This window comes from Coenobita brevimanus, chromosome 94 (genome assembly GCF_032717465.1).
Source record: "Coenobita brevimanus isolate Jiangsu-jjx chromosome 94, ASM3271746v2, whole genome shotgun sequence".
Lineage (NCBI taxonomy): Eukaryota > Metazoa > Arthropoda > Malacostraca > Decapoda > Coenobitidae > Coenobita > Coenobita brevimanus.
In genome coordinates this window covers 15,253,538-15,397,716 of record NC_137047.1, presented here as the reverse complement: position 1 = coordinate 15,397,716, position 144,179 = coordinate 15,253,538, and the positions used below count along the sequence as shown (strand labels likewise).

Below are 144,179 nucleotides of genomic sequence, written 5' to 3'. Positions count from 1 at the left end.
AACAGGGGAGGGGTTTAAGCCATTATAGTTTTTGGAATATTATACTTGACTACTTGTGCATCAAAATGTTTTCATTATCTCAGTAAGGATCGTATTATTAAAACTGAGTAAGCAAAGGTGTAGGTAAACCCCTCATTTTTGGCGGTCACTTACGGAACACGTCAATTTTTCGGTATAATTAGCCTGCACCCCACATTACATGGTGAAATCAACAACGACTCGGAAAGATAAGACACGTTTTGTCATCATCATGTCGTTCAAAAATTAGCGTTACAAAAATCGGGGGCTTGACCACAACCTCCTACGTTTAGTTTAAATATGGCGTTAAGTTTACAGTGAAAGAGTTTAGTATTTCACCGCCTTCTCTCGTTACAAAGAGGCAAGGAAGAGCGTGAGCTGAGTGCGTGCTGAGTCGGAGTTGTGAGCATGAAGTTGCGGAGGTGGTGAGCATGAAGTTTAGGGGGCGCTAAGTGTTCACCCTGGAGGAACGCTCAACTCAGGGAACTTCTTGTTACGACTTACCTCCTAATGGCTGCCTCACTAAATGGCCCAGAGGACAGATTGATTTAGCAGATTTCTCAGTGCGCAATTACTTAAGTTTGCATGTTAGTATCTGCGTTATCATATCGGTGTACTTTTATTTTATTACTATCCATTCAAGCACGAAGATGTACTTTATATTTCTATACTTGCTCTCTCCAAACATTATTATCCATCCTGAGAAATGTATCTTGTAGCGAAGGGATTATGGGATGACGCTCGTGGGAAGAGCAAGTGGCTCTACTGATGCACTTAAGTTGTGTTCATTACTGGCGATACCTTAAATAATCGACCTGCCCTCTTGAATAAATGTTGAGTGTGGGTATAACTCCATGATTATTCAGCTGAGAGAGAGAGAGAGAGAGAGAGAGAGAGAGAGAGAGAGGGAGAGAGAGAGAGAGATGGCTGGACGTACTATTCAATCATGCAAATCCTGTCTTAATCTTAAACGAACTTTTTAATGTGGTCATAAAATCATAAAATCTGAGAGTGACAGAAACATTACTGAATGGGTGCGATGAGAGAGAGAGAGAGAGAGAGAGAGAGAGAGAGAGAGAGAGAGAGAGAGAGAGAGAGAGAGAGAGAGAGAGAGAGCTAATGTCACGAATCACTAAACCTGGTGAGAGGCTGCGTGACTGGGGAATCAAACATCCTCCCTTTGCTCGACAGTACTGTATCTCTCTCTGTCTCTGTCTCTCTCATGTGTACCACCAAGCAATGCCAGTCACACACACACACACACACACACACACACACTGGACCCGATATGATCCGCACAACGTTGAAAAATATACAAATAAATAAAACACACTTCTCTGACATTAAAAATCTAATCTTTCTGTAGCTACTAGGACGATTTCACTCAGCTCAGGAATCATTTTTCGAAGTCAGAGTTTTAATGAATGACCGTTTTGAAATTCGTCACCGCTTCACTACGATGAAGTTTTATTCATTATATCTAGGATACAACCAGACGATTATATTTTAACTTAGTAGGGATCTTTTGTAGTGAAGGGGTTAATGTAGGCTGCATCTAACCAAATCCAGTTCAGAAAGTCTCAGGTAAGAGGAATAAAATCGTCTGTAAATAGAACGAAATAAATAAATAAAGAAGAAGTCAACATGAATTATTAATAGAGTCAGTACTACCTCATAAGAAAAATTATCCTTTATTCCTTCGGCTGCGACTTACCCACATTGCATTTTATTTTGGCTGACGTCGGACGATTTTGCTATTCTTAAGAGATCCATAGGACACATCAGTTGTACAAAAAAATAACAGTTAATTTTTAAGGTTACTGTATTGAAATTCGTGTTCTATTCCAGCTTACGAGGAATGATTAAATTTTAAGTCATAGAAGCTTACCGAAACGAGAGACTTAAATTTCATCATCATCATCATCATCATCATCATCATCCCAGTCATATTTCCCACTAACGTAACTGGAGCAGCCATGATCCAGATAAAAGAACAATAAAATACCAAACGGGGGAGGAACCAACAATGAGCGCGAAAACAGCAGTATCTTTAGCGGATAGAGCCTCCTTAAAATTTACGGTGGGTGAGAATTGATCGTAAACAACCCACCATCAAACTTTCATGGTGTTGTGTTGCGAAAGTTTGGTCACTGCACCTCTCCCCTCGCCCCCTTTCCCCTCCCACTTCCCACCTCAGCCTGCATTCCCTACCCCACCACACCCTGCCATCCCACTACACCGCCGTTTCATTCTCCTCCTCCTCCTTCACCCTTCACTCTCACCTACCCTTGCATTTCTCCCCCTAAGCAGCTCTCTCCACTCCTTTTCACCTCTGCCCCTATTCCCTCTCCTTCTCCTCTCCCCTGCACTCATTTACACCTCTACCCATGCACCCTTTTTCACTCTTCCCTCTATTCACTCTCTTTCACGTCTCCTGTGCACTCCATTTCACCCTTCCTCTCACACTCCTTTTCACTCATCCCCCTGTACTTCCCCCTCACCCTTCTCTCGTCACCCCCCCTTCATCCTCTCCGCCCCTCCCGTGTCTCCTTCTCTCCTGTTATTCCATACCTGGCAGAGGGTGACTTTAGAGGAAACAAGCAACCTAATTTTCATCCAACTCTCGATTCCTGGAAAGAGTTCAGAAATGCTGACCTAGGTTAAAATATTTAATTTGCACAGCGCTCTCTCTCTCTCTCTCTCTCTCTCTCTCTCTCTCTCTCTCTCTCACACACACACACACACACACACACACACACACACACACACAGGCTAATATTTTTTCTCTAATGTATCTTGCTGGTTTTCATATTCTCATTTAAGAAAACAATAAATAACTTGCTAAGAAAAGTATATACACAAAACACGAGTCAAACAAACGAGTAACCTACAGTCAACATTATACCCAAATTGAAATAACCGAAACATAACAAAACCAAAACCAAAAAATCAAGGGATGACCACAGACGCATCCACACCACTGCACGTGCAGCCTTTTTATTTTATTATTATTATTACTATTTTTGCTATGAATAAAGCGGCGGCAAATATTTCCTGAAAAAAATGTGGTCGTCGTTGCAAGTGGGGATGTAAAAATATCTCCGTCTATTTTTAAACAACCACGTCAGAGCCATATTTCACCGATGTGTTCAGGTGAGAGAGTTCAGAGAAGTGAATGAGGTCAGCCTGGTGAGAGAGGTCACAAGGAACATACAGCTGAGGAGGAGAATGTTGCTCTACTTTTTAGGCGAACGATTATGAAGCTCTTACACAATATTCTGAAAACTTGGTTAGGCTCAGAAGATCATATTCTTGGTTTCGAAAGTCGTTGTTCAGTGTCTCATTACTTATCGACATGAAGCGTATTCATAATTATGTCTGCAAATGAATATATCTGTCATTGAGCTTGTGACGGTTCTAGTGTTGTGGAGATGGCTGGTGTTGAATGGATTTTCTTGCGAGTTTTGAGAAGTTCTGTACTGAGTTGGGAGGCGATTTTAAGAAGACTGAGCAGGATATTTTTGCTCGCAGTCTGCAGAAAGTTTAGTAAAGTAAGTTAATGAACTGCTTTGACACCAAGGAAGAGACTATAGTTGAGGAAATTTGGACGTGTGTTCATCATAGCACAACGAGGTCCACTGTAAAGGAACTAGTAGGGAATGCAGTTAGAAGTAAGAACTGACGAATGAATCCGTGGGCAGTAGCGAAATTTAGATTGGGAGATGTGTTCAAGAAAAGCTTCAAGGTGATATCGATCATTATTTGCATGTCAGACTCGCGGATGGAGAATTAGGCAGAGAGCCATGCATTCCTGTTAATCTTTTCATCCCGGGAATGTAACTTTTATTATATTCTTGCTGCCACAGGGCGATTATACTCGGCGTAAGAAGTGTCCCTAAGTAGCGAAGGGGTTATTTAAAACTATAATTATCTACTGATTTCTGTTCGAAAAATCTCTTCTAAGATGAATAGATTGGTGAGAGCAAGTAAAAAGCACAAAATATGTCCTCCGGCTGAAGGAGTTAAGAAGCCAGCGTGCTTCCCATGACAAGGGCTGGTAACACGATTAATGATGTAATGGAGCTGAGCTCATTAATTGCCTCTCTGCAGAGAAATATAATGATGGCAAGAAATACAGTAGGAATTGTGAGCACTGGAAGGGAGCGTCAGGGAAGGTAAGGGTGTAACATCCTACTGAGAATAGTAATGAAGGTGAATTGCCCTTCTTACTGAGTAGGTTCCACTGCTGATCAGGCAGATTTTGCAGGAATATTGCAGCAACATTTCCTGACATATAGATCTATTGATGAGGAGATGTATGTGTGGGATGATATAATTTTACTTTGGGAGCCAGTTACTTTTGGCCTTGGGTAGGTTAGTAGATAAGGAGATGGCCGAGTTCCTTAGTGCAGACAGTAAAAGGTATTTGCATTGAGCATTGTGGTTATATTACTAATGTACAAGATGAATCCACCCGGGGACATCAGCTAAAAGAATAACAGTGCTGACAAATGTCAAGAATTGTATATATGGAATTATAGATGAAAGTGATGGCATATTCTGTGATGGAATATGAAGGCATTTTGTAAGTAGGTAGAGTGATGCTGCAGATGAGAACAGCTGATATTGAACTATATTTGTCAACGATGAATTTGGTGAATAATAAAGCAATAGTTGGTTAAGGTAAAGGAATAGACCTAAAGCTATTAGAGAAATATACATCCTAGAAGAAAGAGTCAAACCAGGAACTAACTGTCATCAACCTAAACAAAGGAAAACATCTCTGTGTAGGGCAGAAGGATGACCAACTTTCACCCGAGAGTAAACAAAACCACGTGGCAAGATGCATGTGTTCATGGCTGGGGTGTGGAGGGGTTACTCGTGCTCCCTGCCACGTGCCTCGCTAAACACCATCCCATCATCTTGAATATTGTTTGTTTTCCCCTCATGCTCTTTTTTCTTGAATAGGAAAAGGTTGAAAAAAAATAGTGAAAGAAGAGGAAATCAGATAACACAGGAACAGAGCGAACGGGGAAGCATAGAAAATACTGTACAATAAATGAAGAGAGAGATGGGCCTCACGTGACACATGAGCTCGTGATGTCTGAGGTAAACAAAGAATGACGTCACTGCTCTTATTACCCCCACGATGCCTTCCCCATATAGATACTGGTTAAAGCTCATAAAGTGTGGCCGTAATTACGGTGGAATGATGGTAGTTGTGGTTCATAAACGGACAACATTGTGGGCGACATGGTGGTGTTGGTGGTAGTTTGTGGATGGTGGTGATTAAGGTAGTGAGAAATAATGTTTGTTGTAACTGTGGTCAGTGTGCTGGCGGCGGCGATGGAGTTATAGTTGTTATGCTAGTTGTTGTGGCGATGGTAGATGTGATCATGTGCTACTATTTGTAATGATGGTAGGGGTTCTTGTTGTAATGGTAATGGTAGTTTTGATGGTAGTTGCTGTGGTGACGACTGAGTGTAATGGTGGTGGGCGTGGTAGGGGTGGTTAGTGGCAGTGGGTTTTGTTATGGTGATTGTGGCTATGGTGCCATACTAATGGTTTCAATGATGTTAGTGGTGGTGGTGGTGGTGGTGGTGATGATGGTGGTGGTTGTGATGGTGGTGGTGGTTGTGATGGTGGTGGTGGTTGTGATGGTGGTGGTGGTGGTGGTTGTGATGGTGGTGGTCGTCATATGTTGTCGCTGGAGTAAATTTGGTGGAATATTTCAGGTTGTAGGCTAGTGGTAATCATGGTAGCAGCTGTGACGATGACTTAGCTATGGTAGTTGTGGTCGTTATGGTAATGGTAATAGTCATGGTAGTAGGCCTAGTAGTTACGATGATGGTGGTACTTCAGGTGGTATTGGTTTTGGTAACTTCTCTGATAATGGTAACTTATTTAGTAATGATGGAGACATTGGCGGTGGTGTGATAGTTACTGTTATTGCTTACGTTATTATCATTAGTGTTTGTCGTTATTATTACTGTTATTATTATTGTTGATATGATTAGCCGTTATTAGTAGCTGTTGATACTTTTCCCATAAATAGTAAAGAACGATGCAGTATCAGAAGAAACCATTGCTGTGTATTTGTTGAACTTCTGGCTGCTTGCACTGATTGTTGTGACTATTGCAGTGGTGGTGAGAGTGGTAGCAGTGCCTTTTGTGGGAAAATACAGGCGCTGGAATTTATGGCGTTGTTTTGGCAAGGCTTGGAGGCAGATATCGTAGCTGTAGTGGTAGTTGTGGTAGTGGCAGTGGTATGGTTGTGGTTGCAAGAATTATGGTAATGGTAGCTTCTTTTTTGCTTGCTAATCAGGAGACTCAACCCGGTCCGTTCCCCGAGTGCTCTTAAGTATCACCAGCCTTTTCACATATCACTGATTCGGCACCAATATCCACCTTACACGCATCCCAGAGCTGCCCCATTCCGGACTGGTGTGAATATATTAGCGGGGTATATATATGACATATCGCTGGGTCTTGGGAAACATCGGTAAAGACAGTGCTAATGAAACTGAAATCCACAAACTGTATAAGAGTGATGAGTGAAATAGGGAACTGGTTAGAGAAAGTGGTAGTTGTGCACGATGTAGTGCCTTGTGGTAGCAGTGTGGTTGCAAGAACAGTACAGTATTTACAGTTGTGAATGTCATACTGATTCTTAGACCAGTATTCTTGTCAGTCGAGGAAGCTCCCTAACACCTTTCTCTAACCGATTTATTTTGCTTCATACACCTTACTGTCCTCATCTGTGTTACATAAATCCTTCCAATATCGCAGCAGTCCGTATAAACCACGTACAAAAGGATATTGACCGCCCATAATCAAAAATAAGTCGCTAAGGAATAGGTGTTAGGGAGCTTCCTTAACCGAAGAGAATAGCCTTAGTCTGCAACATGAAAAACTATGGTTCTGTAAATGACTCTTGTTCATGTTGGTGTTGGAATTAACTGATGGAAATTTGAGTTCTAGGTGAGTGAAGCATGGTGACTGGTGGCATGAGTGACGGTAATTGTGGTTATCAGTACTGTGGAACCGATGATAATTATAACGTTAGAGAGAGAGAGAGAGAGAGAGAGAGAGAGAGAGAGAGAGAGAGAGAGAGAGAGAGAGAGAGAGAGAGAGAGAGAGAGAGAGAGAGAGAGAGATGACGTTGAGAGTGATGATAAAGGAAATCATACTGATGTGTAGTGAAAATATTCCATGTGTCATACGAAGGAAAGAGATACGTAAAATATTATGAAGGACTAAAGAGTGATGGAATGTACAACCATAACGATACTGGAAGATATAAAAACGTACATTATACTTCGAGATCATAAGACATACATTATAAACAATGACGTAAGATTAAAGATGTTTAGAGTGACGATATGCGAGATGAAAAAAGAAAGTATTTATAGACCCTGTGATGTTGAAAGTGGATATATATATATGTAGTAGTAGAAGCAGTAGTAGTAGTAGTAGTAGTAGTAGTGGCGGTAATAGTAGTAGTAGTAGTAGTAATAACAGTAGCAGTAGTAGGAATGTTATATTGGAAGTAATGCTGACTTTGATAAGATAAATATGATGTTGAAGGTGATAAGTAATGTTGTTCTGGAGTGATGATAGTAATAACTGTTTATGAATCTAAATGAAGGTGACTGTCTTAGTGATGATACAGAAAGTGGTTAGCTGGGTGACATTTATGAGTTAACGCAAATCATGCTGTACGCAGAGGCAGCGAAAGTGGGTGATGCTGTGTGTGATGGGTGATGACTGTGCGTTATAGATAGAATGATATAGGGATGATGGTGATGACGAGAAGTAGGATCGAAGCAGTGAGAGCGAGCGAGCGAGAGAGAGAGAGAGAGAGAGAGAGAGAGAGAGAGAAAGAGAGGGAGAGAGAGAGAGAGATTCCTTAGCCCACATTTTCCCTTTCATTGCACTTTCCTTTAATCAACTCAACCACTAAAGAGTAGAGAAAATTGCCAGAAAACCCAAGAAATTATTTGCTTATTTACTCACCTGCCATTGGCCATGTTGTCTTCAGCTGTCTTGAGAACTTTCCCCCACAACCTTCAGTAGCAAACTCGACTCGTATAAAGGGATGATTTCACTGCACTGTCGGTTCAGAGATATTAACAGTTCCTTGGCAGATCACTCTCGTAGTCACTGAACTCCTCCTAGAGCTGATTTTGTCTTTAGTTTTGTCTTTACAAGTCACTGCAAGAAGTAGGCTAGGTTTTCTTGGGCTGTGTCTGGCTTTGTTTTTGTTGACCTGTAAGGTTTCTAAATTTGTTTTCAAGCTCACTCACTGTTGTTGTTTTTTTCCTCTTGTTGGTTGTGGATCCTGGAGGTGGAAGGGTGGAGGGTCAGGTGGACTTGTGTGGAAACTGAGGAGAGAGAACAACAGACTTAGGATTAGGTGATGTGGATTTGTTAATTTATCTTAATGTGGTACGTTGGCTGGTGAGTCTTGGATGTGGAAGGATGGAGAGTCAGGGGAACAGGTGTGAAAGTTGAAAGAGAGAGAGAGAGAGAGAGACTCAAACTTTTTTTAAAGGCAGCAGTTTAATGGATAATAAAGGAACAGGATGATGGATGCTTGGATGACTTAAGTTACAGCAGAAGTTTTGAGAAGACTACAAAATATGTGAGAAAACTTTGGTCGTAAATCCAGAGTAATATTTAAGGACATATAGGACTATAAGTAGAACTACACCATAAACCGAAAGAGGTCTAGGTAGATACGTCGGGGCAGATGTATCTTGGTGGAAAACAAATTGACGTGCGCTTAAAATTTCGGTTGCGAAAGGGAAGATAGACTCCAGAATTTTTGGGGGACATTTGTGGAACACCTATGGTTAATGAATATGAATAGCCTGCATCCCACACTACACATCAGTGGAGTCTGCAGTTACAACAAACGGGAGCTGTTATAACAGAAAGGACAGACTTGCTTTATGTTCGTCAGTTGATTTTAAAAATATCGTCAGGAACTTGCCTTTCTCTTCACTATTAAGCATTTTACTCAGTCACTATATGAGGGCATCTTTTCTGTTTTCTTCTTGTTGCCTTTAGACAATTTTGACAAGTTCGGGAAAACCCGTTTGTAGTAAACGGGTTATGAAGGCTGTATCTAACCCCTCAGTTTCGAAATATCTCTCGTAAGTTATGGTATTTAACAGAAACTGCTAACAGCAACAAGAACATCACATAAAAGACGCCACCCAATGAACCACCCGGGCGTCAGAGCGTAAGGAGACAGACCCGTTAGTGGATCGTTAGGCGGAAAGCGGACGAGTGGAGCAGACAGGCAGGCAGCCAGGCAGGTGGATGGGTGGACGGAAGACTGAGTGGTAGGAGACCGGTGGGTGGATTTGCAACAGGTGGGCTGGTGTGGGTGGAAGCAGGTGCGTGTGTGTGCGAGGTGTTGCTAGCTCTGGCCCCTGTCGGAGTGTGTGCGGCTGTGCGGAGAGGCGGTAGGTAGTCGTAGTGTTTAACGTTTTCACTTTCTGATCTGCTGCTGCTGCTGCTGCTGATTCCACTTTCCCTGCCTCGCTTTCGGGGTGGGGGTAAGTAAGGGAGAGGGGAAAGATGAGGGGAGAGGGGAGTAGAGGAGGTAAGGGAATGGATGTGGTAAGGGGAGTGTTGGGGGGAGTGTGGATGGGGTGCGTAGAATGAGTGGTGTAGGTTTAGGGGAGAGGGCTAGAGGGTACGATTGTGGAGGGGGTGGACGGAGTGAGTTATACAATGAGGGTTGAAGGGAAAATTGAGGAAATAAAGGGAAGGGAAGGAAGTAGAAGAAGCAGGGGAAAGAAACACAGGAAGTAAATGAGGAGAGGATAATGGAGGTAGTAACAAAGGTAGAGGGGAGGTAGAAGAGGGTAAGGAGGATTAAAGGAAGTGAGGTGGTGGGAGGGAGGAGGGAGGAAGTGAGTGGGAAGATGGGTTGGGCGTGTAGAATGAGCAGAGTGTATCAAGTGAGCTGAACGTAAATAGAGTGAGCGTTTGAGTGGAAAAAGTTGCGTACAATACAGAGTCAGGGGTGATGATGATTTTGTGGACAAGATGAGTCAGTAAACGAGGGAAGTAATATAAGGGAACCGAACGGACAATGTACTAAGAAGAAAAACACGAGTGAACAGAAACGAGGCGAATGAGCTGAAACACTCGTATGTAGTAGGAAGAGACGTTGATGTGGGTGAAGGGATGAATGAGATGAATATAGTCTAGGAAGTGCGTGAAGGTTAGGCGAGTAGCAGTGGTGTGACAGACAAGGCTGAGTGAGGTGTATCGAGGAAAATGAATGTGAGTGAGTATGAATGAGGTGACCGGGTGGAAAGAGTGAAGTACTAGTATATCATTGAAAGTAAATGTGAGTGGCTGAGTGAGCAGAGATGATGTGAGTGTGCAAATGAGTGAAACATAATAAAGTGGGCGAATGGGAATGGGGTTAGTATGGAGTATAATTCCTTTTTCCCCCCGAACGACATCTAGGAACTCGCTTCCCCAGATGAATTTCCCCTCACACTTCAATCAACAGCAGGTCAAGTCCAACTGTTACAGATATTTTTATGAATGGAGGGCACCCGTATGTATGATTTTTTTTTCTACATTTAATTTGTTTTTCCTTCCTCTGTTCATCTTTGAAAAAAAAAAAAAAGTGTATTGGACAGAAAGAGTAATAATAAGAAAAGTAAATGGGCGGAGTGAATGAGTGGAGCATAGTATGGGCACTGAATGTGCACAGAGTAAGTAGGAGTGATGTTAATGAGTAGAATGAGTGAAGGGTTGGCGAAGAAAGTGAATGTAAACGGAGCGAGTGTGAAAACAGTGGGCGAGCTCACTGCCAGCAGAAATTGGAAACTTGCACACAAATTTGCTCACTCTGTTTTATCTGTTTTATCCCCTAGAGTACGCTAATGTCTGTTTCATATTATTCTTGATGTTGCCACATGGTTATGCTAAAATTAAGAGAGACTCCTCGTAGTGATGGGATTAGAAGCAGCGTCCACTGATCCACTTCATACAATGGCGCTTTTTTAAATTCCATTCCTTTTACCGTCAGATGGCTTTTATGCAGATTAAGAGACCTCTCGTAGTGAAAGAGTTAAAATACATCCATAAGTATCTAAAGTAATAGAGAGTAGTCCTTCCAGTTCAATACTGCAGCCATTAGTATCTCAAGTGAGAGAGATTAATCCTTCCAGTTCGATGCTACAGCCATTAGTATCCAAAGTGAGAGAGATTAGTCCTTCCAGTTCGATAGTACAACAGCCATAAGCATCTAAAGTGAGAGAGATCCTTCCAGTTCGATAATACAGCCGTAAGTATCATAAGTGAGAGAGATTAATCCTTCCAGTTCAGTAGCGCCTTCCGTATGATATTTTTGCCACTTTCAAGTGATTTTACTTAGCTTAGTGAGGAACGTCACTTGGTTAAGCCCCTGAACACGGTGATCTCTGTATATTGTTGTTGTTGCTTTCAGAGGCTTTTATTTTGTTCAGGAGAGACTGGTAGGATTATACTGGTATATGGCCCTAAATTAACCCTTAGCTTTTAGAGATCCCTCCCAAGTTCAGTAAAAATTGCATGATGGTAGTCAGAAATTAAAAAATATAAATATCCTGATTCACTGAGCTAAGATCAAGGCAGACCATCGTTATCCTTCCTGATGCCAGACGCCCTTACCAGTCAAAAAATATATATATATATATATATATATATATATATATATATATATATATATAAGACCCTGGAGTCTGATACATACAATAGAGAGAGAGAGAGAGAGAGAGGAGGGCTTGTTCTAGGGTGGAAAGAGAGTCTACTTACAGTATTTTGTTCTCCATTGAGGAGAGACAAAAGACTCTCTGGCTAACTACAGTGCAGTGGATGGAAAGCTGATGACAGGGAGTGCTGGAGCTCCCGTTTCATCAGCCCTCAGGACTAGTTCCTGACCATCCCCCTTTGCTGAACTTTTTCAGTGTCTCAGTTACACAGAGAGTAGGCCAGCATGCTCTCCAGTACAAATTTCTGTAACTATCTTCACCAAACTACATGCACAGTACACACTACACTTCCTATTCAAAATTCACCAAAAATGGCGTCAATTCACCCAGCCTCGGAGTCCCCGGGGGGGGGACCATAAATGCCCCCGCCATCTGCGCCTCTCCCGGTGACGACTCGAGGTGCCTGGAACCACTGTCTGACTCTCTTCTTCTTCATTTCTGCAACATTCGTGGCCTTTCATCTAACTTTCGCTCTGTTGAGCACCACCTCTCCTCCTCTAAACCTCACCTTCTTTTTCTAACGGAGACTCAGCTGTCTGAGGCAACTGACAGCAAACCCTTTTCTGTATCCTCCTACTTTCTCTATACTCATTTCAAAGCCAAAGGTGGCTTTTGTGTATACATACGCAACGACTTATCTTGCTCTCGTGTTCCTGAACTTGATTCTTCTGAATTCTCCACACTCTGGCTTCGGCTTTCCTGTCATTCTCTGACTAAATATATCTGTGCTGTTTACTTATCCCCTAATTCTACTGACTATCAAAAATTCTTCGACTATCTTACTTCTACGATGGAACACATTCTGTCCATTTCTTCTTTCTCTGAAATCTCCATTCTTGGAGATTTCAATGTTCACCACCACCTTTGGCTCTCCTCTCCTTTCACGGATCCACCTGGTGAACAAGCCTACATCTTTTCTATCCTTAATGACCTAGAGCAGCTTGTACAGCACCCTACCCGTATCCCTGACCGCCTTGGAGAGAGCTCCAACATACTTGACCTCTTCCTAACAACTAATCCTTCTGCTTACTCTGTTAATCTTTTCTCTCCGTTGGGCTCCTCTGATCACAACCTTATTACCTTAACCTGTCCTATCACTCCGGTACGGCCTGTGGACCCTCCAGGGAAACGTCGTCTGTGGCATTTTGGAGCCGCGGACTGGGAGGCCCTCAGGCAGTACTTCTATGATTTTCCCTGGAATGATTATTGCTTCCATGGCCGTGAGCCATCTGAGTGTGCCTTGCGCATTACGGAGGTTATTCTCTCGGGCATGGAAGCATACATTCCTTTCTCATATCCTTTGACTAACGCAAGAAAGCCTTGGTTTAATCACGCTTGTTCTAATGCTGTCCGCAACAAGGAGAAGGCCTGCAAAAGGTACCGGAGCCAACCCACCCCTGAATCACATAATCTTTACGTTTCTGCCCAGAATCGTGCTAAGTCTGTTCTTCGCTCTACTAAAAATAATTTCATCCATACTAAATGCTCTCAACTCTCCAACTCGAATTCTTCCCGCTCCTTCTGGCACCTTGCCAAAAATCTTTCTAACAACTTTACCTCATCATCCTTCCCTCATCTTTTCTACTCTGATGGTTCTGTAGCTATTTCTTCTACTGATAAAGCAGATCTCTTCGCACAGACTTTCTCCTCCAATTCCACCTTAGACGATTCCGGTGCTGTTCCTCCATCACTTCCCCCCTCTGACTTCCTCATGGCTGACATTAAAATTTCTTCAGTTGATGTATTTTCTGCCATCAATGGCCTCAGTACTAACAAGGCATATGGGCCTGATGGGGTCCCTCCTGTTGTTCTCAAGAACTGTGCTTCTGTGCTTACACCCTGCCTAGGCAAACTCTTTCGCCTTTGTCTGTCAACTTGTACCTTTCCTTCTTGCTGGAAGTTTGCTCTCATTCAGCCAGTCCCAAAGAAGGGTGACCATTCCCAACCCTCCAATTATCGTCCAATTGCTTTAACGTCCTGTATTTCAAAAGTTTTCGAGTCAATTCTTAATAGAAAAATTTTAAGGCATCTTTCCTATCACAACCTTCTTTCCGATCGTCAGTATGGGTTCCGTCAGGGACGCTCCACTGGCGATCTTCTCATCTACCTTTCAGACTCCTGGTCATCCTCCTTTCGGGACTTTGGCGAAAGCTTTGCCATTGCACTTGACATCTCAAAGGCTTTCGATCGAGTCTGGCATAAATCTTTAATTTCCAAACTGCCCTCCTACGGTTTCTATCCTTCTATCTGTGCCTTCATCGCTAGCTTCCTTTCTGGTCGTTCTATAGCCGCTGTTGTAGACGGCCATCGTTCTTCTCCTAAATCTATCAACAGTGGTGTTCCTCAGGGCTCTGTCCTATCACCAACTCTCTTCCTTTTATTCATCAATGATCTTCTAAGCTGTACATCTAACCCTATCCACTCATACGCTGATGACTCCACTCTTCACCTTTCCATTCGGTTCCCGCAACGCCCATCTCAACAGTTACTTCAAGAAACAAGGGATGAGGCTATGGCACACCTAATGTCTGACTTGGCTCATATCTCTGACTGGGGTAAAAATAATATGGTTGTCTTTAATGCATCTAAGACTCAGTTCTTACACCTATCAACCCGACAAAATCTTCCACAGGTATTCCCACTAATGTTTAATAATATTCAGCTTAATCCTGCATCATCCTTGAACATGCTTGGGGTTTCATTTACTCGGGACTTATCTTGGAAAGATCATATTACATCTCTTGTAAAATCTGCTTCCAAGAGATTGGGTATGCTAAGCCGACTCCGCTCTTTCTTTACCCCTGCACAATTGTTGACTCTATACAGGGGTTTTATCCGCCCCTGTGTGGAGTACAGCTCTCATGTGTGGGGAGGCTCCACACATACAGCTCTTCTCAATAGGGTGGAGTCAAAGGCTTTTCGTCTCATTAACTCTCCTCCTCTTACTGACTCCCTTCAACCTCTGTCTCTTCGCCGCACTGTTGCATCTTTATCTCTTTTCTATCGCTACTTTAATGGTCACTGCTCCTCTGAACTGTCTGCTTGCATTCCTCCACCTCTACGACGGACGCGTAGCACCCGTCTGGCAGCAAACTCTCATCCCTTTTCTGTCCAACTCTCTAATGCAAGAGTTAACCGTTACTCCCAGTCTTTCATTTATGCAACAGGTCAGCTCTGGAACTGTCTCCCTCTGTCTGTATTTCCTGCTGCCTATGATCTCCAGTCTTTCAAACGTAGTGTGTCCAGGCATCTCAAAATGATCGGATCTTGAATTTGGCTCTCTATTGTATTTTGTTTTTCTCTTGGAGGGAACTGTTACTGCAGGCTCGTGGCCTTTGGTTCCTTCTTTCTCGCATAAAAAAAAAAAGCCAGAATAAAATAGGAAGATAGCGTCGAGAAGGAGTTAAGTTGATGAAAAGGTAAGACCCTGGAGTCTGATACATACAATAGAGAGAGAGAGAGAGAGAGAGAGAGAGAGGAGGGCTTGTTCTAGGGTGGAAAGAGAGTCTACTTACAGTATTTTGTTCTCCATTGAGAAGAGACAAAAGACTCTCTGGCTAACTACAGTGCAGTCTGGACCTCCCATCCCTCTTACTCTTCTCTACTTTTTCTCTTCCTCACCTCTGCCTCCCACCTCATTACCTTATTTCTCCCCTCCATAACAGCAGGACGATAGTTTAGTGGGATGTGTGAGGTGAATGGGGTAGGGTAGTCAGTGTGGATGGAGTATGGTGATAGGAATGGCCGGAGGGACGTGCAAGGTGGATTGGGCGGGTGGGGATTGTAGGGTCAGGGTGGTAGGTGGGACAGGAGAGGTGGTTGGGCTGGGAGAAATTTCACTGTAAGAAGTCCCCCCCCCCCTTACCCACACCAATGACTGGTGATGATGGTTCAGTGACTCTTAGGGTGTGAGTGTCCGGACTGACTCATGTAAATTCCAAGTTCCCTCCAGCCTTTCACATCTCTATGCAAGGGATGGATAGATAAATATATAGATAGAATGGTAGATAGACAAACAGATAGATATATAGATAGACAGATATACTTCCCAGAATGAAAAGCTGAAATTATTTTCATTCCATTCTGAAACGGTATTTTCATTGCATTCTGAAACGGATTAAACAAAACAAAAAGTCCGTTGTAACCTTTCGTGGAAATGCACCGTACTATTTTATTTCTATAGAATCTAATAGATAAATAAAGAACATTGATTAATTCAAGGAGTCAGCTCTTCATGATATGATTTTGATGAACAGAGCACAAAGCAGGTCATGCTGAGAAGCCACGTTCTTCCATGCTTCAGTTTTGATCCTCATTGCACTTGCCCTTCCTTATTCAGAAATACGGACTGTCGAAAAAATTAGAATTTTTTGAGATTCCTGGGTCAGAAGGGACATATCATTGAGCCAGGTCCATTACTGCTGATACGGAAGGAGTTCAAGACGTTGCTTCTGTGCAGGATTTTCCATTAGATTTTTTTTTTTAAGTTAGTTTCTGTGGTCACAATTTCTAAAAAAAAAAAAAAAAAATCATTCCTGAGACTTCAGGAATATTCTGTATAACGTAGTAGCCTTCCTTCATCTTCAGAGTATGACATGATGCCTATATTTAAAAAGATAACCTGTAGAAGACTGGGTTTGGCCACACAAGTTACAATAGTTTGCCCTAGGTTTCTCCTTGGTTGTTCTTTTTGGTATACATGGCCCTCTTGCACCATCATTTTCCTTGACTGTGATTTTTACGTTATCTAAGACGGGAATCCATTCATTGCATCTCCATCATAAGCTACACTTTCTTGCCTCACTTCGCCATTACTACGCCCCACAGCTCGTGCACCAGGCGGAAACAATCGTCATACATCTTGTGCCGCTGACACTAAAGTTCCCAATACGATCGAGCAAGCACGTAATATACCTCTCTCTCTCTCTCTCTCTCTCTCTCTCTCGGAATAATTTAAATGATTTGATTTTTAAATTTTAGTCAACAGATGTTTTGGAGTTCTATGCATACTTTATTAGTTTGGAACTCTTCATCCATGATGTGACATTTAATACTAACACTTTAAATTCCCTTAAACATGCATCTAAATTCACCCCCCCCCTCCCAATGTCGCACCGCAAAATGAAAATAAATACATAAATAATTAACTAATTTGTTGGACTATCTCTCAGATGAACAAAATCCAGCTTGAATATAGTCATTAGGTGAGTTCAGAGCAGCGAAAAAGGCTTGACTGAGATAACAACAACAACTTCTCTCGGTAGCACAAAATCGTTTAGTGTTAACCTGTTACTTGAGCACGACGATCAGGGAAAGTGATATTGACAGAAGCAGTTGGCCGGCTCTGGTACTGCACATACTGGAACAACATGCCAAAATTAGTCAGGATCTTTTGTGTTTTTTGAAAGGAAAAACTCTCTGTTGCTATGAATCTTTTTTTTTTTTCTTTTTTCTTTTAAGACAATAACGCTCTCGGCAGCCCATGACTGGCTGTCAGTTGAATAAAATCGTCTGGCGTAAGCTTGGATAATAAAGAAGACGCAATCATGAGAGGATGAATGATGACATTTACTCCCTTTGGCTCCCATGACTCACTCTCAGCTGAATACAACATAACGGAGAAGCTCTTTTACATTTCAGGGGTTCCTAAATTCTGAAGTGAGATACCAACCCATATATAATTGCTGATTATTTTAATGAGATACCATTAAAAGGCATAAGGGAAATATTTATCTCTTCAGTACAATAATGTCTTTTTACATTATACCCCTGAAACCTCCAGAACATTTCTTTACTCACTAGAGACATCTGTTAGTTATGGGGATACTGCATTTCTGAAAGTAAGTAAATGAATGAATAAATAAGTAAATAATTCTTGAATTGGAATCGGCATGCTGAACATATCCACGACTGTCGTAAAAATTCTTAGTCCACATCATATAACTACAGCCACCACCATCACCATTACAATCATTACCACTATCACAGCCACCATTGCCATTACATCCCTTACTGCTACCTTCATTACCAACAGTCATCACAACCACAATTACCACGATCTACCAGCATCATTACCACCGCCATGACCACCACAATATACCAACTCAGTCATCATTACCAACAATACCAGCATCACTATCACCATTACTGTTACCATCCTTACTTCCATCACTACCACCACCACCATCACTACCAGCATTACCCCCACCATCATCACTACTATCACTACCACCACCTTTTCCACCACCCACACAGTCATCATTACCTCCATCACCATCTCCACCATCACCACCACAATCTCTTAATCCAACATGACGGAGCAACAAAAGTGACTGTGCAAGATGGTGGTGCGGAGAAAGGGTTGCTGATGTTGAGGAGGGAAAGCTCTCTCTCTCTCTCTCTCTCTCTCTCTCTCTCTCTCAGTTAAAGTTTTCCAAATAACGTTCACCCACTTTTCTGGATCATGTTTATTTTTATCTGTACCACAAGTTACTTTTTTTTTCTTTATGTGCACAGTATATATTTTCCTAGTTTAACCATCTTTCTGCTTACATATACCTTTTCGTCAGCCTGTGTATTGTTTCATAATTTAACCAGAAGCGTATGAGGTGGACAGGGAGGCTGGCTGCACTTCCTACACAATAGAGGAATATAAATCTAATGATACGTACGTCCTGCCAGAGTATTAGATATATTCGGTGAGTTTCGAGAGGATCCAAGTAGAATCGCAATGCTTTTTTTTTTTTCCCCTCTCTCTCTCCTTTAGTCTTTCTCAATATCATGGACAGGGGATAATGATTTACCTAATGGAACCCTCAATTTTAATTCCTGGATGCTCCAAAATATCTACATCTATATTTTACCCGGCATATTACAGTATACACCATCTAATTATGTCCATGCGATTTTTTATACCCATCTATCTATTATACTTCTTGTAGTTATCTTCTTCAGTTAGCCGATGTTCATTTATCAGGAAGTATATTTGTCTGTTTAAAAGCATGATCCGTCACACACACACACACACACACACACACACACACACACACACACACACACACACACACACACACACACACACACAGCCAGACAACAACAAAAAACAAAGGAAATCCGTGCAGCTGCGGCCACAGCTCTTTGTCAGTGATAAGAACAAAGATTTAGACACAAAAACATGGCCCTTCTTAGAACACATTTATCATAACCCTAGAACGATTTGAGACTTTAAATTTCCTTTCTAGTATTCAGTCGAGTACTACCAAGTCGATTTTGTAAGTAATTTTCAATAGTGGAATAGATCTTATGGCTGTGCTGGGGAAAGTAAGGATGGGGGTATCAGTTGCGTCGAAACTTTAAAATTAGGAGAGAAAGGAAGAGAGATTTAGTAGAAGAAAGGGAGTTATAGTAAAATAAGAGAGAGATGTAGTAGAAGAGAGATAGATATGTTGTAGAAGAAAGAGATGTAGTAAAGAAGAAAAAGACATGAGCAGATGAAAGAGACATAGGAGAAATAAAGATCTGTGGCGGAAGGGTGAGGTTTGTACTAGAGGGAGAAAGAGATATGTAATAGAGGAAGTAAGAGAGATGCTGTAGAGAAGAAAAAGACGAGTAGAAGAGAGAGATGTAGAAAAAGAAATGTAGTGGAAGAATTATATGTAGGAGAAAAAGGCAAGAGGTTGTAGAAGAGAGGACAGATGTAGTAGTAGAGGAACGAAGTGCAGTACAAGAAATTGGAGAAATGTATCATATAAAGGAACAGACATCTAGTAGGAGAGAGAGAGAGAGAGAGAGAGAGAGAGAGAGAACAGTGAGTAATAGAGAAATCAACCCAAAGGATGAAGGGTCATGGTGAAGGGAAGAACAAAAGGTCATCATTTTGTCTTCCTTCGACTTATTTCTCGTTAACGGAGGCTTTGTAGTATCTCTTATTTAGCGGTTTACCGTATATTGTATACGATGCCTTAAAATTCTCTTGTATGTTATTTATGTCTTATTAATATCGATATAGTGTGTACCAGTAGCACACAAAATGATGATAACCTGTGATACGCAAAATAAATCGCTGAGGTAGAAGTTTTGCGAAATATCCAGTTAACAAGGATATGGTTCTGTATATCTCCTTGTCTGCTGTTTTTACCTTATAATGATCTTAGCCTGTATTCTCATCGACTTAAGTTCACAACACCACTTCCTCAGCGATTTCTATATTCACATTAAAAACACTACATGCCACAGAGAAAGCGGTCCTTGTAATCTAGATACCTCTCTAATACCTCTCATTTGCATGGTTGACGAAAATAACTGATGTGTGGATAATATCGTAATACAAGTGGGTGAGCGGTATCCCCCCATACACAAGTATGCGTGCATGCTGCCCTCACCCATCACGAGTGCGTAGCATGTTGGAGTAGAAGCATAACCGAGGAGATGGCACATGAGAGAGGAAGATAGCACCCCTAATTTATGGAGAGATTTCGAATCCATTTCACGATGCTCTGCGATCTGACATTTAACTTTTGTATGAAAAGATCAAAGAAAATGCTGAATATGTTAGACGTCATTTTTCAGGGTAGTTTTTAATGCCTTCGCTGATCAGTCATGTTTACTAGTCTCTCTCCCCGCTGCATAATCTTCAACAACGTCTCGATTAAGTCTCTTACTCCTAAGGTCCTCACTGAGGTCCACGATTTAACTTGGTTTACCTACATGAGCTCTCCCACTTCTTCACATAAGAGCTCTCCCTTCCCTTCCGTTCAAACCACTTACGCTCACGAATTCGCCACACATGACCAAACTGTCTTAAGTGACCTGCACGCACCACCTTCACTTCATATTCAAACGTCTTCTTGATTCTTCACACGATGTTCTCTCAGTATGAAATAGCACATTCAACTCATTGTTCTCATTTCGATACACAGGCGTCTGAAAACATTGTCATTTTTAATTTACCTGCGTTTCATTATTACAGGACATTACACTTTTCACACATGACGTGCTTAACCTACTTTTGTACTAACATAGAGGCCCTTCACGTACAGTATGGGAAATATCTCTCTTAAATGCCTTTCAACCGCTTCTGTCACTCGGATCTGAACTAACTTCTACTCTCTTGATCTAGACATCTACAACCCCACTCACCTTCTCCCACCACTCCATTCCCCTCACTCATCATGTAACCCAAGTAGCAGAACCTTTCGACACTCCGGAGCCACGCTCAGTCCGGCTCTGGCAATAAAATGAATATAGCAATAAAAGGCATTTTCTTTAATCAGTTTACATAAAAGTTAAATGTTGGGTCGCAGCGTATCATGAGATGGGTTCAAAATGTCTCCATAAATTAGGGATGCTATCTCCTCTAATGTGCAGCGTTAGCTGCAGTAGAATACTAGACCTGTTCCTACCATGAGTGGATTAATAGTGACAGTTTCAAGACTCACGCTCTTATGACTTAGTACCCTATGGTTAAATTTTAATTTGCCAAGTGGAATGCAAACCCCTAATTTTTTTTTTTTTTTTCAATTCTTGGAGCACCTATGGCTGTTAGTCGTGGTCAGCCTGCATACCACAGTACTGAGTGCAGCCAGCAACCATATACAGGGGGTTAAACATGTTCCATCCTACCCACTTACTTCAACAATTTTCGTGAAAAACTAGGGAACTTGCATTCCACTTAGCGGTTTAGTGTGTGTGTGTGTGTGTGTGTGTGTGTGTGTGTGTGTGTGTGTGTGTGTGTGTGTGTGTGTGTGTGTGTGTGTGTGTGTGTGTGTGTGTGTGTGTGTGTGTGTGTGTGTGTGTGTGTGTGTGTGTGTGTGTGTTTAATGCAAGGAAGAAGGAACCAAAGGCCAGGAGCCGGCAGGATTGTTCCTTCCAAGAAAAAATAAAAACACCGGACTACCCATCATCTGTGAGCCAGGTAGACTGTAATAATACTGTTAGATGAAAACTTGACTATTATATATCCCTCCTGGATGACTCCCAGTGCTGGTTGAGTGACATGTGAACAGAAGTTGTGACTCTAAACAACTTTTATTAATAGCGTTTTCTTCTACGATCAGTACTCTCTGAGATTTGAGTTTTCGGCTCAGACAGACGCACAGATTCATTTCGTACAATTATAATGACCATCGACATCTTCCAACTGACTCAAAAATGGGAGAGCCTACGATCATTACTCTCAGCTGAATAAAGTCGTTACTAGAGAAGATGCAGCTGTGTGAGATTGAATCGGCCCAGAAGAAGCACAGACAAACTTTACGGCCATATTCAGGTTAGGAGTTCATGTTTTTGGTGGGGAACTTGTACTGTTGAGACCAGAAGAAAATTAAGTGGCTTAAATTTTGGGTGAAAATTATTGTGAGGAGTAGGGTACTTCTCTCTCTCTCTCTCTCTCTCTCTCTCTCTCTACTAATCTGTCTATCTGTCGTTATGTATCTGTCCAATTATCTATTTATCCATCTATCTATCTAGCCACTCACCTGTCTATTTCTATTTACCATCTACCATCTGTCTACTATCGGTCTCTCTCTGCCTCTGTCGAAATATCTATCTACTGTATTTAGTTACTCTCTATCTGTTTAACTATCTGTCTCTTTCTTTATCTGCCTATATATCTTTTTTCCTTCCTGTCAGTCAGTATGTACGCCTGTCTTTAGCTGTCCATCATTTTCTTTATCTGTCTATTTATCTGTTTTCCTAGATGTGTTTTTCTCCCTGTCAGTCAGCACGTATGCCTGTCCATCTTATGTCGGAAGCCTCATCCTGTGTGGGGCTACCCTGTCCTTTTTATCCCTTCTTAGCAACGACCCAACCTCCTCCTCCCACAACACACCATCCTCCCTCATGTACACCCAAGCACAAACGTTCCCATATACTCTTCCTCTGTGTTTACATCCCACTTAGAGCATGTCCGTCACTCTCCTCCCTGACGCATCATATCAAAGAGAATCATCTGTGTCTGTGGGAAGAGATACATACCTAGCCTGCCTCAGCTTAAGAATATTAGCCAGCACAGGAAAGTGAAAAAAAAAAAAGAAATATTAGGCTAAATTTTCTCTACAAATCTACTCCCCCACCTTGTCCCTCCATTTAAGTCCATTTGCCTCTCTCTCTCTCTCTCTCTCTCTCTCTCTCTCTCTCTCTCTCTCTCTCTCTCTCTCTCTCTCTTTCTGTATAGTATGTATATCTGTATGTATGTCTCGTTTAAAGCCCTTAAGATATAACAATCAAATAAACATTACCAAACATCATGCATCCTGTCCTCTATCTTTTCCTACATACTCCTCGACCTCAGTGCCACCATTTTTCTCCACCCCTTCAGTACGAGGACGTCTTTATATTATTTATTCTTCCTGCCGCCAGACGATCTTATTCAGCTTAGTGGAGAGACCTATTCGTGATGAAGAAATTAATAACTCTGATAATATTATTCCACACTTTTTTCCAATTCAGTTATCATTATCCATTTGCTCCTTATTTTTATCATCCTTCATTTAATTCTTGTCATTTATTCTCCGATGTTGTGTGATATTAACTTTTTTATTTTCTAACTTCTGTGTGTTCACTTGTAAGATGGAAAGGATCTATTTACTCTTTTTTTTTTTTTTTCATTTATTACTCCTTGCAGTTTTAAACTCTCTCTCTCTCTCTCTCTCTCTCTCTCTCTCTCTCTCTCTCTCTCTCTCTCTCTCTCGCATCCTGGAGTCCATTCTTTATCGGCTTGACAACACTGGGCAATTGACAAACAGGACGCAGGTGGCTGGGCGAGAGAGAGAGAGAGAGAGTATTCCTTTTCGTTAGCTTGATCCATATCTTCACATGACCTCACTCCCATTTCCTCTGGGCCCCTTTGGATCCTCTAACGCCTTTTCGGTTTCTTCTTGTTACTACCAGACGATTTTAGCTAACTTAGAGGAGATATTTTGGGCTGAAGGGAGTCTCCAAAGGCTGTATATAATTCTCCCAGTCCTAAAAATGTCTCCTAAGCTAAATAATATCGTCTGCAGATCGTTGGGTTATAACGCAAAACACGTCATATGCGCATTCGAGTCGTCCTTTTTTTCTTTTTTTTCCTCTTCGTAATTGCTGTTTTACCACCGCTTAGAATTTTGGTGTGATTTATTTGATGCAACAGTTATTGCATTATTTACACTGAGCATACTTTCTTCATAGTTTTTTTTTTTTTCCCAGTAATGCAAGCAATCAGTAACCATTATTAACTGCTTCGTGTGTTTATTAGAATTTTAGTGTACCGACATTTTTCTGGTAGCAAACTCTCTCTCGATATATTAATCTCTATAGTTCAATGATGTATTTTTATATTTTATTCTTCCTACCACCCAAAGATTTTAATAAACTTAGGAAGGACCTCTATTAGAGAAGGTGTTGATGCCATATCTGACCCATCCAGTCCCACAAATCTCTCCTGAGCCTAATAAAATCGTCTGAATGTAGCAAGAACGCATAAACAAGGACATCCCCCACCTCAGAGCTTATCGTGTGAGTCCTCTTGGTGCTGTGTCCTATGCTTGATTTTTTTTTTTTCTCCTTCTTGCCTGCATCTGATTTTATTCATCATTGAAAAAGATTACCTCTACACTAAGGCTATTTATTACTCCGTCGGATCAAAAAATGAAAATCACAGACTGAGTAAAGTCGAATGGTGGTAGCAAAAATAAGATAAAAACCTACCCCACTGGCTTATCATATGAACAGCTGAAACATCCTTTCCCTTTCCCTTTCGCCTTGTGTCTCGGTACGATATGTAGTTACGCAACCTGAAATCCCCACCTGTTATCTTAACGTGTTATTTTCCACTCCATGTAGGCGCACTTGTTTTGTTTTTTAAGCCGTCTGTCTGTTATGTTGCTTTCTGAAATCTGCTTCGTTCTTTTTCTGCTTTTTTTTTTTTTTACCTGCTTGTATATCCTATATTTTCTTAATTTATCTTATTCCATTCTCTAACATACTGTACACACACACACACACACACACACACACACACACACACACACACACACACACACACACACACACACACACACACACTCACACACACACACACACACACACACACACACACACACACACACACACACACACACACACACACATACATACATAAAAATATATATATATATATATATATATATATATATATATATATATATATATATATATATATATATATATATATATATATATATATATATATATATATATATATATATATATATATATATATATATATATATATATATATATATATATATATATATATATATATATATATATACTCGTATATATGTCTTCTAATTCGTTCTCTCTCTCTCTCTCTCTCTCTTGCTTTCAGACCCACTATATATAACTTTATATCTTAATCAGTCTTCTTTTTCTTTAGTTTGACCCACTTTATGTACCGCCTGTATCGTCTTTTCTCTCTTTTCTACTTTCTGACTTATATATATATTTTTTTTTATAATTTTCAGTATTTTTCATCTTTCTTACTCTGTTTGCTGACTCATTTTATGCATATCTCTATATTTATCTCCTCTTGAGCTCTGTTTCCTGAGTGGTCGTGGGTCAGCAGTGAGGAGTAAATCCAAGACAGGGATGCGAGGAAGGAAATGAGTGGAAATGGTGGAGAGGGGTGGGTAGGAATTGATGGAATGATGGTGTGTGATTAGGCAGGGCGGGAGGAGTATACCCTGTTAATATGAGCGCTGTACTTTATTAAAGGTGACATTGGCAGTGGGAAAGCTGAAATATTGAAGTTTTTTAGATGGGGTGTGGTGGGTGGAGAGGAGTGGGCGGGACAGGCTGGGACGATGAAGGTTGGTGCAACGGCGGGAGGGGGGGGGGGGAAGCACACCATTTCAGATGGGTGTTGTAGGCTTATAAATGCGATCTTGGTGATGTCTAAAATGGAAGCTCTCTCCAACAACAGCAGAAAAAGTAAGCACGCGACGCTCTCACGCATCGAACGGCTTACGACACAAGCAAATGTCCTCGTTGGCAAGTTGTTGAGGGAAGGAGACTTTATTAATTTGCACTTGCAGATTTCCTCATCATACAAGTTGTGGCTCCTTTCCGGAAGTAATTGTTGCAGGCAAGTTGTTTCACTAATTATCTCACACCCTGACAAGCTACTTGTGGAAACTATTACTGAGAGAGAGAGAGAGAGAGAGAGAGAGAGAGAGAGAGAGAGAGAGAGAGAGAGAGAGAGAGAGAGGTGACGTGGTGGTCATATTCATCTTTTGCTCTAACTTGGTCTAAAATTGCCCCCTCTCCACCCTGAATGCTGAGTTGTAAATATAGATGAACAATAAAATATGATGCTAGTTACGATGCAGTGTTGTGAAAGCGATGCAGAGCTGTAGCACTGTCTGTTTCTCCACTGACCTACGTGAACTAAGCTACAAAAAGACGAAAATCTGAACCAGGTTAAAATGTGAAGAGTATTGTATTGATACTGAGTTTTTTTTTTCCTCTGTTCTTTCTTTTTCTTTTCCTTTTTCTTTCTGTCTTTTTCTCTTATTTTCGTTTTTTTTTTTTTAATTTCCTCCCTCCCCATACACTTTTTCTTTTTCCTTTTCCTTTCTCTCTCTTTCTTTTTCTCTTATTTTCGTTTTATTCATCCCCTCCCTCCCCCATACACTCTTTTCTTTTCTTTTGTCCCTGTTCTTTTTCTCATTTCCTTTTTTTTTTTTTTTTTCATTCCCCCTCCCTCATACACAGCGCTCACCTGAACTCCTTCGCTATGAGAGGTGGTGGTCACGTGATTAGAGAAGTGGTCTGATATCCAGAGCGATGCGAGTTCGATCCCAGAGTAGGGGGCAGGGAACAGTTTGATTATATGAATTTCGATAAAACACCCTTAACAGATCTTCAACAAAGCCCACCGACATGTCATAGAAACACCTCCGCTAACACCATCACACCAGTTCTCAATAAGACAGCCGGTGGGTATTAGCGTCGAAATAGTGACACTGTCGGTATATGACACGTGGAGTGAATGATGGGTCTCAGGGAGTGGAAGGTTAAGCCTGTGACCAGAGTGAGACGTAATAAATAAATAAATGAATAAATAAATAAATACAAAGCCTAATTAAAATCGTCTGGCGCTAGCAAGACTAGAGGACAAAAAATAGTTAAATGATGTTAATAATACACCTGGTACATCACTGAGTAATTTATTGATTACTGCTACAGGTACAATGTAGGTAACAGTTGTTTAGTTGTTTTATACGCAGGCGATATTCAAAGACCTGTTCTCGTCATCTTAGGAGGCTAAGTAGCTCTTCTTCCTTACTATTTTATTTCTATGTACGCCACGTCGTCATTCTCATCTGTGTCATTTATGCCAGTTATGTCAACATGGAAAAGACCTAAATAACACACAAGAGAATATTAAAGTGCAAGATATAAACACAGTCAATAAGGAAGAGGACCTTGAACCCTTCCTAAGACAACGTTAAAAGCCTCTGTTATTATTATTATTATTATGTTGTTGTTGTTGTTAGTATTAGTATTGTTTCCTGCAGAGTAACAGAGTGGACCACAAAATGCTTAATCTCCAACTATATAAAGTACTATGGTTGAGTACACTATGGTTTAGGTTTCTCTCTCTCTCTCTCTCTCTCTCTCTCTCTCTCTCTCTCTCTCTCTCTTTTAGGTTTCTCTCTCTCTCTCCCTCTCTCTCTATCTATCTATCTATCTATCTATCAATCTATCTATCTCATCAAAGCCTGAGTGAAAGACAGTCAGATATTTCTATTTTTCCGCCTTTTCCATCCCGCGAAGAATACAGGGTTAGGATGATGATACCGAAAACAGTGCTAACATTTCTCTCACTGTTAATATCATCCATGTGTTTTGTCTCTCCTAATTTTGTACCCTTCCCCCTCCCCTCATATTTTAAAGAGGATTAGGGTAGGCATGATATTACTGACGAAGCTGATAAAAGAAAATTGGATGATGATAATCGTGATACTGAGCACTCTGTTGGCTTTCCTATTTTCCCATTTCCCTGTTTCCTGTCCCTTCCTACTCCGTCTTACAGGAAATGGGATAGGATGTTGATGTTGTTGATGATGATGATGGTATTTCGTATTCTGTTGGCAATTCTCTTACTTCTGTGGTTCTCATTCTTATATCAGGATCCTTCCCATTCCATATATCAGACGGGAGTAGGGGTAGGAAGCGGAAGAATATGATAGAATGCTGAAGAAGATGATGACAGAGCTTTTCATTCCTTCATAGATGGATAAGTAGATAGATAGTTGGATGTGTGTGTGTGTGTGTGTGTGTGTGTGTGTGTGTGTGTGTGTGTGTGTGTGTGTGTGTGTGTGTGTGTGTGTGTGTGTGTGTGTGTGTGTGTGTGTGTGTGTGTGTGTGTGTGTGTGTGTGTGTGTGTGTGTGTCTTTCCTACCCCATGTATTAGGATAAAGCGTTAGGATGCTGAAAGAAGCTGAAGTTGACAGAGTTTTTCCATTCTTACGTGCATCTCTGGATCTTACCTTCCCTATACAGTAAAAGGATGTAGGGTTAGGATGTTGAGACGCTGTTGATGATGACGCTACAGGTTTTCCATTCCTATGCATATATTTCTGGATTTTTTCATTTTTCATTTATCAGAAGGACGTAGAGTTAAATTGTTGCCGATGATGTTGATGTTGATTTTTTTTTTACTTTTGTTTTTTGGATCTTTCTCACCCCCAGTAAATAAGAGGGCCATGGAATTAGGATGTTGCTTCTGCTGCTGCTGATGATAAGCTTTTTCCATCCTTAATTCTCGATCTTTCTCATGCTTCTGCTGAGTACGCCTGCTTTTTCCATGCATACTTCTGAATCTTTCTCACGCTGCTGCTGCTGATGATGCTCCTTCCTCCTTCCTCCTGCCCCTGCTGTTAATGATGATGCTCCCTTCCTCCTTCTTCCTGCCCCTGCTGATGATGATGATGCTCCTTCCTCCTGCCCCTGCTGTTGCTGATGATGCTTCTTCCTCCTTCTTCCTGCCCCTGCTGTTGATGATGATGCTTCTTCCTCCTGCCTCCTGCCCCTGCTGTTGATGATGATGCTCCCTTCCTCCTTCCTCCTGCTCCCCCCACCTTTTCCCCTCCCTGCCAGAGCCGCCCCTACTCACACTGCCTCCACATCGGGCACTCCGCCATATCTCTTCTCGCAGATGTAGCGGAGCGACTGACTACATGACTTGTTCCAGTACCTAAAATAATAATAATAATAATAATAATAATAATAATAATAATAACGATGATGATGATGATGATAATGGTGGTGGTGGTGGTGGTGATGGTGGTGGTGAAGGCTTACATTAATGCCTATCACGCCTTGTCCTTGTGCCCTAAAAGAAGAAGAAGAAGAAGAAGAAGAAGAAAAGAACATGAAGAACAAGAAAAAGAACAAGAACAGTAAGAACAAGAACTAGAAGAAAAGGAGGAGGAGGAGGAAGAAGAAGAGAAAGGCTTGGATTAATGCCTATGGATTGCAAGTCATGCCGCAATAACCCAATCTGAACTTCTGGGTGAACAAGGACAAGAGGGAAACAAGCTTTATCTAAGAGTCTGATCGGCATAAGAATCGATCTCGGGTTCCTCCAGTTGCCAGCTAGACGCGCTGACACGGATTCACCCACTCGGGGAGAACACAGCCATATAATTTTTTTCCCTCCCCCTTCCGTTTCCTTCTATTTAAGTGTTTCACGTTTAAAACAGTCTTCATTATCTTATTCTGCTTACGGGAACGTCTCCGACCTCAGATTCAACTAAATTATTTACTTTAAGCAATTATGAAAATGATGGTTACTTGAGGAGTGCTGGAGACAAAAAAAAAAAAAAAAAAAAAGTTAAAAAAGGAAAAACGAAAATAAGAAAAAACGGTGTCTATCGTACGTATTGTCTTACCTGTGGGTGTTGGAGCAGAAGTAAGCACACTGGTTGTTAGCGGTGGAGGGTGACCTCCCCCACCACTCACTGTTCACGACGGCATTCTCGCCATTCTTCGCAGCCCACCTCCACTGCCCGTTCATTGTATGCCCGGAGGTCCAGTACGTGCCGGGATCTGCAGAAGTGTTCAAAAAGGCGCTGGGAATTAGGCGAGTTACTCTGTTGGTTCATTTTAGCAACCTACATACGATTTTATTCATCTTAGCCTAGACAGCTTACTCTGTTGGAAGTTTGATACTGAAATAGCACCTCATTCTTCCAATCAAAATAAACAAAAAATTAAATAAATAAAATAAAAATATACCATTTTCTAGACAGACATGCAGAACATAAACCACTACATCAGCTGAGAGAGATAGGGCATAATAATCTTTCAGTCGACACAGAAATACCACGCCCTTCCCACAACATACATGGAAAGCGCACACCACTCTAAAGAGATTTGGAGAATGCATACCACTCTCTCAATAGGCACAGAGAGCACACACCACTCTCCTAGCTAGGAAGAGAACTCCACACTCCCACACCACAAACTCACTAAAGTATACACTGTCACGCCACACACTCACTCCAGATTAAAATGAATACATTGTCAGACCACACACTCACTCCAGATCAAGAAGTATACACCTCCACACCATACTCCCACTCCACATCAAACAATGTGCACTGCCACGCCACTCACTCCAAATCAAGAAGTATACACTGCTACACCACACACTCCAAATTAATGGTATACACTCACACGCAGACATACACATAGGCAGACAAACATAGACAGACAGACAGACACAGCGAAGAGATAGGAGGATAGAAAGACAGACAGGCAGACAGACGGACAGACAAAAATATAGGTAGATAAACAGATAGACAGATAGGTAGATAGACGGGCAGATAGATGGACGGATGGATCGACAGATATATAGACAGATAGGAAGACAGATGGATAAAGGCAGTGAAACAGCCATGCAAACGCTCACAATTGGCGTTGATGTGTGCAAGGAGACCGGAGTACTCAGCCTCGTTAGTGACAGAAGCCAGGTCGCCGTCTTCACGCTGACACACCTGCCGGGCGGCCGGCCAAGAGTGACGCGACTGATGGAATCTGAAGCACTTGCCCGCGATGCTGTGGTACATGTCCTCGCAGGTCGGGAACTCGGCTTCTGCGAGGGGGAGGAGAGTTGGAGCTAACCAGTTCATGACCAAATTCAGGAAGCTTCGGAGCACCTCTTCTTCAGCGACATTTTGTGCCTGCTACGTATTACTATTCTCTCGTATTCTGTTTATATCGTTTTAATGTAGACATTATTTATATAATGACATGTAGTGGCATATTAATGTACAATAGGCGAAATAACCCGCTAAGAAAGGGATGCTACGAAATCTCCAAGGCAAATTAGTGTAAAACCCTTAATCCGATAACGTAGTTAGACGTTTATTCATTCTATCCTCTGGAGATTTTTCCCCCCAGCTTGGAGAAGATCGATTGTAGTGAAGTGATTAATGGAGGCTACTAGCATATCTAACTCCACCAGGTAGAAAAGCCTTCGCCAGCTCTTAATACAATCGTCCGGAGAAAGCAAGAATGAGCCCCAAAACACGTCAGCGAGTGAAGAGGCTAATTGCTTTCACCATGATACGATTTTGTGGGTCAGTTTTATTATATGCTACCCTCAGGGGATTTTCTTCAGTTTGCGAGAGGCTTTTCGAGCTGGAAGTGTTAGATGTAACTTTCAGCGACCCTTTCACCGCGAGAGCTCTTCCCTAAGCTGAATAAGATCATTAGGAAATAGCAATAAAAAAAGTACGTAAGTTTCATTGCCATAGGGATATAACCAGACGATGCTGTCCAAAGGTTACGAGAATGACAGTGTACCGATAATGAGAGAGAAGGTGAGCATATGACTGTTAATGCTGGTACATTTAACCCTCCCACGGTCAAGACAACTACTGTATCATATTCTGTTCCAAACGCCGTTATGTAGTCGATGTGAGCCATATTAACCAATGAGTGTTATTATCGGTACCATTAACCCTTTTTCAGGGTCGAGACATCAGTACTTTATTTCATCTAACACCTTACGATTTTATTCAGCTAAGAATAAGTTACAGGCATTTGGGAGAGTTTTCAGGTTCAATTACAAAGGTCAGTCTCGATCTCTGGGTCGCATTAATTTGATTCTGTTCGGAGATTTCGTAACGCCTCTTCTTCAGCAATTTATTCTGCCTGTTGCACCAAACCAAAACAAATACAAAGGGGGAGGCGGTAGACGTGGTCAACTATCCTAATGAACGCAGGTTCAAATCCCGGCTGAGGCAAAGAAAAGTTTAAGGCTCTGAATTTCGCTAAAACAGACGTTACTAATCTACATAAGACCAGCCTACATGTCGGAAAAACACCCACCAAATACCAGTACACCAGCCCTGTATGAGATAGCCCTAGCTTGTATTAAATATACAGTAGACGGTGAGTGTTCGCGCCGAAGTGGTGATGTGTGGAGGTGGATGGTACGTAGAATGACTGCTGGACCCCAGAGGACGGGCTCTGAAGCTTACGAGTATGTCCAGAGTCGGAAACATAAAAAAGAAATAATTGTACTAGGGAGAAAATTAATAATACCAAACCTATCAAACAAAACATCAGATATTATTATTATTATTATTATTATTATTATCAAAGCCCGTACTGCTCACCTTGTTCTTGTTGGCCGAAGTCAAGGCGGGCATGAGACACAGCGGTCCACACCAGCAGCAACACCAGCACAGCCACGGCCTTCATCGTGCTGCACAGGGAGGGCTAAATTAGCATAAAGTTAGACATAATGTGAAATTTGGATAACCGTGAATTGCAATAAAATAATCCCTAAACTCCCATGGCAATGAAATGCGAGAGAACAGTTCCCAAAATCTTGCATAAACGTAAATTTAGACGACAGTAGATTCGAGTATAAACATTCGAATGACAATGAACTTCAAAAGAATAATTCTAGACTCATATAACGAAAGGAAGACTCGTATAACAATAAGATGCAAGAGAAAAATCCCTGAACTCTGAAAAAAATAAGAATGATTTTTGATGACGATGAAATGCAGATAACAAATCCTACACTCGTATAAGTAAGATTAAGTCCTCCCAGCTGACATGGACAAAGCACATACGGATACTCGAAGGCCACGTCAATCCTCCAGCTGATTTTTAAAGGGAACACCAATCTCCCAGCTGATAACTAAAGGGAACACCAATCTCCCAGCTGACAACTAAAAGGTACACATGTCTCCCAGTTTACAATTAAAAGGGCACACCAGTCTCCCAGTTTACATTAAATGGAACATCAGTCTCCCAGTTTACATTTAAAGGGCAAGTCAACCCCTTAACTGATACTGCAAGTTAATCTCTCGCGTGTTATGTAAAGGGCACAATTTAAGTGGAAAAATATACCTCTAATACTGTGTGTGTTTGTGTGTGTGTGTGTGTGCGTGTATGTGTGACAGTGAGTTAGTAGAGACAGAAGGTGGTACAAAATAAAATGTGCTAGAAAAGGACAGATGAGACTTACAAAAACAAAGTACAGTGCATGAAAACCCTGAACTGCTTGAACAGTGTAATAGAGTGTTAGAAGTGTTAGAAAAGTGTTGAGAGACATACCAAAGAAAACCACTAGTGTGCCTGAGTTAGAAACAATAACACACTGTTAGAGATGTGTGTGCATTAGAAGAGTGATGAGACACATACCAAAGAAGGTGTGTGTGTGTGTGTGTGTGTGTGTGTGTGTGTGTGTGTGTGTGTGTGTGTGTGTGTGTGTGTGTGTGTGTGTGTGTGTGTGTGCTGAAACACATAGACACATACCAGAGATGTGTGTGTATCTGCTCCAGAGAATCTCGACTGTGTGGTATTTCGGGCCCTCCCGGGGGCTTTTTAAGCCTCAGGCACAGGAAACAAACGCCATGGTCTCCAGAAGTCGCCACACAGACACACAGGCACACACACTCACACACAGGCACACACACACACACACACACACACACACACACACACACACACACACACACACACACACACACACACATGAAATATGCACAATAATCATAATATTTTATAACAAGAAAGTATGATAATAACAGGTTGGGCTGTTTGCTATAATCCCTTGCTTTGCTTACACCAGAATCAATTTTCACACACGTATCCAAACATTCTTACATCTATCTATCTATCTATCTATCTATCTATATCGCTGGGTGAATATTTTTCAAACAACAGTTTTAACTGATAGAGTAATTATGCAAGAATAATTGTCACATACCAAGTTTAGCTTGATACCTAGATAGGCAGATAAAGGCAAGATAATACAAAGCTTTTGAAAACAGTAACCAAACTAGTCCTTACAAAGATAGGTATATAGAATTAGAAATGTTTCATTTGATTTTTAGCATTCTGACACCCGACAGGGAGAAGAAGGCCTTGATTAATGTCTGTCGACTGTACGGGGGTCACTAAGGCTGTGCATCAGTGTTTGCTGAGGTCCACCCTTCCTCTAGCACAAGACCTTCAATAATTGGTTGATGTCCAGGTCCTCAGTACTACTGCTGGTTCTAAAACCATTTCTGTGTGACCACATATGGAGAATACGAGGAATGCTGTGAAGAAAGAGTTGAGGGGGTGGTTAGTGAGGAAGAATGAGAGTGAAGATAGATTAAGAGAGAGGAAGTATGCTTGGCAATTAAAGAAAAAAAAAAAGATAAAAGAGAGCATAAATGGGGAAAACGGCCAGGTTGGTGGTAGTGATGGTGATGGTGGTGGTGGTGGTGGTGCAAAACTCCAGACATGAAGGGCACTGTATTCCACGTCAGTCAACTTGCCAGTTGAGCCACACCCTCTTAGCCACCAGTCAAAACTCATGAAAGGTCAGCGTAAAATACATATATGCATGAAAATTACCGTGCTTTGTAACAATGACCACCATTTTATCAAGAAGAAGATCCACACAGACGCGACTGTTAGGAAGTGTGACTCTACGGGCAAGGTGACTGGCGGGGAGTATAGGAGTGTATTGTGTATTTTTAAGAGGAGGGGATGAGGCGGTAGCTCAGTCGGTAGAGAGGTGACCTGCAGTCCCACCGGACCCAGGTTCAAATTCCCGCTGGGGCAGGGAACAGTTTAAAGATTTGAATTAAGTAAAAGCAGACTTTACTTATCTACAAGAAGACCCGCCGACATGACGTAAAAATATCCCCGCTAATACCAATACACCAGTCCTGTATGAGACAGCCCTAGCACGTATTCAGTACGGACGGTGGGTGTTAGCGCCGAAGTGGTGACATGTAGAGGTGTATGGTATGCAGGAGGATTACTGGGCCTTGGGAGCAGGCTGTGAAGCCTATGCCCAGAGTCGGACATATAAAAAAACAAAAAATAGTCCTGGAAGCTGTGGAAAGTAGCATGTTGAAAAAAAAAAAAAAGGGGTAATGGTGACAAAGGTGCACCGCTGTAGAGGGGAAAGAATGAGAGAAGAGAATAAAGGAACCATGGAATGTTTGCCTGTTGGTATAGGAGGATGGTGATAGGTGGGGGCGGTCACCATCCACTCACTCCATGTAGTGCTGCTTTCGGGTGGCTACCCTTTCCTCTATTCCTTCCTTCCTCTTCTGTACTTCTTTCCCTCTTTCTTTCCTCTTCCTTCTGTTTAAGGATGACTCTGCACTGAGTGACAACCCAAACAGTTTCCTGTCCACCAGGAAACCATTCACTACGCTGGGTGGTAACCATATAACCAAACTATGGCGCCTGGTAGTTTAATGGGTAATTAAGAAGCTCCAGTCGGAATGAGCCTGTGTCGGTGTATATCCAAGGGATTGTTGGAGTTTATTGCCCACGTAATACCACTCAGGGATGAGTGAGGCTGGTCACTCTCATCTTAAATGTCAGGACCAACTTGCCTAGCCCGGGGCTTCTGCGCTCCTCATGGGGCAACACAGGATTAGATGATGATGATGATGATGATGATGATGATGTGTAGCAGGAAAGGTTTAAGGTATTGTACTAGCTGCAAAAGTAAAAAGCTTTAGGATATGAAAAATAGCGTGGCTTTCAGAGAGGGCAAAGGAAGCTGACTCCGAGATATTTGTAAAACGGTCTTTGGAGGTGGATAGAAGGAATGTAGTATGAATGTTCTGGAGAGGGAACATAATAGTGTAGATCTGTATACAAAGTAGTACTTACTAAGAGCATAAAAAGCAGATGGTAGATTACTTAAGGTTATACAGAGAATATAAGAATAGAAAACATATGTGTGAGTGGACGGTGTGCTGAGTGAGAGATTCAACATAAATCCTAGTTTCAGAGTTGTGTCGTGGTACTATGATTAATCAGTGTTTATATAATTAACTACTGAGAGGTGACTGTGAAAACGCTTGAGAGGAAAGTGTTTCTAAGGAGAAAATACAGTGAGTGAGTCCTTAATGCAGAAAATGCTATGCTGAGAAGAGACGTGGAGTGGAAGCTGCAGGGTCGGACTGACTGATTTGGTAATGCCAATGAGAGAACGATATTTATGAGTACGCTTATGTAATGAACTTTGAAAGTGGCATGGGCACAGAGATGGATATGAGACACACAAATGATGGATATGAGAATGATTAAGTCTCTCGACAATTGGAAGATGAAGAAAAGGGTGCGGCCAGGAAGGAAAACGGCGAAAGTGTTGAAAGCTATCACTAGAAGTAAGGACGTGAGTAACGAGAGAGAGAGAGAGAGAGAGAGAGAGAGAGAGAGAGAGAGAGAGAGAGAGTAAAGGGAAATACTGAATAATATCACTGAGTAATAAAGCGTGAGAAGGGGCAACGAAATTATGTGTGGACGGGTGAGGTGACTAGCCTACTCTTTTTACTTTAACTTGGCCAAAAATTTACATCTCTCCATTCTGAATGCTCAGTTGGATCAACGAATTAGCAGTAGAATATGATGTAGTCGCGAAGAAGTGCTATGGAAAGAATGTCGGGCCGTAGTATTATCATTATCTTCCACTGAACTACGTGAAGTAAGATGCTGAGGAACTCAAATCTTAATGTCTTAGATACATGACATTTTTTTCTTTTTTCTTTGCCTTTTTTTTTTTTTCGTTTTTTTCTGCTCAGGAAAGGTCTGTCGTATTTTATGGGTTGAAGAGGGACGCCTTCTTGTGGTGGCACCAATATAACCATGCAGCTCCAGTGCCCGGTGGTGTAACGTCCCTCAACCCTCCCTCTCCCCAGACAGGAGGATGGAGGATTGCAATAGGACGACAGCTTCATCCTGCAGTTCACTGGGTTCACATTTACGGTGAACCTGGGGCTACAACAACGGCATCAACAAAAGTATAGCAACAACAACTACTACTACTTCTACTAACACCACTACCGCAGAAGGCTATATCTCATTCCTGCAGTTCAAAAAATCTCTAAGCCAAACAATCTAGTCCAGAGATAAACAACACTCCAGTTAAAAAAAAAAAAAACACGTAATAGCACTGAAGTGGATGATGAGAGCTTGCCAACCTCATCACCGCAGTATTCAAACATGGGATGGATTCTCATTTCTTTTTTTTTTCAACTCGAATTCCCAACTGCATAAAAAAAATAATAAGTACATCCACATCATGACGCTTTTTTTTTTTTTTTAGTTTGTTCTTGCTACCACAGGACGATTTTATTCAGCGTAGAAGCCCTCTGGTATATATGTGAAGAGGTTAATGAACGCTAGCTCTGACCTCTCGAATTTGCAGTTTCTCGAAAGTTCAGTCAAATCGTCTGGAATCAGCGAAAATGAAATCAAACCAACGTCCTCAGGCTGAAGGGGTTAACCGGGAACCTAAATAATAAAAGGGTAGCAATCTAGTTTTAGGGGAGACTTTGGAGCTCGTTTTCCTCGGCGATTTATTTTCCACATTCCGCCTTCCTATTCTCTGGCATGTTATTCTTGTCTTTTTTCACATCGACGCAGCTTGTATCAGTAACATACAAGAGGATAGTAAGGTGTAACTGGCAAAAATAAATAGCTCGCCAGACGGTGCTACGGAATCACCCGAGACTATGAGAATACGGCCCACAACCTCTTTAGTTCAGTATCATTTTTTGGTAGTAGTATTAGCAGTAGTTGTAGTAGCAGTAGTAGTAGTACTAGTAGTAGTAGTAGTAGTACTAGTAGTAGTAGTAGTAGTAGTAGTGGTAGTAGCAGTAGTAGTACTGTAGTGTAATAGTAAAAGAGATAGTAGTAGAAGTAGTAGTAGTAATAGTAGCAGTTGTAGCAGTAGAACTAGTAGTGGTAAAAGAAGTAGTAGTAATAGTAGTAGTAGTACTAGTAGCAGTAGTAGTAGCAGAAGTAACAGTCGTTGGAGTAATGGTAGTAAAGGAAGTAGTAGTAGTAGTACTTCCGCAATTGGAGCTGGAGGAGATTTTGTATTCACCTATTATGTATGCATCCCTGTTTGTTTATTTGTTTGTTTGTCCACAAGATATCCCAAAAAGTTATCGGTGGATTTTGGTGATATTTTGTGGATATGTGGGTCATGAGCCAAGGAAGCGTTGATTACATTTTGGTGGTGATCTGAGTTGCCTGGTATAGACGTTGGTGGAGGTATGCGCTCTCTGGTTGCTGTCTAGTTATTATTGCTTTCAGACGGCTTTATTTAGTTTTGGGGAAACTTTCTGAACTGTAATGGTTAGACGCAGCCTTCATTAACCCCTTTAGTACGGGAGGCCTTTCCTAAACTGGGCAAAATCATCTATAGGTAGAGAGAGAGAGAGAGAGAGAGAGAGAGAGAGAGGGGGGGGGGATGGAACACTTGAACAGAACATAGTAATCCGTGAGTGGGAAACAACGGACTCTTTCTCTTTTCAACCTCAGGAAATCCGTGAGCACAGAAAAGGATATCCGAGGACGTCTATTTTCATTTTGTTTTAGCTAATGTCAGACTATTGTGCGCAGTTTAGGAAGAAGCCCCCCCCTCTCTCCCCCACACACAAAGCGAGGGGGGATAGTAAAGGCAATAATTAACCATTCCATTTCGAAAACAAATAAATAAATAAATAAAAGAAATCCTAAACTGGATAAACTGGTCTGGGGGTAATAGAGAACCAAAGTGTGACGTCATGTAACCATGACAACCGACGTGCTGGTTCTAAACAAACGTCCAACAATGCGGCTTTTACAATAATCGTCTCTTGTTTTTTTCATCCGGGATGATGAAAATCAATATGTAAGTGCGCAAATCATTGTAAATATATTCATATACCAATCTTCACCTACTCCATTGGTGTATATTAGGTAAAGTTAAGCGAAACATCAAAGAAAGTCTACAAAACTAGGGTGTCTGGAATGTGTCAGGTTTGGCTGCAAACTTTTTCTTAATATACAGTATACCTTTTCGTTATTTTATGGAAATATTTAATTTATCATTACTTGCAGAAACGTTTCTTTATGCAGGGATTCTGTTTTATAATTTTTTCCCCTTAATTCGACATAATACCTGAAAAGGTCTTGAAAATTGTTCTTTCGTTCCACAGTAAACGATACTGTAGTTTGCTGCCAATGAAACACAAATGGCAAAATGAAGTCCAGGACGCAGAAAGCATGCAAAAAGGGCAAGTACAGTAAATACCAGTATGTCCCGGGTGTTATACAAAACTCTTGGTAAAATTGTATGAAATGGTTTTATACCTTTTAAAGCAGAATGCACTACTAATGTTATCATTGGTTACAGCAATCATTCATCATACAACTAGCCCACCACTAAACATACACTTACCAAATCAAACCAACCTATAGCTGACTAATCTAGATCACTGCCGGTGCTACCCTAACCAAATCAGATTTCGACCTAACTGACACAGACATCCAGCAGACCTAACTAACACAGACTGCCACTAGACCTAACTAACGCAGACTGCCACTAGACCTAACTAACACAGACTGCTACTAGACCTAACTAACACAGACTGCCACTAGACCTAACTAACACAGACTGCCACTAGACCTAACTAACACAGACTGCCACTAGACCTAAGTAACACAGATTGCCACTAGACCTAACTAACACAGACTGCCACTAGACCTAACTAACACAGACTGCCACTAGACCTAACTGTATTAAATTCTGACCTGACATTACGTACCGTAGCTTTGCCTGTGAACAAGACCTAGGGGAACCTACAGAAACTGACGTAACAGTAATAAATCTCAAATTGACTACTGGGCACACGATGTTTATACAGCAACGTGAACCAGGAAATATAGTGTACTGTGGCAAAAAATAAAATCAGGTTAAGTAGTTGATAATTGGTACTATAGTATCTGCTAGATTTATAAGTATTAATGCTTAACTCAGGGTATTCATTCACATTTATATTCTACTAAATTCCAGTGTGCTATGTGACACAGAACCAAAGTAAGTACAGTACTTATCAACTGATAATACAGTATATTCACCGACTGAAGCTTTGTAATCACACAAAAAAGACAGCTGCATAAAGAAACTATCTCTGGCGGCAATGATAGGTTAAATTTTACCATAAATAACGAAAAAGTATAGATTACGAAAAAGTTTGCAGCCAAGCCTGACACATTCCAGACACTTTAGCTTTGTAGACTTTGTTTGAGGCTGCCCTTAATTTTACTTAATACTGCACCACTAGAATTAGAGAAGGGTAATTTGTGAACACATTTATAATGGTTTTCGCACTTACGTACTGATTTCCTTGCTCCCAGAAGAATGAAACAAGGACATAAGATCATAAGAAGAAAGGATAACCGCAGTAGGCCGGTTGACCCACGCTAGGCAGCTCCTAGATGAGTAACTGAACTACTAGAATGAGGTAAGGAGAGCAAAGAAGAAGGCTCTCTCCCGCCCTCCAAACTCTCCAGCCGAAGCCGGCAGGAAAAAGTCAAAGAGAACACCACACATTTTAGAAAAACTGGCGTGGACATTTTATAGGAAAGTGTGAAGGAGAAAAAAAGACTATCATAGAGTAACCTGAAAAGGAAAAAGAATGAATAAGTACTGGTTATAAGATTTTTTTTTTTTTGTACCACCCCTTATTTGTCATATGCTTATCTAGCCTATGCTTAAAACTCTCAATGGAAGAGGCAGCACGTACATTACTAGGAAGCTTATTCCATTTGTTTACTGCTCTATTGCCAAACCAATTTCTACCTATTTCCTTACTAAAACGGAATCTATCTAGTTTGAAACCATTACTCCTAGTTCCAGCCTGTATGCTTATTTTAAGTACCTTGCTAATAGCTCCCTTATATATTCCCTTCATCCACTGAAACACCTCAGTTAAGTCTCCCCTTACTCTACGCCTCTGTAGTGAGTCCAGATTTATTTTAGTCTTTTTAGTCTGTCTTCATATGAAAAGTTCCGAGCATCATGTATCATTTTTGTCATTCTTCTCTGAACATTTTCTAAGGAATTCATATCCATTCTATAGTACGGACGCCAAAATTGCACGGCGTAGTCTAAATGTGGCTTTACTAATGCTAGAAAAAATTGCAATATTGCTTTAGGTTTCCTATTGCTCACGCTTCGCGAAATAAATCCTAGGACCCTATTTGCCTTGTTTTGAGGTCTTTGCTAACCATAACTCCCGGATCTCTCTCGCATTCCGATTTACTAATTTCTTTCTCATCTAAGTTGAATTTAGTATCTCCGTTAGTCTTTCGTACGTTAAGTACTTTACATTTTTCAACGTTCAATTCCATTTGCCAATTTTTAGACCATTTGGACAATATATCGAGGTCCTTTTGTATGTTAAAGTAACCCTCAGTCGAGTTAATGATACGCCTTATTTTTGTCATCGGCAAATATGCTAAATACTGCTGGCGATTCCTAAGTCTAGATCATTTATATACTGTATATAATAAATTATAAGAGACTGAGTACAGATCCATGTGGTACACCGATAGTTACTAATCCCCACTCAAACTTATTTCCGTATACTAATACTCTCTGCTTTCATCCCTTCAGCCAGGATTCTATCCATTTTAAGATGTCGCCGTCTATATCGTGTGCTCCAACCTTTCTAAATAGCCTTTCTCATGGGATCCTATCAAAAGCTTTACTAAAGTCCAGATAAATAATATCGTAAGCTTCATCGCTATCTGTTATGTCAAAGACCTCAGAGAAGAATGACAAGTTTGTTAGACAGGATCGTCCTTGCCTGAATCCGTGCTGACTTTCAATTGAGTTTAAATTTTTCTAAGTGTTCCCTAATTTTATTTGTCAAGATTGACTCTAGCATTTTTCCTGCTATTGATGTTAGGCTTTTTGGATGATAATTCGACGTAGATGCTTCATATTTTTTTTTGTTTTTAATGGGCACTGCGTTGTGTCTTCCTCGCCTCTGGAACTACTCCTGAATTTAAAGAATTATTAAATAACGTTAAAAGTGGATGACAAAGCTCTTCTTTGGTTTCTTTTATAATTTTTGCGTATGTATCGTCCGGACCTGGCGATTTTTGAGGTTTTAACTTATTCTTTCAGTACGTCCTCCTTACTAATGATTATTTTACTAAGACTGTTCGCATTATCATCGTAAATATTTGCTGTTTCAGGGACCAGGTCTAAATTTTCCTTGGCAAAAACCGATACGAAATAATGATTTAGGATAGAGCACATTTCTTTATCTTCAGTGGCAATGTTACCTGATACTGTTCTGAAAGGTACGGTAGGCGACTTTGGTAAAAACCCTTAGGGTTTTCTTTCAATTTACTAGCAACCTTCATTTCATAACCTCGCTTTGCTTTCCGTATTTCCCTCTTCACATCCCTATTCAAAATCGCGTACTGGTTACGTAAGCGTTCCTCTCCACATTTTATGTTTCTATATATTCCTTTTCCTTGGCCTATGAGAAATTTTAATCTGTTGTTTAACCCTCATGGTTCTGAATTATTCGTTCTAAACGGTTTTGAAGGGATACATCTATCTTGGCCTCTGTGTATTATATTTATTTACTCATTATATTTCTCACTGAACGAACCGCTACTTGGTACCGGACCTGAGTTAATCTCCGTCACCTGAACTACATTCCCATCTATATCCTGTCCCTTACCTACGACCTGAGCTTCCGCAGTGACCTGGTGCACATTCCCACCCATTTCCTGTCCCTCACCTATGACCTGGGGTTCTCCACTGACCTGGCTCTCCCTAAAGTAACTAGTCCCCCCATGGAAAATGGTTCTAAAATAAGCTCTTAATTAATCTATCGAAATCTAGACGAAAATCAGGAACCGTCGAGAGATTTTCAGTAAAACGGAGATCCCAATAATTTTGAACTTAATTTCTTCAAGATCGCTATTACCAAGTCGTCCACCAACTTCTATGTCTCAAATATCGTTTTCTTTATTACATAAAACCAAATGTAGTACATTATTACCTCTGGTGGGCTCCCTGATGAGTGATAAAGGAAATTACCCTGTACTACCTCTACAAATTCCTGACTCTGCATCCCCTGCCTGATTTTGCCACTCTGTCCTTGGCAAGTTAAGATCCTTTACAATTATTACTAAACTGGATTGTGCCGCTTTCCTAATTTCCTCCCAGAGCTATTTACTATCTGATCTACTTAATTTTGGAGATCTTTAAATAGCTCCTAAGACCAATTTCTCCCTGTTCTTACTAATTTCAACTCAGACAGTTTCCGCGTCCCTATGGAAGCAGATTTATATATAGTGAAGGAGAGAAGCATCAACGGGGTGTAGGACTGATGATGGCACCAAGGATGGCTGACTGTATATTGGGATATTGGGCGCAGTATCAGAGAGAATTCTATTGGTGCAATTAGCAGGAAGGCCCATTAATGTAAATATTATTCAAGTGTACGCCCCAACTGGTGATCATTCGGATGAAAAGGTGGAAAAGTTCTATGAGAAATCAAGACAGGTTAAGAGGCACTGTAAACCACATGAGATAACAATCGTTATGGGTGACTTGAATGCCATAATAGGATTAGGCAGACAAGAGGACGTAGTAGGACCGTTTAGTTTGGGAGAAAGGAATGAGAGGGGTGATAGATGGGTGGAATGGTGCTGTATGGGGAGCCAAGTTATTATGAACTCATTCTTCCAACACCACCCCAGGCGGTTATGGACAAGGAAAAGTCCAGGAAGGCAAGTGAAAAACCAGATCGACTACTGTACATAGCAATCAACAAGAGATTCAGAAATGCCGTGACCCAGTGCAGAACCTACCCTGGTGCAGACTGTGGACAAATAGGCGACCATGTTCCACTGGTAGCCGAATTAAGAGTCAGATTTAAAAAGGTGAAGAAGGAACAACAGCAGCCAAGAAGAGACTTTTAAAACTTTTTCTGTCTAATATCAGATGATTTTATTCAGCTAAAGGAAAACACTCTTAAGTTGAGGTACTACATTTACATTATAATTATACCTCACTTAACCCATTCATTGGTTGAGGTTCAGTTATGAATTCGGTTGTGGCTACTTGAAAACAACATAAATGTAGATACCCTGGAAATGGGAAAGGGCAGGGTCGAAATTATAAATATGAAATTAGAAACTGGAGAGAATAGCAAGAGACATATGGAAGTAGTGTATGTTCCCCCTAAGACAAGAGCATGGAGTGATGATGAGGAAGTTAAGGCAGCCTTCGAAGAAGTAAGAAATTGGTATGAAATGTTGGAAGGTGATATTGAGGGAGGTGAAGAAGTTGAGAGAGATTGGAATAATATACGGACTGTATTGCTGGGAACAGTGGAGAAAGTGGTGCCAGAGGATAGGAGGAGAGCAAAGCCGAGGTGGATGACGGAGGAAATTCTGACTGATGGAAGAGAGAAGGTGCTGTAAAGGGAATCGACGGAGATATGAAGAATTGGATAGAGAAGTGAAGAGGAAATGTCGTGAGAGAAAGGAGGAATGGTGGAATCAACAGTGCCAAGAAATGGAACAACTTGACCGGATGCACCTGCAACGTAGGATGTATGGGAAATTGAAAAAGATCACTGGTAAGAGAAACTCAACAAGAAGCTATACAATAAGAGATAACATGGAAATGTATTGATGGAAATATCAGAGGTTTTGGAAAGATGGGAAGAATATATAAAGGAATTGTATGACGATGGAAGATGTGAGAGACCTGAGATCGTGGGAGAACTGGAAGGACCATCCATCTTACAAGAGGAAATAGGAGAAGCAATCAAAGGTATGAGACAAGGAAAATTTGTTGGAGAAGATCAAGTTTCAGTTGAAATGGTGGAAGCAGGTGGGGATTACATCAAGAAAAAGATAACCGATATGGCCAGCCGCATCTATGATACGGGTTACATTCCAGAAACGATGAGGGGATCAGTGTTTATAGCTATACCTAAGAAAGAAGGAACAATAGAGTGTGAAGAGCATAGGACAATAAGTATAATGAGCCAGATAGGTAAGATAATTTTAAGAGTGATAAGAAATAGAATACATAGAAAGGTTGACAGTTATGTGTCTGAAGAACAATATGGGTTTAGAAAAGGAAAAGGAACAATAAATGCCATTTTCTCATTGAGAATGATATTAGAAAGAGCGACAGAAATGCAAATGATGTTTATATGTGTTTCATCGATTTTGAAAAAGCTTTTGATAGTGTGGCATGAGGAAATGATAAATATGTTACAAGAAATTGGTGTGGATGGAAAAGACATCAGATTAATTACTGATCTTGATTGGGATCAAAAAGCATCAATGAGAATAGAAGACCAGAAGACAGACTGGATTGACATACGGAGAGGAGTGAGGCAGGGATGTGTCCTGTCTCCAGATTTATTCCCTGTATGGACAAAAGTGTATGACAGATTTGAAAGAACTGGCTGGAATAAGTATTGGGGGAAGGAATATGAATAATATTAGATATGCAGATGATACAGTTCTGGTGGCTGATTCGGAAGAAAAGTTGCAGAGGTTGGTAAATGCATTGCATGAAGCATGTCTGAGGAGAGGCCTGAAGGTTAATCAAAAGAAGACGGAGACAATGGGAGTAACCAATCGAAGAGAGAGGTTGAGAGTGGGCATAAATGTGCAGGGAAGACAAGTAAAGCAGACAGACACCTTTAAATATCTAGGAACTCTGATCTCAGAGGATTCGAAATGCGAAAAAAGAGATAAGAAGGAGAACAACAAGTGCAAAAGCTGCCTTCAGGAAATTAAATAGGCTTTTAACTAGCATGAGAATGAGTTTGTAGATAAGAATGAGGATGTTAAAATGTTTCGTATGGTCAACATTGCTTTATGGATGCGAAATATGGACGATAATCCAAAAGATGAAACAGAGTCTAGAAGCTGTGGAAACGAGGTTTATAAGAAGAATGTTAAGAATTCCTTGGACAGATAGGGTCACAAACGAGGATGTATTAAGAAGAGCTGGTACTGAGAGAAGTTTACTGAAGCGTATCAGAAGAAGACAGCTGAAGTTCTTAGGCCATGTCATACGGGACAATGGCTTTGAGAGTGACTGTCTGCTGGGGGGAGTGAGGGTACGAGGGCAAGAGGCAGACAAAGACTTAAGTACATGGACAGTCTCCTGGATGATACTGACGGAAGATGAAGTGTGGCGGATATCGTGAGAGTGGAGCATGGAAAGAAAGAATGGCGCTCCATGGTAGCCAACGTCACCTGATTGGCACTACGGTGCAGGTGCATTTACTTTAATGTTGGCTTTATTGTAACAGTTTAATGAATCCTTTACAGAAATAACTACCCCACCTCCCTTTCTTACCAGACGGTTTGACACAAAAATATTATAGCCCTATATCTGATATTCTGCCAATAATTCTCAAGTGTTTGTATTCATCCAAGTTTCATTAATAACAGCAATGTCTATTTTCTCTGTACACATTAAAGCCCTCAGTTCATCCATTTCATTAGGTAAACTCCTGCTGTTTGTGTAGTACACATTCAGATTATTACTAGTAGTTATACCTCTACTTTGGAATTATTATTTTTTTGTTTTTGTTAATAACTGGGAAACTCTTTACTATTATAACAACTTTTTCTTATTATCACATATTACTCCTGTATCATCGTTTTTTCTGTCCTCTATCATCGTCTACTCATTTTGAGGTGCCAAGTGGATGTATCTGCATTAATGGTTAAACTGTTCTTATCTTTGCAAGTCCCGATGCGTCTATCCAAACTTGATGATAATAATTCCAGCGTGAAGTTGATACATCTCCCTGTACTTCTAACTTTCAACCTCCAAAAAAAAAAAAAAAAAAAAAATGATAATAAAAAATAAAAAAATCCCTGTCTATCATTCTAGCTAAAACAGAAACTCCCTGCCTGCCAAGGTGGGTCCCATCCCATCTATACATGGCACTCCGTCCATAAAACCAGCCCCAGCCTTCTACGAAAGGTATTGCATTAACTTTGCAATACCTTTCAAGGTAGCAGCTAAAATCTATCGTCATGCTCAACCATTCCCTCCAACCCCCTTCTGAGGCAAAACACCGAGTACTACAGGGGTCCCTCCCCTCTTCCTAACCTTCTCCAACATATCCTTGTACTGTTGCCACAGTACTTCTGTCCTGTGCCTACCAGTATCGTTGCCTCCTACCCTGAGGCAGACAGCAGGTTTGTCTCCATTATCCTTCACGATATTTGAAATTTTTCCTAACACATTACCCACCATGGCCCCCGGAAAACACACATGTTTAGTGAGTGGCGTATACTGTACACTGCTTAATTTGAATATCTTATCCTGGAGTCCCCAACAATGACAGCATTTTTCTTACCTTTCTTGGTCTCAGAATTCCCACGGGAAGTACTCTCACCGTCCTGCTCCTCTACTTCCCTCTCTGCCTTCCCTTCATATGCGTCACATAATGTGTTGAATGCATTTGTGTTTTTTGTCTCCGCTTGTTTCTTAAGGGTGAACTTTGTTGCATCCTTGTGAACAAGTGTCCAACCTTCAGCCTTTTCCTCTCTGTCCTCCAACATCTCCAACAATTTCCTTATTTGTGACTTCTACTGCGTGAGAACCTGTACCTTCCATTTTAATTTGAGAAGCTCTTCCTTTAACTCAAGGTAGTCCATCTCAAAACTTGTAGTGAGGACATAACTCTTCATAGAGGAAGCCATTGCGCACACAGGTACTAAAATACATTAGCACAACACTACCACAGGTCACTAGAACACATTAGCACAACATTATCACTGGTCAATAATACACACTAACACAACACTGTCACGGATCACTAAAACATACAAGCACAACACTATCACAGGTCACTAGCACAACACCATCACAGGTCACTGCAATACACTAGCACAACACTATCACAGGTCACTAAATTCACTGACAATTCTCACAACAGGCTAGTACAGCTAGGTGAATTAGGAACGCCAGCAGTCATATGAATAGACTGACCTTAGGTGAGAGACTGACTGACACTGAAAAAGCCCCACTGTTGGATGCTTGTGTAGAACCAGCACGGAGGTTGTCATGGTAACGTAACGTCATCACTTCATCTAAGTGGTAGGCTTGCTGAAACTTACTCGAGTCTAAGCTAGATTAGGTTAGGTTAAATTACTTGGTTAGGTTAGGTTGTTAGGTTTGGTTTGATTTGCTAAGGTTAAAATGAAAGATTAGAAAGAGGTAACTGTTATGCAGCGTATTCTGTGTCTCGACTTCTCGGGTCCAGACACGGTGCAGCCCTGGGTTCTTTGTTCCTGACCGGGTCAGTATCAACAAGGAGGGAAAAACACAAACACCACGGGTCAAAAGATACACTGCTATATTATAAGAAAACAATTACACACACAGTGCTATAGCCAAAGCTGGGAATACACAATAACTTGCACCGATGTTTATAACAATCACTGTTACAATATCAGAGAGTGATTACACACACAATGTTATAGCCAAAGCTGAGATTATACAACAACTTGCACTGATGTTTATGACAATCACTGTCCACCTAGTTCAGCACACATGTCTCGTAGATGGGTTTACACTTTCCTGGAGTCTAACTGGCTTACACACAGTGTTACAGGTAATATTTCACAAATATATCAAGCGTATCACCATCGGCATATTCACAGACAACACTATCCAGTATATCCACAGAGACAGCTCGTATAGTCAGTCCCTTAAGCCTAAGGGTTCGCGCAACATAGACGAGGTCCTAGTTAATATAATATATCAGCGTGACATAGACGGAAACCCTAGCTAGACTTAGACTATGCCGCACCACACAGGACGAGTGCATACAATATATCACACCTGAGGGGGGAGGGGGGGAGGTATTAGTGAGGATAGGGAGGAACTGTTTTCCGTGGAGACGGGGGCCAGGAGGAGAGAAGGGGGGGAGGGCAACAACACTGAACCAGGATGCATTGGGGTGTTGTTGTCTTCTGCGAGTGACACAAGGGGGTTTTGCACCTTCCAGGGGAAACCAGCCCGTGGATGGGGTGAGATACTCCGCTTGTAAGTCACAGGTTATCGGTTCACCGGGGGGGGGGGACACCAAGGGGAGGGTAGAGGGACGCGCGGGGGGGGGGGAAGAGGCACTGGGGAGACACTCCGGGGGAGGGGGGACAATGTCACACTGTGTCACACTGGTTGGTTCACTAGGGGTCGGAATCACCACATTGGGGGAGCGGAAAGTCACGAGACCTGTTACTCACAGTTCAGTCGAAGGGAAGAACACGGCCCACGAGTGAAGGGGCCTACGTCGGGAGCTCCAGGTGGTGGCCAGGCATGGGAGGCAGGCCGTCCAGGGAGCTGCACAGGAAAGGGTGGCCCTTGGAGTGGCCACTAGTCTGAGAGGAGCGGGATGGTGTGTGGGGCGGCTCTCTAGCTGCGTTGACCCTGCGGAAGGCAGGGCTCTCTGGGATGGGGCCAAAGAAGGCCAGTAGACGAGCAGCACGTCGTCAGCCCTTCATCGTTGTCGGGGTCCGGGGGAGGGACCAAGGGAGGCCCGGGCCTAAGGTCGGCTGGGAGGAGGGCGGTGTCCGGCCGGGGTTGGCTTCACGACCGTCAGGGGCAGCTGACAGGGAGGGACTGCGGCTACCTACTCCAGGAGAAGCCCTGCTGCCGCAGCGGACACCTGGGGTGGCCCAGTGACTCCAGGGGCTGAGATCTCGATGGCAGAGGGAGGCCGTCAGGGGTGGGCCCGTCAGCACTGGGGATGGGCGGGGCTGGAGGGACTGGACACCGTGCCTCAGGGACGTCCCGCCTGGTCCGGACTCAGGTGGGGAGCCTGTATGGGGAGAGACTCCCACCTCTCGGGGAGATAGATGAGGGGAGGGGCGCCTCACAGCGCAGGGGTGGTGGGTCGAGCCAGAGGTGGCCCCCTCCATCAGACAGCCCCGTCAGGCACTGCCTGCACTCCTTCGAGGGTCAGGGACGCGGGAGAGGTCAGGGGAGGCTCTCCCGGACACCGCCGGTACTGGCGACAGGGAGCAGGCACCCGTAGGACTGTCCATGTGGTCATCGCTGCTCTGGCAGAGTCTGCGCTCCTGCCATAGGGCTAGAGTCTCCTGCCCCTGAGACGTCGAGAGGAAGAGGTCGGGCGTACTCTTCCGGCTTTCGCCAAAGCTCCGGTGAAGCGTGACCTCCGTTTGTCGAGAAGGAGACACCTGTCCCTGGGACGTCGGGAGGACGAGGACGAACGTACTCTCGTGGCTTACGTCACAGCTCCGGTGAAGCGTGCCCTCCTTCCGTCGGGGAAAGTTCTGTACCTGCGACGTCGGGAGGAAGAGGCTGGGCGTACTCTCTCGGCTTACACCACAGCTCCTGTGGAGCGTGCCCTCCGTCCGTCGAGGTAGGGGCATAGCAACCCTAGAGGCTCCTCCCGGGTCCTCAGTCAACTAGGAGGCCGATCGAAAGGACTTGGCGTCTGAGGGTGTGCTTGGTAGCTTGTCTTTGTAAATCCCACCCCGGTTCTGGTGAGCGGTCCCTCTATTGGAGAGTAGTGTACTTTCCCTGTACACTACCGGGTTGTCTGGCTGCGAGGAAGAGGGGCGCTGAGTCAGGAGGGACATATGTCGTTGATGCTGGGACGTCGGGTCAGGTAAATTAGCCCCCCCTCCATCTCCTAGTGGGGTGGGTATCTTGTCGGGTTCACCCCGCCGCACGTGCATTTCGGTAACAAAAGTGCGTCCGGGACGTATGTTAAAAGAAATGTCCGCCAATACATTCAACAAACAGTTGATACAGGAGAAGGAACATGGCTAAAAAAACACTGAGTTCTATCATAAAAACAAAAGATGAAGAAAATTAACGTGAAACGTTCTTTTACCACTCCAAGATAATAACCAGAGAAATGTAAACGGCTCTTAGCAAGAAGAGAAATTGGTTTAGTAAGGTACTTCTGCTGTTTAAAGTAAAATGCACGTTTACCAACACTGATATGTGATCATTAAAAAAAAAAAAAAAAAAATGGTTGAGGTACGTATGAATTAGACTTCATTTTCTATGAAGCAACAGTGAAAAAGAAAATTGATATATGTATATCTTCATTATTTTTTATTACTCACTTTTTCAGTAGTTCTTATCACTCTATTCTACAGCAGCTCTAGTAACCGATAGGTCAGAAATAATTTTATGTAGACTACAAAGATATGCAATTTATATGAAATGAAAAAAACTTTCATGTCCTTGAAAAATTACGTGTGCGTTTCATTCAATCATTCCGTAATCGGACTATTACCCTTTACGAAGATTTCTTAATATGCATGGTAAATAATTAAATCCATATTAACAGATGAATGTTTTCCTGAATACTTTGGTTTGCTGTGGCCATATCTGAATTGATGTAATTACTCGACATCATAATTTGGAGATAATCTTAAAAAAAGGAGATATCTGGCATCATTTACTGTAAATAGAGCGTAAGTCAATCTCCGCTGAAGTTGACGGTCAGCTATTATTGTAAAGAAAATGGCGTTGTATAGGTGAATTAATAAACGTTGTGTAACTGACTACCCAGTAATTATCCAATTATTTAACTTATGATGAAGCAAAATTCCTAAGAAGTAGCAGACGCACATAGAGCAGACGCTGCGCCTGGGAGGCTTGGTAGCCATCTTGTTACGACGGTCGATAGCGTCGTAGGTCACAACAAGATCGTGCTGTGTCAATTCAGTAAATACGGAGTACTCGGACAGGCAAGGCTGGCGAGAAGTGCTGTAGGAGGTGACGCACTTGAAAATGAGTGGAGCTAATAGTACACCATTAGGGCGCATGAATCCCGCTATAGGCTCGGGCAAGAAGGCTGCTCCTGCGGGCTCTCTTCTGAAGCCGAGTTACATGAGTTCCACATCTTCCAATTCGTCTGTGGCGGCTGCGGCCGCCGCCGCTGCTGCCGCCGCTGCAGCTGCAGCTACTATTTCTGCACAAATTAGCCTTGCTCAAAATAATAACAAGAGGGAGAGTGATTCAGCCAAAGGTAAGAAGACTGTATGGTTGTAATGCAATGGATTATCTTTAGGCTGGCCACATGTCAGTTGATGTACTAATGGCATTTTGTTGCATTTAACTATGATGTAGTGGGCAGAAAGAGGCCTAGTTTTACAGGCAGCTATGGCAAGTAGCAAAACTGCAGCAATATGGTAGTGATATTTCACATTACTACAGGAGAGCTCCCATGTATAGATTTTTTTTTTTTTTCCAATTAATTGTAATGTAATTATTATTGTAATAGCTTTTAAAAGTTGCAGAAATGCATAATTTTGAAGGCACCTGCTATAAAACCTTTCAGTTTCATACACAAGCCATGGCAAATTGCCACTGATCATGTCAGATTTCAGGTTACTGTGGCTTCAAGTTGTGGTAATTTGTAACACAGTAGTCTTTACTGACATAACCTAATGCAACTTAACCTACCGGTAGCCCAATTTAGCTGGTAGGAAGGACAAAACTACAGTAGGAATCATGTGTTGGAAGTGCTGTATAGGAATGACCTTGCATGCATGGAGGGGTGCATATCTTTTAATCTCATTAAATGGTATACCAGTATTTAAAAAAAAAAAAAAAAAAAAAAAAAAAAGAGGTGCATTCTGACCCCCTCCCAACAGTCACAAACAAACTACTCAACCACTGAAAGGAGGGCAGCGAAATGGCAGGGGACAGGGCAACATGGAGACGATTTGTTTGTGGTTACCCCATACAGGATTAAGGTGTCTGGTGATAGCTAGATAGGTGGTAGATAGTACAGTAATGTACCTGAAATATTGAACTTTATGGAAGAATGGTCAGTTGAATCTTCCTCGATTATGGTTAATTGATCTGCCAAATTACTGCAATAATGAGAGCCAGGTGGCCCTTTTTTTCTCGTATTTCTTATGATGACCTTTTTTTTTCTCATAGAGCCAGGTGGCCCTTTTTTTCTCGTTTTTTTTTTTTATGATGACTTTTTTTTTTTTCTCATACAGTATTTCTTGTACAGGGTGACCCCCCCCCCAAAAAAAAAAATTCCCACATTTCGAAAGGCTGTAGCACTGGCAGTAGTGAGGCAGGAGGGGCGGGGCTAGGGTCTGTTGGTAGCCCAACTCCAAGCGTCCTCAGTCGCCAACATGCCGTGGTCAGGAGCACACTGTGCGTTCACTGTCGAAGCGATCTTCACAAACAACCGTTCCGTAATCGCCGTGCAGAGGGCCTTTTGAAGACGTTTCAGTATTCCATGGAACCAAAATGTTCCAGATCGGAAAACCATCTTGCATTGGGTTCAGAATTTCAGGGCAACAGGCTCAGCTTTAAAAAGAAAATCCCCTGGTTGACGTAGGAGCACTCGTACGCCTGAGAATATTGAAGCATTGAGGCGATCTGTTGTGCAGTCTCCGAGATGTTCTGCGCGGAAGCATGCTTTAGCTGTAGGGATATCCTGGGAAACTGCAAGGAGAATCTTACACAAAGATCTTCACTTCCATCCATACAAAATGACGATTGTGCAAGAATTCAATGCGAGAGACTGGATAAGTCTCAGGGGGTTATGCGAGAACTTTCTGCAACGTGTTCCAGAAGATGCTGTTCTCTTGTGCAGTGACGAAGCTCATTTTCATTTGAGTGATTCTGTAAACAAAAAAAATTTTCGCTATTGGTCTGAAGACAACCCTCGCGTGCTACACGAAAGACTGTTGCACTCCAATCGAGTGACTGTGTGGTGCGCTGTTGCCGATGTTGGCATCGTGGGTCCTTATTTCTTTGAAGAGGGTGGTGTAACTGTTACTGTAACTTCTGACCGTTACATTGATATGCCAGAAAACTTTCTAAGGCCACAACTCGAACACCTTGAGCTTGAAGAACTCGATGTTTGGTTTCAGCAAGATGGAGCTATGGCACACACAGCTCGAAGATCATTGCAAGTGCTGAGAGAAATGTTTCCGGATCGGGTGATCTCGTTGCATGGAGATGTTGGGTGGCCGGCCTGTTCCCCTGACCTCACCCCTTGTGATTTTTTTCTGTGGGGCTGCCTTTAGTCACGAGTGTATACTCATCGACCCCAAACTCTTGAAGCCCTTAAGGTTGCTATTCAGCAGGAGATAGCCGCTGTTCCCCCCGACATGACCCGTCGAGCCATGGCAGCCTTCAGAAATCGCCTCCAAGTGTTTAGAGACAGTGACGGCCATCATTTAGAGGATGTCATCTTTAAAACGTGATGAATAAAAATTGTATTGAATGAAGTTTCATGTGTGCAAATAATATTTTGAGTATCTACAACCATTTTTTTTCATTTACCTTTGAAATGTGGGAGTTTTTTCTGGGTCACCCTGTAAAATAATGAATAAACATTCTTAACCATTAGTATTTGTCCGTGTGTATGAAATTTTCATACAGTAATCCTTCGATTAACGTAGTAGAGCCAAAGGCATGTCTTGGTAGTGGCTCTGTCGGATAGTGGACTTCTCCCCTCGCCTCCATTCATATATAACCTAACTTTGAAAGCCAGTGTGAAAGGCCACTATAGTACATCGTTCAGCACTTGCTCCTGTTGTTTAATACTACTCTTTCTGGTCAAGCAGACCTGTAAACCACAGCCAAGCAATTATATACCATGGTCAAGCAGCCCATCAACCACAATCACCACTACTGCAGAGCTGTACCCTGCAGTGACATGAAAAAAACAGTTACACAAGATAAATGCATTGGGCACACAAAACATAATGGTAAAATGGAATAAAATCTGGACACAGTACAGTAAGCCAGCATAAAATCAGTGTCAGCACACGATTCGACCATCCCGTATGAGTCTTACTCAGGATCTTCCGCTTCTGAAGAGTCAGCGCTACCCTCTTCCTCCTCCTTGGTGAAGTGGCCATCATCACACACCCCAAGAAGAGGCATGCAAGGAATTGCAAGGCCTGAAGCAGGTAGGGAACCACCACGAAAGCTACCACGTGTGCTGCTGTAACAAGAGTCAGGGAAGTGCTGCTCACTGCACAAGCAACGTGCATGAACAGAGAGCGAGCAGTGGGGGTGTCTGGTGGACATAGGCTAAACAAATCAGCTTGACATGGCGGCGCCCTTGGGCTGTATTTGTCCGTCCGGGCGGAAATTTTTCAGGCGACCATAATTTCAAAATGGATGTAAGCATTTTGTCTAGGTAATTGGAAAAAATTTGCAAATGATGATTTGGAGCAGCCTGATCACAATGTCTGTGTAATGGCTGTCCAGATAGGCTAATCGAGAGATTACTGTAATTAAGTGGTAGGTGGTGGTGACCATCATCCACTCACGATGTAGTGCTGCCTACTTCATCCTTCACCTTTATCATTTTTTTTCTTTCTGTCCTTCTCTCCTCCTGTTTCTCCCATCTTTCCTGTCACTTTTTTATTAACGCCTTGGGGTTGAGCATTGTTTATAAAAATTGGCTGTCAGGAGCAGGCATTTTTTTGCAAAAAATTGGTGATTTTTCAAAAATTGCTCCTATGAAATTTATTAAACCTTTTATAAAAATCTTTATATCCAGCAAAGTGCAACTCTTTAGCTTTAAAATGAGTGGTGTTCCAATGTCCTATGATTATTTTTTTGTAGAGTAGTGGCTGAGAATGTAAGAATGTCTAAACGTTCTGGAATGGGGACCAACGTCCCCATAACACGTTCCAGAACAGGAACTGACTTTTAAGAGTTAATCTTTTTTCAGTTTCAGGTGACTTTAATTGATTGACAAGCCTAATAGTTTCCTGTAAGCCAGGAAACCTTTTACATCGTTGGGTAGTAACCGTGTAACCAGTCCATATGTGTTCCGTGTGAGTCAACAAGTTGATTGGCGTAGGGTTAGTGTCCGTCCCCGTAAAACAACCAACTCAAAGACAGACGGCCACCGCTTATGGAGTCATGGCTTCTGCCTGTAGATAGAACATTTCTAAAAGTCAGTTTTCATTCTTGCAGATACGACATTTCTCATAACATAAGCGACATACCGTACTGTATTATTTTAGCTGAATGTTTTCAGTCCAGATTTCTTCTTATTCTGAAACATTACCCAATTTAAGTTAAAAGCTTGTCTTTGTCACTGATATCTGTTAACTGGTTTCATGCTGTAGCCTTTGTCAGCTTTTTGGTCCCCAGAGCCAAGGGCTTGGGAGGCTGTGTGACCCCCAGTGCTGGCCATTTTTTACTTTTTTTTTTTTCTTTTTCACAGATAGACCTGAGAAGTGGTTAAAATAAGCCTAGTGACAGTAAAAGTGCTCACTTCAGCTGTTTTCTGCGCCCGAAAACAGGTGTTTTGGTCCAGCGTGCCCAGATTTGCGTCAGATGGCTGCTTTCAGATACCGTCATTGGCTGATGTGGATAGATAATCCATTTTGCTGTGGAGTGGATGGATGCATGAAGTACTTGTAGTATGGAAACGCAACCTGGTATATGTAATGCGGCCACAGTCGAAAATATGATTATGAGAAGTTGGGGTTCTGTGCGATTTTACGTATTTTCACATTCATTCATTCATTCATTGCCAGCTGCCATGTATCCCAGGCGGGGTGGTCAAGGGCTTAGAGTTAATTGTTTTATAGGGAGGGGCACTAATCCTCCACCAACTCCACTTGACACGTAGGGATGCCAACAGCATCTGATGTTCCCAGCGGTCACCCATCCAAGTACTAACCAGACCCAACGTTGCTTAACTTCGCTGATCGGACGGGAAGCGGTGTACTCAATGTGGTATGGCCGTTGGCTATTTTCACATTCACTTTTTATATATATATATATATATATATATATATATATATATATATATACAGTACTGCATTGGTCTAAGATGCTATAAACACTTGCATAAGTCACAATAGCCTAAACACTCAATGCTGCACACAGTCATGATAGTTATGGTAAATCACATACAGTATTTCTTATGTCATTTTCCTTAGATTACTGTACTTCATATCATGATTTACTGCAGTTTACTTACCATCCATCCATCCATCCATCATCCATTCCTGCATTGCCCCATGAGGAGCATAGGAGCCCTGGGCTAGGCAGTTGGTCCCGACATTTAAGATGAGAGTGACCAGCCTAAGATGCTATAAACACTTGCATAAGTCACAATAGCCTAAACACTCAATGCTGCACACAGTCATGATAGTTATGGTAAATCACATACAGTATTTCTTATGTCATTTTCCTTAGATTACTGTACTTCATATCATGATTTACTGCAGTTTACTTACCATCCATCCATCCATCCATCATCCATTCCTGCATTGCCCCATGAGGAGCATAGGAGCCCTGGGCTAGGCAGTTGGTCCCGACATTTAAGATGAGAGTGACCAGCCTTCCTCATCCCTGAGTGGCATTACTTGAGCAATCAGCCCCAACCATCCCTTGGATATAAACCTTCACCGGGTCAATCCGATTGGAGCGCAATAATTACCCACTAAACCACCAGGTGCCAAAATTTGGTTGTATGGTTACCACCCAGCATAGTAAATGGTTTCCTGGTGTACAGGAAACCATTTGGCTTGTCACTTAGTGTAGAGTCACCCACAGGCAGAAGGACAAGGAAAGAGTGAAGGAAAGAAAGACAGAAGAGGGAGTGTAAAGTTACACTATTTGTACACTGTATATGCATCACTGTCTGTTGGATCAGCACTGAAAGTTCTCCAACCTTGACTGGAAGTCGGGGGTAAGCACATTATCCTTGGCAAAATGGCGTGACCCAGATTTGCGTCAAATGGCTGCTTTCAGATACTGTACTGTCAGCGGCTGATGTGGATAGATGGTCCATTTTGGTGTAGAGTGGGTGGGTGCGTGGAGTACTTGTAGTATGGAAACACAACCTGGTGTACATAATGCAGCCACAGGCGAAATATGACGATGGGAAGTTCGGGTCCCGTTCTAATTTTACATTTTCGCATTCACTTTTTTTTTTTATTATTATTATTATTATTATATTGGTATAAGGCATGGGAGAGGGGGGTGTTTTAATCTCATTTTTTTTGTCAGTAAGGGTGGACTCAAATAATTTTGCGCAAATGTTTGCAATACTGTGTCTGTGTATATACGGACATGGCATGGAACAGGTTAAAACACTAAATAGTGGGCTTGGAGTGCTTAAAACAGAATGTTTGGGGGTTGTTGGCAGGAGCTGAGGCAGGTTGCTGTGTACACGGCATTTCCATTGAAAGCAAGACCTACCCATTGGCCTAATGCAGTGCCAGCCCCATTATTGTAATGCATGTTTTTACTTGGTCATCTGGTTAGAATGGTGTATTAAGAGCTGTTTGATGGGATTTTATGGTTCTGAAATAAAACAACAATAATGCAGATTGCAAGGCAGTCCTTGGAATCCAATGGGGTTATGTTAGCTACAGTACGGGTAAGTAAAGTTAGTTTTGATAGTGATTTTTCAGATACTGAAATTGTTATAACATAAGTTATATAATTACAGTATGATAAATGGACTTAGAGGTTTACTCTTGGGTGACCTAGTCATCTCGCACCAAGTATAGCCTATACAGTATTAAGTGAAAGTATATTCATTACAGTTGTAGGTGGAGGCGACCATCATCCACTCACTTGATGTAGTGCTGTCTACTTCTTCCTTAACCTTTATCATTCTTTTTCTGTGCCTGCACTCCTCTCTTCCTATTTCTGCCACCTTTCTTGTCGCTTCTTATCGCTTTTCTTTCCTTTACAGGTGACTTTACATTGAGTGACAAGCCAAATGGTTTCTTGTAAGCCAAGAAACCATTTACAACGCTGGATGGTAACCATATAACCAAACCATATGTGCTCCCTATGTGTCAACAAGTGGGTTGGTGGAGGGTTAGTGCCCCTCCCCATAAAACATATAACTTAAAGTGAAATGGGCACCCCTTATGGGATTATAGCATCTGGCAATAGATAGATAGATAGATAGATATTCATTACTCTTTTGCAGCAGCACAGTACCTGCATCAGAAGTTATATAATAAGCACATAAAGCTGCACAATACCCTGTACTGTACAGGTAACAGATGTGAAAGAATAATAATGCAACATTTACTTAACAGTAAGTCAGAACTATATTTGCTGGCCCAAATCTGCTATCTTAGGTAAGCTAGCTGTTGACAGAATAGTCCTCAGAGATACCACCTTCTCTGTGGCTTTATCCAGTTTGTCATAACATGTAGCCTAATGTAGTCAGTAAGCATAAAGAAGCACAATACCAGCAACAGATACCTGTGTACTGTATCACAGCAATCAGCTAAGTGTTGTAGGTAATTGCGACCACGACCATGCCGTTAAGACAGTAACATTGGCATAGTGTTATCAGTTTAGCATCGAGTGGCAAATGCTTCAGTTTGGGAGCAGTCTTGAGTGCCTGGTGGCAAGAAATATAGTGGATTTTTTTTTTTTTTTTTTTTTTTTTTTTTTTCCAGTCTTAGGATTATTCTACCAATTTTGTAATTTTTATTAGTGTTCAGATATTTGCGTACCCTGCTGAAAGGGACAGTTACTGCTGAAAGGATCAGTTTTATATGGAATTTCATACTGGGGATTCAGGTGAATGAGATTTCCATTTTGAATACTGTGTTGAGATACAGTCATGACTCACTATATGGTAGGGATGCGACAAGTGAAATGCCATCACATAACGATTTATCATACAGTAAAACCTCAACATAACGGACTTCATGACTGGAATTTGCTTTTATTGGACTCGAGGAGCTACCGGACTTAATTCCTCTATATTGCAAAAAGTCCGGTAAAGCCAGAAGCAGTCTGGACTGCCTGACCACTTCAGCTATGTTCACCACACTAAGATCTATAAAAGACATGTTTATCAATGTACAGTGCAGTATTATGTATATTATACCATTTGATTAAGCAACGTTGGGTCTGGTTAGTACTTGGATGGGTGACCGCCTGGGAACACCAGATGCTGTTGGCATCCCTACGTGTCAAGTGGGGTTGGTGGAGGATTAGTGCCCCTCCCTGTAAAACAGTTAACTCTAAGCCCTTGGCCACCCCATGTGGGATACATGGCGTCTGGCAATGAATGAATGAATGAAAATTAATATAGTAAAGTTATAACACAGTACAGTACCACAATGGTAGTCAAAACAATTTAAAAACTGTTCATGCAATCCGGACTGTCTGATAATTCGGAAAAAGTCCCGGAATAGCAGGGGGAAGTCTGGATGTCGCTTTTATCGGAATTTTGCATTTTTCGGAATGGTTTGGGCCCCAATTAGTCCGTTATAGTGAGGTCTTACAGTATAGTGAGGTCAATATAATATACGTTCAGTGGGGTTAGGGTGGGTGCCTTCGACTGTGAAATTCAAAATTTGTAAAAACATTCCCTTTTAGGCTTGTCCTTAGTGCCTCACAGTAGCACCATGCTTTCCACTAGGGGTAGAATGCTTGCCAAACATGATTTCCAAGTCACAGGTATTATTGTTTCAACAAAAAAGGTTAACATTGCACTTTAAATTGCACACAACACTGTATGTTACACACTTGCACTGTTATTGGCAATAGCAGTGGAGTTTCATTGGCTTTTCATGCCCAAATCAGAATGAAAGGCAGATGATCACAACAAATATAAACACTGGGTGGCCATCTTGGCCCAATCAGTTGACTGGGAGGCTGTGTACGTACGGTTGACACGATTTCCAAGTCACAAGTTTCAGTAATTCAGACAGGATAGGTTATCATTTCACTTAATGGAGCACATTGCACTACTTGTTAAGCACTTGCACTGTTATTAGAGATGTCAGTGGTGTTTCAGTGGCCTTTCAAACACAAAATGAAACGAAAGACAGACGATCACAGCAAATTTGAACACTGTGCAGCCCTGTTGGCTCAGATAGCAGACTGTCAGGTTGCATGCATCACCGTGTCCTCATGAAATTCACGGAAGTGGCCTTAATACAATCATATTCTAATAAAATCATGACCAATTTTTATCATAATTCTGAAAACGAGTTTAGTTTTTTGATTACCGGTATCATTGTTGCGATTTAAAACAGCAAACAGTCTTGACTGCACTGTATTGTGCAAAAAATTGCTGTTTGGATAAGCGAAAATTCAGATAGCTACAGTATCAGTCATTTGGATACCGAGGGTTGCCTGTATTAGAATTTTGTAGGTGCTGAATTGTCAGTCATTGCAGGTGTATGACAGACGTCATCAAATTTGGGCCAGGTTTCCCTGTCGTTAATTGTCGTACGTCTGAAGCAAAGTAATATTTAAAGTTTATCAAAACCATGGAATCACGTTGGGAGTATACATAGTACCTGTAGATATTTGTATTTATGAAGTTACCCATAGTATTTTAATCATTATTATGAGTGAGGGCGAAGCCCTCTCGAGTCTCTCGATAAGTACAGTACTGTAGTGGCATTTTCTCACATACGAGCGGCTCAAGCCGGCCTGTCCGTAACGCTTTTGAGAAGCTTATATCTCAGCAACCACAGGGCCGATCACTGCGTGGTTTGCACCATATGATAGCTCCATTCTATAAGATTTGTTTTTGACAGGTTTCATCACCCCCCTGGCAGTGCATTTAGCACTTGACACATGCCAAGTGCAGCATGTCAAAAACCATCAAAAGAGGGTCACAGGCCAGACAGTTGTTTTAAAGACAAAACTTGGTAGGTAGATAGCCATCAATATATTCTAGGCATCCTCGGGATGTAAGATGACATTTCAGTGCTTTTGGATTTAAATGCTCTCGCACGTATCTTGCTGACAAAGGTGTTTTACTGGTTATTAGTATTGGTGGTAGGTGGTGGCGACCATCATCCACTCACTTGATGTAATGCTGCTTACTTCTTCCTTCACCTTTATAATTCTTTTTCTGTGTCTGCCCTTCTCTCATCTTATTTCTCCCATCTTTCCTGACATTTTTCATTATTCTTCATTCCTTTTGAGGTGGCTATACATTGAATGACAAACCTAATGTTTTCCTGTAAGCTAGGAAACCATTTACAGTGCTGGGTGATAACCATATAACCAATCCATTCATGTTCCCTACATATCAACAAGTTGGTTGACAGAGGGTTAATGCTCCTCTCCTTGAAACAGCGAACTCCAAGACAAATGGCCACCTCATACGGGATTATGGCGTCTGGCTAGAAATAGATAGATTATTATAAAAAAAACTGTCAGGTAATAGAATAAACTAGTGGGAGGAGGCCTAGGCCTCTTACTTTTATTGACAGGTTTTAGAAAGAACAAAGTGGAAATGAAGTACTGGTAGATACTTGGGGATATTGCTTCAGATGCATGACAATTGATTTATAGTCACAGATTCATCATTCTCTCTCTCTCTCTCTCTCTCTCTCTCTCTCTCTCGTACACACACACACACACACACACACACACACACACACACACACACACAAACTTTCTTCTGCATGATAAAAGAACTAAGCCAGATTCCAATAATCTGAAACTGAATTTTCACTAGCAAAATGTTAATTTCTTATGGGAAAAAATTATATGGCTGATGAAACTGTTGTACCATTACTCATTAGCTTTTTTGCATTCCAGCCGAGGCTGAAGAGAGGAAGAGGCGTCGTAAGTCACGCTGGCAGGGTGATGAAAAGGATAAGACGTTTATTCCTGGTATGCCCACTGTCCTGCCCAGCAACATGTCCAAGGACCAGGAGGAGGCATATTTATGTAAGTCCAAGTAGTGATTTCCTCCTGGAATTACTGTTTGGTTTGCAGGTATTGTTGGGATTTTTGTGCAGGCAACACTACAGACACAGAGGAACAGCACATGCAATCCAGCTTGGAGGGAGATACTGGAGCTGCAGTGGCCTTCATGCAAGGAGCACCTGAGGTGTGCTGTGATTACTGTACTGTCCTACTTTGCAGTTCATGTTTGCTGTAATTGTTCTATTATATATTTATATGTACTGTATACTTTTTCTTTTCTATCCTTTTTTTTTTTTTTTTTCTTTTTTTTAAGCTAATGGTTCCATTTATTGCCCCCACCTTTTTTGGTGTATTTAATGTTTCACCTTGAACTTAAACATTTAGAGAGACGAAGGCAAACAAACGTGAGGGTATGGGAAGGGTATTTTAAGGTAACTAGACTTTCCCTTAGGGTAAGTTTAGTGATTTTTTGTATAATTGAAATTTATTTGCAGCCTAATTATAAACTAATTACTTAACAGTCCTCTCCCTCAAATATAATTTAATCCATTTACAGGTAATTGCAAGATTTCAATAAATTTTTTATTCAAAGGTAGACACAGCAAGACAACTAAGATTTTGTAGATGCTAGATTTCACTTAAGAATGACATCGTTGGGTGGCACTGTCAGTTGATTCGCTACTCATACTATTGGAGCAATCTTTAAATAGTGCACATCCTCTATTGAATTTTGTTTGTGTACACAGTATTGATTGAATTTTGGGCATTTTTGCCCGCTAACCCGCTCTATTACAGTGCAGCTGCAGATTGAAGAATTAAGTCGTCGCCTGCGCTCCAACGATCTGGGCATCTCTCCTAATCCTGAAGACAGGTTGGCATTGCTTCACCAGTTACCCTCGACCAGGTGACATGGGCCGCAAGGCCGCTGCGGCTCCCAGACTTCCCCTCCCTTGGCCCCAGACCTGGCCTGCACTGCTGGCTGGGTCTAGTGGGCTAACTTCAGGTTCTTTTGCCAGTACCTCATTACAGTATCCTTCAGGTTTCTCCTTTCTCCCTCTCTTTTGTCTAAAGTGTGTTTCTTGGACACAGACGACATCTTGCCATTGTATCTCACAAATCCTTAGTCACATGGTTATCTAGGTACAAAAGGTCAGAGCAGTGGTGTTATGGGGATATGTTGAGGTGTGTCGCTAGGTTAATTGTTTAGCGGCATGAATTCAAGCTTCAGCTAAGGTTGACAGTCAGAAGTAAAGAACTGAAGTTTGACAAACATAGCTACATGAAGAATGACATTTTACAGTCTCGCACAACTGGAAGAGGTGTTAACTTCATTCCAGAGTTACCTGAATATTGTGTGCACTACCCGGATTAAGTTTTGGTAGTCTCAACTAGCATGTGTAACTTGCTTGATGTGTAGAAGCGCTGTTGGTCATGAGGGCACTACAATCTACACAGTATAGAACATATTATCTTTCTTTGGTCTTGAATAGCAACCTTTGAACTTATTTTTTAACCTTCATGGCTCCATTAATCATGGAGCATATTGTATATCCTTTTTTTTTTTTTTATATCAGTTTAATTTTCTTCCAAATACTGTTACAGAACTTACAAATTTATTGCCAGCCCTTTTTACTAAATTATTTATTTTTATTTTTTGTTGGTTCATCAATTTTGTGAGGTAGAAATTTGACTTGAAACACAAGCAGATGGCAGCCAGTTTTATGCTCCAGTGACTTGGTGTCATGTTGATTAACATGGACTGCATATTTGTTTTTGTAAGTACTGGTAAAGCTACCCATTTGTGTTATATAGTTCCACATTTATTGCAGATGTCCAACCTACAAAACTGCCTGGACACTAACCCCTTTTTCTCAGTGTTGACCCCCTTCTGAACAGGTCTTGCTGTCAGATCACTTATTATCATTTACTGCATCATTATATTATTGGTGCAGGCTTTTATACTTCTAAAATTGTCATTAATGCATTCTCTCCATCTAATCCAGGAATGTGAATGAGAGATTTGCTAATTACATCTCTTCCCTAAGGGTCTTTGCAATAACTTTATATTTTTTTTGCTGGTTTTTATATGGGCAGTTGATAATGATATTTGACCATTCTGTGAATGCTGTAACCATTTGCTTTATAGGTGAGATGTTGGGAGAGATGTGAGCACAGTGATTACAGCCATACCCTTTCAGGTGCTTTGTCTTGTAACTTGTGTTCCCTATCAGGTCATGTCACCTCAGAAATGAAATGGTATTAAGCATTCCGTAGCCGTATGTAGTTATGTGAAAGCACCGACTGTCTTGAAGTGCCGTATGAAATGTACGGTTCTTATTTTCATGACAGTTTTGCATTTGTAGTTCAACAACCCCTGTGGCCCTCTTTATTAATCTGATATTTTCAGATTACTGGTAGTTACCCTCTTCCTTTCTCATTGTTTCTCTTACCAACTTTCATTTCCTTGTCCACCAGGTAACTACTGTCTGTATCCCTAAATTTGTCTTTGCTCTTGATGTAGGTAGCTAATGTTATTGCTTTAGTTTTTTATTTTTCAGAAAGTTTGTCATTTCATCTTTCTCTGGGTCCACAAGAATGGCATTTATATGAGGGGAACTAGGTGTCTGTTCTTTGACATTGATTGGCATCACTACTGAGCTTTGACCTCTCCCTATTCACTTGTATTTATTTTTAATCTTATATAATGTACACTTCCTTCCTGTTTCTTTCTGCATTTGTGTGTTGAGTTCTTAAATGTATATCAATATTAGTGCACTTCATAGTGTATTTGGATAATTTATGTAAAGTAGTCCTTTCTAATTTTTCCCATTTTGTTAATTCTCTGTAATGTGGGCTTACACATGAAAATACACAGCACTGTTGATTACTCTGCAACCAATGAAGAGAATTAATAATGACAGCAATGCATACTTTGCTTTCGTGGGTCAACCCAAAAAAGAAAATACTGTAGTACTGTAATATGCCTGAGGGTGCTTTTAAGAGGGGTCCTGAAAATTTGCACTAACCTTTTCATCATGGAAAAGTAGCCATTTATTTTTTATTCATAAATATATAAAGGTGTTTAAATTAAATTTTTATCATCAATCGCATAACAGGGAATACTTTTTTTTTCTTTACTGCACAGATTATTTAGATGTTGGAATTTTTTATATTAGAATGTTAATCATATCTTTGGCTGTGCTTAGCAGTTACTGGTGCATTTACCTAGTTTGGTGTTCCTTTGTGTCATTTACCATCAACCATGGTGGAGGAGAGGGATGCCTTCACATGGTGGCACTAATACGACTGGGCATTAGAGCTGCACACTTAAACTGACAACCTCCATTCCCCATCCTGTTCTTGAATAATCCCTCAAATGGAGGATGGTGGACTGTAGAAGAACGACAGCTTCCGCTTGCAGTCCACCATGTTTATGTTCAGATAAGCCTGAGGTTGCAGCTACTCATACTATTACTTAAGACCTACAACTATTATTGGCTTTAACAGCATTAATGCAAGTACCCTGGTACTGTAATTGAGTAACCAGTCATCATTGTAAAGAGAAATATATAATCATCGTCAAGACCTTGCTATGCTTAAGGAACTCCAATACATTGGCTATTGCACAGCTGAAAGTGGAGGCTTAATAAATTGCAAAAGCTAGCTAATTGGTCTTTATACATTGCTTGCAACTGTTGGGAAGAAGAAATGGGAAGTTTACTGTATAACTCTTTTGCAGCTGCTGTGTAATTGAGTAAAGTTTATGTGGAATACTGGCCAAGACTGATCAGATCCAAAGATACTGAAGCTTGATTTACAGAGTAGCATATGATGGGAACAGAATCTCTTTAACACAATGAATTAGGTTTTATTTATGCTTTATCGTGTTGCAGTTCTTTCAGAATTTATTGTGCGTCATTGTTTTTATGGCTAAAAATACGTTATAGCTTTCAAATTAGTAGCCTTGCTTTTCTGCCATATAGCAAGAAGAGACTTTACAAATAACTTTGGGACTTTAGATTATCATCATATCATGGTAGTTAAAGAATGGAGTACTACCCGTGTATTTCTTGCATGTTACAAAAAAATAATAAAAAGAAGCTCGGACACATCCACCCACCTTCCAAAACTTGTATTACAAGTAGTCAGCTTGCACCTTTGTGACAAGGGAAGGCAGCTGCACAATGCGGGGTGCTATTCAAAAAAATAAGTTAACATTTATGAAAAGGGGATTAACATTTATAATGGAATGGAGCTGACAGTACAGATTGTGGTAACAAATGTATGTTCATAACTTGAGTCAGAGTTCACTTTTCTTCTTTGCTTCAAAGTCAGTCTTGTTGCCATTTAAGTCATCTGTAAGGCAGAGAAAGATATTAAAAGATTTTCCATATGCTGTGTGTGTGTGTGTGTGTGTGTGTGTCTATGTATATATATATATATATATATATATATATATAGTATATACAGTACTGTACAGTCTGTCCTTGTCTAACACAATTACTTGCTTCTGCACCCCTACCATTTTAGAGAAATTTCATGTTACAGGGACTCTTGAAACCCCCTATATCCTTCCACACCCCTGTCCAGAATCCACTTTTTCCCCCCTTGTTGTGCAAAAATTTTTTATACCCCCAAATTTGAACCTTCTAGAAAGTATTAATATGGCCCCCAAAATTATAAAAGAGTATTATTTCAGTTAAAAGCCACATTTTATTTACCTTATGGGAGGATAAGAGGGGACACACTATGCTGGAGAGGAGGTTGAGGGTAGTTCAATAGTGAGAATGCTGAAGCGTGGTTGGCTCCAGATGACACCCGTTGGCAAGGCAACACTTCTGTGATTCATCTCATCACCGCCCACCCGGTTCAAATAACCGTGTTAGCTTCATCAATGGCCATGTTAGAAGCGGTAGTACTTCTGGAAAATTGTACCGTGTTAGACCATTTTCGTGTTAGCGAAAACCATGTTAGCTGTGGATAGACTGTATATACATACATACATACATATATATATATATATATATATATATATATCCAGTAAACCCTGTATTAATTGGTGGGGGGGAACTCTATGTCGAATTATCCAAAAATCAGAATTATTGGAGCCCATGCTTGCCTCTATCCCCAAATCACACCCATGCTCACTAAAACATGGATTTTTCACGAAAACATTGAACAGTACAGTATATTATTACTTTATGCTCAAAGAGTGCACAATATAATAAATAAAATAGTTTCAAACCTTGATAATGAAGTCTTGCAACACAGTAGTAGAGTACAGTACACTTAACTGTACTGAAGGTACTGTACAGTTCTTAAAAATTACATTTATTACTACACTTATCACTTCAAAAACTGTTCACGTCCACTTATCACTGGAACCCATTTCGGACTTGTCTCGCTTAATTCGAATTTCTATCCGAATGAAAATTATTTGTCTGATGGTCAAAAAAGATCCGAATTAACCTATTTCCCAATTGTTCAGGTTCGAATTAGAGAGGGTTTACTATGTGTATATATATATATATATATATATATATATATATATATATATATATATATATACACACACACACACACACACACACAGTACCCTCGTGTCCAACACGGTAATATTATCATGCATGGGTCCTGTGTTGGACCAAAAATGTGTTGGACAAACAACAGAGCTTATGGGGGAAAATGAATTATGTCAGCAACCCTAGGAAAAGTCACCCTATATACCTACCATATACCTATACATATATTAGTACTGCTGTAATTATAATAAATGGTGCTGTACTGTGAATGATACCTAACCTTTTAGGATAGTATTGGTGGGCTTGTTGGGAATGGAAGGTGGTATCTGAGGCTGTAGGTAGTCCTACTGGGTCCCCAGAGGATGGCTGCTGGCGTCACTAGCGGGTAATGGCTGCTGCTCCTCCTCAACCTCCCTCATAAATCCTTCGAAATTCCTCTCCCCTTTCTTCTGCCTCTCGATGAATTCTAGCTTGGTGGCCTGAGGGAGGTGCCGCCACTGCTTGGGGTTCTCAGAGGGCTTCCTAGGCATCATGAGCTGCGTAAAATGCAGTAGCAAGGGCAGAAAATGCAGCAAGAAAAAAGCACCATCCAATGCGAGTTATGTGACTGAGTGGCGCTGTGGCGGGAGAAATTTAAACAAAACATCACGTGAGAGCAGAAGCGTTTTTCATTGGGCGACATCACGATCACGTCATGATAGCGGGTGAGGGAGGATACTTGATCGGAAGTTTTGATTGGCTCTCAGCGTCACGGGAATGTCCAGTATGACCAAGTTGGACCAGAGGTGATCGAGCTAGAGGCGAACTTTGCGGATTTCGCCCACTTCTTGGAGCTCCGTCTGTGTTATGCTTACGCACCCATTTTACAGTACTTAAATTGTATTAAATTGTACTAATTTTTTGCCGTCCGTGTTGGACGCGAATCGTGCTGGACAAACGCGTGTTGGACGCGAGGGTACTGTATATATATATATATATATATATATATATATATTTATATATGTATATATAAAATTATACACACACACACAGTAGGTATGCATTGTAAGCAAGCTCCTAGTACGTGAATCTCATTTTACACGAAGACTTATTTTTTATTGAGTTTTAGTGTATTTTTTAATAGTACGCGTATTGAACTCATAGTAGGTGAGACGGTAGCAAAGAGTGGCCCAAATCCAGGGCTGAGAGCAGGAGGACTGAGAGCATGAGATTGCAGTAGAACAGCCAGCACCACCAGTGATGGAGCTTGGAGACTTGTCGATGATGGAGATCAGCCGGGTACTGTGTGCCCTAGACAAATTCAAGGAAGAATTCAGGGACATCAAACACTGTCAGTTGTGAGTGGAGGAAGTGATGACTTCACTGGACAGAACCTTCTGCTAATACACAGACAGGCACAACCAGGAGGTTAACAGAAGGAAGCAAATCCTCATCACCCGTTACCTGCGACCTCAAGAAAGTGAGGAATCACTCCCTTCAACATCAGAAGAGCCATTTCCTGGAGAGGATCAAGAGGATGATGCGATGTCTGAGTTGTCAGAAATAGACTTTGAAAGGTTTATGAACGAAGTTAGTGCATTATCTAGTGAAAGTGTTGAAAGTGCTGGTGACGAGAGTGGTGAGTAAGGTGGTGTGGCGGGTATTGCTGGAGGTGCACGCTAGGTGCTTCACCCTGCCTCGGATCCCCTTTTTACGTCCATCAGGCCTGTTGTCCTCTTGGGTTAAGGTGAGTAGCCATATTCTTGTTGGTTTAGTTAAGCCATATACTTGTTGATTTAGTAAAGCCATAATCTTGTTGGTTTACTTTATCTTAGGTAATATGTCTTAGTTTCCCTGTACAGTACAATACAACACTTAGGTCCGACAGGAGTCTCAAGGGTTACCGATGAAGGGGGGTGCCGCCCATGTGTAATTTTTCCCATAAGTTTATGTATTCACAGTATGTGAATTCCTAGTAAGCGACCTCCTCTGCTGTCCATAAACTTGTGTACTGTGCATACCTACTGTATGTATATATATATATATATATATATATATATATATATATAGATATACTGGGATAAATATATATATACATATCGCAGAAACTTAAAGAATTTTTCATGAAAACTTAAACACCTGATGGCATTGAAAAGCGACGAACAATGCGCACAGCAAAGTTAGAGGACCTCAGTCGTCCTGTGTATGAGTGGTTCCAGACAATGAGGTCTGAGGGCATGTGCATTTCAGGTCCTCTGTTGATTGAAAAAGCAAGAGAATTTCATGAAAAAATGAACATAGAAGAAAAGTGTGTCTTTTCAAGTGGTTAGTTAAGTCGGTTCAAAATTCATCATGGAATCAGGCAGCTAACGTTGGGTCTGGTTTGTACTTGCATGGGTGACCGCCTGGAAACACCAGATTCTGTTGGCATAACATTCTTCCTACGTGTTAAGTGGGGTTGGTGGTTGATTAGTGCCCCTCCCTGTAAAACAATTAACTCTAAGCCCTTGGCCACCCCGTTTGGGATACATGGCGTCTGGCAATGAATGAATGAATATACTTATATATATATATATATATATATATATATATATATATATATATACAGTGCTCGTCAGAAGTATAGAGCGCCCTGTGTCCCTCCTGAGAAACAAACCTTTCAACATTGAAAAAACATATAAATAATGCATTTTATTTACCTTTAGTGCTTCGTAGGGTAGCCTTTACGTTTCTTCACGGACCTGAGACGTCCTGGAAGTGAAAGGGCGAGGCTCCTGTGGTGCTGGAGGGGTATTTTGTCCCAGGAGTCACGAATGGCGGCTTCCAACTTAGGCAGAGAGCTCACGTCTTTCCCTTGGAGACTCTTCTTTACGAGGTACCAGAGGTTTTCAATGGGGTTGAGGTCTGGGCTATTTCCTGGCCAGTCTGTCATGAATGATACCTCGCAGTCACAAAGCCAATTGGTGACCGATTTGGCCTTGTGAGCAGGTGCACCGTCCTGCTGAAACACTCGTGCACCTGTTAGCTCGAAGGAGTCTGGTAAATGATCACACAGAAGCTCCAGGTAAACATCCTGATTCACTCTGATGTTCTTGGGAAGTACAACAAGCTTCCCCAAACCCTTCCCTGAGAAACAACCCCATACCATGAGTGAATCAGGATGTTTAACTGTGCTTTCTACATACCGTGGGTCAAGTGGGTCACTACCTTTGCGTCGATACACACGTGCTCCTCTGTTACAGGTAACACTAAACGTTGCCTCATCAGACCACAACACTGACAACCATTGCTCCTCACCCCAGGTTAGATATTTATTAGCAAAGGCAAGCCTATGAATTCTCTGGCTCTTGGTGAGAAGAGGCTTTTTCACAGGCCTGTGACTTGTGTAACCAAGCTCATGCACCCTACGAGACACTGTTATCACTGACACCTCACCAAACACTTCCGGGTTGCTCTCCTTAATTTTCCTTGCACTCACACGAGGATTAAACTCCACTGCACGTTTTAAAACATTAACAGACCTTGGGGAAGTTTTCCTAGGCCTACCAGACCGCGGTTTCTTTGTGGGAACTGCACCACTGTTTTCTTCCCGAAACCGTGCACACCAACGACGCACTGTCGATCGTGCCACACCAACCAATTCACTAATTTCCTTTGTCTGGTGGCCTGCCTCCTTTAGAGCAATGATCTGGGATATGATTTCACTCGATAGTTCACGGGTAGGTGCCATAACAAAGTTGTGAAGGCCAGAACACTGCGGGACACTCGGTAAAAAATGGCGCAATTTGAGAGGGACACTCGGCGGAGTTCCTCTCTCTCAGGCAGCCCGTGGGCGACTGAGGCGGGAACCAACCAGCGCGTCGGAAGGCCCCAGGCTACCGTGACGTCATGCTCGGAGCTCAAACTTGTGGCTCAATTCTTACCCCCCAGAATGGGTGATTCTTTTGGGGCCATAAGTATTGCGCGCCTGGCGGACAACGCTGAATACTTCTGACGAGTACTGTATATATATACTGTATATATATATATGTATGTATATATATCATCATCATCATGTGATAGGCAACGTTAGGAGAAACACTGAGGTGGTTTGGACATGCGGAGAGGATCGAGAGTGAGAGACTGACGAGGAGAGTGTATGTGAGTGAGAGGGAGGGGGGGGCCGAGGATGAGATGGAGGGATGGAGTGGAGGTATATGAGAGAGGGGGGTGTGAGCTGGGAACAGGGCAATGAAATGGCTGGAGACAGGGTGAGATGGAGGTGATTTGTTTGTGGCCACCCCTTATGGGATTAAGGCTTCTGGCAATAGATAGATAAATCATCATCATCATCAGCTGTTTTGAGTGTCCACTGCTGGACCGGCCTATCCCGACTGAAGTGGGTACAATACAGCCTACAGCGTATGTATCTCTACCAAGTGGCTTAAGCTGTCTGGTAGAGATTGTAAATAGGGTGAGAAGTGCTTGTAAGTGTGATTGTAGTGTTGGAGCAGCTTTGGATGTGTGTGTAGTCTGTGAACCAAGTGTAATCGGCCCATGCAAACCGACTGGGTGCAAGCATACTTTATAATATGCGACACTGGTTCAACCACAGCACCCCGTATGACCATCAAAGCAGTAGGTGGCCAGAAGAACTCTCTCAAAGTTTATTACCCTGGCGGGGCATGAACCCTCGTTCTCCCATGTACGAAAATGCACACTCTACCACTGTACCACAGGTGTACAGTGTACAGTACATATATATATATATATATATATATATATATATATATATATATACAGGTATACCTTGATATACAAAACTCTTAGATGTGAAACCCCGGCTTAATGATGGAGGTAGAAATACCACCATACCCTGCCTAACGATGGCCAAACCCCAGTTAACGATGGGTTTTGATTTTTTTTTTTTTTTTTTTTACTGATTTTGATATTTTAGACTAAAATTGTATGTTTAGGTTGATTTGTAAACTGTTTTTAGACTTAGTTTAGTGTGTTTTAGCCATAGGTGGGGTGAACATTGTCGTTATGGGGTTCAGTTTACTAAGCTTGATTTTTTTCCAGTCTCATATTTGACAATTTTCAGATTTCTTTGTTCGTTATAGTGAGTTAGTTACAGGTGTTAGGCTAAGATTAGCGTCCTTTACAACTGTTAGGCCATTTAGATTGGCTTTAAACCTGTTTTTGGACTCATATATCTATATATCTATATATATATATATATATATATATATATATATATATATATCTATATATAGATATATATAGATATATATATATCCCATTGGAGCCCAGTGTCCAGGGCATTGGACTGAACTGGGAGTTTTCAAATCATAATAAAGTAGGGAACCCCTGGGTAGGGACCTATGAGCTTCGCAACTATGAGCCGATAGGCGAAGGGCAGTACGCTTAGTACCCTCCCAGGGCAATGCCTCGCCTGGCAACTGTGGGATCCAATGGGTTAATGACTGGCAGATCTGTCGGTCTCTTTAATATATATATACACATTATATCCATCCATCCATCCATTATCCAATCCTACATTGCCCCATGAGGAGCGTAGGAGCCCGGGGCTAGGCAGTTGGTCCCAACATTTAAGATGAGAGTGACCAGCCTCACTTATCCCCGAGTGGCATTACATGAGCAATCAACCCCAATCATCCCTTGGATATAAACCTTCACCGGCTCAATCCATATACAGTAACCCCTCCAATATCCGGATCAATAGAGCCATAGGCAGGTCCGGATAGTGGTCCTGTCCGGATATTGGGCCCCAGCTTATGGACTAGTACTTACGGACCCTAACTCTGAAAAACACCTATACAACTCCCTCTGGACATGCATAGCACCTATTTAAGACCCAAATCACACCAATAAGGGACATAAAAGACTGAAATAAATGCAAAAGAACCATAAAATGAGGTTTTAGAGGTGAGTTTATACAATATTAAACATTCTGGGTACTTACAAGTCCCTTGGTCTTGGACTGGTTTGAACCGCCAGTTTGCAGTCCACAGTTAATCCTCTGCACTCTAAATTCTAATTTCTTAACACTGCACAACACTGTAAATTCCTGTGTGTTCTAGTGGCAAGGTATTGCAGTTTATTCACTGTTTATTCACAAAAAACAAGCACCTGTGGCTTGCACTGTTATGAGTATCTGCTCTCCATCGGAGTTAAGCTGTGACTGTTGATGTTGGTGGGGTAACAGAGTTGCCAGATCGCAACAGCCACATTACCAATCTCCTCAACTTTCATTGTCAAATATAACTTTTCATTACCAAATTCGTAAAGCTAGCATATATTCTTCACTAATTATATATACAAGTGGAAATACATGTAATCACTCTCCTTATAACTAACACCATGTTGATTATTTTCACACTATGTAGGGTAGCAGATTAATCAGAGAGAGCAAACAATCCACCATCTCCATCCTGTGTATCCTCATACATGTGAAAAATCCATTTGGTAATGCATTATTCTAATGCATTACCAAACGAATTCTAATGCATTACCAAATTGGCCCACACTTGGTAATGAAAAATACCAAATGGCAACCTGACAGGGGAGGGGGGAGGGGGAGGAAGGAAGGGGTGAAGGGACCATGGTGTAACAGCTGTTTGGCGCCAGGCGGGAATTTCAAATTATGGGAGGGAAAAAAGTCAGATTTTTTTCGAATTTTTTGCAGTTTTTGGCCCATTTTGGGAATATTGGATCCCAGGAGGATTATGTCCGGTTAGTGGGGATGTTCGGATATTGGGCGTTCGGATATTAGAGGGATTACTGTATATATATATATATCGTTTCGTTTCGTTTCGTTTTTAAAGGCTCCAACATGCTTGCATGTGTCGGCCTTGGTCACCTAATGGCGGCTCTCCACGCTGCACGATCCATTGCAGCCTCCCTGTTCAGTCCCTTAACCCTAAGGTCACACTTAATGACCTCGTCCCATGTCTTTCTCGGTCTACCCCTCATAACCCCACCCCCAATATTAACACTTCTCACCCTCCTCACCCAATTATCATCCCCCATCCTCTCCACATGTCCAAACCACCTCAATCTACCTCTCCTCATCACAACACCAATACACTCCAGTCCCATCCTACCTCTCAACTCTTCCATTGTAAACCCAGCCCCTCCAGGCCTTGGACGCAGGTCACGAAGGTCACTGGTGTGTGTACATGACCCTACTCTACCATCCCATCAGTCAGGCTTTCTCCTCACTCCAGATGTATTAGCCGATGTTTACATGCTTATGTTACATGCGCCCTAATTTTGAGTAAGTTTCTTTCAGCAAGAGAACATAATGTACCACCCTCAAAATAGTCAGAAGACAAAGTAGAGGAATGTGAACTGAATTGGTAAGGTCTTTAGGCTGTATGCTGACACGAAAGATTATGGGTTTTACAATTTTAAGAGACGATATGGAACAAAAATGTTTGCTAATCAGAAAAAAAATTACTCTTTCGTCCCACTTGTTCTCGTAGGTTAGCATTCAGTTCCACATTCTCCGTTTGATATCACTCTTTCCAATATATTTCAGACCCACTGAGCACAGTTATTTCTGCTCCTTAGAGTTAGTGTACATTTACTGCTCATTCTTTTGTTTGTTCTTATGTGTATGTGTCAAAGAGAGAGGACTGATACAAACAATAACGTATTCCATTATCGCTTTCATAGCTGCTGGCCCTGAACAGCGCCTTACTGTACTGGTGTCAGTGACGTTGAGTTAGGGTGAGCTATGAAAAACTGCGAGCAATTATGGGAAGGGCATGAGGGTCACTGGTGTGTTTAAAAGACCCTACTCTACCACCTCAAGCAGTCTGGAGTTTACAGTTCACTTCGTCCCAGATGTTTTCGGACAATGTATACATGCTGATGTAACATGCATCCTAATTTTATTAATTCTTACACAAATCATAGCAAATCACAGGATGGGTTTAGGGGGGGGAAAAAAAAATAATAAAAAAATAAAACAGGTGTGGCAGACGAGTCTTTTCACATATGTAAGAAAAAGAAATTGATTTTAGACTTTTGGAAATATGGTCCCAAGACCGACCACGGGAGCACGCAAATATCTGAACCCACATACGTTTTACTTTAAGCAGTAAAAGCACCTTACCAAATAAGTTCTTTCTGATAGTCTGTGATACTTTTCAGATTTTTTCTGGGTTGGTAAATACTGTACAGTAAACATGTCTTATTAAATTTGTTTCCCCGTCATTTTTAGCCGTTCTGGTGTGACAATTCTTGTTTATTTCGTTAACATAATGGCGGAAAGGACTCCTTCCCTAAGTGTTTAACTAAACCTGGGCTAACCGAGCTTATGTGTACCTAATAATTTCAACCTAACCTAACCTCCAGTTGGGAAATTGGGAAATGATATCCACCTTTGAGCACATTGAGTTTCTTCCACTGCGCTGGAAACGATTGTAGGGGAAAGTGATGATAATAACGTGGAGGAAATTTTTCAGCAAGAAAAAGTAATTTGCCAAACTGAAAGTTGTCAGAAAATTACAGAAACAAGCTGGAAGATTATGAATTGAATTGGTAAGGTCTTTCTGCTGCTTCAAGTGTACAATGAAAGACACAAGTATCTTCCCAAAGTCTGACAAATATAGTGTGGAAAAATCGAACCATTTGAAACGCACTAGTAGAAACAGGGTTTTCATTGTATTTCGCCTGGTGTAAAGTTTCTTCAGACTGAACTGGGAAGATAGTTGTGTCTTTCATTGTACATTTACCGGTAAATAAATCAATCTAACAGTACTTGTGTTTCGTTTCTGCCATATAAATCAATCAGGCTCTCTCTGCATTTCCTTTCGTATCGAGTATCGATTTTCATATCATCGAGACAGATATTTTCCTACTGTGGAATTTGTCCTATATTAATCGATTTCGTACCATTGAAAATTCGTACTTCAGGTTTTCATATTTCAAGGACTCACTCTACTATGATTTTTGTGTTTTTTTATACCTTTGAATTTGCGGTAGCTGTGTGTATATATATATATCCATCATCCAATCCTACATTGCACCATGAGGAGCGTAGGAGCCCGGGGCTAAGCAGTTGGTCCCTACATTTAAGATGAGAGTGAATCCTGTATGCATATTTATATATATACAGTAGACCCTCTTTAGTCCGGACTATGTGGGGGGGAAGGGTTGTCCGGATCTGCCGATTGTCTGAACTGTCAAGGTGATCTCCAGCCCATACCAAAAACAGTTTCTACATAAGGTATATTTTCATTAATTTCATGTATATGTATGGAAATATATATGTATATAATGTATACACGAAAATAACAAAGTTTGTAGTGTTGTGTTATGTAGAGATAAGGGCCAGGCAAGGAACTACTGTGTAAATTAGGGTCAGTAAGGGAATAAAGGTCATGTAGGATTTGAAAATGGCCTAAACATCATTATACACTACACTATTTTCAGGCCTATCTTTGCTTAAATGAGCTAATGTATCCATCCATCATCCAATTTATGTTGCCTCATGAGAAGCGTAGGAGTCCGGGGCTAGGCAAATTGGTTTTCACATTTAAGATGACAGCGACCAGACTGACTCATCCCTGAGCGGCATTACATGAGCAATAAACCCCAACCATCCCTTGGATATAAACCTGCACTGGCTCAATCCGATTGGAGTGCTTTAGTTACCCACTAACCCACCAAGCGCCATAATTTGGTTATATGGTTACCACCCAGCATAGTAAATGGTTTCCTGGTGTACAGGATGTCAGTATAGACCCTAGTGAACCTATAATGTTAATAAAAAGAAAGTGACAAATTGGATCAGGCATGTTGGTGTGAACCCCACTGTGCCCCTGAGTACCATTACAGTATTCAGAGAATTTCAGAAACTTGTGAAATCTTAAAGACAGCCTGTTTGCTGACTAGCATGTGTTATTTTTCTGCATATTATGCCCAGTTATTTTAACTGCTACAGTATTATTAACAATTCCATTTTAGTTAAGCCCAGTGATTGAGTCAGGTAGAGCTGTTACTTGTGTTAAGTTATATAATTGGCGTTGTTTATCATCATCATCACGATCATCCAGACCTCCTTTCCCACCCTGAGTTGGGGTTCAGAGAGCCATGTGGAAAAAAAAAAAATGATATACTAAGCAAAGTTTGCCCAATTTTTGAGCCCCCCCCCCCACACACACACACACACTTCCATTCACTCACCATTCAAGTCCCTAGAATCCTAGCTCCACCTGATAGGCTAAAAAACATTCTGTGCATATCTTTGCATTCACTGTGACTGCTAAGACAGGAAATAGATTTCACAGTGACAGATTTAACTCATGTTATGAGAAAAATGATTCTGAAATAGAAAGTGGAATACTGTAGTTTTTTTTTTTTTTTGCAGATTAAGGACTGGCTGTACTGTGTACAGAAAAATATTTATGCACAGTAAATCAGTAAACCCTCTATATAATCACCAGCTGGGGAAACAGTGGGTCATTAAATTTATTGTTTTCTCAGTTTTCATTTACGAATCCTGGTTCATGTGACACCTACCCTGGAGTGGTGGATGTGGAACTGTAAGTGTTTAGGTATTATGCTAATTTTTGGTTATGCACAGTTCAGTATTGTATATACATCCATAAATACAGTGTATCTTTGAAATTCAAGGTTTCATCTGTTTGTGGGTTTACAGTTACTACTTTTCATCCATGACTTGAATTCAGATGTGCAAGAATTTGTAATATGAGAGTTTTTGCTGCTTCTGTAATGTACTTTGTTTTCATACTTTTGGGAAATGATGAGATCATGGTTAATATCCACTTCAGTTTTCTGTACTGATACAAGTATTTCTTATTAACCCTTTCACACACCATAAGTTTTTTATAAGTTTGTGTGACATGATCAGAGAAAATTCTGCGAGGGCAAGCTGGTATGAATTGTATACCGTCATCTTCCCTAATGTTTACACTATTTGATAAGCAAATAAAAACACACAAAACTGATAAACAAAAGTACTGTGAAAGTACTGAAATGCGGTGAGATTACTGATGTTCAACAGTGAAAATAACTGCCCAACACCCTAGCACAAAATTTTGCCTGCACAGTGCAAGAGCTAAGCATATGTCTAGTTGCAGAATTTCATGAGCTTTCACATGGTGCTGTCGGAATTCCAATACAGCCAGTAGGTTTAGAGTAAATTGCCAAAAATCGTGCACACCCCGCACACCTCATGTTCACCGAAAGCCAAGAGAAAGCCGACTGTTTGAGAGTGTTGGCCTTGAATAGACACCCTCCCCTATGATGTACCAAAGATTGACTCACTCTATGCAAAAACTTAATTTTTTGTGAATATTTTGGTCCAGAATTGCCTAATTGGCGTCCCTTCAAACCACTGATCGTGACTCAAAGTATGTCATGGGTTACTCTTCTGCCTAACGCTGTTCTGACGCGTTTTGAGTCATTGCGTGTGAGAGGGTTAACCCCTAGGCACTGGGCATGGGTAGACCTATCCATGTCCCAGGACCGGGTTATTTTCAGGAAAATCAATTTTCCCCCCAATATATATATATACTTTTTTTCATTAAAAAAAACACATGAAAAGTGCATACCTATTCTCTGTTGGCGATTTGGAGGTGGTGGTGTGGTGTGAGGGAGCCAGTGTGTGGCGGCTGGGCTAAGCACGTTCAAGGTCGCGGTGGTGTGTTGGCGGTATTGGTGGAGGGAAGAGGGATGATTATCTCGTGCCAGAATGTGTTGAGTGTGTATTTGTTTCTCCCACTAATTCTCAATGCTGTATGAACACAATATTACAACTAAAATAGCAAAATAACACAAGAAAGTAACTATTAAAGGTTGGCTTATTTTATGTTTTCCAGATACTTATTTTCTGACAAATTTATGTCTATTTATTCACTATTATTTACATACTGTTTACACATTATTTCGCTTTTTAGTAATTCTTGACAATATGATACTCCCTGAAGTCTGGGTGTGGTGAGTACAAGTGTACTCAAGCACCCATACACTCTCCCCCACACCCCTCAGGGCCCCGTAATAGCCCTTCCCACCACCCCACCACACCCCACCCCTCCCGACCCCTACCCCTACCCTGAACCAGTATCAGCTGATTCCAAGGCCACACTCTCCCTATGCCATCCTCCCACCACCCTCCACCACAGCCCTCCTCACTGCTGGGCTGCCCTCCCACCCACCCCCCACCCACACTCCTGCCCCCTCCCCTGGCCAGCCAGCGTTACCCTGCACACCAGCCATGCCAGGACAATATTCTGAGTCCATATGGCACGCTACTAAGTTCAAACATGCCCCCCTAAAATTAAAACATCATATGACATGGACCGTATGCCTCTACCAACATGTCATATGACATGGACCGGCACCTAGGGGTTAAAGTGCACTTCACTTTGTACTATATATACTGCACATATGTTTTGTCATCTGTTTATGGCATTTTAGCAAAGGAAAAGAGTTTGTTTGTGTGTGGGGTGGGGATTGAGATAACTTCATGATTTCTGTATGATTATTACTAAATTTTTGTTCCTGAAGAGTATTGCAGGGTTTTGGGAAGTCCTCCCTCCCCCCCCAGCTTTGAGGGCATACTGACTCTAAAATCACTGATAATTACTGTGATAACATAATGATAAAATACAGTAGGACAGTAGCTAGGTTAGTCCTGTAGAGGTGGTAGAAGTGTTTACACAATGCTTGGAAGAGCTGCACTGTTTTCCATCAGTTGGTCAACCACCCACAAACCCCACTTGTACTGTGAGTATGAGATCATTTACTTGACTCAAAAAGTTCATTCAAGCAGAAGTTTGGTAAATTTAGGTTTGTTACCATGTAAAGAAGGTTTGCTGTGCAGATAAGTTTATGGTATGGAATTACTTTGTTCCTAGTACGGGTCTTCCCTGCTATATGGTCCATCACAATACGATACCCCGCCTCAGCGATATGAAAAAAATAACACCCTTCCCCGCCTATCGATGGTCAGTCCCCAGTGATACGATGGGTTTTGTTTTTTTAAGCCGATTTTGATGATATGCTTAAATTTTGTGGCTAGGTTGATTTATAAACTGCCTTTAGACCTAGGTTAATGTGTGTTAGTTATAGGTGAGGTGAACACTGTCATTTTTGGGTACAGTTTACTATGATTTTTTTCCCAGATTTATTTGTTAATGGTTTTCAGATTTTATTTTTGGGTTTAGGTAGGTTATAAAGTGCTTTTAGATTTAGTTTAGCTTGTTTTAAAGCTATTTGGGAGTTTAGGTGAACTAGCAACTTGTTTTTGGACTCTTTTGGGTGGGTGTTGGACATGGTTGGGGGGATATCAAGGCTCCCAAATGTATCCCGTCCCCGTTTACCAATACACTGGCACAATGATGGTTTTTCCTAAACGCATCTCATTGTTATAATGAGGAAGGCTTGCACTGTATTCATATTGTAGAGTTTATAAAGGCTCAGGTCCTTTTTTTTGGGGGGCGTACCTCTCGCATTCCTACCAAGAAATCACTGTACAATGTAGATGAAAAACTGAAAATAGAAGTATTGTCCATATATTGTTCAGTGGCAGACAAGGACTTTTAGATGTAATTATGGTGCATTTGGATGGACCTCATTTGGAGTACTTCAATGTCAGCCAGTGACTATTTACACGGTTGTTCTTGTAGGTACAATGGCACTTACTCCCGAGCAACTTCTCATTGTTATCAGTGAATGGATGATGGAGTGGACTGTACTGAAAGGAGATCTAGGTGCTTCACAAGCCTCTACAGTAGCTGTGCTGTATAATCTTTGTGATGAAGATCCAGATGGGTACCAGTAATTAAATTTTCAACTTTCATACATACTGTACTTTGCGTTCATGTACACTGAGTTGCTGTATCCATTTACCTTCGAACTTTTTCACGTATACAGTACTCTTTTTGCTATTCTGTTTATGTTCACTCATTCCATGTAACCATACCATCAGAGCAAAGTCTCATTGCTATCAGCGAATTTCCTTTTGCAAATTACTTTCTTTCTTATCCTGTTCACTCTACGGTATGTGCACTGCATACTGTACGTTTCCCAGAAACATTATTTCCAGTGCTGTTATTCTTGACTTTGCTTCCTCATGCCACATGGAAATTCAGCCATTTGGGGCTGATCTTTCTGACATAAGTATGCACCATTTTGTGGTTCCCTCATACCACAGTTAAAACATTACATCACTGTCCTTTATATGTGTATAGGCAACTACCCCTGTTCTAATTTTGACATGTCAGAATTTCAGAGGAGTATTGACACTTCATTTACTTTGTAGTGTAGGTGTGGTAGGTGATGGAGATTATAGCAGAGGTATTTTGGTAAACACTGAATCATATTAAATCCTGATGTTCATAGGGAGGATTTTCATGTAAGCCAGAATATTCTAAATAATTTTATAAAATTTTCAGGATGGTAGATATTCCATTTATCCAAAGCATGACTCAATGAATGGAGACTGATCATGAGTTCATGCCTAAAGACCACAGATCTCCCAGCCCCCCAATCCCCAGATCTGCTAATAGGGTTCGATTTTTTAATTTTCACAAAGGTAAAACTTTTTCTCACAGGTTTCAAGAGCTTGAATTTACACACCTGAAAATGTGTGTTTAACTTTCATGTGACTTACAGTTACCACAATATCGAACGTCAAAGAACGTCAAAAATAAAAATTATTACCCCTTGTGTAGAGAGGGAGAGAAATTGCACCAAAGTAAATTTTGGGCTTATTGATTTGAAGAACAAGATTTTACACACCAGAAAATTATATTTCACTCTCATATGTCTAATGGTTCTTGCACAGTCAACTGTCCAAAAAACACACACACACACACACACACACACACAAACACACACACACACACACACACACACACACACTTCTCACTATAAGCAAGAATGGGACGTCCTTGAGAAATAAAGGGGAAGAGGGAGGTGGAGGGGGTGTGGGGCATCAGGAGGGGGGGAAAGTAGGGAATATGTCTGTCACATGCACCCAAAATGGTGTAGTGGGGGTATGGGGGGTAGTTTGGATGGAAGGGGACACAGAAGGCAGGATCTAATGGGGCAGAGGGAGGGGGGGTCCCCATACCCGGGGAGGGGGCTGGATCATGCCTCGCACCATCTGATCCCTTAGTTCCCATTGGCCAGGTCTCATATACCTGTACTTCATAAAAGAGACGTTGCTACTTATCGCCAGTTTTTGGTAGCCTTGGTACCATCGACAGCCATAGGACTTTATGTGACATTTTCCGTAACTGTTGTTTGACAGCCATAGGTCTTTAGGGGTTAATGGTTGTCTGGAACTATCCAGAATAAATACAAATTTGCAAGCTGAAGGGTTTAATGATCAATAGCAATTCAAATATTTGTTTGCATGTATATTGTGTGGATGATAAAGGGTCAGGATGCAGTCCCGTTATATATATATATATATATATATATATATATATTTTTTCTGAATGCCAAAGTAAGACTAGGTTGTAATTGCCCTATATTTTCTCAGTGCCATTGCAACTCATGTGACCTAGCAGTGGACTGTGTGTGCGTGTATTTACCTGGTTATATATATCTATTTGTGAAATACAGGAATTGAGGTACTCTCATGGGGTCCCATCTCAGTGTCTCAACTAGTCAGACTTTGCTTTAAACTCATTTAAGTTTTTGAACTGGATGATCTCTTTGTCCAGGCTATTCCACAGGTCAGTGCATCTGTATGGAAAACTGTATTTCTTGATATCCTTCAAGCAACTTGTCTTTTCAGTTTCTTTCCATGTCCTCTTGTTGCTCCCCCATCCCATAGAAACAGAGATCCTCTGTCAGTTTTGTCTACTCCCATCATGGCCCTGAACACTGCAGTCATGTCACCCCTCTCTCTTCTTTCTTCTCAGCAAGGCAGACCTGGCTTTTCTAGTCTTTCCTTGTATGATATATCTGTCAGACTGGGGACCATCTTGGTTATTGCTCTTTGTATCCTCTCGATCTTGTTTATATCTTTCTTTTTATGTGGGTACCACACCACTGCCACCTAATTTAACCTGGGGCGGATCAGAACCACTGTCAGTTTTTCATCACCTCCTCTTCCGTGTATTGAAATCCCACTCTTATGTTTGTCAAGTGCTTATATCTCTTTCTGACAAGCTTATTGATATGTTTTTCAGGTGATAAATAATCCTGGACCAACACTCCCAGGTCCATCTCTTCTCTCGCTTTAGTGATTGGTTCCTTTCCCATATAGTAATTCAGTGATGGCCTCTTAGTACTTTTACCCATTTCCAATACAGGTATACCTCGATATATGATACCCCTATGTGTGTTACCCCGGCCTAACGACGGGAGTAGAAATACCACTATGCTCCGCCTAATGATGGCCAAACCCTGGTTTAATGATGGGTTTTGATTTTTTACCAATTTTGATGATATTTTAGACTAAAATTGTGTTTAGGTTGATTTATAAACTGTTTTTAAACTTAGATTAATGTGTTTTAGCCATAGGTGGGGTGAACATAGTCATTTTGGGGTACAGTTTACTAAGCTTGATTTTTTCCAAGCGTATATTTGACGATTTTCAGATTTTATTTGTTGGTTTTAGTGATTTATTTACAGGTGTTAGGCTTAGATTAGTTTCTTTTACAGCTGTTGGTCCATTTAAATTGACTTTAAACTTGTTTTTGGAGTCATTTGGGTGACTTTTAGTCTTGGTTGGGGGGGAAACCCAAGGCTGAAAAATGCATCCCATTACATGTTAAATCTACCCCAGTATATGATACACTGCCCAACAATGGGGTTTAACCAACCAGTTGCATCGTTAAACCGGGGTATACCTGTAATTCCATTTTTTGCACTGAATTTCATTTCCCACACCTGGCTCCAATTGTCAGTCCTGTCCAGATCTTCCTGCAGCATTTTACAACCCACTTCAACTTCTACTCTCCTCATGATCATTGCATCATCTGCAAACGGACTTGCATAACTGTTCATTTCATCCACGATGTTGTTTACTTAAATCAGGAACACATGGGGGCCAGCACCGGGCTCTTCGGAACTCAACTTGTTACTTCCCTCCTCCCTGACATCCTGTCCTTTATTCTGTTCTCATCTGTCAATCACACATGAAGTCCCTCGTCCGCTCCAAGAGGTTCCCCTTCCGTCCTCCTGTGTGCCCTTTTTCACACTAGTTGCTTATGGGGTACCTTGTTAAAGGCCTTCTTCAGATCTAGGTACACACGATCTGCCCAACTCTCTCTTTCCTGTAGGATGTCAGTCGCCCTTGAGTAGAAGCTCAACAAATTAGAGACAAACGATGTTCCATTTCTTAATCCAGACCGAGTTTCTGCCAAAATGAGTATCTTCTCCAGATATTTTATCAACCTATCTTTCAAGATTCTCTCACACAATTTTGCAACAATGCTGGTCAGTGACACTGGTCTATAATTCAAGGGTTCTTCCTTTTTCCCTCCTTTTGAGATTGGTACCACATTGGCCCTCTTCCATGCCCAAGGCACTTTTCCTTCTTCCAGAGAACACACATTTAAACTGTGAATCTTATCTGCCAGTTGTTCTCTGCATTCCTTTTAGTATCCAGTTAGAGATCCTGTGTGTGTGTGTGTGTGTGTGTGTGTGTGTGTGTGTGTGTGTGTTTCCAGAAATATAGGAGCAGGACAGTAAATGGTGGGAAACTCATCCCATTTTTCTTTCATTTGCTTCAATACCTATAATTGATGCCAGTCACTCTTAATAATGGTGCCTCTTTGAGATACACTTCTTTGACATATACTGTACTCTTCATGGATTGCAGCTACTAATATTATACCAATTGATAGAGCAGATAACTGCAGTAAAGCATGTGTACTACAATTATTTTATTAACTGTGAATACTTAAAAAAATGATTAGCCTCCTTAAAATCATAATTATTTTGTGAAATCTGAAAACTTAAAAAATAATTAACTTCTTTACAATCATGTCCATAGTCTTTCTCAGTTTCAGCTGCTAAATTTATAATGAAATCAGAGTTTCAGTATTTTCCAGTCATGTACTGTACATCATTTGGGCTGGTTAATCAGTCCCAGGGGGAGGAAATGGAAGTACAGTACTATATTTTAGACATGAATGTTGCTGCATTTCATTGTTTATTTATTTTTATTTTTGTAAATGGTGTTCCAGCTCAGGGCATAGGCTTGATGTCTGTTGGCCAAGACTCAGTAGCCTCATTCCTACATATCATACTGGTTCATTTTCTTATGTCGCTGCTTTGGTGCCTACCATCATATCAGATACTTGCAAGGACTTTCTCATTCAGATCAGGTATGATGGTATTAATGAGAGGTTTTTATGGAGCCAGTGCATTGCATGGAATATCAGAATAGTTTTTTAATGAAATCAGTGTGTCATATAGAATATCGGTAAAGTTAGTTGTAATGAGATTCAAGTGGTTAAAACAGTTTTCTGCTCCAACCTGGGATCAAATTCCCTTTCAGAGAGTGGATTACTTCTCTGACATCTTGACATGTAGCTATATACAGTGACACCCCATCATTCCAGCATTACTTTAGACCATTTGTGTTACACCCATCCAGAATATGAATGAATGATTTGGGCCATTTGCTGTTGAAATTTAGGTTTCCGTTAGTGTTCCAAAGTGTAATACAAGGTTAAGGGACTTCAAAGGCTTGGCAGTACGAGTTGTAAGTGTATTGTAGTATGTCTGTCCTGTCATGTTGTTCTAGTGTTCATTTCTGTATTATCATAGTGTAACAGTCTGAATAATAGCATCAGGGGTTTCATTGTTTTTTAAGTGACATTTTTTACTCTTCATACTCAGAACATGAGAAAAGTAGACAATTGTAGATTATTACCGAGTGACTTCCTACTCCTTATAATACAAGAACCACATTTTTATCAACAGTTTGCTTTTACTTACTTGGCTTTTGTGCACTCCTGGTTTTAGAAAGATTTTTATATTTTCCCATACATAAATACCTGCATTGACCTTGCCCAGTGATTATGACCATTTACTGATGGTATTCAAAATGTAACCACTTCATCTTACACAATCTAAAACAATTCCACCAAGTTCATTCTAAATTGGCAGATCTACAAGTGACCTTACCATGTGACTTTGAGCTTGGGTCCATCCCCAAAAGCAGTAGGTTAACCCCTTGACTGACCATCAACCCTTCCACCAAGTTGGGTCCCAGTTAGATCAAAGCACCTTTATAGTGTCCACATACAGATCCATGAATTGAACTTTGATGACCTACTGCCCCTCTTGAAAATTGAATTGCATGGTCTTCACCCTCAGCACTGCCACAAAGTTTGGTCTTAATTGGATAAAAACCCGAAGTCATCTTTGGTATGTGACCTTGACCTTTACCTGTTATGCCAAAAACAATGGGATAGCCCATTGGCTGATCTGTATCCCATCCACCAAGTTTGTTTCAGATCAAAGCAAAACTGTTTTGCTTTGTTCACAACACAGACACACAAGTTGAACTTTGATCTAGCCCTCTGGCCTTGACATTTGACTGATGGTTCTAAGAATTTAATCCCTCTGTTCAACTGTTGAACTCAGTTTGGTCTAACACAGATTAAACCTTTGAGGATGACCTTGCCAGGGAACCGTTATGTCTAACATTTTAAAATTGTGCATTTTTCCCTTGATTGACCTGCAGTGCATCCTTTGAGTTTCGTTATGATTGGATAAAAGAGTTATTTGTATATTGTTCTCTCACACACACACACACACACACACCAAAACTGGACACTTCAACAATCACTTCCGCAAACTGCAAATTCCGCAAAAATGGAAGCGTGATTTTGTTTGTGACAAATTTTACTCAGATTTGCAGTTTCGCATTTGCGGACAAATCTGCCAACAAACTAGCTTGACCTCTGAGAACTTTCAGCGATTTGTTTTTATGATGGGCAACATGTACCTGCTCAATATGTGGTTTTCTCAGTTGTTGGACGTCTATTAGTGAGAGTGGGGACCGAGGTTAGAGCCAAGGAATAGAGGTGGACTGGTGTGTGTGATTTGTGAAGTGTAATAATTTAATTTATTTAACTACAGTAGCAAATGATTCACCCTTGTTTTGTAGTAAAAACAGTCAAATATTAATCCATCCATCCATCCATCCATCATCCAATCCTACGTTATCCCATGAGAAGTGTAGGAGCCTGGGGCTAGGCAAGTTGGTCCTGGCATTTAAGATAAGAGTGACCAGCCTCACTCATCCCTGGGTGGCAATATGTAAGCAATAAACCCCAAGCATCCTATGGATATAAACTTCGGCTCAATCCGATTGGAGCATCGTAATTACCCACTAAACCACCAGGCACCAAAATTTGGTTATATCGTTACCACCCAGTGTAGTAAATGGTTTCCTGGTGTACAGGAAGCTGTTTGGCTTGGCACTCAGTGTAGAGTTATTCTAGTTTAATAATATTGAAAATAGTACAGAACCTCGTAATGGATTTCATTTCCCAATTTCCCAACTGTATATTAGGTTAGGTTTGGTTAAATTATTAGGTACATTGAAACTAGGTTAGGTTAGGTTTAGTTAAACATTTAGGACAGTCCCTTCGGCCAGTACGCAGATGAATCAAACATGAGTTGGCACAACTGAACAGCTAAAAACAACAGACAAACAGATTTACAAGAAATGTTTATTTACAAGTAATGCATTACAGTGTCAGTGGTTCATAGGCTACGCAATTACTGGTAAATTTCATTTCTAGGAAGGCATCAAGAATTTGTGATTTTCGAGAATTAGTGAGGGGGGTTTGGAATGTTACCCTGTGTAATTTGGGGGGGAAGGGTTACTATGTAAATTTTAGTTTTACTATAAATATAATTTATATATTGCATTTAGCTCTACAGTACAGACAATTTCCAAACTTCATAAAGTCATCTGTTGTTTGAAGCGAGTAAATAAGATATAAGTGTAGTGGATGAGTAGCTAGAGATGATTTTTAGCCTCTTGATTACGAAAAATATCATCCTAAACTTAATAAAATCATTTAATGATATCCAGAATAAAATGAAACTGATGCTGTGGTACTGAAAAAGATACAAATGGATTGAGTTTGCATTTGCAGAACTGCAAATTTCAAGAAATTTCTGGATTTGCGGTTGCAGAAGGTAATGGTTTGGTTTGAGTTTGTGGATTTGCATTTGTGGGAATGAATTTTTGTTTGCGGTGCCCAGCTCTGACACACACACACACACACACACACACACACACACACACACACACACACACACACACACACACAGAGCAAAACAATACCTCATTCGCACCGTGGTCCATATAAGTTAAAAAACAAAAAATGGGAGATTAGAGTTCTTGCACTCAAGGCAAAACCGTTCCTCCTGTTGTATACTATCCGTATTTTAGTAGACCCCCCATCCCACCCTAACTGACACTGTACTCCTTGTTTACAGTGTACTTTGCAGGTCTTACAGGAACAGTATACAATAATCCCTCACTTTGCACATGTTTCATTCACAGTTTTCACACAAATTCATTGTGTTAATTTGTGACATTTTTTACATGTAACTTTTTTTTTTTTTTCCCTCAGGTATTGTACTGAGTGGTCAGAAATTGTGGTGATCATTTGTTATGGTACAACATATTGACATTGGCATTTATTTGAAGCATTAGTATGTATTACCATGAAAAACTTACATGCACACATGCAGACTTATTATGTTATGAAGGGGCAGTGTATGCATGCATGGCTTAGCATTGTTCACTTAAGGGCTATATTCCAGGCTGCACATACAGTTGCACCTTACTGTGAAATTGAACATAATGATGCATTGATGGTTTTTAGTGTAATTTTGTAAGTTAGACACACACACACACACACACACACACACACACACACACACACACACACACACACATTGTCTATGGGGAAGCAACAGCAAGAGGGCACTGAAAAAAAAAAAAGTGATAAAAATGTAAGGAAGTTCAGTTTCTCGACTAGGGCAATTGATCAGTAGATTGCGCTGCTGAATGAAATAGCGTGTTCCAAAACTATTCATAAATTAAAGATATGTATGATTAAAATGGTTTGATACACAGGACATTATGTGCTTGACTCATTCCTGTAAAGAATACAAATAGGTAAGAACACACACACACACACACACACACACACACACACACACACACACACACACACACACACACACACACACAGTCGTAAGTGAGGAATTACTGTACAGCATTAAGGGCACTTGCAGTAATACTTGGCTCATGATTATTGTGCTTTTTAGAATACAGTACTATATTTTATTAGTTAATAATGTTGGTATGTTGTATAAGTATTTTGAAAGCAGGTCAGATTCTATACATGTGGTTGGAGTTCCTAAAACACTTGCATTGCTATAATGCCATAGCAGGCAGTGTTTATGTGGAGACTTCTGTGATAAAACATTCTTCTGAGGATGAGCTCTTAATACAATAGCCCTTTTTTAATCACATCATACTTACAAGACATTTTTCATTAGTTATGTTTTGTTGATCTTCTGGGAGATAGTTATTTATGTGGTATTTTTTCCACATGACAGAATTTTACTAGTAATGGTTACGTCTTTGGTCAGATCATATATTTGTTTAGAATTCCGAGGAATGCCTTTTCATAGATCAGTGTTGTAAACAGTAAAATTTAAAAGAAACTTTTCTCGTAACAGATTTGGAACTAAAAAGATTTGCAAAGTAATGAAGATTGGAATAACAAGCTTATATCAACCAAGGTGCCTCTTTTAATTATGGATTCTATTAAAATCTTTAGACATGTTTCCTGAGGCATGTTTGGAATGCCAAAATATTAGAATCAGACTTAGTTATGTGTATTACTGTCTTGTGGGAATTTAAGGTTAGTTTTGTTTTAATATATTTATCCAGAAATTTTTGAAGGTTGGATAGTTGAAATCACATTTTCTTCAGATAAGGAGTGCAAAGTAAATTTATTTCAGTAATTGTATTTAAAAGCAGTATACTGTACTATAGTCACTTTCTCTTTAAGCAAAACTTCTTAGTAGACAGTGCTTAAGTATATAATTATTTGACATTAATTCCCACTGGTATGATCAATGTGAAGGATGCACATTTGATAACAAAGCATACCCGTAATGTTTGCTTACTGTTATTTTTTTACCAGTATAATAAACTTGCCCTAGGTGCTGTTGGTACAGAACATAAGAGAATATGTGGTTTTCTCTTTAATCAATAGATTTTACATGTATAGTATTATGTTTATAAAGGATACATTATGCAGGATACATGTATGATAGCAGTGTAGCATCCAAAGGCTAAATAGACTGCAGGGATTATAGAAAATGCAGTACAGGTATCATCAGTTTTTAGGAACTCAGGGTTCGCAAGTCGTGAACAGCTGGGTAGTTACTTTAACTACACAGCTTGAATTCACTGTTCATTGGTTTTATAGACATTTTGTGTTGTAATGCAGTTTTGTTGTGAAAAGTAATAATGCAAATTTACACCATGCTTCCCCCCCCCCCCACCTCTTGGGGGAATTGGGTAGGGTTAATAATGTATGAAGAGATAGGTTCAACCACGTATATTGCCAGTAATCATGTAGGTGAATGGTCTTCTCATGCCCTGGTTTTTTGTTTAGAGCTTTGGCCTGGTTTGAGTGAGTGTGGCAATCAGAGTAAAGGTGTTTAGGCAGCATGGTTTTACATTCATTATTTACTGCTAACCAATTAGTCTACTATCTACTACTACTAGTAGTAGTAGTATATAGGTTTCTGTATTATAATATTGTGCATTCTGTCTGCCTATTGTACTTGAAAAGTAACGATACATTCTAAGGTGCTGTTACCCATACATGCCACTATGAATAATGAGTGATAAACATGCTGAAAGGAGGGAATGGATGAATGTGAAAATAATGACAAGCAGAGAACTGATATTGCTGTCACTGACCTGACCAATGGTGGTGGTGTTGGTGCATAGGCAGCTGCTGGTAGACCCTTGAGCCCACTACAAAGTGTTTTCCACTATGTTTGCTCTCATGGTTCCTCACTCTTGCATTATAGCTGCCTTAGAATGCTTCCCCTCCCTCCCTCCCCCTTCAGAGAGAGAGAGAGAGAGAGAGAAAAAAAAAAAATGCTCTGACTGTTATATTCAGTACGTAATTGACAATAGTAACCTTAGTTGATGGTTTGTGTCCTCACAAAATGCAATACAGTATCCATATAGATTTTATTATAAGGCTTTTCCTTTAGCATTTACTCATAAGTATTCTAGAGTAGATAGATATGTTTAAGAAAGGTTTCATGTACAAGATTAGTGGATTCTCATCATCAGAAACAGAAGCAGCCAATTTTCATTTAAGTTCAGCTGTCATAACCTATCAACATTTTATGTATTTTTAATAGTATACTGTAGTTAGTTAAGGTTTGCATAATGTTTTAGATAATTCCAAGGTCAGTTTTAATTTTTATATTGATCACCTGACTTCGATGGTTTGAGTGAAGTACTGTATACCTTAAGTAAGGGTAACATTGTACAGTACATACATGTGACGTAGCACCATGTAATAAAGATTAATTCAGCACTTATGAGAATCCTCCAATGTGATTGCATGAGACCCATGGATTAAATACTCTGCGAGGCTTCAATCATTTTTTTATTTCAAGCCACTGTTTATAGAATGATTTTAAAGTCAATTCCTCTTACAATATACACTCACTTGTCTTGCCTGAGGGATGATCAGTAAGCATGATTAAACTTTAAGCACTTATGAATGGTAGCCCTAGCTTGTTTAGTCACCAGAGTACCCATAACTGAAACTCACTACCTCATTGTATGTATTTATCAGGATGATTTACAATTCTTAACATAATAAAATGCCAGAAATTAAGTTTAAAATAAACTACCCTGGCAAAGGTTAAGCATTTTGCAAGGTAGTTTAGATAAATTAGTTGATCCTTATTGATAAGAGTGGCCTATTTGAAGCAGAAGCGATATCCAAATAAGTGAAAGCATATTATGTGAAGTTCAGTTGGTACAAATTGGCAAGTGAATTGTCATATTTTACTCAATACCTCCCTGTTACCATAAGTGCAGAAATAATGGTGAATTAGAGGTTTATATAAAATTGGCACCCACAAGGTCTTGTACAGATTAAGCTTGGTTTCCTTGCAGGTCACCATCCCCTGAGCCCATCTATAATAATGAGGGCAAGCGACTTAACACTCGAGAATACCGCACACGCAAGAAGTTGGAGGATGATCGCCACAATTGCATCACTCGCATGTTGGCCATCAACACTGACTATAAGCCTCCAGCAGACTACAAGTATGTATTTTCATATTGTTATGTATAGTATTTTCATTATTTTTTTATTATTTTTTTTCTTTTATTGCTACAAATTAGAGTAGTTATGCTTTAATGTGATTCCTTGTGTTTCATTACAACAGGCATGTGTGTATTTTCATAATTTGTAATGGAATTGCTTGCTCGGAAATTCCTGTCTGTTGCCACTTGCAGTAATCATCATATCCTACCTTCCTGATTGCTATTGACTGACAACTGCAGGAAAATCTGACAGCTATGGATTGAAAGTGCAGAAAAGTGGGGCCTTTCTGTTTGGTTATTATATGTAAACTACCATAATTTTATCTTAATGTAAGTACTTTGATGTTCATTTTGTATCTTTAGCCCTTACATGTCCACTGCCAAAGGGATGGTACAGTACATAATTTGTTAATTGATGAATGTGTCACAAAACGTATTAGGTAAATGAGGAAAAAGTACTGAAATCTTACAGTACACATCACTGACTTAATGAACTGATTAAGGTGCAACATTGTTTTTATAGTATCATTTTTAAAGGCTTCAACATGCGTTTATGCATCGGCCTTGGTCACCTGATGGCAGCTTTCCTTGCTGCTTGATCTCTGGCAGCCTCCCTATTCAGTCCCTGAATATCTGTTGAAGTTTCTAATGTCTAACTACATCACTAATTGGACAGTTATCATATGAACCCCCTCAGCACAAGGACCTAGCTACTGTACTTAGTGTTATATAACAACTACCTCCAGATAATCTCATTCAGTGTAGGAGAGAATCCTTAGGATGAAGGAGTTAAAATCATTATCATCATCATCCCAACCCAATTTCCCATGTCCACATGAAGTTAGATGGTTCAGAGCAAAGAGCTCTTGGAACAGAAGTTGGAGGAGCTATATTATCATTTTAACATTCATTTCATAAGGCTAGGTTGTTGATATTTTTGTCAGGAATTTTCATAGAATAAGAGTGTTACCAGACAATGATCCCGCACATTTGCTTTTTGCAGTGCCGTTGCAATGGGAGAAGTTGGGGGCAGATGTCTTCATGGGCACTGAATACAAGTTAACTCAGATTCTTGTTTTTCAGGCCTCCAGTGGTTAAGGTGTCTGACAAAGTGATGATTCCTCAAGAGGAACATCCTGATATAAATTTTGTGGGACTCTTGATTGGTCCTCGTGGTAATACACTGAAAGCCATGGAAAAAGACACAGGGGCCAAGATTATAATCAGAGGCAAAGGCTCTGTTAAGGAGGGCAAGGTCAGTAACGATTCTCTCTCTCTCTCTCTCTCTCTCTCTCTCTCTCTCTCTCTCTCCTGTATGTTCACACACACACACACACACACACACACACACACACACACACACACACACACACACACACACACACACACACACACACACACACACACACACACACACACACACACACACACACACACACACACACACACACACACACACACACACACACACACACACACACACACACACACACACACACACACACACACACACACACACACACACACACACACACACACACACACACACACACACACACACACACACACACACACACACACACACACACACACACACACACACACACACACACACACACACACACACACACACACACACACACACACACACACACACACACACACACACACACACACACACACACACACACACACACACACACACACACACACACACACACACACACACACACACACACACACACACACACACACACACACACACACACACACACACACACACACACACACACACACACACACACACACACACACACACACACACACACACACACACACACACACACACACACACACACACACACACACACACACACACACACACACACACACACACACACACACACACACACACACACACACACACACACACACACACACACACACACACCATCTAATCCTTTGTTGCCCCATGAGTTGTGTAAGATCCCGGGGCTAGGTAAGTTGGTCCTGACGTTTAAGAAGAGAGTGAATATGGTATCTCTCTCTCCCTCTCTCTCTCTATACACACACACACACACACTCTCACCTTAAATGTCAGGACCAACTTGCCTAGCCCTGAGCTTCTATGCTCCTCATGGGGCAACACAGGTTTAGATGATGCTGACATTTAAGGTAAGGATATGAGTTTTTTTTATAATGGTTGCAGCCACAAACTGAATGAATGGGTTAAGCAAAAAAGAAATTTAAAGAGGCTTTGAAATGAAAGAAAGTGGTTTACCAGTGATATGTGCACTGATGAACTGATAGAATACACTTGAGATGTATGATGTACAAAATATCTACCTATCTCTGTAATATACATAGTACAGTACCCTCGTGTCCAACACGTGTTAGTCCCTGATGAACTGATAGAATACACTTGAGATGTATGATGTACAAAATATCTACCTATCTCTGTAATATACATAGTACAGTACCCTCGTGTCCAACACTTGTTAGTCCAGCACGATTCGGGTCCAGCACGGAGAGCAATTAATTAGTATTATTTAATACGATTTAATTACTGCAACACGAGTGTGTTAGCATAACACGCACAGAGCTCCGAGAAGTGGGCGAAATCCGCAGATTTCACTCTAACACGATCACCCCCGGTCCAACACAGTCGTACTGGACATTCCCATGATGATGATAGCCAATGAAAACTTCTGATCAAGTAGCCTTCCCCGCCCGCTATCGTGACGTGATTGTGATGCTGCCCAATTAAAAACGCTTCTGGTGTCACGTGATGTTTTGTTTAAATTTCTCCTGCCACAGCGCCACTCAGTCGCATAATTGCATTGGAAGGTGCTTTTTTCTTGCTGCATTTTCTGCCCTTGTTACTGCAGTTTACTCTGCTCACGATGCCTAGGAAGCCTTCAGAGAACACCAAGAAGCGTCGGCACCTCCCTCAGGCCACCAAGCTAGAAAGCATCGAGAGGGAGAAGAAAGGGGAGAGGAAAGTTGACATTGCCAAGGCCTACGACATGAATGAAGCCAACGTGATCATAATAAAAAACTAAGACAAGATCCTGGCAGCCGAAGGCTATCACACGGCACTTCATACCATGTTTGCTGAGGATATGATGGTAAATCGGAACAGTAATGTGGTAAAATTGCCGACGATACCACGGGCATTTGGAATTCATCTGGATGGATTCCTGCCGAGGATACGATGGGCAAAACAGTGTGACCAAAACCCAGGCGACTCAACAGAGAATGTATCGTACTACAGCATTGAACATTTAGCCTGACAATGAATACATATTAATACATTTTAGAATAAATATCAATCGTTTTGAAACCCTTCTCTTTGGCGTGCGTACCAGTTTATAAACAAAGTTGCTTCTCCTTATTCTCTACCGAGTCAGCGACAGCGATCACTTTCCACAGTCACGAGACGGGGCTCTGGCAACAGTGTGGGAAGCATGCACTTTGCCGAGGATTACAGTGCTAGGACAGGCAGAAGCAGGACCTTCCATGGCTGTGGATGTAGATAGTGATTCTGAGTGTGATTTCGAAGGATTTATGAGGGAGGTTGAGGAGGAGCAACAGCCATTACCCGCTAGTGACGCCAGCAGCCATCTTCCGGGGACCCAATAGGACTACCTACAGCCTTGGATACCACCTTCCATTTCCAGCAAGCCCACCAATTCTATCCTAAAAGGTTAGTTATCATTCATAGCACAGTACCATTTATTATAATTACAATAGTACCAATATATGTATAGGTATATGGTAGGTACAGTAATCCCGCATTTTTTGCGGATTTTTTGTCTACGGTTTTGCCCTCTCGCGGATTTTCTTAGCATTAATAAGTTCAACTAAAATATCCTTGAATATAGAGAAAACAAAAAATTTGAAATTCCCGCAGCTTCCAATTGTAGCGCGGTAAACTCACGCCACCCTCTGTCCCTTTCCCACGGCCCCTCTGCCAGTGTTACCATATGTAGCATAATTTTATTCTTTTAGCATAATTTTGATCAAATTTTCGAGTCTGGAATATTTTTTAGAATATTAGAAGTTTTAGCATCATTCTAGCATAATTTAGAATGGAATGGAATATTTTTGGAATAATTTTATAAAAGCTACAAATGAGAGAGAGAGGGAGAGAGAGAGATAAGGTAAGATGTTTGAATAGTTGGTTACTTTCAGTTTGGGCTTGGTTGGGTTGGATTAGGTTAGGTTAGGTTAGGTTGGATTAGGTTAGGTTAGGTTAGGTTTTAGGTTAGGTTCGGTTAGGTTAGGTTTTAGGTTAGGTTAGGTTCGGTTTGGTTCGGTTAGGTTAGGTTAGGATAAGTTTGAGCTTTGTATTTTACCCATGAAACCTAGGTTTTTCCGATGGATTTTGGTATGATTCATTCGAGTTTCAGCTTCATTTCAGTCGGAAATGACCATTTTCTGTGTTTCCCCCCCTCTCTATAACCGCCGATTCCCCAAAGATCCCCCATTATTGCAGGGGGATGGGGGGGGTCATATCTCAAAATCTGGTTATTTCCGACGGAAATGATGCTCAAAATCGAATGAATCACATCAAAATCCATCAGAAAAACGTAAGTTTCGTGGGAAAAAGCAGTATGGGCAGAAAACCGATATTTATCCTCTTACTGTATGTAGGTTCATTTTAATATTTTCATAGTAAACAATACATAATTAATATGTAGCACGAATATGTATAGAATTTTATCATTTAGCTTCAAGTTAGCATAATTCATTTTATACTTGGAACAAATTTGCTCAATCTAGCATAATTTTTTCATTGCCCTAGCATAATTTCGTTGTTTGGGTATGGCAACACTGCTCTCCGCCCCGCATAATCCTCAGTCCACGCCTGACTGCCGTACGTGTTAGGTGTGCTTGTAACCGCACTATGATATGAGCCTCTTGCCTCCCACTTGCTTTCCACATGGCCCCAGGACGTAAGCCAGCCTCACCAAAGGCTAATAATACAATTAGAAAGAACTCCAAAGTGACAAAACGATCAAGAAAAGTTATGACCTTAGCAGAGAAAATTGTGTTATTGGACAAGCTAAGAAACGACCGTGCGAGTGTGTGCTATCACCAGTTGATGCATCTTTTTATTTTGTACTGTTTTGTTAATAAATGTGTAGATAACTGTGTATTACAGTACGGTGTTTACGTTTTTCCTTCATAATGGAGTATGTGCTTTCAATCTTGTAAGAAGGTATTTCGGGATGAGTATGGAGGTTTCGGGACAATTCGCAGTCACAACAAACACAAAACAATTCGCCTTCATTAATGAAGATAGCTATGGGTGATGCTAGAATATAATTCAAAGGCAACTACAGCAAGGAAGAAACAAGTTAATTATTGACTAAAGGAGCAACTAATAAATAATATCCAGAACCTATGCTACTGAATATAGACTTTGCTGGATCCCCTTGAAATATAGTTATTAAACTATTGATTAATTAATAAGTATATTGATAAAAGTATTGATTAGTATATTTATAGAATGGCGGGGAATCGTCCAGGGTGCGAATTGTTCTGAAGGGGAATCGTCCATGTTTTGACGGGGAATTGTCTGACGGCGAATTGTCTCGCAATCAGTATGGACATGGACTGTGTGATGGGCAGCATGGTGGACACAAGTGTAAGATTCAATTGTTAATAGAGTATTCGCGGAATTGACTTTTCGCGGGGGTTACAAGAACGTAACTACCGCGAAATATGCGGGATTACTGTATTTAGGGTGACTTTTCCGAGGGTTGCTGACATAATTCTTTTTCCCCATAAGCTTTGTTGTTAGTCCAATACGTTTTTGGTCCAACACGTGACCCATGCATGACAATATTACCGTGCTGGACGCGAGGGTACTGTATATACATAAAAAAACAGACACACACACACACACACATATATATATATATATATATATATATATATATATATATATGTGGTAGGTGGGGGCGCTCACCATCCACTCACTCGATGTAGTGCTGCTCTCGGGTGTCTGCTCTTTCATCTCCTCCATCTTTCTTTCCTTCCATCCTCTTCTGTCGTTCTTTCCTTTACTCTTTTCTCTTCCTTCTGCCTACGGGTGACTTTACACTCCCTCTTCTGTCTTTCTTTCCTTCATTCTTTCCTCTTCCTTCTGCCTGTGGGTGACTCTACAATGAGTGACAGGCTTAATGATTTTCTGTACACCAGGAAAACATTTACTACGCTGGGTGGTAACCATATAACCGAATTTTGGGGCCTGGTGGTTTAGTGGGTAATTACAGCACCCCAATTGGATTGAGCCATTGCAGGTTTATATCCAAGGGGTGGTTGGGGTTTATTGCTCACGTAATGCCACTCAGGGATGAGTGAAGCTGGTCACTCTCATCTTAAATGTCAGGACCAACTTGCCTAGCCCCGGTCTTCTGCACTTCTCATGGGGCAACATAGGATTGGATGATGAATGGATATATATATATATATATATATATATATATATATATATATATATATGTGTGTGTGTGTGTGTGTGTATGTATATACTGTATATATATTACAGAGATAGGTAGATATTTTGTACATCATATATCTCAAGTGTATTCTATCAGTTCATCAGTGCACATATCACTGGTAAACTGCTTTGTTTCATTTCAAAGCCCCTTTAAATTTCTTTCTTGCTTAACCCATTTGTTCAGTTTGTGCCTGCAACCATTATAAAAAAAACTCATATCCACAAGCAGAAGCTCTCCTCTTATTCACAGCCCCAGTTTGACTCAAATGTTAGAAGATCAAAAGCAGCTTACCTCCATCCAAATGTATTTTCACATCCAGACTAACCAGCCGTGCCTTCAGAATGCTGCCAGGTTCACAGTCTGCTTTTCTGCATTTGTGTGTGTGTGTGTGTGTGTGTGTGTGTGTCTACACAGACACAGGGTATCTTTTTCTATGTTGTTAATTGCTAGTGCTTAAGGGAAGATACTTTTGGTTGATGTATGCAGTGTGGATGTGTAAATGTGTACTGCACTGTTCAGTAATATGTATCATACTACAGTATCTGCTTTTGAAGTTATGTTGCCTCTTTTATTTACCATTTATAGTGTCTGAATTTGAAGCAAGTAAAACTGGTGGCAATTACTTATGACCATTGTCAGTTACTTTGGATTCATGAGACCAGTTTGTCAGAGTCCATGGTGAGAGGAGGAGGAGAGGTGGCAGGACATAATGTTGCAGACTGTTTCTCAAATGGGGTAGGATCTAGAAAGCAAGAAAAAACTTCACCTGTTTGCTTTGCCTGTAGCCAGCATTTGTATCTGCCAGTCATCAGCAAAATATTTTAAGTGGCTTGCCACTGCTAGTTACAGCTTATGGACACAATTTCTCAGTACCCAGTTGCCATTCAGTTTTTAAGCTAACAGTCAGTCTGGCAGTGGTAAAAAGTAAATGCCCCAGCCTATTGACATCAGGGTTCTGGATCATCCCACCTGTCCCCCGCACCCCAACTAGTTACGACCCACCTTTAGATCGAAAAGTGGAACTTTTATTTGAATAGCATGATGTAGGTGCTAGATATGTGTGCCCACATGGTTAAGAAAATACTGTATGTCGTTATGACTCGGATATGGTATGATATTCAGTAAATTGTCCACCAGGCGATACAATGGTATTTAGTTGTTGATGAGTAAATTGAGCCTAATTTTAGCTTGCACTTCTTCTTCAGAGTGCACAAATCAAATATCTGTGACAGCAGCATCTCATGGAAGAGGATGGATTAAGGGAGTGAAGGAATGTAAAAGTTTAGTATAGAGATACAGTACTGGGCTTCTGACAGATAGACTTAGGAAGACATGGGATGAAGTGGTGTGTACTGACCTTAGTAGGTGGACTGAGGGAGAAATGAAATGAAGTGGTGTGTACTGACCATAGATATAGAGGTATTACTAGAGTGCTGGCACCGAACTGAGCAAAGTGGAGGAGTGCTATTAGGTGAGCTTGTATAACCCATGCTAAAAGGAGGATAGGGATAATACCAAAAATGGTGATAATGTGCATGGTGTTAGATATCTGTTGCATGCCGTGAGAGGATGTAGGTAAGTGCAGATAAGGTGCAAGCTTGTGATAAATGTAATTATCCTAGTAGATTCATTTCCCAGAGTATTCTTTCCTTAACCCCTAAAACGCTTGGCGTCGCGTTTGCGACGCTCGCCGAAAAGGACATAACGGCGGATCGTTGCGTTTGTGATTCAAGTTAATTTTGAATAAATGCGGGCAAGGATGTTCCAGCTGGTATTGTCTATCAGTACCACCACCCTTTAGCTACAATTAGCATACTTTACCTTTGTACTACTGACCTCCGTTGTTGCCAAGTATCACGTTTTTCCCCCCTCCCCTCCCCACCATGGCCCGGCCAGCCTGGCTGTGATACATGGCAGCGCTCTGACTGCTCAGAACTGTAAATCTGTGCTCTCTTCTCACAAGCAGTTTATGCTAATAGGAAATGCTTGTTTCCCCAGTTGACACACTAGCTTTTTTTCGCACGGTTTGCCCCTGTTTAGCGTTAGTTTACCGCAGGCTTTCAAATTGACATTATGGCGAGTTCTAGCTCTTCCGAGTCAGTGCGAGCGGCCGACAGGAACGAGAATAAAGTGACGGGCGTAAGGCAGAATAAAAAGCTCGCTGTGGTGATCTTTTGGGAAGTAATATGATTGAAAATAATGTAGTATACGTGTTTTTAGCTGTGAAAATGGAAATGTTTGTTGAGTGACGGGAAGACCGCCGCCGCGCTGCATGTCAGCCGTATGCTTCGTTGATTTTAGCCTTATTTTCAGTGCTTATTGTACAAACTACCTGTACATTGTAGTATAAAGTTTACTGTGACAGAATGAGGCTGTGGTAGAGGGGAAACTGGGTTGCTGGAGGTGTGAAAGTGAAGATTTTGTTACCAAACTTTGCAAGTCTCCACAAGTCCTTGGGTAGTCCACAAAGGCTCAACACCTGTCTCTGTAGAAAGCTGAATGTAAGTACTATCTGCCATACCAAGTATAATGTTCTAGGGTTAATCTCTGATTTTTGGCTAATATTTTCCTACAGGTACTCAGACCGCAATCGAACCCCGCCACCCGGGGGGGGGGTCGGCTGTCCATTGGCCGCCCATTAGGGGTTAATCTTAGGATGTAGGTGATGTACATTATTTTCTTATTGTGGTATGTCTACTCCCATGATGATTTTTCTCCCACCTCTAGGTTGGTCGGAAGGATGGTGGACCCATGCCAGGAGAGGATGAACCTCTTCATGCCTATGTCACTGCTAGCAACCCAGAGAGTGTCAAGAAGGCTGTTGACAAGGTAAGATAAGATTGCTTTCATGGATTATTCCCCCACCCCTCCCAGACTTCCAATTTGGGCATGCAGTTATAAGTTTTTCCCCGTTAAGCTTCATAGTTTATAATCCCCTCGTTTTGCACAGTATAAAGGCTCATTATGAAACTTTGTGTTCTTTATCACCACCTGTGTATATGGTAGTCCACATCAGGTCAATTCCTTGGTTTTTCCACTTTGACTTGTTGGCTGTTACATCATTCCACCATGGTTTTTGTAGTTGTGATCCCAGGCTCATCTGAATGTGAACTTGGTGGACTCCACATTTAAGTTGCCTTTCTCCAGCAGTCCATCCTCATCCTTTTCAGAGTTAGGGAGGAAGTTGAGGGACATTTGTTTAACTAGGCATTGAAGCCACATGATTTTTTTGGTCACTGAGTGAAGGCATTCTCACTTAAGCACAGTGGTGGGCAACCATGCACCAAATGGGAGGTCTGCATCCACACTTCTGCACACATCTAAGTTTTCACACTTCCGCACAACTGCACCGGCACCTTTTACACACACACACACACACACATATATATGTATATACTGGTATATATATATATATATACACACAGTAAATCCTCTTTTTTTGCAGCTTGGATGTTCTGCCAAAACCTCGCGAACCGTGAATGTCGAATTGTGAAGTTAAGAATTAATGGGAAAAGTAGAGGAGCTTTCTGGTGGGACATGTACCAACCCTATCAGAAAGTGCTATAACACCAAACAGGCCCTACCCAAAATTAAATGAAGAGTGTTTGCTACTGCTAAAACAGCATAACACAATAAACGTGCCTGAAAAGACATTAAAACTGTTATGAAGAGCTGCAACACCAAAAATCCTTACCAGAAATAAAGTTAAGACTGGCTTGAGTGGCAAGCGAAGGTGTGTTGAGAGTGGATGGGCTGGTTCCTGATGTCACTAACCAAAGCAAAGCTGCCACTTTTCACCAGATTATTTAATTTTCGACATCAAAGTAGGTCAACTAAACCCCAGTCATTTTATGTGCCCTCTTTGTCACTAAAAGGGAGAAATTATAACAAACATTATTTTACTCACTGCCACAAGGAAGAGAGGCTGTAATATAGTCAAATGGAATCAAAAATTGGTGGGCTGAGTCTACCATCTCTGTATTGGGACGGTTATTATTCTTTCCTTCCATAAATATCGATAAGCTTTATTTTACATCCATTTCAGGTATTTGTCCATCAGAATAAAAATAAATAGTGTTATGAAAAACATGTATTGATTCTTTGTTAAGAAATAGTAGCACGACATGGCTGAAGATCGTACGTTACGATCACAAACGATAACAAACTCGCATGTGTTTACTGCCCAGCTGGACCTGCTGTGGATTCATGACGCAGCTGAAGATCGTACGTTACGATCATAAACAAATAACAAACTCGTGTATCTACTGCTCCGCTGGACCTGCTGTATAAAGATCATGGAAAACTGTTGCATAGAAAGATGGACAGAGCCTAGAGTAAGCATTGGTACGCATCGTCTACTGAGTGTCGGTTGGCAGTTGGGAGCATCGTATTGTGGGGAAATTTGCGAATTGTGAGAAAACTTGGAAACTTTTTTCTTGTGCGAAGAACGAGGCGTCGAAGTAAAATGCGTCCAAATACGAGGACTTGCTGTATATACAGTAATCTCTCGTTATACGATGGGGTTCCGTTCCTGAAAACCCCATCATATAGCGATCCATTGTATAGCAAGCCCATTATGACATGGAGTCAATGGGGATATGTTCCCAGACCTGCCTAAACTCTCACATACACACAGCTTAGCACTCACATACATGAAATATCCTTATGTTTAAACATTCAGGGTAACATTAATAGTGAATAAAGAGGAAAAAAACATGAAAACTACAGTATATAGTAGTTCTTACCTTTACTGAAGCAAGTACGGTTGTTGATGTGGTTCCTAAACAATTCTCCATCAAAATATGGACGATTCCTCGTCAGGGCAATTCCCCGTCTTTCTATAAATATACTTGTTATTGATTAATTGATACTTTAATAACTAATTTTTGGGGGGGATCTATCAAAGTCTATGTTCATTCAATAACGTAGGCTTTGGATGTCATTTATAAGTTGCACTTTTAGACAATAATTGTTTCTACTTTGCCGTAGTTGACTTTGAATTATGTTCTAGCATCACCCATAGCTGTCTTCATTAATTTCCATTGGTACTACAACATCCTGGGTATATTTTAAATCAACTTTGAAGAGGTACAAGTACAGTTTTCAAAAACTAGTTTACTTGCTAAATAAACTGATATGTAAATAAACGACGGGGAATCATAGTGATGGCGAAAAGTCCTAATGGCAAATTGTCTTGTTATTGTTATGATGGTGAATTGACATTACGGCGAATTGTTCCCAAACCTTTATATAGACGTAATATGAAGATTATTCGTATAATTCCAAAGTATGTTGATCGTTCACATAAGGTTATTAGGCATTTATATAAATGCCAGTGTCTTGTATGTAGTCTTATGTTAAATGATGAAAGAAAGATCATAAATCGACTGATTCGTGTTTCAATGTACAGTATTTATATTTTTTCAGTTAACCCGTACCATCCCAGGCATTTTTGAAATTTTATACCCACCCAATCCCGGACCAAAAATGGAAAAAAAATTTATTGCATAAAACAATCCAAAAGGACATATAAATCAAGGAAAAGCAAAAAAAAAAAAAAAAAAAAGTACTCCTTATAGGAGAAATAAGAGCAGGATGGCCGTTCATCATGTTTTTAGCCCAGTTTCCCAAGCCGTGAGCAATGTTTTCCCACCCAGCTGGGCGGGACGAGAGAGAACGGGGGAGGGTCTTTCTCTTCTGGAGAATCACTAAATGAAGGGACAGAAAGGTCCATGTGACAATTTCAACAGCTTCCTCTAGCCCAATGAGGTGGAAAAATGGTGTGATTTTTGCGACATCCTGACGCTCTGACGGACAGTAGCACACTGATCTTACCCACTCGTGCAGAACCAAACTCAGTACTACAACTGCTTGGACACATTGTTGCCAATACATTAAGCTACTCCATAGCAAAAAATCAGCTAGATAAAGCAGTTTGAGATGTGCTACAGCGCTCAAATTTTGCTGTCGGCACCATCACGTTGCTGGGATTATTCGAGACGTTTTGTACTGTCAGCACCATGCCGACGGTGGGATTGTGAGGGTTAATACCCATTATTTGATGCCATTTATTATAAAACCAATAAACCACCATCGCTTTTATCACTCATATAATTAAAAAACTAGTGTACTTGCTAAATAAACTGATATGTAAATAAATGACGGGGAATTGTCGTAACGGCAGATTGACTTGACGACAAATTGTCCCGACTTGAGGCCTCACAGCCCTCACTCATCACTGTCAGAACTGGCTGGCTGGGCAAGGCAGGCTGGCTGGGCAGGGCTGTCTGATGAGGCTGGACCGGTGGACGGGTGTGTGTTGTCCAGCGCTGACCGTGTGGGGACGTTTGTGTTGCGTTCGCTGTTCACTGAGCCGCAGATGATCCATCGTTGTAGCAGATCGTTCCCATTGTATAGCGAGTGTAGGGTACTAAAATGTCAACATCGTATAAGCGAAATATCATATAAAGAGGTATCGTACAACGAAGGGTTACTGTATGTATATACAGTATATATATATATATATATATATATATATATATATATATACAGTAATCACTCCAATATCCGGATCAATAGAGCCATCGGTAGGTTCGGATATTGGTTTTGTCCGGATATTGGGCCCCAGCTTATGGACTTGTACTTACGGACCCTAACACAGAGAAACACCTATACAACTCCCTCCGGACATGCATAGCACCTATTTAACACCCAAATCACACCAATAAGGCACATAAATGACTGAAATAAATGCAATAGACACATAAAATGTGGGTTTAGAAGTATGTTCATACATTAATAAACATTCTGGTACTTATGGACTCTAACCGAACCTAACCTAACCGAACCTAACCGAACTCTGAAAAACCCATTCCTACTGCACATGCATGAGGTAAGTTTAGTATGGAAAGAAGTACAGTATGACACTTTCTGGTAAGTATAGTATGGGAAAAAATACAATATATATATCTATATATATAGTATATATATATATATATATATGAAACATTCTGGCTACTTACAGCAAGTCCCTGGCCACCTCGATGAATAACCGCCTCCTCTCGGACTCTGACAGTAAGAACGATTTCCTGAAGCACTTGCACTACACTCTCCCTGAAGTCTTGCACTGAACTTAGTCACTAACACACAGAAGTCCGTTCTTTTCACAGTGTTCACTTTAGTCCAAATAATGTTCCATTAAATTTAAGTGTTGCACATTAACTTTTCCCAAGTTTTTTTAAGTTTCCAAAGCCAAAACAAAGAAGGTTAGTTACGTTAAATTTCTTTTTCTACTTAGTCTTTTCTCCCAACTTGAAAACCTTAACACAACACACCGTTTTTTTCACTGCACAACACTCAAAATTCCCGTGTGGTCTAGTGGAGAAGTTCTTGCTGTTTATTCACTGTCAGAGCCCGAGAGTATCACTGGCAGGCGTCCAAGGGGTGCATCGGTGGGTAGTGGTGATGGCGTACCGACTACAGAAGACTCTGAAGACAGCCGCAAACTCACGTCGAGCGGTGACTCCACTGTAGCTGATGTGCTGGGCTGTGGCTCGGAGCATGAGGGCCTGTCTTGGGGAGGCAACGGAGTGGAACCAGGGCTTGGCACAGCGGGGGTCACGGGCCTGAAAAAACTGTCAATCGTTGACTGACGCAAGGACCGACGATTCTGGCGATTGATGATGCGCTGCCGGAAAGCACGCACTTCCTCCACGAGTCCCAAGGGCCCCATCTCCCTGTCGCAGTCCGGGTGTTCCAGGTAGTCTAGGACGAACTCTAGATGTTCCGGAGTGCGCTCAGCTTGGGGATGGCTGGAGTAGTGTCCTGCTGGGCGGAGTCTGCATCATCATCGCCTTCGTCGTCGGAATCTTCAAGTTCGGGACTGACACCAGCAACCGAAGACGCGATCTCGATATCAGACAACGTCTGATACCCAGGATCGCCCTCGTCGTCGTCCAACCACTCACGAACATCGTCCACATCAACATCGTCGCCGTGCGTACGCAGCCGTGCATGGAAGTCATCCACGTCAAACCCTAGGAAATCGTACTCCACATCTGTTCCGAGAAGCAGACGAGACCAACCATTTTCAAGAGTTTTCACAGGGACTTCCTTCCATGCACTAGCCCAGTTGTACAGCGCAGACTTGATGTTGTAGCGGCGAAGGTTTTCCAAAGTCCGCTTGCCTCGAGTGTCACGTCCTTCCCTGCGCTCGTCCTCGTCCTCGAGAACCACCATCACCTCGTCCAGGAACTTCCGACGGTACAGGCGCTTTGTTGCCACGATCACTCCTTGGTCCATTGGTTGAATGAGAGCAGTCGTATTAGGTGGCAGAAACATGCACCTAATACGGCCATTCTCAGCAACCAAGTCCTTGTCGCACGGGTGGGCAGGTGCATTGTCGAGGAGAAGGAGAGCCTTTACCTGGTCGCGAGGAATTCCCAGTGTCTTCGTCTGGTAATGTATGACCTCCTTGACGAAGTGATGGTGAAACCAGTCTTTGAAAATCACAGCTGTGAACCATGCTTTCAAAGAATGGTACCATACGACAGGAAGGACATCCATCACCCCACGAAGGCACCGAGGCTGCTTTGCACGGCCAACAATAACGGGCTTAAGCCGGTGCATGCCGTTAGCATTGGCACAACACAAAGCAGATATCCGTTCCTTAGAGAAAGCTTGCGGCCAGGTACACGCTTCTCCGTCTCATCGGCGAGAGTGTTTCGTTGGCACCGAGCGATAGAATAGGCCAGTTTCGTCAGCGTTATAGACTTGACCGAGTGAGGCCCTCCCTGTCGATCAAGCCTTTCACCTTGTGCCGAAACTCGTCCACTCCATCCTCGTTAGCGTCCAATGCTTCGCCATGTGCTTTACGGTTAGTAAGGCCATGTCGCAACTTGAACGCGAAGAGCCAACCCTCGGATGCCTTGAAGTCTAGGGCGTCGTGAAGCCTTGCAAACTTCTCAGCAGCAGCCTTCAGCTCCGTTCCACGTACCATCACACCAGCTGCACGTTGCTGTCGATACCAAATCAACGTGGAGGCGGTCGATCTCTGCATACTTGGGAGTAAACATAACCTTCCTCTCCACGTTGCGTTTGCTTCTCGACGAGAAGTCAGCCGTGTACTGCATGAGCTTGTCTCGGGAACGCTTGATATCAAACAAAGTCGACCGGGCCAGGTTGAACTCGCGGAGAATGCGAGAGGAAGACCAACCCGCATCAACCTTCTCCAATATCTCCCGTTTCTTCTCCAGAGTCAACACCACTCTCTTCCTTTTCTCAGGAGGCGGGGCCATCATCACACACACTAAGAGTAGGGCAGAGAGCAGCAGGAGGCCTTGCAGCAAGTACGGCACCACCACAAAAGCGAGCACGTGGGCAGCCATGACGAACAGCGCAGGTCCAGTCGCGGTGAGAGACAGGCGGGAAGTGGGGATGATGCAGCGGCGCTCTATCGGACGTCGGAGGAATGACGAACCAAAACAATGCTCTCACGCGGCGCGCGCGGCAAGTTCAAATTACGGACGGCAAAAAATCGGTTTTTTTTTCCAATTTTTTTGGATTTTCGGACCATTTTGGGAATGTTTGATCCCAGGACGATAAGGTTCGGTTAGTGGGGATGTTCGGTTATTGGGCGTCCGGATATTAGAGTGATTACTGTATATCCATCCATCCATCCATCATCCAATCCTACGTTGCCCCATGAGGAGCATAGGAGCCAGGGACTAGGCAGTTGGTCCTGACATTTAAGATGAGAGTGACCAACCTCACTCATCCCTGAGTGGCATTATGTGAGCAGTAAACCCCAACCACCCCTTGGATATAAGCCTTCACTGGCTCAATCCGATTGGAGCACAATAATTACCCACTAAACCACCAGGCGCCAAAATTTGGTTATATGGTTACCACCCAGCGTAATAAATGGTTTCCTGGTGTACAGGAAACCATTTGGCTTGTCACTCAGTGTAGAGTCACCCACAGGCAGAAGGAAGAGGAAAGAATGAAGGAATGAAAGATGGAAGAGGGAGTGTAAAGTCATCCGTAGGCAGAAGGATGAGGAAAGAATGAAGGAAAGAAGGATAGAAGAAGATGGAAGGAAAGAAGGATGGAGGAGAGGACAGGGCAGACACCCGAGAGCAGCATTACATTGAGTGAGTGGTATATACTGTATATACATATATACAGTGGGCTCGCACAGTGCACGAGAGATTGGGTGGTCCACGACCTGGCGCAGTGTGAATTCGTGCACTGAGAATACATAATCTTATGGGAAAAATTACATATGGGCAGTACCCTCTCATACCTGGACCTTTTTTGGCCCTTAGAGACATAATAAAGGTCAAATTTTTCAGACATTGTACTGCAGATATAGCTACAATAACAAAAATATGGGCAGTCACCTTAACAACAGTAGACAACAGGCCTGATGGACTTTGATAACAGGGGCTCCGAGGCACGGCAACACACTTAGAGTACCTCCACCACCACCTCAGCCGCACCACACTTGTTTAATGGTTGCCAGCGTTGTATTATTCCAGGCTTTGACGAAGAAATTTACGGCCTGTCAAATGTTACATTTCTTCCAGAATGCAGCAACGGTCATTATGGTGGGAGTTGCAGTTATGCCAGGTGAAGCAGGTCAGTCAGGTGGGGCTATGGAGGTGGAGGGGGAGGCTGCTGGTGAGTCAGATGGGGCAGTGGAGGAGGAGGAGGGGATGGCAGCGGGCAAGTCAGGGGAGGTGGTGAGGGGAGGATCCTCCCTCTCCTCCTCGCTGCTGCTCACATCTTCGGCAATTTCCTTCATCTCTTCTTGCATGTTTGTTTCATTCCTCATCTTGTTATGGACGTATTGGCAGTATAACAACTTGGTATTCACGAAATAACAGTCTTTATTATAGAAACTGGGAATCTTACTGTTATTGCCGAAAATGTTATTGTCAAAGTTGTCATTTGTGAGATCTTACTGTAGACTCCTTTTGAGCACCTTCCCCACGAGCCTCTAGGTCACTATTGGCGCATTGTGTGGGGGTGGGGGTCGCGTACTAATGGAAAATGGCGTTTTTGAGCCACTCCTTGCCTCTACCTTGCGTTCTGTGAGGTAAACTAGCGCAGTCAAGGTTTTTGGTAATAATTTTTGGTCACCCGTGCACAATGTGATTGGCGCAGTATGAGCTCATGCAGTAGGCGAGCCCACTGTATATACAGGTATATATATACCGGTATATACTGGTATATATATATATATATATATATATATATATATATATATATATATATATATATATATATATATATATATATATATATATATATATATATATATATATATATATATATATATATATATATATATATATATATATATATATATATATATATATATATACTGTATACATATATATATATATATATATATATATATCTATGTAGCAGCCGTGGCTCAGTGGGTTAGAGCGCTCCACTCTGACCGAAGGGTCGGAGGATCGAATCCACCCAAGGGTCATTGGTAGACATCAGGAAGGGCATCCGGTCATAAAATGCTACACGCTCCAAACCAAAGTCCTCTACCCAGGGGCAATGCCTTAGCCCTTATCCAAAAAAGGGGTACCTGGCATAAAACTCACTTTTTATATATATATATATTTATATTATATTTATTTATATCTATCTATCTATCTATCTATCTATTGCCAGACGCCTCAATCCCCTTTGGGGTGGCCACAAACAAATCGGCTCCAAGTCGCCCTGTCCCCCGCCATTTCACTGCCCTGCTCCAAACTCACACCCCCCTCTCTCATATACCTCTCCACCCCATCCCTCCATTTCATCCTCGGCCTCCACCTCACTCACATACACTCTCTTCGTCAGTCTTTCACCCTCCATCCTCTCCACATGGCCAAACCACCTAAGTGTGTTCCTCATAACGCTTCCTATCACATCCACATCACAACACTCCTTTATATCCTCATTCGTCAGCCTGTCTCTCCATGTGACTCCACAGGCTCCTCTTAAATAACTTATTTCCACTGCTCTCACTATTGACTTGTGTCCTTCCAACAACGTCCAAGCTTCACTTCCGTACGTTAGAGTTGGTATCACAATACTGTCATGTAGTAACTTTTTCACTTCCATGCTCACTTCCCTGTTTCTTATCACTGCTTTCAAAGAACCAGCAACCTTTCTTCCCTGCTGTACCCTTTCAAGTACTTCACCCTCCAAACCTCCATCCTAACTCATCACACCACCCAAGTACTTAAACATACTCACATTTTCCAATTCCTCACCATCCAACCTCGCTGTACATTCACTGACTTCACCTCTCTCAAAGACCATCACTTTACTCTTCCCTACATTCACCTTTAGGTTCCATTTCTTACACACTCTCCCAAACTCATCCACCAAGCCTTGCAGCTTCCCTTTGTCTTCACTCAACAACACAGTATCATCTGCAAACAACAGTACAGGGAGTTTCCAAACACTATCCTCTCCCACCAGGGCCACTCCAACATCCACTACCCTACCTTGTACCTCTTTTATTACCCCATCCATGTACAGATTGAACAACCATGGAGTGAGATCTGGCTACTACGGGGGTTGTGAGGCAACATTGACGTTGTTTTTGACCCAGAATAACTGACGCGACAATGCGGTGTGTGATCGGGCGTTGTCGTGATGGAAGGACCATTTCTGGGTGCACCACTTCTATGTATGTTTGTGCCAGATTCTGTCCCTTAGACACCTCAGCATTGTACAATAAAACTCCCGTTCACAGTCTGTCCACGGTGAACAGATTTTTTATGAACATATCCCTCATTGTGTAAAAACAAGATCAGCATTGTCTTGATGGACTTGTTGTTACACACTTTTTAGAGTCATGGAGATGTTGGTGTCTTCCACTGACTGGATTGCGGCTTGGTTTGGGGGTCATACTCATGAACCCAGGTCTCGTTGCCTGTAATGACTTTTGAAGGAAATTCTTGGTCATTTCTCAAGTTTTCTATTAAGTCCTGACACACGTTCACATGATTTGTTTTTTGACCTTCCATTAGAAGATGGGGGACAAAGTTTACGAAGACTTGGCGCATACCAAGATCTTGTGTCAGTATCTCTTGGATTGAACTCCAAGAAATGCCTATGGCCTCCATTAGTTCATCAGTGGTGCGATAATAATCTTTCAAGATTGCCCATGAAATTTTCTGTTTTCATCTGTTTGAGAGGTCGAAGGATGTCCAGGATGTGGAGAATCTTGAATTGACATGTTGTCTTTCTTTCAGTGTGTGCACCATTTGGTGTGTGTGTGTGTGTGTGTTTTTTCTCATAGTCTGCTCCTTGAAAACTTGCTCAAGCATTGTCAGTGCCTCAGCTGCAGTTTTCTTGAAGGGGGGGGGGGGAATCCTTATGCACTCTTTGCTCATACAGGTCTGCCATAGTGGTTTGAGAACAAAAATCATAGATGCAGCATGCACAAACCAAGAAAAAATGCCAGAAATACAGACTTGGCCCTCTCAGTGCATTGCCATGTGGCAGAATAATTCCCCAGACTGCAAGCAAGTGGTGTCTGCTGGCGCAGTGAGGAACTATTTCTTTTTCTCACACTATTGATCTATTCCAGGAATTTTTATCCCACTCTTCATGTATATACTGTATATACAGTATGTATATATAGATAGATGTGCTTATCTTATGTCATCCATCAACTGCCTAGTTAAAAACTGTAGTGCTACAGTTGGTAGTTTTATGACAAATGACTAGGTAGTTTTATGACTGATGACTTGCACTAACCAAAAACTACACTAATACAACTTCTATTAATTATTTTGATATTTTCCAGATCAAGGAAATCATTCGGCAGGGTGTAGAGGTGCCAGAGGGCCAAAATGATCTGAGGAGGATGCAGCTAAGGGAACTTGCATTACTTAATGGAACTTTGCGAGAAAATGATGGCCCTCGGTGTTCTAACTGTGGCTCCAATGCCCACAAGTCCTGGCAGGTGAGTTACATGAAATGCCTTATATAGTCCATATATATATATATATATATATATATATATATATATATATATATATATATATGTGTGTGTGTGTGTGTGTGTGTATGTATATATAAATTTTTCATTCATTCATCATCCAATCCTATGTTGCCCCATGAGAAGCATAGGAGCCTAGAACTAGGCAAGTTGGTCCTGTTAAGATGAGAGTGACCAGCCTCACTCATCCCTGAGTGGCATTACATGAGCAATAAACCCCAACCACCCCTTGGATATAAACCTTCACCAGCTCAATCCGACTGGAGCACAATAATTACCCATTAAATCACCAGGTGCCAAAATTTGGTTATATGGTTACCACCCAGCATAGTAAATGGTTTCCTGGTGTACAGGGAACCATTTGGCTTGTCACTCAGTGTAAAGTCACCCACAGGCAGAAGGACGAGGAATGAATGAAGGAAAGACAGAAGAAGATGGAAGGAAAGAGGGATGGAGAAGAGGAAGGGCAGACACCTGAGAGCAGCACTACATTGAGTGAGTGGATGGTGAGTGCCCCCACCTACCACATATATATATATATATATATATATATATATATATATACATATATATACAGGTTATCCCTTAATTCACGCAAACTTTTTTCACGCGATTTCGGTTATCCACGAATTTTTCTTACAATAATTAAAACAAAATTATAGTATTCAAATAAGTAATTTCAATATACAAGAGAAATAAATAAAGTATAAAAAATGCCTACCTGCTGCCCGTGTGCACACATATATGTATGTGTGTGTGTGTGTGTATGTGTGTGTGGGAGCCGAACGGTCGAACCGTGCATGACTTGCAAATCGTTATTTGTGGCTTATTTTTCTGCCTTCCAGTAATTGCTTGCCTCGTCTGTCAACATGGGGCATAAGCGTAGTGCTAGTGATGCATGTGGTAACACACCAAAACTGACTTGTAAAGTAATGTTGCTGACAGAGAAAGTTAAAGTGTTGGACAAACTTCAGGGAGGAATGTCGGCGACAATTCTCTGTCAGGACAATTCCCCGTCATTTTTTTACATACCAGTTTATTTAGCAAGTACAGTACACTAGTTTTTTACTTATATGAGTTATAAAATCCCCCTGAAAATTAGTTATTAAAGAATTAATTAATCAATAATAAGTATATTAATAGAATGACGGGGAACTGTCCATGTTTTGATGGTGAATTGACTTGATGGTGAATTGTCTCAGAACCATATGTTTGGGGTGAGTCAACTGTTCATACAATAAAGAAGGAGAATGTAGCATACGGGAGAAAGGCTAGTGCACCAGACTGCTAAAGAGTGTCCACCTACGCCTGTGAATTGTAACCGCATGTTTGGGGTGAATGAGTCAACTATTCATACAATAAAGAAGGCAGAATGTAGCATACAGGAGGCAGTGAGGGCTAGTGCACCAGACTGCTGAAGTGTCTCCACCTACGCCTGTGCTTGTCAGGTTTCACTTTTAAATTTGTTACATTTTTGTTGTTTTTAATACTTTATGCTAGTTTATAAGGTGTATGTAGTGCATAAACAGTATTATTCAGATGTAATATACGTATAGACATGCGTAATTATGTGCACACAAGGGCAGAACATATACGCAAAATTACCACATACGCGAAGGGTCTGGGAACCTAACCCTCGCGTGAATTAAGGGCTTACATGTATATACAGGGTGATTCAAAAGAAACGGTACTCTGACTTCAAGTTAGATTTATTAATTGTACATTGTGTGCTGTACATAAATATTTTTGACTTTACATACTGTACATATGTACATGGTTTACATGGCAAAATCTATCTATCTATCTATTGCCAGACGCCTCAATCCCGTTTGGGGTGGCCACAAACAAATCGCCTTCAAGTCGCCCTGTCCCCCGCCATTTCACTGCCCTGCTCCAAACTCACACCCCCCTCTCTCATATACCTCTCCACCCCATCCCTCCATCTCATCCTCGGCCTCCCCCTCCCTCTTCCCCCCTCCACCTCACTCACATACACTCTCTTCGTCAGTCTTTCACCCTCCATCCTCTCCACATGGCCAAACCACCTCAGTGTGTTCCTGATAACGCTCCCTATCACATCCACATCAACACCACAACGTTCCTTTATATCCTCATTCGTCAGCCTATCTCTCCATGTGACTCCACAGGCTCCTCTTAAATAACTTATTTCCACTGCTCTCACTCTTGACTTGTGTCCTTCCAACAACGTCCAAGCTTCACTTCCGTACGTTAGAGTTGGTATCACAATACTGTCATGTAGTAACTTTTTCACTTCCATGCTCACTTCCCTGTTTCTTATCACTGCTTTCAAAGAACCAGCAACCTTTCTTCCCTGCTTTACCCTTTCAAGCACTTCACCCTCCAAACCTCTATCCTTACTCATCACACTACCCAAGTACTTAAACGTACTCACATTTTCCAATTCCTCACCATCCAACCTCGCTGTACATTCACTGACTTCACCTCTCTCAAAGACCATCACTTTACTCTTCCCTACATTCACCTTCAGATTCCTTTTCTTACACACACTCCCAAACTCATCCACCAAGCCTTGCAGCTCCCCTTCGTCTTCACTCAACAACACAGTATCATCTGCAAACAACAGTACAGGGAGTTTCCAAACACTATCCTCTCTCACCAGGGCCACTCCAACATCCACTACCCTACCTTGTACCTCTTTTATTACCCCATCCATGTACAGATTGAACAACCATGGAGACATGACACATCCCTGTTTCAACCCAACTTTCAAAGAGAAAAATTCACTTAGTTCACCATCCACACGCACTGCAGCCTTCGAACCATCGTACATACTCTTCACAGCATTCAACAACTTCCCATCTACTCCATATATTCTTAACACTTTCCACAATCCTTGTCTATCCACCCTGTCATATGCTTTCTCCAAATCCATGAAAGCCGCATACAACTTCTTTCCCTTCTCTAGAAACTTTTCCACTAAAGATCTAAGAATGAATATCTGATCTACACAACCTCTTCCCTTCCTAAAGCCTCCCTGTTCTTCTCCAACTAATTTCTTTGTTCTTTCTCTAACTCTGTCAATAAGTATCGTACCATACACTTTTCCTATTATACTAAGAAGACAAATGCCCCTATGATTACCACACACTTCTTTTTCCCCTTTTCCTTTGTACAAGGGAATAATTATACCTGACTTCCAATCCTCCGGGACTCTACCTTCCTCCCAGGCTAATCTGCACATCTTCCACATCCATTCTACTACTATCTCTCCCCCATGCTTCAGCATTTCACCACACACTTCATCAATTCCTGGGGCTTTCCCAGATTTAACTTTCATCATTACTTCCACAACTTCTATCCTACTGATTTCTTCCTGTCTTCTCACCTCCCTCCTTCTCCCAGCCATTCCCCAGCCACTTATACTCGCATTACTTCCATCCTCTGCGTTCAACAATTCCTTAAAGTGTTCTCTCCATCTGCCCACTTTTTCTCCCTTCTCCACTAGTAATCTACCATTTTTATCTTTCACTCCCCTGCTAACTTCACTTCCACCCTGTCTTACTCTTTTCACCTCTTTCCAGAACATTTTCTTACAGTCCCTCCACTTTACACTCAAATTCCTTCCAAATTCCTCATCCACTCTCTTCTTACTCTCTCTTACTAATTTTTTCATCTCTCTTTCTTTCTACATATAACTCTCTCTTCCGCCTCTCAACTTCTTCCACGCCCCTATTTCTCATCCATTCATTGTATGCTTTCTTCTTTTGTGCCACAGCCTGTTTCACCTCTTCAGTCCACCACGCTGTTCGTTGCACCCCCCCTCCGTCTTCTCTTCCTTCCACACACCACATCACATGCTGCACATATTTCTTCTGTAAATATGCTACACACACCTTCCACGTCTCCCATCTGCTCCAATTCATATTTGCCCAATCGTTCCTCCACTTCTCTCTTATACTCTGCCTTTTTCTCATCCTCTTGTAACCTTTCCACTCTCCTTGCAACTACTCCTTCCTCTCGTCTTTCCCTTCTTCTATTTCTCCATTCTAATTGGACCTTGATTCTGGCCACCACCAAGTAGTGGTCAGAAAGTCCACTCCCCCAACCTCTATAAACTCTTGCATCCATTACACATCTTCGCATCGTTTCATCCGCACACACATGATCAGTCATTGCCTTCCTTTCATTCAGTTCACCACCCACCCTTCTCATCACTCGCCATGTATACCTGTGGATCATTTTATGCCTGAAGAGGGTATTGGCTACCACCAACCCCCTCCCAGCACAAATTCCACTAATGCACTCCTATTCTCATCTATCTCAGCAGGCACACCCCACTCACCAACTATTCCATCCACCTTCGCATTCCCAACTTTACCATTCATATCACCAATCAAAAACACTCTCTCATTCCTTCCAAACTTTTCCATGCACACTTCTACATTTGTCCAGAACTCTTCTCTCACTCTTCTTGCACGATCTTGCGTTGGCGCATACACACACACAATCGCCCACATTTGTATTCCAACTTTCAACTTTACCCACACAATCCTTGACCCAACTGATCCATACTGTCTTATGCTCTTCTTCCAGTTGATAATCAAAGCATACTGGTATGTTGGAAGTGTGCCCCATCACCATGGGTGCATGCACGTACCCATTTTACCACATTAGCAGACACTTTACGCAGGGTTGCAACATTTATGTTTGCTATTGCATTTTCAATTTGGGCTTTCAGTTCATCAAATGTGTATGGGTTTTCCTTATAGACCTCGCCTTTCAGGTATCCCCATAGAAAATAATCGACAGATATTAGGTCGGGTGATCTTGGAGGCCACAAGTTTTTGGAGATGAATCGGTCTTCGAAAAATTCCTGCAAGAATGCCATCGTTTCATTTGATATGTGGGATGTAGCACCGTCTTGCTGAAACCAGCAGAAATGTTCATCTTCATTAAGAAGTGCCACAAACTGCATAATAAGATTCCGATATACAGCACTAGTCTCGGTTGTTGTAAAGAAAATTGGACCCACCACATGCCTCCGACTTACAGCACACCAGGTTCAAAAAACTTGTGGCCTCCAAGATCACCAGACCTAACATCTGCCGATTATTTTCTATGAGCATACCTGAAAGGCGTGGTCTATAAGGAAAACCCACACACATTAGATGAAGTGAGGGTCCAAATTGAAAATGCAATAGCAAACATAAATGTTGCAACCCTGCGTAAAATGTCTGCTAATATGGTAAAATGGGTACGTGCTTGTATCCATGAAGATGGGGCACACTTCCAACATATTCTTTGATTATCAACTGTTTTTGCCATGTAAACCATGTACATATGTACAGTATGTAATGTCAAAAATGATTATGTACAGCACATAATGTCTATCTTTCTATCTATCTACCTATAGCCCGACGCCCTAATCCCGCAAAGGGTGGCCACAGACGAAACTCCTCCAAGTCGCTCTGTCACCCACCATTTGACTACCCTCCCCCCAACTCACCCCCCCCTCCCTCATATACCTCTTTACTCCATCCCTCCACCTCATTCTCGTTCTACTCCTCCCTCTCCCTCCCTCCACCTCACCTACATACATCCTCTTAGTCAGTCTTTCATTCTCCATTCTCTTCACATGTCCAAACCACCTCAGTGTATTTCTCCTAATCTTCTCAACCACATCCACATCCACCCCACAACGTTCCTTCACTTCTTCATTCGTCAACCTGTCCCAGCACATCACTCCACATGCTCCTCTCAAGTAACTCATTTCCACTGCTCTCACTCTTGACTTGTTCCCCTCTTGCAAGGTCCACGCCTCGCTTCCATACGTCAGGGTAGGGATCACAATACAGTGTACTATCATGCAGTGACTTCTTAACTTCCATACTCACCTCCCTATTTCTCATCACTGCTTTCAGTGTACCAACAACCTTCCTTCCCTGCTGTACCCTTTCACGCACTTCATCCTCCAAAGTTCCATCCTTACTCATCACACTACCCAAGTTCTTGAATGCACTCACATTCTCCATATCCTCACCATCCAACCTCACTGCACACTCTCTGACTTCATTCCTCTCAAACACCATATCTTTACTTTTGTTTACATTAACTTTCAGATTCCTCCTCCTACACACTGTCCCAAATTCATTCATCAAACCTTGCAACTCCCATTCATCTTCACTCAACAATACTGTATCATCAGGAAACAGCAACACCGGAATCTTCCAAATCTCACCCTCATTCATTAGAGCCACCCCCACATCCACTGCCCTACCTTGCACCTCCTTTACAACCCCATCCATGTATATATTAAACAGCCTTGGAGACACAATGTACAATTAATAAATCTAACTTGAAGTCAGAGTAACGTTTCTTTTGAATCACGCTGTATATGGCTTTCATGGATCTGGAAAAAGCATACGACAAAGTAGACAGAGAGGGATTGTGGAAAGTTTTGTGCATGTATGGTGTAGATGGTAAGCCCCAGTGCTTCTTTGGAACCCAGTGTATCTTCTGACCACAATCTCATCAAAGCCTCATTAGTTAACCCCTCCACACCTCCCCGTTCTGAACCTGTCAGGGTGACCGCATGGCACTTTGATAGGGCAAACTGGGATGGATTTAGAAATTATCTTGCTGACATTCCATGGTACTCTTTCTTCTCTAGTGATCCCTGTTCTACCCAGTCCCACATTTGCAACTTAATACTAGCTGATATGGATTTATTTATACCAGGTCAACAGTTCACTAAAAGATAAAACTCTCCAAAATGGTTTGATGGCAACTGTGCCAGAGCAACAGCCCAAAAGTCATTAGCATATAACTCTTACTTAAAATCAATAACATCTGAATCACTCACTCAATTTAAAATTGCTAGAAATCATGCAAAAGCTGTAATAAATCTAGCTAAATCAAACTTCCTTCAAAAGCAAGCATCAAAACTACTTAACAACCCTAATGACAATAGAATATTCTGGTCAACTCTTAATTCTTTCAATAATAACTTTAACAAGTCATCTTCCATTCCCCCACTAAAATCTTCAGATGGCAACTTTCCAAATGACCCGCTTGGGAAAGCGGATATTTTTGCCAGTACATTTGCCAGAAACTCTGCCATAGACGATACCAGCCAGAATGTCCCAGTACTAGAACTTGACTCTCCTGAAATTGCCCCACTCAAAATACAGACAAGATATGTAAAATCCATCCTAGACAATTTACCTACCAACAAAGCTCTAGGCCCAGATGGAATTCTGCCAGTTGTTTTGAAAAAGTGTTCCCCTGAACTTGCCTCTGTTCTGGCTAAATTATTCAGACTATGCATACATACTTCTTTATTCCCAAATTCATGGAAAGAAGCCAATATCCACCCAATTCCGAAGAAAGGAAGTTCCTCTGACCCCTCTGATTACAGACCAATAGCTGTCACATCTTCTCTTGGTAAGGTATTTGAAACTTTAATTAATAAGCACATTGTTAAACATCTTGAATCCGACAACTTAATTAGTGATAGACAATATGGTTTTCACCACGAAAGATCCACCATTGACATACTCAGTCTCCTAACTCATACCATCCATCAATCAATTGATCTACATGGAGAAACTCATGCAGTAGCTCTTGATATTTCTAAAGCTTTCGACAGAGTATGGCACCGTTCCCTGCAGTCCAAACCCCCTTGCTATGGACTAACATCTTTTGTTCCTTTGATTTCTTCATATCTTAGTGACAGGAAAATAAGAGTAAAAGTAGATGATGTATATTCCAATTTTCACTCAGTTGACGCCGGCGTGCCGCAGGGGTCAGTTCTGGTGCCAACCCTATTCCTGGTTCATATTAATGATCTCTTATGTCACCCACAATCCCATCCACTCATACGCAGATGACTCAACACTGCATAGTTCATTCACACTCAGACACCCATTTACAAAGTCTAATATCTGTACCTCTGAACTCAGTACAGCCATCTCCATAAATCAAGACCTATCTACGATCAGTGAATGGGGACAAAACAACCTTGTCTCATTTAATGCTAGTAAAACTAAATTCAGTAGAGCCTCTCTCATTCGGACTATATGGGGGGAAAGGTTGTCCGAATTAGCAGATTGGCTGGACCATCAGGGTAATCTCCAGTTCATACCAAAAACTATCTACATATGGTATGTTTGTTAATTATTAACATATGTGGCATATGTCAACCCTACGTAACTGCAAAAAATGAAAGGATACTAAAATAACCAAACTAATCATGTACGATAGTTTTGTATTGCTTAATTTACAGGTAAGGCCATGACAAGAAACTAGCCTATATTTTAAATTGTAGTAAGTGACTAAGGCCCGTGTAGGCAAAAAAAAAATAATAATAATAATTAACTGTAATATTTGGAATAAGAATAAAACTTATGTAGGCTTAAAATACATTGTCATCTTTGGCATACTGATAACGCCATATGGCAAGAAGCTAATGTTTGATGTACAAGTAAAGCACATTTAAGTACAAAAAATAACTTACAATAATCACTAAACACTGCAGAATATTCTGACCCATTTTTGTGTAAGCAAACTCCTCCTTTTAATACCTTTATTCAGTGCAGAAGCTACACTTGCATTAAGGGGCATGGTAAGGAGGATTAACTTTTGGAATCAGCATAAAAATATAAATGGTTGGTGAACTAGTTGATGGAACGAATGCTAGCGTGTGTTTAAACAGGCGCCCATGTTGCGACCTAGCGTGATCTGAGACTAAATGAATGACAATAGCTTTCTGCGCCGATACTGAAAATGACTTTAGAATTACATTCAACATATTTTTGGAGCTTATTATTTTTAAATTTTGTCCGAATTAACAGAAATCCGGATTAAAGGGGTCCAGACCAAAGAGGTTCTACTGTATATACAGTTTACTAATAGATAGATATTGCCAGATTTGTACATTACCTTCAGTGCTGCTGATATTCCCATCTCCAAAAGTATTGAAATTCTTGGCATCTCACTTAACAATGCCCTCAGCTGGACCTCTTATGTTAGATCACTTGCTAAAACCGCCTCAAAAAACCTTGGATTATTGTACAGAGTCCATAACTTCTTCACTGATGAGCAGTTGGCAATAATTTATAAGAGTCATGTGCACTCTCAGCTTGAACATTGCTCACCCTTGTGGAATGGATGTGGAGAGGTTGCATTAAAACAACTAGACAAAATTCAGAACTAAGCTGTTAGAATTATTAACAACCCTGCCATTACAAATAAACTACCTCCCCTGCAAGTAAGAAGGAATGTTGCGTCCCTTTCATTATTTTACAGATATTTTTATAGCAAATGCTCAGACGAAGTTGCGTCCATGGTGCCACCTCTCCATGCCTTCCCTTGTGCTACACGGGCGTCTGGCTTATGACTGGAATGTCACTCAGCCATATTGCAGAACTTCGGCCTGTCAGAATTCTTTCATTCCCTGAACTGCATCTCTCTGAAACTCGCTTCCCCAGAGTTGTTTCCCTCCAAATTTCAACCCACAGCTGTTCAAGTCTAACTGTTACAGATATTTTATGAACAGAGGACACTAGTAATCTGGTGTATGGATTATTTATTTTTTTATTCATTTGTTTTTCCTTCCTCTGTTCTTTAAAAAAAAAAAGAAAAAAAAAAAAAAAAAAATGCTAGGTGCTGTCAAGAGTTTTTATGATGGTAGCGAAGCATGTGTAAGGTTTAATGGGCATCTAAGTAAATGGTTCACGATTGGTGTGAGCATGTGTAAGGGTTAATGGGCATCTGAGTGAATGGTTCACGATCGGTGTGGGCGTGTGACAAGGTTGTGTGATGTCCCCATGGTTGTTCAATATATATATGGATCGGATGATGAGAGAAGTAAAAACACGAGTAATGGAGAGAGGGATGGTGTTGGTAGTGAATGGTGATAGATGGAGTATCTCAGATATGTTGTATGCTGATGATGCAGTACTGCTTGCAAGTACTGGGCAAGAACTTGGTAGGCTAGTGCAGAGTTTTGCTGATGTCTGTGAGTGTCGTGCCTTGAGAGAAAATGTAGAGAAGAGTAAAGTGGTGGTTATTGAGCGAGAAGGTGACTCCCAGTGTGATGTCACAGTGAATGGAGAGAGACTGGAATTGGTGAAAGAGTTCAAATACTTGGGTACAGTGATAGAAAAGAGAGGAAAATGTGCAAAAGAAGTTGAAAGTAGAGTGACACAAGGAAGAAAAGTAGCTGGTGCAATGAAAGCCTTAATAAGACACAGAGGCTTGGGTGTTACAGCTGCACAAGACTTACATGAGGGAGTGTTAGTGCCATCTTTAACATATGGGTTTGAGACTATGGTGTGGCATGAAAATGAAAAGTCAAGAGTAAGAGCATTGGAGATGGGAATGCTGAGGAATGTATGTGGAGTACAGAGGGTAAATAGGATACGAAATAATGTGATTCGTGAAAGGTGTGGAGTGAGGAAGTCGGTGGACACCAGAATCGAAGAGAGTGTCCTGAGATGGTATGGTTGTGTGGAAAGAATGGATAACAATAGAGTGGTGAAAAAAGTATACCTGAGTGAAATTGAAGGAGGGAGGAGGCAAGGTAGGCCAAGGAGAAGGTGGAGAGATATGGTGGATGAGTGTTTGAGAAAGAGAGGTTTGGAAGTCGGCGAGGCTAGGGAAGTGACGAGATCGAGCTGGCTGGATGAATGTTGTGAGGAGAAGTGCATGATCAGGGATTTTGGCACCCCTTGTGAGCATGGCAGCGTCCGGATTGACTCAATCGGATACGTTTGTGTGAAGCCGCAGAATGTGGTGAATGTTTTTGACATATCCGGTAGAGCCAGGATTCTGGGGGCTTGAATGATGAGTGAATGGAAGTGTGGCCTATTGGATTGGGCAAGTTTGTGCTGTCTGGACATTGCTACTCCTCGCCCTGCCCTTGGGTGGGAAAGGAGGTCCGGCTGATGATGATGGTGATATATATATATATGTATATATTTGTGGTGAATTCAGTGTAGGCAGCGACAACTCTGATGAACATGACACAAAGTGCAGAGTAAGGACCCAGTTTATTTCAACGTTCTGCCAAGACTGGCTTCTTCAAGAATGGCATCCAGTGTTTACACTCAGCGACTTAAGTAGGCCTCACAGCTCCAGGATAGTGATGTGATGCTCAACTAGAACAAACTACCGTACTTTAGGTCTTCCACTCGTTAAAAGGTAGGCTAAAGATTTGGCCAGTGTATAAAATCCTGTATTCTGGTTAATCGATACAGCAGTATGGGCAGACTTGAGACATCTGCGTTTTGTTATATTTCTTTCATGTAACACAAATGTAGCCTTATTCCACATTGTTCCATGTCCAGTATCTAATCTGTGTTGTACAATCGCATTTTGAGATTAAACGCTCTCATAATCATATTAATGTTCCTTTAGCCTTTTATTCAACCCTTTGAAAGTCTCTCCCACATATACCTTGTCACAATCTTTGCAGGGAATTTTATACACACCTGCCTCATTTGTTCATTTTATGAATTTGTCATTTTCTCTTACTAAGCTACCCACAGTCATACTTCCTGCTCTAACCACCTGTATTTGTGCCATATTCATTCAGGGGGAAACATTGTCCACTACATAGGATTTAGGTAGTACTATTCTCTTCTCAGGTTTTTCTTTTTTGTGTGTACTCAGGTGAATTTTGGTTGCACTCTTTCTAGCTTTAAGGAAATGTTGAAATAAACTGAGTCCCTACTTTGTGTCATCCTTATATGTACTGTATATACCGGTATTTATTTATATTCAGTAATTATTGTAACATAATAAAAGTATTAAATAGAGGAAAGTATCCTCAAACAGAATAATTTTGAAATACTGGTTGGATGAGATAAATTAATATGACTACATTTACTTAAATGTACAGTTTTCAGGCATTTCCAGGTAATTTGCACCTCATTCAGTAATATGCTTCCTGCATGTGGATTTAACTGTTTAAGTGTTTAAAATGCATAGAAATGAGAGTTTAAGCAGTATGCTTGAACATGCAGATTTTGAGTTGCAGTGTTGGAGTATAGTATTATAATCCTGTACTTGGTTCCAGTGCCCGGACAAGCCCAATGTGACAAACAACGTTGTTTGCACCAGCTGTGGAGGGACAGGTCACATTGCCAAGGATTGTCGGCAGCGGCGTGGCCCGGGTGCTCCCACCACTGTTGACCGACAGAAGATTGATGAGGAGTACATGTCTTTGATGGCAGAGCTTGGAGAGGGGCCGCCCCCACCTCAGAACAATGATAGGAATCCAGCTCGCCCGACAACTGCCCCAGCACCAAGGAGTCTATTCGATCGTCCTCAGGCTGCACCCCGTCCTCTTATGGGACCACCACCACGTTCAGAACCACAGCCTCTTGCTAACCAGTTTAGCGGTAATAACCAGAATCAAGGGGGTATGAATCAACAAAATTCATGGAATGCTAACCAAATGGGAAATCAAGGAGGGCCACGGCCTTTGCTTGGAGGTAACACTGGTCCCCCCAATCTTAATCAGCCACCACCTGGTATGCCATGGCAGCAACAGCAACAGCAGCAGCAGCAGCAGCAGCAGCAACAGCAACAGCAGCAGACACAGCAACAAGGACCAAATAGCTTCCAGGGAGTCCCACCACCAAATCTTTTGCAGGCTCCTCCTCCCCCTCCACCACCTACTACTCAAAATGGCCAGCAGCAGCAACAGCAGCAGCCAAGCTGGATGGGTCAGGCACCACCTGGACCCCCTGGAGGTCCTCAGGGTCCTCAAGGTCCTGGAAATCATGGGCCCCATGTAGGGCCTCATAATGGACCACATGGAGGTCCACATGGTGGTCCCCATGGTGGGCCTCATGGTGGGCCCCATGGTGGACCTCCTCATGGACCCCCACCACAGATGAACCATTGGCAAGGACCACCACCTGGGCCACATCATGGGCCACCAGGCATGGGCTGTCCGCCACCGGGTCCAGTGCCTCCACCTCGTCCCGTTGGTCCCCCACCTGGCTGGGGCTGGAATGGTCCCCCACAGCCTGTTGGACCACCACCACCACCTCCAGGTGGACCAGGTGGACCAGGTGGCCCTGGAGGTCCTGGAGGTCCTGGAGGCCCTGGAGGCCCTGGGCCGAGAGGGCCAGGTGGCGTTGACCTGGGAGCTCTGCTATCAGCACCACCCCCACCCCCTCCCTCATAAAAGATTATCTAATGTAGTACAAATGAATGTGTCAGACTAGGCCTCACACAGGTTGATCTCTGACAAAACCTTTTAAAGCTGGTGGTAGTCAGGACCTAGAGGTACTGTATTGCTTGGTTTAAATCTTAAGTTCATTCCACTTTTAAAGTTTGAGACAATGAGATGGAAGTGTGCGGAAAAAAATAAAACTGTAATGGGGAACTTGTGGAAGTCGTCCGCCACCAGATGTTTCTCACTGTTTAACAGCTTCTCCGCCCTGAGTACGTGTTCAGTTACCATGATTTTTTTTTTTTATATGAGAACCTGTGTGGCAAAATACCATCATACTATTTTGAAAAAGCTTTGTAACAAAAACAACAAAAGAGAGTACATTGCTCTCTTCATTTTATTTCCCAGAAAATGAAGCCCAAATTTTGAAAGTCTGGCACTTATATAATTCTTTTTGTTGTTTTTAATGAAGCTGCTACAAAGCTCAGTTAAATCTTGCCTCCCATAATGTTCAATTTAAACTGTAGTTTTAGCCAACCACTTGTTTTGTTTGTGTTAGTCCCTCCTTTGGCAGAAATATAATGGTGATGTAATAAATTATTCTGCATGAGCCATCTGAGCTCAGAGACAGTCCTTGTTCCAAGACTTGAGTTGACTTATCCTCGTAGGAAAATGCACTACCACTGCTTGGAAATAAGTCATTATCAGATCTTGGAACAGGGATTGTCTCTGAGCTCAGGTGGCTGATAGAATAATTTAATACATCATCATTAAATTTCCACCAAAAGAGAGAGTGACACAAAACAAGTGCATGGCTAAAACTGCAGTATAAATTTCAAGAGACAAAATTTAACTCAGCTTTGTAGCAGCTTCGTTAAAAATGACAAAAAGAAATATGTAAGTGCCAGGTTTTCAAAATTTGGGCTTTTGGGGAAATAGAACAATGAGAGCAATGTTTTCTCCTCTGTTATATTTTTGATACAAAGCTTTTTCATTACTTCATCAGTGTATGATGGTATTTCGCCACACAGGTTCTCACATCAGCAAAGCAAAATCTTAGTAATTTAACACTTACTCGGGGCAGAGAAGCTGTTAAGAGTGGTGGCCTCTAGCGGTCGGCAGCTTCACAAGTCCCTCATTAATACTGATGTATATCAGTGTTCAAGTAAAATTATTATAACTTACAGTTTTGGAATAGGCATTAATGTGGATATTCTGTAAGGTTTATAATTTTTTTGGATTTTTGATTACTTTTAGCTTCTTTCTTTAAATATGTAAGTGTACTTGACCATAGTATACTGTATGACTTAGGTAAAGTTAGTGGACTAGATTTCACTTTTAAGTTGAAGGGATCAGTGCTTGTATATATTGTCACGTGACTGATAGGTAGAATGTTATTACATTTTGAACCTGAGGATAATTCAGATATTATCCAGTACAATAATGTTCCTTAATTTTTCACATACCGGTACTGTACTGTCTCTCGCACTATAGCTGTATGCAAAAGCTTTTAAAGCTGTGTATTGTAAAAACTGTTTGGGGGAAATGGAACTTTCTATAGATATAGAGTTGATTCAACTGTTGAAGGAATAATGTGACTATAATTGAAAATTGATATAAAAAATTATCTGAGTAGTTGTCGGTGATGATCTTGTCAATCTGGAACCTGTAAATATAGATAATCAGTGACATCCGTAATTTTTCTCACCTGTAAGTTACACCTTCACAGTAGTTCTCTTTAATATGAAAGTTCTTAATTTTGTTATAAGAGGTGAAGAAACGTCATTTTGTTGATAAATTACTGCATTTTTAAATTTTTGTTTTTATCGACTGAGGTGTGGAATTGTTGAGTGGATAAAGAAGAATATACTGAGATAGTATGGGCATATATAAAGAATGCACATAGACTGGATGACAAAGAAAGTGTGTGAAAGTGATGTAGAGGGCAGTGTAGGTAGAAGCAGACCTTGTGTGGTGTGGAAGAGGAGAGTAGAACAGTACACTGAAGAATGATGGAGAAGAGGAGAAGTGCCTGAGAAAGCAAGAAAGATGTGTGTGAGGATAGGGTGGCCTGGAGGCACTTTTGTCATCCAGGCAGGACCAAGACATTGGAAATGATGATTATGATGACGTATCACATGGATAAAGAATTAACCCCTTCAGGCAAGAACTTATGTCTAGTAAATGATTGAAAAACACCACCATTAGCTTTTTCAACCCAAGGACTGCAAGTTGTCAGTGGATGAGACTCTGTGTAACAAGGTCATGATACCTACCATGTATAGGAAATGGGATCCTTGAGAAGCACATTTGGAAAGTAGATAGGATAAAAAATAATGACTTGTGAAAGGTGTTAAGTAATCCTGTGAACAAATGTTGAAAAGAGTTGACTTAGATGGTATGGTCATAAAGGGAGAATGGATATAAATGGGTTGTGAAATGGTTATATGTGAGTGAGTTTGAAGGTGGGAGGTGTGGTAGACCAATAAGAAGGTGGATAAGAAACTGGCAAGGCTAAGAACAAGGGACTGAACTGGTAGGATGAATTTTTTAGAGGAGTGTATGATGGGTTTGTCATCCCCTTTCTAACCTGAAAGTCATCAGGCTGACATCTGTTAGGTAAATCTGAAGCTAAGTGCAGACACGTGTATGGTAGAGAGTATTCTGGGGGTTTGGATGGTGAATGAATTGGTGTGTGGCCATTTAACTGGGGATGTTGTTGGTTAGTTCTTTCACTGTTGTATAGTGTTTTTTTTTTTTGGCTTTCTTTACCCTACCACACCCCATCTACACATGGGAAGATGAGGCAGCAATAATGATGATGACAGGAGTGACCCCTTAAGTTTCATATGTCAATAAAAATGTAAATTTAAAATGGCTGATAAGCATAATTACTGCTACAGTAAAATTGCTGTAATCCATTTTTGAGATTCAAAATAGCTACAGTACTTCCCCTTGGACACCTTGAACAACAGATTGCCATGACAAAGTGCCTAATGATAATCATTTCCTACGCCTTTCCTCCTCCTGGGAAGTACTCCAATGGGATGATTACGGTACGTCATAACTAGAACACAATGTCCTTGCAGAACTCACTCGGTTATTCCATTTCCTTATCACTTATCAGTGTAGCATACTGTTTTGCTCTGTTTTTCCTAACTATGGATGATCTGCCACATTTAATGTTACCATTGATCTCCCCTTCAAAGATTTACTGTGGCACAAATGTATTTTGCCACCCTATCTGTCTTCATCCTTTAAATTATGTCTTTGCTATCTACATCTTCCACATGTCTGTCCATGCATCATCCATTTCATTTTTGCCCCCTTAGGAATATGTGATTTTGGCTATCTAATCAGTGACTACTCCTGTGTCATCTGTGTGATCATTCAGACGAGTCTGAAACCACAAAACAAGTCATAAAGTTAGTTCCACATCAGACTTTAGAGCCCTTTTTCCCCCGAATTAAGGGATTGAACAGAGATGCTGCCAGAGATTGTGCAGCATAGACAGCCTTGGTATACTGTACAAGGCTGAAACATGCAGGCATATTCAAAACCATTCATTCATTCATCATCTAAACCTATGTTGCCCTATAAGGGGCATAGGAGCCTGGGGCTAGGCAAGTTGGTCCTGACATTTAAGATGAGAGTGACCAGCCTCACTCATCCCTGAGTGGCATTACGTGAGCAATAAACCCCAACCATCCCTTGGATATAAACCTGCACCGGCTCAATCCGATTGAAGCGCCTTAATTACCCACAAAACCATCAGGTGCCATAATTTGGTTATATGGTTACCACCCAGCATAGTAAATGGTTTCCTGGTGTACAGGAAACCATTTGGCTTGTCACTCATTGCAGATACACCTGTACACAGTTGGAAGAGGAAGGAATGAAGGAAAGAAAGATGAGAGGAAGGAAGGAAGAGAGGAAAAGGCAGTCACCGAAAGCAGCACAACATCAAGTGAGTGAAAGGTGAGCGCACCCACTTACCACATCCTTTTAATATGAGATTTAAAATCATTAGAGCCCTGTACCTACTCAAGGCCCAGCAAAATTAGGGAGGCTCATGTGGAATGTTAAAGGTTTGAATGATGAATGCAAAGAAGTAGAGCTTGCTCTAGGTGTTTCATGCATGGAAGGAATGATGTGTTTTGTGAAATGAAAGTGGAAGGGATTGAAGTGGATGAATGGTAGGGTGTAACATAGAGGATCAATGGTTACTCATGGATAAGGTAGAGATATTTCATCTGTTGAACAAGGAATGGTGAGGCAAATAATGGTTAAACCAACTCAAGGTGCATGGACAATACCTCTATGCTATGTCAAGTCTGAGGTTAAAACTCGTCCTGATTATTATATAGGCATCTCGTTATGATGGAGGCATGAAAGAAATGGATAGGTTTAGGGACCAACAAGAGAGAATGATAGCATGTGCAAATTAGGGATCCAGTTTATTTAATACTTTGCCAAGGCTGTCTTCATCAGGAACAGCATACAATGTTTATATCAGGTTATGCTCTTCATGAAGAAGCCAGCCTTGACAAACCATTGAATAAACTGGGTTCCTGTACACTGCACTTGATGTCTTCCTCTCAATTACTGTGCATAGGTGGTTCCAAAACCTATCCATTTCGCCCATGGCTTCAGATGACTTTACAAAGCAACTAGTCAAATGCCTTCCTTTGTCCAGGAAACCATTTCCAATGTTTATGGGTAACTATATAATCAAATGAGAGCTGGTGGTCAAGCAGGTTATGGGGCTCCAACTGGATGAAACTTGAAAGACATTACATCCAGTGAGGTTGGGGGTTTATTGCTCCTACAATGTCTTTCAGGGGCATCTGAAGACTGTTACCCTCATCTTAAATGTCAGTCCTGATTAGGCTAGCCTTGGGGTCCCTATGCTCCCAGTGGGGCAGTAAAGGATTGGATGATGGACATATGGTATATACATGAAGTGAAGTGTACATTTAGGACTGCCATTTCCAGTACAGTACTGTACATTTTTCCATTCTAACCAGGATGATATTTCTGCCATTCAGTTGAGTTGTATCCAGCAAATTTAATAAAGTGGGTCTAAACTATTAATAAATGGTCCTTATACACTCCTCTGAAGATAGTCATTGTCTATTCTTAACAATTTCAGTATAGCTCTGAAGGGCTCATGAGTGAAGAGGTTACAGAAAATTATAACCCCTCCATTTTGAAAAAGCCTCTCCTGTGCAATATACGATTGTCTGGTGCTGTAAGTTCAAAATATGGCATTATAGCAAGGGGGTTAATGAGTGTGCAACTGCTGCCAAGGAAGTCAACTGCAATGAAATGCAAATGTACTTTACAGCATTCTCATCCTATGATGTCTTTTTGTACTTATACAGTATAGTCAGCTGCAATGAAGTGCAAGTATACTTTAAAACATTCTCATCCTATGATTTCTTTTTGTACTTATGCAGTACTATACAAGTATTTCTAACACTGCCAGACAATTTTCTCCAGTTCAGATACGATACTGTTCAGAATGGAGGAGTTACCTTTTGTCCTTTTCACTCCTTGAGGTCATTCTTAAGTTGAATAAAATTGGCTTCTGGTTAAAGTGACAAAGACATCATCACACAAAAAATCAACAGCTGCTGTATGATGTTAGGAAATATGGCAACAGTAAAAGAAAATTTTAACATAGTACTGTACAACGTCCACTAACTTGGGGGGAGATACATGTCATTATGCAGCTCAATGGCAAAATAATACCACATGTTCTAGTTGTAGCTCAGCACTGAAAATATATAGAGGTCAATTTTAGGCCAAGCTGAAGTGGTCAGAGCACAGTATACCTCTTCCCATTATAAGGAAAAGCACAAAAACCTAATTGGATATGTACCGGTCCAAAATGTATTGATTTACATAAATACAACAGACTGCAGTATAAGATTGTCAGGCTGGAATTCTTTTTTAACCTCTTCAATCCAATGACTCCACCCCCCAATTTTATTCTTAGTTTCAGGCTATATTATTCTGTGCTGCATTTTTTCTAAATTGGAGAGGTGAGATATGGCTTTCATTTATCCCTACTATACAAGGAGTTTCCCAGAAGCTGAATAAAATCATCTACCAGTAGCAAGAATATATTAATAAATACACTGATGGAGTGAAAATATATGCAGTTTGCTAGGAAATGGTCCTCATACACTAAATCATCAGTCATAAAAACAGGGTGTATGCAAAAGTAAACAACTGGTGCTCAGTGACAATGCTTCTTCACTCCTTATAAGAATTTATTAGAACTCCTCTATACATTTGCACATTAATATACTTTTTATCTTTAAGAATAATTAATCCCTTCAGTACAGTGACTACAATTATTCTTGCTACCTGCAGATTTTATTCAGCTTAGGGATGACTTGTCTTAGTGAATGGGTTAATGAAAGGTGTATAGTATTTATTATTCTTTCAGTTCAAAAAGTCTTTCCCATGATAAATGAAACAGTCAAATTGTAGCAAGTATACAGTTAAAATAGCATACTTGAGATGGAGTTAAAGCCATTTCACCAAATGATATTTTAACCTTTCTCCTTTCTGTGGAAATACCAAGTCTATTGCCCACAAGATGTTTTTGTATAGCCAAGAGGAATTCTTGTGATCAGCAGATTGCATATTATTTTTTATTACTGGTACTTTCTGACCTGCTGGGAATTCCCGTGGCTAAAACAAATGTTTAATTTTACCTCCATCAGTACAACATACCATTTTCATTTAATTTTGCTAAGGCCTGATGGATTTATTCAGTTCAGGGGGAACCTCTTAGTGAAGTGTCTGAGAGTTTCTATTACTGCATCCGCCAAAAAGGATCTCTTCTATGCTGAATAAAATGAAATGGTAGTAGCAAACAATATATATATATATATATATATATATATATATATATATATATATATATATATATATATGCAAGAAAAAAGGTACCAAAGGCCAGATATATATATATATATATATATATATATATATATATATATATATATATATATATATATATATATATATATATATATATATATCATCCAATCCTATGTTGCCCCATGAGGAACGTAGGAGCCCGGGGATAGGCAAATTGGTCCTAACAGTAAAAAAGTGACCAGTCCCACTCATCTCTGGATGGCATTACATAAGCGATAAACCCCAACCACTCCTTGGATATAAACCAACACATCCTCAATCCGACTGGAGAGCCTTAATTTCCCACTAACCCACCGGGCGTCATAATTTGGTTATATGGTTACCACCCAGCATAGTAAATGGTTTCCTGGTGTACCGTACAGGAAACTATTTAGCTTGTCACTCAGTGTAGAGTCACCCACAGGCAGAAGGAGAAGGAAAGAATGAAAGATAAAAGAGGGAGTGTAAAGTCACCCATAGGCAGAAGGAAGGGGAAAAAAAGAAGGAAAGAAAGAAGAGGATGGAAAGAAGAGAGCAAAGGGCAGACACCCGAGAGCAGCACTACATCGAGTGAATGAATGGTAAGCGCCCCCACCTGCCACAGTATTATATATATATATACAGGATACATGGCGTCTGGCAATGGATGGAAAATATAAATATGACAGACATGACCGAGGTGAAGCGATTCGAAGCTATTTCATTTGACAGCTGCAAGAAGGGAGTGGTAATGTGCTGTTTGCCACAAAGGCATGGGATGTAACTCCATCTTGTGCAGTGTTTGTCATACATGGGTTCATGAGATGCAGTGGTAACAGAGGTAGACTTTGAGATAATGCTTTCATGTGTGCGGTGTTTCAGGGAGGGCATATGGAGACTGTCAGGCATGAAGGAACTGATCTTGCTGGTGAGTCTCTTAGAGTGTGTGGAAGAGTTTTGAAACTTGGGAGACATGTCATGTACTGGAGCTGGAGCTGGAGTGAGGAGTGGTTGGAATAATTCAGGGAGCTGTTGCGTCTCCTCCATGCTAAACAATCTTTGTATGTGGCATGTGTTACTGTATGGTAGTGAAACCCGTGCAGTAAAGGAGAGGATATTCGTAGGCTCAGATATACAGAAATAACAATGTTTGGTGAATGTGCCGTGCGTCCTTGAATGCGAGGCCTGAGGGGGCTAGGTTTATGATGGAAGAACTGAGAGGAAGGATGGGAAGGGAGTGTATTGGTGTTGTAATGAGGGATAGTAGTAGTAGTCGTTCCCTAGGCAGTCTGGCCAAACAACTCCGAGCCCCTAAGGAAGGCCATGGTCGAGACCGGGCTTTCCCACACAGCTTTCAAGGAGTGTATGTTGTGTTGTTGGCGTAGGTGATTGTGTGCAATGCAGTCTTCCATGTGCTTAATAGTATGGGATGCTATGTTACATCCTGGACAGGCATCAGCGACGGAGTCATCCAGCCTCTTCTGGTAACTTAAGAGGGCTGGATGATGCCCACATCTCAGCCTGGCCAGGTGGACCCTGTCCTCATGAGGGAGATAGGATTCAGAAGGGTGGATATCAGGAGGCCGTGCATGCAGGAGTGTTGTCTTTAAGTGACTGAATGAAGCGGCGAGTGCTCTGAGTATGGATATGTTTCTGGAGGCTGATCTGAGGCGGTCGAGAGGGGAGATGAGTGTTTGTGTATGATATCGTGTGCTGGGTGTTGTCTTGATATTCCTTGGTGTGTGTGGATGTGCTGCCATGTAGCCTAGTGTAGTGGATGTTGTGGGTTTGTGGAGGCTGCAGCATGAGATGGTTTTGACATGTGGAGAGGATGAGGAATGTTAATTGGGTGCAGAAAGTGAGAAGTGTGAATGTTGGGGGTAGGGCTGGAAGAGGGAGACCGAAAAAGACCTGTGATGAGGCCAAAGTGTGACCTCAGGGATAATGGACTGAATAGGAAGGCTGCTAGAGATCATGCAGCATAGAAAGCCACAATTAAGTGACCAAGGCTGACGTACGCAACTTAACGCAAGCGTCTTGGAGCCTTTATAAATGAAACTAAATGATGTAATGGTATCTTTGTTATTATTACTACACCCTACCTGGTGTTGCTAAAGGTGTGTCCATCATTAATACAACAGAAAATTTTCACTCAACTGAAACAAATGTTTATTACATGTACTTTGCCTTTACATGGACTAGTTTCCTAAATAAACAGGTATTTTAAGAACTTATTTCCTCTGCTATCTTCAACATCACTTCCTAAACCTTTTTACATCAACATCTCTAGCTTTCATTTTCTGCCTACACCATATACTGTGTTGGTCTCTCCTATTTTTTCTCCATACATGGCCACATTTTTTAGGGTACTGTACTGTGTTCATTTATCATCATTAAGAGCTTTGTTTCTTCAGATTCTCCTTCCTGGGGACCATCTGTTCCTACAGATTCTCCTTCATGACGACCATCTGTTCCTTCAGATTCAACTTCCTGAGGACCATCATCATTATTCTGGAGCACAGAAACCGATGAATGTCCAGATTCTTTGTTGTCAGTCAGCTTGAAGTGGTTTGTTAGATAATTCTCTGCATGGTGCTCGTTTGTCTCCCCTTTAATAGAATCTTTCTCCATTCGTTCTTGTGACTCTAAGATTTGAAAATGTTTTGGCTCTTTAGTGTTCACAGTTGTAGATGCAGCTGCCTGAGGTGACCCTGGTTCCTTTGCTGAATTTTCTTTTACACAAGCTTCTGGATTTTGGTCTGGGAAGCTTGGTAACAGTTTCCGGGTGTACTGATCGTAAGCCATCTTGCATTTGTTCAGCTCTTCAACTAAAGTTCCTGAAGTCTGAGCTACCACAGCAAACTCTTCTCTTGTGCCTGGATCATGAAGTGTTGCAAGCTCAACTAGGAGAATAGCAGCATCAACTGGAGAGATAATTAAACTGTTGTAAGTTATAATGTACATTATGCTGAAGAGATAAACTGTGTAAAACAGGAGGGAAAACGAATTTAAACTGTGAATGACTATGTATTGCCGTACAGTACAATCAGTTTACAAGTTCAAACTTCAATAGCTAATAAGTAACTTTTGGAATATTGAGGAAACTTTAGTAAAATAACACAACCCTTTACATATTTTCATTCTATTTTCCTTTGCAAATTATATACGTTTTCCTTTACAGAGAAACATGTAGCTATTTGTTCTACCTGGCCAAGAGAAATCTAACACTGAAGCATACCCCTCCTTAATACCTCTGTCGTATAACTTATTACAGTACAGTGATTTAATCATTTAACCCTATCAGATTTTTTTTTTTTTTTTTTTTTTTTTTTTTTTTTTTTTTTTTTTTTAAAGCTGGGGGAGATTGTGGCCAAATGGCAGACTGATACCTGAAAAGATGCAAGACTGATCCTAGGCTGGGTCAGGGAACATTTTTAGGATATGAATTTCAATGAAACTCTTACATTAACTGATCTTCCACAAGCACCTCTGACATGTAATAATAACAAGCAGTATATACCAACACACAAGTCCTAATGAGACATCTCTATCATGTATTCACCATGTACAAAAGGTACTGGCTCCTCTGTGGTGAGATGTGGTGGCTAGCACCACCTGGCACACAAATAAGGACTCTAGTCCATGCCTGGAGTTAAATCTATTTAGAAAAAATATATGTTATATATTTCTATACAGTAAACTGTGCATCATACTATTTACTGGTACTGTATAATTATGGTATATACTGTATTCAACTTAGGAGACCTCTCTGACTGAAGGGGGGGTTAACACCCAGTGAATGGCAAGAACATTATTAGCTACTTTATTTTGGCCACCACCATTCAGTTTTTATTAAGGGAAGCACTCTGTCCTTAATCCCTTCACTCTGATGACATTATTTTACTCCTGCTATTGCAGGATGATTTTACTTAGCAAAGGCATGACATTACTGTACATACTGGAGGAGTCAAATACAGATTTCATAAACTTTTTCCATAATAGCAGTGAATAAATATTTTACTAAGTGTCAACATACTGAGAGCTATGGGAAAATGCTGGGTGTTACAACAGAAATGAAGATATCAATTTACTGTATACAGATTTATGAATTAGAATTAATCCTCACCTCTCTGCTGGTTTAGCCTTCGTTCCACAGCTCTAATTTGCCTGGTAGTGTTGTCCAAGACCTGGATGGCATTACTTACTGAATCTGGTTCGACATCCACGTTAACTGGTGATATAGCACTACCCCGGGAACTTGTGGCTTGGTTAGAGGCCATACTGACCTGGGGGAAAAATAATGTCTTGCAGAGTAGCTTTTTACTGACATCAGCTACTCGTGAACCATTCGTCATCATCATTAATATCACCATGACTGTTTTTTCCCACTAAAGGAAGGAGTGGGATATTAATTGTGATCCAGAAACACTGGGTAAAATCCATATATATGTTTGACTTCCAAGATACAGTATAACGAACACTACCTTTATTCTTAAACTGAACAAATTAATAAAAACATATTGCAATGACACATCACTCATAATAACTGACTGGGAGTTACCAAAGTTAATGAATAACAGCAGAGAAATTCTAATAGCTGCATTAATTTTCTTACCAACTCGATATCTGCTGCCTAACTGCAGATACTAAAAGAATTATTATATGGTAGAAATTTATTTCTAAATATGATTTTTAACTTGCACTCCTATCCAGTACAGTAGATAGTACACCTCTGTATGAACTGCGTACAACTGTATACCGTTGATATTAAGCTAAGACCCACACAATATGCCTAAGGTAAAACCTGATCACAATGAACTTCGCCACTTCGTTCGAGAGACCTACGGTTGATAACTTATGTCAAACGGGCCACAATGTCGGTGGCATGCGGTGCATGTGTAGGTATAATGTACAATATCATTTGCCGAAAAGGGTAGTCTCAAGAAGAGATTTAAGAACAGTAAACATTCATAAAAATGTACAAAATTTTTCATAATTATGTATATCTTATGATTATGCTAGACCGATAACTCACTTGCAAACAGGTGTTTGACGTTACAGAGGGTAATAATGTGGCACTATTCCACCGCTAAACTTTCCTTGGCATCAAGCGTGTTTACGTTCAAACACTGCTTCCGTCCACCATGCCAGGGAAATTCACAATTCAAAAATATTAATATTAACTTAAAATTAATAATAAATTTTATTCTACAAAAATTATGTGGTGCATCTGAGTATACAGTATGTAATAATACTTCTGAAAAAAAAATATTGTACGTATTTTGGCATTATGGAAAATGGCATTTCTTGCAACTGTAAATTTACGGTTTGGACCTCTGTTGTGATTTCGTCCATCACAAACGAAACACGCTGCATCAGCATAATTGCAAGCACCATACACCTTAATTGAGGTCAGTTATTACAAAACAGAATCTTGGTATTTCCAGCCAGAAGTGGTTGTTTTCTGTATTTTTCTTACAATTTTCAGGTGGTAAATTACTTTTCCCTGCTGAAAAATTTCCCAGTTACTATCATCACGTTCCTTAAGCGAACCGTACCTAAGATTGTTTGTCTTACTTTACGTACTCAAAGGTGGTTTTCGTCACCCAACTTCCTAACTGGATCTAGGTTAGGTTAGGCTGAGTTAGGTTAGATTAGATTAGATTATTAGGTACAGTTAGGTTACGTTAAGTTAGGTTTAGTTAAACACTTAGGTCAGGACAGTCCCATGGCTCCCTTCCGCCATTAACGCTGACGAATTAAACGAGTTGACACTGCTATAGAACTCAGTCTCTCAGTGGTTGGCACCATCGATAAGTATAAACACAGATACGGCAACAGTTGATGCAAGCGGCCGCCATCTTGGTACTCGCCGCAGTAGATAGTGCTGCAGTGTGCTTGGAACACACTTTTACGTGTTTTTGGGATCAATCAGTTCAACACCATGCCATCGTGTGCAGCGATCAACAGCATAAGCAGACTGTGGGAGAACTTTTCATTGGTGAGTAGGTATGATATGGAGTGTTTAGCTTGCGTTTTTACATATTGAATCACTTCTCATGTGATCTCAGCAGCATGCTGTACCTAAGGCAGTACCTAAGGCATTGTTGCAATATGGTGGACCTTTGGTAGAATTTCAGTTCTTGGAAACTTCCCAACAATGTGGCACAAGTAAGTGGTGTGTCTGTTCTTTCATCTAGTGAAATTTAGTAAGGGAAAGCAAGGCAGGAGTATGTCGGACTGTCCTGATGATTATTTGGGTTTTAGGGCACGTCAGCTACGATGGCCACATACTGCCCATTGGATTCTGTCTTAGCCAAATCTCATTTTATAGTGGTTTTATTATTCAGTGTTCTATAAGGTGGTGAGAATGTATAATCGGTAATTTGACCTTATTTGATATCACTTGGCCTCGGTTTGTGCTCATAAAGGCAGTGCCGTTCCTTACTATATGCGAATTACGCAGTTGCATAGGGCCCCCGAAGCCATCAAAGGGCCGCCGACCTGCCATTATTGTTTTTTTTTTTTTAGAAATTATAATGTATGTTGAGTCACTATATTCATGAAATAAATTTGTAGGGGGTACTATGGACCCGCCAGTATATTGTAACTGCCGTAAAGGGAGTAATGTAAGTAAAGGGACCCCAAACAGCATTTCGCATGGGGCCCTCAAAAGGCTAGAAACGGCACTGCATAAAGGTCACGAATATCGCACTGCATGTTGGGAACAATAAATGTGCTCCTAAGCACTCAAAACACAGAAGAGATCAACATACGACAGTATAACATGCAGAACACCCGAAATCACGAACCTTGACCCGAGCTCAGAGGTAGCCGGTCAGCGAAATAAAAAAATTGCTTAACGTGATGGTCTGTGAGAAATGAAGGGCTATCGAATGACATTACAATGGCTGTTCTGCGATAAATGGTATAGAAACTGCACTCGATTTTCAACTTGTCTTAAGTGATCATATTAACCCTATGATACTTTTGCCCCCCATATACTGTATATAACACTCCTTAAAAGCATCACCCAGGGATTTGACTTGCTGTGCCATGTCTTCCAGAGGGTTGCTACGGATGTGCCAAATTTCAGAGAAAACGGTGAAACTATTGTACTTCTTGGCTCTTGAATGCTCATTCCACGTGTATACGCGCGCGTATATGGATTAGATGGGAGTACAGTGGTGCCTTCCGTCGCTGTGCGGTGGCTTCACCGACCGCTCGCAGTGAGCTGTACACTCCATCAGTAGAACTTAGTGGCTGACACAGCGGAACATAGCTACCTAAAAACAACGGGGAAACAGATTTCGCATGTAACGTTTATTTACGATCCCAGAAATAATCCGAAAAATATAACAGACTATCAGGAAGAACTGTTTTGGTAAGGCGTTTCTGCTGCTTCAAGTAATGCATACCTTTATCACTGCTTGTACTGAAATAGCACGTTTTTTTATGCAAATTTGTTCTTTGGACTGTTCTCCGCAGTCAAGAGTGCTATTTCCGTCCAGAGTAGGGGCATACAATTAAGGAGGAGCTGCCCTCCACTGTCGAGAAAAATTTCTGCAGGAATCTCGCAACAGCCCACAGTATAACCTACATTTTCTGCTTATGCGTTTGCGTGATTTTCGTACACACACACACACACACACACACACACACACACACACACAAGGGTAACATTTACACGCTGTCGATAATTTTGTAGTCTACATCCTTCCACCATTTAGTTATTATTATCTGGTACTTCCAATAATAATAATAATAATAATAATATTATTATTATTATTATTATTATTGTTAAATTTCGATAGAGCAAGACTTGAAGACAGAATTTATGGAGTATGAAAATGCAAGTGAACATAATTAACGTAAGTAGGTTGGGTCCAACAGTGTGACCGTCACGGTAGTCTGGTTATGCTGTTGTTCAATTCCGGTTTATGGCAGAGCAGGCCTATTGACTGCAAACAAGCAGCTGCTTCTGAAGGCCGTCTTACATGTACAGTAACTTACAGTACATAAACCGTATAGAGATCCGACGCCCCCATGTGGTAGACAGCGCCTCATCCGGGTTAGACCACAGCCCATCTCGCCGCGAAAAATACAAGTAGGCTATGCCTATGCTGCGGAGTGAACGCCGCGGCTGCCCCAACCAGGGTGCACAGAGATACCGCGTGTAGGCTTTCGTCAGCGCCTCCTATTAAGTTTGGCTCGTAAACGTTCCTCTTATTTGCCCCACCTGTTTCACTTCTGGATTTTTAAAAAATATCTTCCTAAAATAGGCTACTTGCGATTTTCATAAGGAAAATAAAGTGTCACTGAGATACAGGGGAAGATAACCACTGGGTTTAACCCCTTCACCCCGATAACGTATTTTATATTTCGGTAGTGCTACCACCGACTGAGTTTATTTAGCTCTGGATTGACTTTTTGAACTGGAGAGATTAGACGTAGCCAACATTCACCCTTTCACTACGAGACCTTTGTCTTGAACAAAATCATCCGGAGGAAATACCGGTAAGAATAAATGAAACAGGCCATCGGATTTTTTTTTTTTTTCGCAGGTGGAAGGTTCTACAGTCTACACCTTCCACCTCCCTCCCCCCTTAGGGGATCGAACCGTGTCTAGACACTGGTAATTATTTTGCCACACTCCTGATCGTAGAGCAATGACTCCATTTTTATAGACAGTGGGATGGATAGATTACTTTTATTGTTGTGTAAAGCAGGCACGGATTTAGGGGACATGAGGAGCGTACACCCCCTACTTTCGGCAGACCAGTGTTTACTTATAATTAAATAACACTGTTATTTACCCAGTGCAGTAAATGGTATCATAGAATCATTTAAATAAAAAAGAAGTGTTTTGTGATAAATTTTGAGGAATTTTGTAATGAGTCAACATAAACTGCAACGTAGTAAATCCACTATGAATCACACACCCCTCCCTGTTCCGATGTGCTGGATCCGGCCCTGTATAGAGTTTATATAGATGCTTGAAAGAGTGATTAACCCCTTCAGTACGATGACACCTTTTTGTACTCCAGCTGCTACCATGTAATTCCACTCTGTTAAGGAGTGACATTTGGAAGAACGGATTATACGTAGTTCTCATAGGACCTTCAGTATATGAGATGTTCCGTAAACTGAATAACAGCATCTGGAAGGGGGGGGGGCAAGAATTAAGAGAGAGAGAGAGAGAGAGAGAGAGTCATTGTGGTGCAAGATTAAAGCAGACGAAAATGTCGCCCTTCCATCAGCTTCACTTCACAAGAGCTTTTATTTTGATGTTATTTGCCTTTTTATTTGTGTTGTCGTAGTTTTCCATTGTCTCCAGAAATCCCTTTAAACAGCGCGAATTACTAACTGCTGTTACACTTATCTAATGCTGAATCCTAAGTGAGTGACTTCTAATGTACAGTACAGTAGTACCCTTCTCTCTCTCTCTCTCTCTCTCTCTCTCTCTCTCTCTCTCTCAAAGCCCTACGGATTCCCCAACCCTTAGTTTACGTATTAGAATAAGTGGGATATAGGGAGCACCTGTCCTGTATACCCAGAGTCTGTCATTGTTTACTCTCCCTATGGTAAATGGTAAGCGAGCATGAATTTAAATTAAGTAAGCTCGCCACTACTTCAGATATTGAGTATTTCCTCTGTATGTCGCGTTTACCATTTGCCCTTAGGTGTATCTGGCTTATTACGTGGTTACTTCCTCATGTATGGAAGTTATAGAGATACATTAAATATTGGCATAATTTTCACCAGTAAGAGACGAAAGGGTATGAAGGTGAATGGAGGACACCTGTAATCCGGTGTATGGATTATTTTTTAAAATTTGATTTTCCATCCTCTGTTAATCCCCTGTAAAAAAAAAAAAAAA

At 41.2% G+C, this 144,179-nt stretch overlaps 3 protein-coding genes and 1 non-coding gene across 4 annotated transcripts in view; 1 reads left to right on the top strand and 3 right to left on the bottom strand.

Moving 5' to 3' along the window:
* LOC145413010 (uncharacterized) overlaps window positions 1-8,048 on the bottom strand; it is a 21,097-nt gene extending 13,049 nt beyond the window's left edge. Inside the window, exon 1 of the mRNA XM_080282831.1 lies at window positions 8,035-8,048. Coding sequence (XP_080138957.1) covers window positions 8,035-8,048 — 14 coding nt within the window. The remainder of the gene's footprint in view (window positions 1-8,034) is intronic.
* A 20,868-nt stretch (window positions 8,049-28,916) lies between these two features.
* Window positions 28,917-32,546, bottom strand: LOC145412819 (C-type lectin domain family 17, member A-like). Its single transcript, XM_080282607.1, has 4 exons — window positions 32,459-32,546; window positions 30,745-30,927; window positions 29,723-29,879; window positions 28,917-29,025 (listed from the first exon to the last, which is right to left on the bottom strand). The coding sequence occupies exons 1-4, from the start codon at window positions 32,541-32,543 to the stop codon at window positions 28,941-28,943; spliced, it is 510 nt and encodes a 169-aa protein (XP_080138733.1). The 5' UTR covers window positions 32,544-32,546; the 3' UTR covers window positions 28,917-28,940.
* Window positions 32,547-51,845: 19,299 nt separating this feature from the next.
* LOC145412959 (uncharacterized) lies at window positions 51,846-129,794 on the top strand. The gene is made up of 8 exons (XM_080282781.1): window positions 51,846-52,180; window positions 62,710-62,841; window positions 63,616-63,691; window positions 93,526-93,678; window positions 94,762-94,933; window positions 102,918-103,019; window positions 114,022-114,180; window positions 126,278-129,794. Exons 1-8 carry the CDS (start codon window positions 51,943-51,945, stop codon window positions 127,394-127,396), a joined length of 2,151 nt encoding a protein of 716 aa, XP_080138907.1. The 5' UTR covers window positions 51,846-51,942; the 3' UTR covers window positions 127,397-129,794.
* On the bottom strand, window positions 56,789-56,906 carry LOC145413070 (5S ribosomal RNA). The gene has a single exon (XR_013899679.1). It is a non-coding gene; the product is annotated as a 5S ribosomal RNA (ribosomal RNA).
* Window positions 129,795-144,179: the final 14,385 nt, after the last annotated feature.

Excerpts from the sequence above, each read along its gene's own strand:
- LOC145412819 (XM_080282607.1), bottom strand. The coding sequence starts at position 32,543 with ATGAAGGCCGTGGCTGTGCTGGTGTTGCTGCTGGTGTGGACCGCTGTG. Across the intron at positions 30,928-32,458 it reads CTTCGGCCAACAAGAACAAG|AAGCCGAGTTCCCGACCTGC; the intron begins GTGAGCAGTACG and ends TCCCCCTCGCAG. Across the intron at positions 29,026-29,722 it reads TTCTGCTCCAACACCCACAG|GTACTGGAACAAGTCATGTA; the intron begins GTAAGACAATAC and ends TTATTATTTTAG.
- LOC145412959 (XM_080282781.1), top strand. The coding sequence starts at position 51,943 with ATGAGTGGAGCTAATAGTACACCATTAGGGCGCATGAATCCCGCTATA. Across the intron at positions 93,679-94,761 it reads AAGCCTCCAGCAGACTACAA|GCCTCCAGTGGTTAAGGTGT; the intron begins GTATGTATTTTC and ends CTTGTTTTTCAG. Across the intron at positions 114,181-126,277 it reads ATGCCCACAAGTCCTGGCAG|TGCCCGGACAAGCCCAATGT; the intron begins GTGAGTTACATG and ends ACTTGGTTCCAG.